The following is a 144,179-nucleotide window of genomic DNA, read 5'->3' on the forward strand; positions in this document are numbered from 1 at the left end:
AGGCCCCCAAGTTTTTGAAAGCCCCTTCTTCCTATCTGGTGTTAGGAAGAAGGGGCTTTCGAAAACTGAGGGTTCCTTTCGGAAGGTCCCTGTCTCTACAGGCGGCTCCTGATTCAAAAGCTGCACTTTATGCTAATGAGGCACTGCATATTCATGGAAGTGCCTCGTTAGCATCTTTTGAACCCACTCATTAACATGCCCGTTCCGATAGGAAGGGGCTCGTGTAAACACAGGGCATGAGTTTGAGGCCCTTGGTAAACTAGGGAGACAAATGTGAAAAGATTCCTAAGAGCAATCCCACTGCATGGAATTAAGGCTATGAGAGAGAATTAGACATAATGCTCAAGAATCCTGGGGTCCCAGCTTTTGCCAGTTTTTCCTATAGCACTGATGCAAATTCTAGAAAGTTTTTGACTCCCAAACGCTTGGTAGACTTCTGAGTTTTGATTGCTGTAAAGCATTTCCCAGTATCCCCAATATTTGAAGTCACTGTAGCAAAAGCAATTCACAACAGTCCCCAAAGTTCTAAGGTTTCAGCTGAGCAAAACAACTGGATGGAAAATCTTACTTGACATACACAAAAGCACACCGATGCTCAGAATTTCAAACTACAAGACCAGTTTCTTACAAACCAGCTTGTTTGTTAGATCCCAGTGAGCTCCCTAAAACAGACTTGATGAAGACATTGCTGTGTTATGCATACATAAAATGTCTGACTGGGATAGATGAAACAGCTATATATGACTTGCATATCTCTTTCAAAAACAAAAACCAAGAAACAACACCATACTGTATTCTGCAAGACATTAGCAAGGACTCCTCAAACATAAAACGAAGAAAAAAAAAAGCACTTCTCATCTTTGCTGAAGTACAGAAGATGCCATCATTAAAGGAAATGGCCAGAGGATGTTATGAGCAATTGAAAAATAAGATTTGAAGAAGTTGCATTTGAACTTTATATATAGTTGTCACCATCACTATTAGTACAGGCCCTTTCATCTTCTAAGTGATGCTGGATTCAGAGAAGGGAAAAGCTGCTCAGTGCACTAGCAGATGTGTAAAATCAGTGACACTATGGCACAGTGAAACATTGCTATTCTTTCTCCAATTGTCCTTGGGATAACAAAGCACAATTCCCCAAGTGTACACCATGTTCAGGTCTGGAAAAGACATTGTTGGCTCTGAGGACGGGGCAAGAAGTGGGCAACTGCCCAGGGGCTGGCAATTCAAAAGGGGTTGGGGCTAACCAGCTGTTGCTATGGTATTCCTGTGATGCTAAAGAGTTGGCGGTGGAAGGCTAAAAGCAGCCCCACCCCTTCTGTCTGAGGCCCCACCTCTTCCAGGAGCATGGAGCTGGCATCCCAAAACCTTGCCCAGGGGCCCTGCCAATTCTGTCAACCCCCCAATTGTACTCACAAGGAAATAGGACATAACCTGAAGAATCAGTATCGCAGCATTTCCTTTCTGCTTCTCTATCTGTCTGTTTCTACACGGCATGCTAATACACGGAGTGAAAGATGCTAATGAGGCACAGATGCAAATTCCCCACGCCTCATTAGCATAATGTCACATGATTTGGAGTCTGGAAGACCATTCTTCCGGACTCCAAAACACTGTGTAGAAGCGCAGGGGGCTTCCGGAAGCTCCCCCCAAGTGGCCGCGCTTCTACATGGCATTTCAGAGTCCAGAAGAATGGTCTTTTGGACTCCAAATCACATGACGTTATGCTAATGAAGAGCGGGGAATTTGCATCCATGCCTCGTTAGCATCTTTTGCTCTTTGTATTAGCATGCCACTTTTGAAGGAAGTGGCCTGTGTAGAAATGGCCTCTGACAGTATGAAATGGTGCTAGAGGAGCTGCAATTAAATCTATCAGAGACAGATTTAAATGTCACAGGTGAAAATGTACAGATGAGGAACTTGGCCTGAAGACTTCAATTGCTCACATTCTCAAGAACAGGCTGGACACGTGAGGGATCTGATGCTTACTCTACTGGTTCTGAGCAGCCCTCATTGCCTGTTTCTTAGATCTGCTGTATGTACATGTGAGGACAGAAGGACATGCTAATTATTTTATGTTTGTGTATAATGTGCTGTACCAAAAAAAAGATGGCTGTGCTTATTTGCTGTATCTCTACTCGAGGGGGTTCATTCTGGATGTTAAGTTTCTACACCACAGACACGCCCTATAATTCTACATTGCCTTTCATCCTGTTGCTTTTCTTTCACACAAAAGGTGACTGACATTCCTTAAGGTGCTGATAACTGCCTGCTCCAGTAATCATGGACATTCTTGAGTTGCAAGATTGGTTTCAGCACTCAGCCATGTTAACTTTACTTTTGTCACAATTATCAACATTCCTAGGCACTTACATTTACATGGGATGACTCATGGCAATGTCCCTCCCATGTCTACCTCTTTGTGGGACAGTTTGAGTGCTGTCCTAGGACACAATAAAAAGCATGTGGTTTTTGAAGTGCATTTTCAGCACATTTTTGTTTCCTGTATATTAGAGGCTTTTTCTCAGCAAAACTTTACTAGTAAAAATCGTCTGGTAGTCTTTGCTGTTACCAAGAATTCATTGATTTGGTTAAACACTGCAGATGCATTTCCAAGTTTACTCTGAAGTACTATCATAAATAGAAGAACGTAAATTACAATTGCCACCACAAATTAAGACAGTCCTCTTAGTGGGACATCACTCTTGTTTTTAACAACATTTACTCACCACAGAACTGGCTCTGAACTACTGAGCCCCTCCCAGAAGGCACTGAGCATCCTCCATGCTTACTAGGTAGTTTTTAGTAGACCATTATATACCAGTGTTGATGTACTTTCAAAATTGTGGAGTGCTCAGCTTCTTGTGGGATTGAGCTCTCATTTACAAAATTCAAGAATCTGCAATAGGTGTGCCTGTCATTCGTGCAAATTACCAAGATTTTGCTGTTGTAAGGACTGGCACAGCTGAGAACCATTCTTACTCCAAATAATTAGAATATTTTCTGAAAGTGGTTCATTTATGGATGATTCAATAATAGCCTAATAGCAGCTTAATGATCTTGTGCTTTGCATAAGGGACCTTTATCAGCTTTCAAACTTACTGTAGCTCTGGTAAAAGTGCATAAATCTGAATTCCAGCTTTGTCCAATACATAAACGAAAAGTTAAAAAAATGGACTTCTCGTAACTAGAAGCCCACAGTAGGTTCATGTGGTAATTACGTTAATGTAGTTGTTAAAGCTTTCTGTTCTAGGAATTAGCATATCTGAAATTCAGTGGGGAGAAGAATTAGATACTCTAAAAGGAAAAGAAGAAAATAAATTTGATGGAATCAAATAGCATCAACTAGAGTACTAGTGTTCTCTTTTTCAGATATTGCGCAAAATTTTGCTCTCACTTACCTCACTGCAACAGTAGCTAATCCTTGTGGATGAGAGTAAAATGTAGTCTCTTATTTTTTTATACAAAGAATTATACATTTTATAGACTCCAACATTTGGTTAATGGTTACTAAATCTGGCATTTACAGAGACATTAGGGAAGCTTGTATTTATTTGCAATTTTATTTCTCTTGCAGTGAAACGTGGAATCCATACAGCTGTACAATGAGGATGATTACAATTGCTAGAAATGAAGGCCTCCTGGGAAAAAAAAATATCAATAGCAGAGTTTAACTACATGAACCATAATTGCATTATTAGCTCTGCTGTGCAGTACCACAGGAAAGCTAATGACATGACTCTGAAGAAGCTTTATAGATTATAGAAAACTAAATAACCTCTAGGGCTCCCATTGACCATACAATTCATTTCAGTTCTCTGCTTTTACAAGTATGAAAACTGCTTCCTTATTTTTAATAAACCTTGTGAATATGGTAACAGTCTTTTCACGGATTTTAAATATGTTAACTGAGTATACGGTTGTGGATCAGCACTTGAAATAACAAACAGACATTTGTTTAACCTTAGCAGTAGGAAATTTACCTGTAAATTGTGTTTGCAGTCTGAGCATAACGTGACTTTTCTGTGCCATGGGCGAAGGGGAGTGGGAAAGTGGCAGAATAACTGGTTCTAGTTACCGTCTGAGATGCTGCAGGAGGATTCATGTCACCAAGGGTCAGTGGAGTGAAGCCTTCCCCCTTTAACAGAGTTCCAAATTTAGTTACTTTGAAGTCAGCCTAACTTCAGTTTAGCAGAAAAACTCCAATTTAACAGCAGAACAGCAAATTCATTTTTACTGCATCTTGACAGAACAAAACAGTTATCTGCTGTGAGTTAGTCTCACCTCATCTCACCCTAGTTGAGAGAGATTTAAATATGTAATTCTTCACCGTTGAAAGCTATATTCTCATTCTGTTTTGGTGATGTAGAGGGGAATTCCTGAAAAGCACATATAGCCCAAGTAACCAGCCACGTGCTGTTGGAGTCGAAGAACAAAAGCATCCTCTCTAACCTGCCCCAGCTAATGTACATTTGCTTTTGTTCATAGAGCAAATAATATATTTATAGATTAATGGGCCATGCTCCCAGACAACACCTGTCACTCCTATGGTTCTGTGTAGTAGGCTATGATGGAGTCAAGCTTTATGGCATAGAAGTGGCCATGGAGTCACCCTACAAAGCACTTCTACATATTGGCTTCATTGCTGGATATATCTTCCATGGCCTCCATGATTTCAGTGCTAAAATCCATGAGCAGGTGCTTTTTTGTCTACCCTGTAATATACTATGAAATGGATTAGTGAGTTGCATAGGAACAAATAGGCTGATATATGTTTGGAATACACTTATTGCAAATTCCAACATTTCTAATGTGTGAGGAGAAGCTATTACCACAGTGACATTATGTCATTGACATTTGTTTTATTCCCAGTTACCATTACAAAACGTATAGCATTTCACACAGTTGCCCAGTGCAAAATGTTACAGAGGGCTCTGCAGTGATCTGAGTTTGTTGCTTCCATCAAAAATTGGAATGTAATTTCCAGAGAAAACTTACTTCAGTGGTAGCACAGTTTGAATTACACTGAGCATGTTTGAAAATCCTATTCTTTATTCTGCTGGGTTGAGAACCACCAGTGCATAGAAGATCAGTACAAAACCTAACGCAAAGCACTATTTAAATCTTGTCTTCGTTGTCTGCACAAGGCTAATTTCATCCTCAGTGTTCATCTGTGAACTTGGCTGGTGTTTTTAGGACTTTGAAAATACAAAACCCAAGTAGTCGACATGACACTGAGAAAAGACTGCTGTGAAGGGCTTTATAGTTTACACGTTACTGTTTCTTATGGGTCTAGTTTGGAATATTAACATCATGTTCAGATGATAATCATTCAGTTTCTGTATTTATAGAAAGTACGGCTCTTTAAACATTTCAAAATTACATTATCTCCTTTGGTGTAATATTTGCTATTATTACTATGGAAGTCTGGTAGTTATCAGAACTTCTTTTAATATTTGGAAGGAGCTATAAAAAAAGAAGAATGTCATGTAATCGTCAATGTGCTGCCACTTAAGAAAATCTGCTCTTTAGTTACTATATATTTGAGACAGTCTGTCTGTCCATCTGTTGTTCAAGAGCTCCTTCTAAATAATAAGAGCTAGAACTACTGAATTAGGTATACAGCTTCCTCTTATCATAGCTTAGAAGCAAGGTAAGGGTTTGGTTGTGTCAGGAAAATGGGATGTGCCTGGAGTGGGATTGCTTCTCATGAAACCATACAGAAAAGAGACAGAATCACGAGGCAGGTGAAAGAGGCTGGCTGGACGTGTGTGCCTCCCATCTCCAGTACTATCCCAGCTCTGGGCTTCCCACCCCAAGTGCTCTTTAGGGAGGGCAGGGAAGGCTAGGGACACGATTCCTATCTATCTTGACTAGTAGCCATTGAGGGACCTATCATCCATGAATTTATCTAGCTCTTTTTGAACCCTGTTAAAGTTCTGGCCTTCAAAACATACTCTGGCAAGGAGTTCCACAGGCTGTCTGTGTGTTGCATGAAGAACTATTTACTTCTATTTGGTTTCCTGTGTATTCTTGATTATGTCTCCTTTGTTATTCAAATATGCCTGCTGTATACTTCTCAAAAAACACTAGCCAACTTACTTGTCTTTTTAAAAAATTACAATATTTTGCAGCTAGTACCATAAATTGACAATCTCATTTAATCTTTCAGTATGCAATAAATCTATGTTAATTCCATTTTTCTCTGAACCATAAGATCAAAGAACTGGTAGCTTACTAAGTGACTTAAAAGGCTCTTAACAATGGTAAAATGCAGCAATCTGAAAATTATTTCTATTTGCATGGATTTATAACCTCCCTTATCTGGCATGCTTGGGACTGACAGGTCCCAAACAAAAAAAATCTGCTAGATAGGGGAAAGTGCAGGGCTGTGCTCAGGGACTGCTGGAACGCAGGTCTCAAGCCTCCATCCCTGGGAGCTCTGGCCTCAGTGCAAACTCCCAGCAGCTGTCACAGGGCTTCAGCCAGCCCCTGCTCCCAACCCCTGCCACCATAGGGCAGATAGGGGCTCCGGCTCTCGCTGCTGTGGGGCATGCATTGGCTGCAGCTTCTGGTCCTGCTCTGCCAGAGGGCTCCAGTTACCAGCCTTATGGCAGCATCCAGCTGCTGCTGCTGTGGGACAAGAGGGTGCTCAGGCTCCTGACCCTGCACTGCCATGGGGCAAAGAGCAACTCTATCTCAGACCCAGAGCAACCTCTCAGCCCCCACTGCCATGGGGCGGGTTGGGGGGCTCCAACTTTTGGCCCCCTGGCAGACTCCTGGCGTCCGCTGCTGTGGGGCAAGTGGGGGCTCAGGCTCTGACCCTGTGCTGCCACAGACAGGCACAGACTCCAACTCTGGCTGAGGGGCTCTGGTTTCAAGTAAAGCAACAGCATCCCACCCCCTGCTACTGTGAAGCAAGCGAGGCTCAGGATCCTGGTCTTGTGCTGCTGTGGGTAAGGAGGTGGCTCCAACTCCTGGCTCCTGCTGCTTGGGGTCTCTAGTTCCCAGACTAGCAGTAGCCTCCCACCCTGCAGCCATAAGGTAGGCAGGAGTTCTGGCTCCCAGCCCTGCTGGTGTTCCTGCACCTGCCAGCTACTCTCTCATCTAGCAACACCCATGGTCATGTCAGATGACAGAAGTTGCTGGATGAAAGATACTGGGTTTGGGAGGAGCAACCTGTATTTCAATTTCTTTCAGATACATAGATTAACATGATATAAGGAGGAAGACTCAACACTAGTTTTGTAAAGGGAAATGCCTCACCAATCTACTAGAATTCTTTTTGGGGAGTCAACAGATATTTGGACATCTGCGATTGAGTGGTTATAGCATGCTTGGGATTGCAGAAAGTGTTTGCCAAGGTCTCTCGCCCAGGCCTCTCAAACAAAGTAAGCAGCAAGATCATTAACAGGTACAAGACAGGAAACAGAGTAACAAATGGCAAGTTTCAGCATGGAAAGGTGTCCCCCAACAATCTACTGGGACTAGCGCTGTTCAGTATATGCACAAATGATCTGTAGGAAGGGGCAAGCAGCATACTGACAAAATCTGTCAACAATATAAAATTACTCAAGTAGTGAAGTCCAAAGCAGACTGTGAGGCATTACAAAGGGATCTTGCAAAACTGGGTGACTGAGCAATAAACCAGCAGATGAAATTCAATATTGATAAATGCAAAGTAATGCACATTTGCCAAAATAATCCCAACTATACATAAAAAATGGTGGACACTTAATTAGCTCTCACCACTCGAAAAGAGATCTTGGAGTTATTCTGGATAATTCTCTGAAAACATCTGCTCAATATTCAAGTAACACAGAATATTAGGAACCATTAAGAAAAGTACAGATTTTAAAACAATAAATATAATAAGGCTACTGCAAAAATCCATGGTATGCCCACACCTTGAATAGTGCACGCAATTCTGCTTGCCTCATCTAAAAAGATATTACAATTGGAAAAAAGCTCACAAAAGGACAACAAAAATGATTCAGGGTATGGAACAGTTTCTATACTAAGAAAGATTAACAAGACTGGAACATTTCAGCTTGGAAAAGAGATGATTAAGGAGGGGTGTGATAGAGGTCAGTAAAATCATGGATGATGTAGAAAAAGCGAATAAGGAAATATTATTTACTCATCCACATAATACAAGAACCAGGGGCACCCAATGAAATTAATAGGCAGCAGGTTTAAAACAAATCAAAGTACATATTTCTCAACATAAAAAGAAAACCCAGACATTGTGTGGAACATGTTACCAGGGGATGCTTTGAAGGCCAAAACTCTAAAGGGGTTCCAAAAAGAATTAGATAGCATCACAGAATATAGTCCATCAATGGCTCTCACCCAAGATGGTCAGGGATGCAACCTGGATGTCCCTGGCATCCAGATAGCAGAGGTTGAAGTAGACAGCAAGGGATGGCACACTTGATAATTAACCCCCATCTGTTCCTTCTCTCTGAAGCACCTGGCATTGGCTACTGTTGGAAGCCAAGGCACTAGTTATTCTTATATTCATATCTAAAATAAGGAAGTGTGGATCAGGATAAAAGAAGAATAAGGTCTGCTTTAAAAAATCTGTATTAAAGGAAAGGAAAATTTCCACTAAGAGATAATTATTGTGCAGCTATATAGATAAATATTGTAACCTCACCAACAGAGTACACTGGGTTTTATTAGCAAAAATCCATCAATTTCTGCCTCTTTGAAAGGTAATTCAATGTGCATGATCTACAACAGGAGTTCACTGGAGAGTGTTCAATTGGAAATGTACATGGGAATAACCTAGAAATTGAAATAAGTCACAGAACTGAATGTTGCAGCTCATGCTGGAGTGTTCTAATCTGGATACTTTTAACACATGCACCATCTTTTCTTTAAATTTCTTGGTTTCTACTGTCAAATGCTAGTGTATTTGTGTTTGTGTGGTAAAATATTGCCATCAAGTGGTCAGTCAGTCAATTACAAATGTTTCAGTCCCTCTTGGACATACGAGGAGAGGCTAGGCGAGCATATATTCCTGGCTGTGGTTTAAATTTGATTTGCTAAAATCCTTCCTCCTTTCTCAGTCATCTAAATGGGAACAATGTGCTTGGACTTTACTCATAAACTCTTATGGGTGGTCGGGAGGGGTGGAGGTACAGGGGGAGAGGAGAAAGTGGTTGGTTAAGTTCACAGTGTTCTGATTCCAAGCAAGGATGTTTTTTTATTAAGCAAAACCACCTAGATTTCTTTCTTTTTTTTTTTTGGATTGACTATGCTGAGAAATACCAAATGGAATCCCAACTCATTTTAAAGAAAGTATCAGGCAAACATGCCTTTTACTACTACCATATATAATCCCTCATAAACCATAGGGGGCATTATGTTGCCATGGTTCTTTCTTCTAATCCATCTAGTCCATTCCAAGGGAAATGCAGCTTTTTATAGTATCCAACTCATTAAGATCTGAAAGGTCCTATTTAAAAAAAATAAACTCAAGAAAAAGATCCAGGAAGATATCCATTTTGTACATTATAGTTATTGTGAATTTATTTTTAATTCTGTTAAGGGTATCTAGAGTACAGGATTGGTAATTGTCATTATTTAAAGTGTATCTAATAAAAACTAATAGATCCATTTTAGAGTATACATTACATCTAAAGGATCCTATGCAGACAGTGTATGAAGTACATAGAAGATGAACATTCCATGTGTAGATATTATAAAAATGCTATGCATAGTTAAGGTTGTCTCTTACAGAACTGCTTTAAGTGACCAGCACTGGGAGTAAAATGTTATTGCTATCTATTTATTGTTAGTTTATTACAAAACTGGAAATACGCCTACTTCCTCACTATCAAATTAAGAAGCTGAGATATTACATTTTTGGTTAAAAATATACTAGTGTATGGATTCCCAACCTATGGGTTGGGAACCAAATATGGGTTGCTATTAGATTTTCTAAGGGTCACCAGCTGGGCAGCGCTTAGCTGTATATGGCTCTTTAAGGAGCCATTTGAAGCTCCTGCTGCTGCTGCTGCTGCTGCTGCTGATCAGTCCTCTGCTCCCAGTCCCTGCCCTGCCATGGAGAAATGGAACTCAATTTAATTGGCTTAACAGCCAGTAGGAGGGACCCGTACGTTAAACTAATTAAACTGAGTCCCAGTTCAGCGTGTCAGGGCAGGGAACTGCCAGCCCTGCAGGTGGGGGAAGGGAGTAGGAGGGCTGTGAGGAGGCATGCGGAGGAGGCAGTACAGCCCAGCAAAGGAGCAGCAGTGGCTCTCGTGAGAGGTAGGTGGGCGTGTGGTTTGGAGCTGTGAGGGGGTTAAGTCTCTGGACAGGGTGAGCAATTTGTGGCTTTGAGGGGTTTAAGCTTGGGCGTGGGGGGTGGAAATCAAGATTTATATTTTTATTCCCCAGGGAGAACCTCCTCCCCCCAACCCCCTGATTTTGAATTGCCTTTGGTCAGAAAGTCTTACTCAATTGTCAAAATGGGTCGCTGCCTCGAAAAGGTTGGGAACCGCTGTCTAGTGTCACGCAATCAAAAATAAAAATTAGCTCTTTTTATATTTCAGTCATGGACATTTACAGGTGATTTGCCCATTGTCTGAACTTGTAACTATTAAGAGATGAAAAAATTGTGTCTCGGCCTTACTGATGTGTTGGGAGGGGCATAACTAACTTCCTCTTCATCACACCTGTGGCACAGGCAAGGATGACCCACAATTATGGTCCTTTTGGTCAGTGAAGCTTAGAGGTCCCACCCTTGTCACTCCCCTGAGGACACAATCCGTCCCAGTGGAAATGGGAAGAGGGCAGGGATACACTGACCCTCAGAACTCAAAGGGAGTGCCCTGTAGCTCCTAAAAGAGGCACACTCCCTCTGCACACTTGGGAGGCTGGAGAAGAATTCTTCAATTTCCACAGTCTAATACTTTGCTTTGCCACTGCATCTCAAGCAGTTCCCAATGAAAATGAGACACGAGCACAATGTATATGAACAGAGGGGTGGATTGATACTCTGGGTCTGATCCAAAGGCCACTGAAAATAGCATTGGTCACTTTGTTGACTTCAACAGGCTTAGGATCAGGCCCACCATGGGTTAACCTGAATTGCTTCCCAGCGGCTCTTGGGTTGAAGTAAGGAGCAATAACAATGTTTTTAAAATTTGCACTCTGCAATCTTCCTATGCTGCTAATTGCTGATTGTGATGCAGAGCTAGGGTGACCACATTGCCCTATGGCAAATACTGGACACCAGCCTCTGGGCTTGGGGGGCTGCTGTCCCATGTCAGGGTTCTTCAGTGATGAGGGCAGCTGCCCCCAGTGAGGCGGCGTGAATGGGGGGTTCCACAGCCTCCTGAAGAAGGGGAGTGGAGAATGGGGGCTCCACAACCTCTCAGCAGAGGGGTACCAGGGAATGAAGAGGCCACCCTGTGGCAGAGCTCCCCCGCAGTGGGGGCTGCTTCTGTGGGGTGCCAAGGAATGGGGCAGCCACCCAGCAGAGGAGCTCCTTGGCAGCGGGGGCTGCCACCTCGAGACATCTCGGGTGCCAGGGAACAGGACCCCTGCAAAATATTGGACAATTTGCCCAGTATTTTTCTTAAAGTCAGGACACTTGTGAGACAGCTTCAATAAGGGATTGCCCTAGGAAAGACAGGATGGATGGTCACCCTGTGCAGAGCCTAGTGGAGTTCATGGGAGTTTGACAGTCAAGTTAGACTCAAATTATAGTCTGGAAAATTCAAAAATAGATAGAAAAATTGCCAAATAAAATATTCATTGCTGATTCTCTTCCACACTTGGGGCTTGTGCATCAATTTGAGAATTTCTTTCAGTTTTAATAATCCAGATAAGAATTAGTAAAATAGGCAAATAATACAATATATGATATTTTAACATGTTTTAACAAGGGAAATATTAGTTGATACACTGAAACAACAAAAACCAAATAACTAAACCCAAAACTCATCCTGAGAAACTGACTTTCCACTATGTTCAAAGTACAGAAGAGGCTCAAGTCCAGTAGATTTAGCAGATGCTACCGCAGAGTATCCCACCCTTCCAGGGAAAGCTCCACTATCCCTCTTGCAAGCTCAATATGAGGTCCCTTGGTACCCATTTTTTGCTGGTTTATTCGGAGACTTGTAGAATCAAAACACAAGGCTCCACCCTAACTGTGCATCCTGCTTAAAATCCAAAGGTCTCGTCTGTGGTCTGGAGGTACCTGTTTCAGAATGTAATTAACCAGCACTTTATTTACAATTAAAGCTTCATTGTCACCACCAGAGGGTGCTGTTGTAGTATGGATCCGGGGAAGCCAACTTAGTTTGTATTTTCAAAAACAACAAGAAGTCCTGTGGCACCTTATAGACTAAGATATTTTGAAGCATAAGCTTTCGTGGGCAAAGACTGATGAAGAAGGTCTTTGCCCACAATCAGTCTTTGCCCACAGAAGTTCATGCTCTAAAATATCTGTTAGCTTGTAGTATGGTAATGGAATATTGTGTTATGCCTTTTTTACAAAATCTTAGGATTTTCTTGATGGCTTAACAAAGGATAACCTTTGATATCTCTTCAGCGAGGTGTATGCAGAGTAAAGTGTTCATTAAATTACATGACATGAGGCTAAAGTCACCATAAGAATTTTAATTTGCACAAGGTTACTTCATAATTTAGGACTTGCCTATACTAAGTGGAAGATCGACCCGGTCTGGTAAAGATGTGGCAAAACTGATCTCTCTGGGGCTGACAAGAGAGCATAGAGCCTCGGTCTTCACTATGGAAATAAGTTGATTCTGAAACATCAATTCTAGCTACACAAATGCCTTATCTGAAACTGACTTTTTTCCATAGTATAGACTTAGCCTAATTGGTGAACGAAATAATGAGGCAGTGAGCTGTTCCTCCTAGCGCTTCCTTTTGGGGTCCTTAAAGAAAGATGTTATATGCAGGGGGGTGGGGAGGCGAGAGGGAATTGTAGTGAACTTCACAGTCATGGCTGCAACCCCTTGTGTCTCCTGAGACCTTGGGCCTTCATCACCTTGACCTGTGAAATGTCCTGAGACCACACTAGACCAGAGAGAAAGAGACACACATACACATATGACATTGATACCTCTTCCAGTATTGGCCAAAGCCTAAACACCACCTGGGTTCTGAGACTTCGTCAAAATATGCCCTCTCCCTTTCCTGCTCTTTTCCTTCCTGACTACCATATCTCTTCTCTTTCTATCCCTCTCCTTTTGCCTTCTGTTTAACAGCAGTCCTGGTTACTGGCCACAAAGACTATAGTTTTTCACAACACCGTTGTAAGCCTATGCCCAGAAGAAGATCACTTAAACGCAAGGCCATAAACAGCCCAATGCTAGTAGGAGTTTGCCAGGTCTAGGTTCTCAAGAAGACACTTATTACTATCTTTGATACTTTCTAAATGACTACCAAACAAAGGGAGAAAGGGATTCCATCTAAAACAGGGGTGGGTCATAACTTTTGCTGGTGGGGGCACCACTTCAAAAATTTTGAAAAGGTGTCAGGGCTGTACCTTTCTTCTCAATGAGATTGCTCCCTCTCTTTTGCAGAAGCAGCAAGATATGTCTTGCATACTATTTATATGCCATTGGAGGGGTAGTGGAGGAGGTGGGGAGCTGTGGGGTTTATAAATACCCACAGGAACCCCTGTTGGTAGCCAGATAGTGGTGCGGGCTGAAAGATGCAAGCCTGGACCCCTTTTAATCAGTGTTATTTAAAGGGCTCCCAGCCCCCACGGCTACTGCCTGGGGTTCATGTGGCTCTTTAAAAAGCCATGGGCTTTGGACCCCCACTGCTACCCCAGCAGCAGGATATCAACAAAGGCCAGATGCAGCCCAGGGGCTGGATCCATGTGTTAGGAGGGCTGGATCTGGCCTGTGAGCCACATCTTTCCCACCCCTGATCAAAAAGCTGTGTCCAGTTAAAGGGAAAGGGAACAAGATACATGGGTAAAATAAAAGCCTTACTAAATATCTTACATTTTTAAATATTTTAACCAGTTTACTTCTTTTCTCTACCTCTAATAAAATGTTAACAGGGTACTCAATGGTGTATTTGCCATGATAACAAGCAGGCTGAAGTCTCTGTATAACAAACCCTAAACCTTATTTAAAACTGTTTAATGTCAGGCAGGGACTATGTCATGTTACCATCCTTGACTCTTTGGACCCGTTAGTTACACCTAAATTAATTTACCAGAGATCTCCATCCAAATCGCTTTTAACTCAGAAAAAGGTGCAGGACCAAGTATTCAGATCTCATCTCTTCCACTTACTGTTCACTTTTCTAAAGGGCATGTCACAGCCCTTATTGTTGGGCAAGGCCTCATCTCCTTTCTCAAACAAGCATCAGCTACACACTTTTACAAATAAGATAATTGAGGCACTGCCCAATATCACTTTAAAATTAGAATTCAGATGTCAGACATGACAGACTCTAGTCGTCTCCAGCCAGCACCATTGCCTCTCAGGAACACTCTACCAGTTCTGTATAGTTGGCTATAGCTGGCTGCCACCATTTCTCTAATGATTAGGTCATACTTCTGTCCCAGAACTCCTGCTTCCCAGAATTTTACTGCTAACCAACAAGCACCGAATCCATGTGCAAAGTGTATATCATAATCCTACCTAGTGGCTGGTCCTAATAAAGCAGCGTTTCTTAAACTATGTTCCACAGAAAAAACATGCCGAGGGTACATATGGTCTGTTAGTAAAGCCAGACACCATGTTAACAATGTTACCTCGTCATTGCTACCTGATTAAATTACCCCATCTTGGTTTTTGCTGTATATACTGTTGCTTTTGCTATTTTTTTTTGCTCTGACAATTTTTTTAAAGAACATTTTCATAGGTGTTCTGCCTGGGGTCTCAAAAACTTTAAGAAACAGTGTCATAAAGGATTATGTCTACTCGGCCGCGTCTACACGTGCACGCTACTTCGAAGTAGCGGCTCCAACTTCGAAATAGCGTCTGTCATGGCTATACGTGTTGGTCGCTATTTTGAAGTTGAAATCGACGTTAGGCGGCGAGACGTCGAAGTCGCTAACCCCATGAGGGGATGGGAATAGCACCCTACTTCGAAGTTGAACGTCGAAGTAGGGCACGTATAGCCAATCCGCGTCCCGCAACATCGAAATAGCGGGGTCCGCCATGGCGGCCATCAGCTGAGGGGTTGAGAGACTCTCTCTCTCCAGCCCCTGCGGGGCTCTATGGTCACCGTGTGCAGCAGCCCTTAGCCCAGGGCTTCTGGCTGCTGCTGCGGCAGCTGGGGATCCATGCTGCATGCACAGGGTCTGCAACCAGTTGTCAGCTCTGTGGATCTTGTGTTGTTTAGTGCAACTGTGTCTGGGAGGGGCCCTTTAAGGGAGCGGCTTGCTGTTGAGTCCGCCCTGTGACCCTGTCTGCAGCTGTGCCTGGCACCCTTATTTCGATGCGTGCTACTTTGGTGTGTAGACGTTCCCTCGCAGCGCCTATTTCGATGTGGTGCTGCCCAACGTCAAAATTGAACGTCGACGTTGCCAGCCCTGGAGGACGTGTAGACGTTATTCATCGAAATAGCTTATTTCGATGTCGCTACATCAAAATAAGCTACTGCGATGTAGCGTGCACGTGTAGACGTAGCCCTCAAGTGGTAAAACTGCGGGGGATGGGGGGCCAGGATTAAGATTAGGAATAAAATCCTGCTGATGACCTGGAGAGGTGACGGGGTCATAGTTTGGATTATTTGTGCTAGACAAGAATTTTTACTGAAGAAGGCAGCTGCACCTTTCTTCTGTTCACTGTTTTCTGCTCTTCATAAGAAAACTCCAGTCCTTAGCAAGAAAATGCATCTTATCTGAATGTGGGATCTCAGAAATCGTTGGTTTTAAAAGCAATATGGCAATTAAAACATCTCAGGAGACTGCCTGTGGCATAGGAAGACTGCCAGCAGTGGTGGCATCCAATAAAGTGTGAGTTGTATTCCACTAGGGCATATGTGATTGAAGAAGCAGATAGCTCTTGACACCTACAAGAGAAAGAAAGAAAGAGATGGGGCCATCTAATTGTAGAATATTGGACAAATACTTGCATAATTACAGAGCTACCGTGACAGACTCTTACAATGTCCGCTATCATGCACTGCAGGCGGTCATTTATCCATGGGTTTCCCATTCATTTAAATGGAAAAGAGTGTGTGTGTGTGTGTGTGGCGGGGGGGGGAGGAAGTCTTGGCATCCCACATAATTGCACACATTTTAAGCAACTAACATTTCCTACATCCCTGTTTTAATTGGGGGTCTTATTATTGTATACTGGACTTGTCTACCGCTGAGTGCCAATTTTAAGGACATATAGTATTTATTATTAAAGATGTCACAGGAAAATTTGTACATGGCCCAGGAACACAAACTAAATTCTTAGGACTGGTTTTGTGGAACTGAATTTTGGAACGTTTCCCTCTGGTTGTTTATTACACAACAAATTGGAGGACAGCAATAAGTAATGTCCTTTAAAAATTAAGGATCTGAAATACTGTACAGTGCAAAACACCTATTGGAGATGAAGCAAAAAAATAGAGATAAATTAATGTAAAACAGATAAAAAGGGAAATTCTTTTTTAAAATCTCCATTATATCCCTTCTAAAATACAGGTTGTATGGAGGGCGTATGGAAGGCACAAGAAGAGCATACTAATGAAACATAAGCACCGAAACAATTGTTCATTAAGGCTTCAGAAATGACATCTTAATATGTTCTGTGATGCCTTACAATATATTCTCCATATCTTCAATTATTATACACCCCTATGTTGCTAAGTAATGAGTGCAAAATAGAACTCATTCTTAAGCCACATTGTCTTTGAATGTGACGTGTGGGCCAGCTTCACCCATTGACTGTAATGTCCTGGCATTGCCCACACTGATAATTTCATTTCCTTTATTTATATTTGCATTCACTGTTGCACATATTCACACTTTCCTTAAGCTCATGTAATGCCTTATTTAATTATAATACTTATTGTGCAATAGAACCTCAATGTTATGAGCAGTTAAAATATGAAGGCTGTTCATAACTCTGAAATATTCATAACTGGACAAAAAGTTGCAGTTCTTTCAAAAGTTTAAACTGAACTTTGATTTAATACAGCTTTGAAACTTACCATACAGAAGAAAAATGCTTCTTTAAACCATCTTAATTTAAAAAAAACAAACACAGAAAGTTTCCTATCTTTGTCAAATCATTTTTTTTAAACTTCCCTATATATTTTTAGCAGTTTACATTTAAACAGTACTGAACTGTATGTGGTTGCTTGGTTGCTTGTTTGTATTGTCTCTGCTATTGCCTGATTACGTACTTCTGGTTCCACATGAGGTGTGTGGTTGACCCATCAATTTGTATCTCTGGTGTTCATAACTCTGATGTTTTATTATACTATATCTGTGTGGCTTTCTACTGGTTTTAGGGTCAAGATTTAACTATGTTAGTGCATTCTCTGTACCACAAGAATTCTCAGCAGAATCCAGAAGTTGCAGTGCCTGTTATTCCATAAGCCATTAGAAAATGCGGGAAGACTCACTTTGTTATTTTTGCAACTGGGTGACATGGAGAGGTGTACTTTCCATGCTGACACTATTAACCTGCATAATGGAAGAACAGAAAACTTCCATTTAAATTGTAGTAATCGTAAGTATCATTCCCTCCACTGTATATTACCTTAAGTTAATGAATTTTGGAAGATGCACTTGAACAGATCATCATGTTCAGCCCAATTTATTATAAATGTTATGCATCATTTACATGGGTTTCCAGTCTATCTTACTGGGGAGAGGGTATTTGGATCACTTCTACAATCAGCTCAACATGTGTCTCCTGCATGCAAATGATCACTTCTGGGAAACGGACTGAAGCTAATACAAAACATGAGTTCATATACAACAAAAGAAATGTGTCCTGATCGCAAAAAGGGTGAAAGAAGAGCATGTGAGGGAGCAATGATAACATGGGGCTTGTAAGGCAAGACTACACTTGAATAGCATTCTCTGTAGCCTGCCTAGCACAGTCAGGCAGCCATGTGCATGCTAAGGTCATATTCTCAAAGCCAAGAGAGGACACCATTTTCCAAAATTTGTTTTTCCTTCTGAAACTGAACCTGACTTTTCAAAGAGTTTTCTTTACTGACATTTATAAAAAGATCTGTCTGGTTTGCAGAGAGAGACTAACAGCAGCACTGCAGCAGAAAAGCTAACCGATTTCTTTGTGTATCAGGCATACGCCCTTCACTTCATTTTGATACAAATCAGCTTTCTCACCATGGTCCTTCATCACCTGTCTCAGCGAGAACAAGTTGTACGTCAAGGGGTCTGGGCTCCACCGACGTTGAGGCTCATGGGGCTTGGCTCCTCCAATGTCAGGGCCAGGTCTGTCTCCCAGCCCCACCTCTCACCCTTGCATGCCTTCCTCTGCTTCTTCTCCTGACCTTTGCCCTAGGCAGTGGGTGGCTGCCCCAAGGCCTCTGCTACTGCTGCTGCAAGCTGGCTATGAGGGAGTGGTGCTGGTGGACAGCTGACTGCTGCCCTTGCAGAGGAAAGAAGGTGCATGGCAGTTTGAGCAGACTCCATCCGGGGCTTAGGTGAGAGGTGGGCAGGGGAGTCCTTCTCTTGCATGCCAGGAAAGCCTACCTGCTGCATCCCAAAGGTTGAGCTCCTCATCACTGGCCCATCCCCATCCCAAAGCCCACTCTACTAGCAGATCCTTCACCACTCCTACCCCCACCTTCTGCCCAAGCCCTGAGCACCTCCCACACCTCAAACCCCTGATCCCACCTGGAAGAATGCACCCCCCCACATCTCAACGGTTAGCTATGAGTTAGCTATGAATGCCCCCCACACCACAAACCCCTCATACCCACTCCAGAGCCAGAACTCTCACCCCCTAACGTTTCGGGGGGGCGGGGTGGGAACTTTGACCTGTTCTGGGTACAACCAAAAATTATACAAAGCTGGTGTCCCTGCCCTTTCCTTCATGCTCCCAGTCTCGATACCTATCCCTCATCTTTCAGCACTGGGCTTCCCATGCACCATTCTCTTTGAATCAGAAAACACTTTCTAAGGGCCCTCATCATCTAAACACCTGACAGAGTCATTACCAGACACCACCTCTGAGTCCTCTAGGGCCACTTCAGAAACAGAAATAAATCTCATCAGTTCCTTCTCCATCTGGTTTTTGTCCCTGGATCCAGCAGCTGGGCCACCTGGATGCTCCCTTGCTTTAGACTCTCCTTTGAGTGTTTTTCTCTCTCTTTTAAAGAGATCAGAACGTACTGAGAGCCCTGTAACATGCCTAAGCTCTACTTTTGCTTATTCATTAGATATATTTTTAAAGTGTCCATCAGTACTTTAGTGTAGCTGATTATTCAAGTGTAGCTGATTATTCAAGGAGTACTGTGTGTGGTACTCAGTTCTATCACACCTGCATGCTATGGCCCATGTCACAAAAAGATAGCAAGTGAACAGTTTATTCCCTGTGTCCATTCGCTGCTCGGCTTTTTGGAGGAGACTGTCCATAAAGGTGCTTGATTATAACTGGGGAGTTTGTGGTGGCATTTTCCACTAATGAGCTGACATATTGACTGAGGGCTTGTTTATACTACAGGAGACAGAGGGTCAGTACTCTGGAGATTGATTTTCTTGGATTTGATTCCATGGGTCTAGTGATGACCTATAAATAAAATGCAGAGGGCATCCCCATCGACCACAGTACTCCTTGGAGTTGAGAGGAGTAAGCAGGGGAACTTTCCCATTGACTTCCATCAAATTCCCACTGCAGGGATGGCACAGAAAATCAATGTAAAATATGTTGAGTCCAGCTACAAAATTCACATTTTTGGAGTTGTGTATCGTATATCCATTTTCTCCCCGACTGTAGACCTAGTCCAAGATTGTCAACTCATTTCATATAGACTATTTCCTAGTATGGCTGGGACATTTATTTTAATTTTTGACCAATCTGCTAGCATTAAAGAAATAATAATGGGAACAAAAACATTTTTTCCATGTTTCCTATTACTTTATCTGTTTATATTGATGGCATCTGTGGTGGGCTCAGGATATTAGGAGGACAAGGTGGATGAAGTAATATTTTTGTTGTACTAGCTTCTGTTGTTGAAAGTCACCAGCTTTGGGCTACTCCGAAAACCTCTTCCAGTAGAACTTCTCTCTTTCACCCACCAACACCGGTACAATGAAAGATATACCTTCCCCATCTTGTCTCTCTATTACCAGGCATAGGCACACCCTATGAGTACACCGAGTTCTTCCAGGGGGAACATGGACTCATATACATATTTGCCTAGTTTTACAAGTTACATAAGCACTAACAAAGTCAATACAAACTAAAATTTCATAAAGCTACTAACTTTAGATTGCTCTATACACTGAAAAATATAATACTTAAAGTTCAATTGATTTATTTTATAACTATATGGTAAAACGAGAAAGTAAGCAATTATTCAGTAATAGTGTGATGTGACACTTTTGTATTTTTATCTCTGATTTTGTAAGCAATTAGATTTTAAGTGAGGTTTAACTTGGGAGTGCACAAGACAAATCATATTCTGCAATGAGAACAGATATCTGGAAAGGTTGAGAGCCACTGCTTTACCTAAAAATGCATTGCCCTTACTCTATTTTTATCAGGCCTGCTCACATATATAACAATATCTTTTTCTACTTTTTTGGCCTCTACAATTAGCTCAAGGAACAGAGAACTGTGATTGTCTCCATACTGTAGATCACATAAATATGTTGAGAATCACATGAAATATGAAGTCTTGTGTTGGCTACAAATGCCTAGGTCAGAAGGCAATTGAAGACAGTTATGAAAATAAAATTATATATAATAAATGGAAGAAAAGGATAATTGATTGTAAAGAAAGTAAATCTGAAGTTAAGAACTATAGATCACTGCTAAGGGTAGCAAATGGGGCACAAAGATATCTCTGGTTAAGAGAGTTAAAGACAATAAGAAGCCGTTTCAGATATATTTGGAACAAAAGTAATTCTGACTATTATAAATGGTCCATTATTAATTGGAAGTGGTAGAATTATCAATATATACAGAAATGTTCAATAAATATTTCAGTTATGTGTTTGGGGGAGAAGACAATCTCATCATATGGTGGTGATATCATCTAGTCTATTATCTCTTGAGGGTGTTAAACAACAACTGCACAAGTTAGACACCCACAGGTCCAGGTAACTTGCATGAGTTTTAAAAGAGGTGGCTGAGGATCATACTGGATCATTAACGTTGATTTTTAATAATCTTGGACCACTGATGAAATTGTAGAAGACTGGAAGAGAGTTCATGTTATGCCTATTTTTAAAAAGGGTAAAGAGAAGGTTCTGGATAGGCCTAGCAGTCCAACATTAGTATTGGGCAAGAATATAGAATGACGATAAAGTACTCAATTCATAAAGAATTAGAGGACTATAATGTAATTAATGAAAACTAACATTTGCTTGTGGAAAATAGATCCTGTCAAAGAAAACTGATACTTTCTTCATGTGATTGAGTTATTACCATTATCAACCATAGTCACAGCTATGTTAATCTATACCTGTAAAAACAATAAAGTCCTGCAGCACCATAGAGGCTTATTAGGGCATAAGCTTTGGCAGGAAAAACCCAATAATCAGATCAACTGGAGTGGAAATACATAGGCAGGTATAGCTGTAAGAAAATTACTGCAAAAGAAATGTTACTATCCATTATAAATTCGGGTGATCAGGCAAAGTGAGTGTGGCCATTCAGTGTAGCTGATGCAGAGAGATGGATATCCATCCAGAGGAAGTTGCCTCTGTAGAGCGTTAACTAATTTAGATCCTTATTGAGGCTTAATTGTATAGTTTTGAATTTGCAGATTAGTTCCAACCCAGCTGTTTCCCTTTGTAATCAAGTTTTGAAGGGATTTTTGTTTGTTTTTGTTTTGTTTTGTTTTTATTTTGGGAGAAGGATAATTACTTTTAAGTCCTTTACTGACTATCCAGGAAGGTTAAAGTGCTCCCCTACAGGTTTATGTATCTTTCCTTTCTTGATGCCTGATTTGTGCCAATTTATCATTTGGCACAGAGAAGGTTTGTTTTGTCCAATATTCATGACAGAGGGACATTGCTGCCAATGGGAACTGCAGGAAGTGGTGTCCCTGTCCGCACCGCTATCCACAGCTCCCATTGGCCAAGATCAATGATCCGCAGCCAATGGGAGCTCTGAGTGGACAGACCTGTGAACACGGGGGTAGTGTAGGGTGCAAGAAGACATTGTAACGGTCGAGAGTGCAGTCCGACCCCTCTGTGAATCCTCAGGAGAATTCCAAACAGACCAGTCTGTGCAAGGTGAAAAGCTGCAAAACAACTAACCCTGCCATGGCAACAATTGCATACAAGGCGCACTTGCCAAGACTTCAAGGCTACACTGGCAGTAGGCCACAAGAGATAGCGATAAGGAATGCATAGGCAATTTTAGGCAATCTTATGTTAATGAGTTCAGCTTTATCAGCTAGTGTTAGGAGGCCTGTTACAGAGCCTCTCCCCGAGCGAAGCTCTGACGCGTCGGGTTTTCCCTCACTGGTGACTGCAGCATCTCTGGGGCTCCCGTCACGGGTGTCACGCGCTTTCAGTAACCCAAATATAGCACTCGCCTTCTGGGTGCAGCCTCGTCTCTGGGGAACCCGAGCCTGGTTGGCTACAGCTAGTAAATCATCTGGTGGCCTGCCGGGGTAACCCTGGCAAACTGTGTCCATACCATGGGCCTCTTATTACCCCCACCCGTGCTATGACCCATGCATAGAAGATTGGAGGCTGTAATGGGCAATATAAGGCCCACATTAGATAATCGGGTGTTAAGATGATTGTCTGAGTTCAGCATGTACAAGCAGGAAGAGGAGGACCTGAAAAGGATCTTGAAGTAACCTGGCCAGAGGGCTAAGTCACCGGAGAAGACAGGCTAGTGCAGAAGCAGAACACCCAGCAGTAGTGACCCCAGAGAATAGGGAACTGCCACACCACATCAGATCATAAGAAGATGCCAGCAGTAAGTTGATTCATTCACAGTGACTCAGTCCTGAGAAACAATGACTCTGAAAAGCATCAGGGGGCTGTATGGATAATCAGCTGAATATAAATTCTCAGAAATGCTATTGCAATCCTGAGCTATAGAAACAGATGAATCTTGAGTAAGAGTAGAGAGGTCATTTTACGTCAGTACTGGGCAGTGGTGTGACTGATGCTGAACTACTGTGTCCCATTCTGGTGCCCACAATTTAAGTACAGTGTCAATGAACTGGAGTGAGTTCAGAGAAGAACTGCAAGAATAGTTAAAAGATGAGAAAACTTGCTTTACAGTGATAGAATCAAATAGATCCCTCTAGTTAGCTTCACCCTTTCTTGGATAAGGGGAGAACTGACTACAGTCTGAGTATCTACATGAGAAATAAATATTTAATAATGGACTCTTCAGTCCTAGCAGAGTATGATCTAATGATTGGAAGTTAGGCAAACTGACCGGAAAGTAAACATGCATTTTTTTCAGTGAAGTTAATTAACTATTGGAACAGCTTACTTGGGATTGTCGGTATTCTTCATTGGTGTTGATTTTGAAATTAGACCTGATATTTTTCTAAAGGATTTGCTCTAAGAATTATTTTGAGGAGGTTCTAAGGCCCTGTGTTACAGGATGTCAGACTAGATTACCATAATGGTTCCTTCCGGCCTTGGAATTTATGACTGTATGATACCATGTATTTATATGCCATCCACTTCTTCCTCTGTTAAACGAATACTTTGAAGCTACTTATGTAGTGGTAGAAAAAGCCTTTCATTTTCACTCGTTTCTTTGTAGTTGGGCTCCCTCCTTCCTTATCGAGGTTGTTCCAAATTCCTAGAACCTTGAAGGAGGTAGGTATTTACTCAGAAGTCACTCTAACGTACAATCAGGGCTCTGGTAAAGGTTGTAGCTCTGCAACTGCCATTTGAAGTGAATGGATTCCACATCATCATATATATTTTTCTTGCTGGGTCTTCCATCTGTCTGTTTGGGCAAGATTTTACCATCTTTCTCCCCATCCTGCCCGCACTGTGCCAGTCCCAGCCCTTCCCCAGCCAGCATGGGGCCCAGCCCAGCCCCCCAGTGGAGCCCCTGCACCATGCAAGCCCCTCCCCCACCCAGCCCTCTATCAGAACTCCCCTTCCCTCACACCATACCAGCCCCAGACCCTTCCCCCACCAGCATGGGACCCAGCCCTTTAGATGTGGATTACAACAGGTTTCTGTCTAGAACTTTCTTCCAGCCAAACACCTACTTGCAAGCAGAGCTGCAACAGGGCCTTTAGTTATAAATATATCTGCAAACACTGGAGAAGAAAACACTTTAAAAATAGTAAATTTAGAGAGATTTTAGCAGAAAGACATCGTTAACTTCCAATTAAATATTAATTTGTAGCTATTGCTATATCCATCAAAGGCCTATCCCAATGAATTCATCAGGAGTTCTCCCACTGATTTCGATCACTCAGCTGAACCTATAATTTGCCATATGGATGCTCACAGGTGTTTCGTGACAGTGTGTCAGCATAGTGGAATGATGGGTCTCTCTTCCTTTGAAAGGACGTAGCTAGTTAAATGCTGTAGCCATCAGTCAATCTTCCAACCTAGACACAAATTCTTACACTAGTTTTGTGATCACCTAGATTTTTTTACTTGATCAAGATTCTTTGAAATTTAAGTATTTTTGAGAAACAAGCTGGGTGAGACAATATCCTTTATTGGGCTAAGTTCTGCTGGTGACCTGAGGAGCACATCTATGTAAGCACAAAACTTGTCTCTCTCATTAGCAGAAGTTGATCCAATAAAAGATCACCCACCTCTTCTCTCTAATATCCTTACATCTTTTTTTCACAACCTGAAGAATTATTTTAAAATGAAAACAACCCCTTTGGCCTCTTCATACTTATCTTTACTTTTTGGTTAGCTTGGACATCCCATTTTAACATCTAATGAACGTGAATCAGGGCTTGAATTGTGGAAAGATCTGCTCTGTCGTTTTTTTCACTCCATCCCACTGCTATTTTACTGTTACCTTCCAACTCCCTTTGTTTTCCCATCTGAGCGTTATAAAGTAAATACTTCAACCAACCCTTGAACCCACCCTTTTATGAACATCCTGTGTTCTGTATTTAACAGGATCATCATTCTTTATGCTTGCTGGACTTCATCACAGGAGACTTCCCACTGGTAAATTTTTCCCTGGAAAAAAGTATGCTTATACACTGGTGACAATGCAGTAATGTATGAAAACATTGGCTGAGGCTGCCAAAGACTTTTCTGTTACATGGGCTACATCTACACTAGCCCCTTCTTTTCAAAAGGGGCATGGTAATGAGCGAGGTTGGAATATGCTAATGACGTGCTTCCATGAATATGCAGCACCTCATTAGCATAATGAAGGCTGTGGCAATTCGAAAGTGCCACTTCCAAATCATGTGCTGCCTGTGTAGAGGGGGTCCTTTTGAAAGGACCCCCCAGTCTTCAAAACCAAATAGGAATAAGGGGCTTTCGAAGACTGGGGGTCCTTCAGAAAGGACCCCGTGTACATGGGTGGCACACAATTTGAAAGTGACACTTTCAAATTGCTGCGGCTGCCATTATGCTAATGAGGTGCTGCATATTCATGGCAGTGCCTCATTAGCATCTTCTGACTTCACTCATTAGCATGCCTCTTTTGAAAAGAAGGGACTAGTGTAGATGAAGCCATAGTGACACGTAGTTCTCAGACCTTAGAGTTCAAAGCTTCTGTGGATCATTCATGGCCCAAGGAATAGCTTCAATATTTCACTTTGTAAAAACTTACTTTTCCATACTGGTGCCTGCAGGTTTGTATCATAACTACAAGAGGGCAGTTGATTTGGTTAGAACAAAAGTGGGTGGAGGAGTGAAAGGAAAGAGATATTAAAATTTAAAAAGTGTGTGTGTGGGCGGGCGGGGGTGAATAATTAAAACCACTTTTCCATCTTCTGGAGGAACAGTAACCACAAAGATGAAAGCGGGATTGCTTGTTTTATTAGTTGCCTGACCAATCAATACCATCTTGCAACGGCAACTGTATAAACACACATCACTTCAGCAAATGCTTTGTAGAGCCACCTGCACCCTGATGTAAACTCAACCCAGTGACATTTCAAACATTCTCATGAGAAATTTTCTTCTTACTCGGAATACAATGGACTGTATTACTCAGTAGATTATTGGAACATATGCAGCATTTTTCAGACAGTGTTTGCAGTTAAGGACTTTCGAGCACCATTTGCTTTTTTTTGTTTTGTATTGTTTTAACTACAGCTTCATTTTTAACATCTTAAATCCCAACATATATCTGTGCCAACACTTCAACAGAATTTATGAAAATCTATCCTCAGTGGAAATAGTCTGCTTTGCTTCTGCTGAGGATTTGACCCATTGTGTCTTTAATATTCAAAAATGTGTGTTTCTTGTGAATTTACTTATTATTCAGCTCTTAGTTTATTTATTTTTTATATTTGACAGTGTCACAGTACAGAATTGTCAATGAGGTAAGCAGGGGGTTATGTGCACAATTCTCATTAATAGTAGTATTTTACTTGGGATACTGCAATACCATTGTCAGCCAATCATTCCAAAATTTCATGCATGCACAAGCATGAAAGACTAGAACTGAAGAGCTACATCTACATGACAGCTCTATTTCAAAATAAGATGTTTAGAAATGGATATCTCAAAATACCTTATTTCGAAATAAGAGAACCACATGCAAAATACATTTGGAAATAGCACCCAGCTGTTTTAAAATAGCATCTCTGGGTCCATAGCACTATCTTGAAATAATGCCATTGGAGCCCATTATGGCCTATTTTGAAACAGGCATCATTCCTCAGGAAATGAGGTTGACTGCAATTGAAATAATACACCTGTTTTTTTATTTTATTTGAAAATAGCCTGTCTGTCAGTTAGATGCTGCCAAAGTTATTTCAAAATAACTGCTGTTATTTTGAGGTAACTTGGCTGTGTAGACATAGACAAGGAGAGCAAAGAGAAATTACTGTGCTAGAAACACTGAGCTTATCACTAAATTTTGCATAACCCAAGCAATGCCTGTCATGAGATTTAACAGCTCATAGTGCAAAGCTGAAGGAAAGCATCATGGCACCTACTCTATTAACAGTTCCTAGTTTTGCATTAACAATAAAATTCTCCTAAATAACTGGTGCCAAAATAAAAGCTATATCTTAAAGAAACAATGCACCTCTATTTGACTTATCCAAAGTCCATTGCAATCAATAGATGTCTTTCTTTTTGAATTCAATGGACTTTGAAGAAAGTCTTAATGCCCATCTGTAAGAAAAAGAAGAATGAAAACATACCTAAGAGCAAATTCTTCACCTTCTTAAATTTTGGTTATCTGCTTCTCTTCATATATAGACATCCCAGTGTCATCCATGGTAAATCAGTGCACACAGGGAAAGTAGGATCCTAGAGAAAAGAACCATCATTCCTATGGAAAAGGAAATGTTTATATTCTAATTGTCCTTTTCTTTTTGTCTCAGTTGCCCACATGATGTCATTTCAAGTACACAGTTACTAGGTCCTTTGTTTACTTGCACAAACGTCAGATTTTTCAGTATCAGTTCAGCAATGATCCAACATTTCTATAAATGCTGATAATCAGTTATTAAATGATTTTACAACACTTGTAGATGTGCTGCTGGCATATTTGATATAACATTGTTATGACCTTAGAATGTGGGAGGATCAGAATAAGAGGACAATGAATTCTGAGGTAAATCTGAGAGAACAAATTGGGTTGCAAATATTGAGTTGCCTTGTGGCATTCACTATGCTTCTTACTTTATCTGGACCAAAAATATCAAGCACTGCCTGTTTCAACACTTCTTTTTTCAGTCAGAACCCAGGAGAAATAAGAAACTTATAAAAACATCAGAAACAGAATTGGTTTAAGTTATGGTAAAAACAAGTTCTGGATTGCTTTACTCATCCATTTTAAGAGTTAGAAAAAAGTAAAATATAATATAAAAGCCCTTAAAAATCTGTTGCACTCCCCTCATTTGATCTAAATTAGCTGCAAACGTGTTAACTAAATAGCCACACAACATTTTTCACTGAAAAAATTCTTTTGCAAAAGCCAAAACATTTAACAAAAACATAAATTATGATGAAGTTTTCAAAGGCAAAATTTCTGAGATTCAAGGTGGACTTTCCAATCATTTACAGAAAGGAAAACCAATCCATTTTAACATATTTCAGTTTCAGAAAATGGTTTTGCTTCTTTCTAAGGTAGCCCAAAACCAAATTCTGAAACCTTCAAAGCTTTTACAAGATGGAATTTTCTCCATCCATCTGGAATAGCTATGTTAACTTGCATGGTGCTACGCTGAGTTAAGCCAGCTGGTGACCTGGGTCTGCCTGTTATGCAGGAAAGCAGTATCTGTTTTTTAGAAGAATTCAGGGCTGTAATGATGTTCAGTGGAATTATTCACTTTATAGTAGAAATGGCTCAATAATTGCTTATTTATGTTTGGAACCATGCTCTAATCCAGGGATCAGCAATTCCTGGCATGTATCAAGAGTGGCATGCAAGCTGATTTTCACTGGCATCCAAGCCAGGAGATCAGCCTCACCCTTCCTCCCCCATGCAGCTGGGAGCTTACTCAAAGCCATGCTGCCTGCGGATTAACAAAAGATCAGCTAATGCAACCAACAACCACCTAACTGATAAAGTTCTGCATCTTAATTTATTTACTAATGATGCTGTTGTAAGTAGGACAATTAGTGACTTTTAAAAAATTACCACTGGCATTTGGACAATATGTAGAGTTCAGAAGGTCAAATTTGGCACAAGATAAATTCAGATTTATTAAAAATCGATTTTATAATGCCAGTTTTTTTAAATTCAATTTTGAGTATCCTCACTTCCCACAGGCTCCCAACAAATTTGACATATTGCTTCTACACTGAAATCACCAAACATTGACTGTTGCAGCAGTGCATCGTGGGAACCTATTCCACAGTTCTCTCAGCCCTGCATTCTGAACCAGGAGCCAGGTGCAGCAGCACTGTCAGTCTCCTGGGTCCTCGCAGCTTGTGGGGGGACACAGGAAACTGACAGCACAGCAGCCCTGGACAGTTTTCTGTCTCCCTCTCATAGCAATGAGCTGGGAGTCAGGTGAAGCAGCTCTGTCAGTTTTCCGGGTCCATGCAGCTTGGGAGACCTGGGAAACTGACAGTGTAGCAGCCCTGGTCAATTTCTTAGCTTCCCCAAGCTGTGGGACCTGGGAAACTGACAGCTCAGCAGCCCTGGTCAGTTTCCTGGTTCCCACTAGTAGCAGGGAGCTAGCAGCCAGGTACAGCATGTAGCTTTGTGGGATACATATGGGACACTTGTGGAGGCTTATAAATTCAAATTAAAAACCATGGCACTTCCACACTAGCCTTTATTTAACATTTTAAACTCAAGATTGATGCTATACCCATCCATTAATATTGACATTTTGTTATTGATATTAGGGCTAAATTGAGCTAGTGACATTTAAAGTGAAGACAGTGACATTTTAATGTTGAGCTAACCCCTTTAAATTCAATTTTATCTCATAGCATGGATACAGCCACAATGCAGGCAGCCCTAGAGTCTAGATGGGGGAGGCATGGGACTGTCCAGGTGGCACTAAAAGCTGGCTGTCCCTATCCCTGCCCCTTCCACTTAAGGACCTGCCCCTTCCTGAGGCTCCAGAGTCAAGCCCCTCTTCCAACATTGCCCAGAGCCTGGCAAAGTCTTTCGCCAGCCCTGTCTCTGATAGTAAGATCAGTACAGTAGCTCTGCATAAATAAAACCACATTATGAAATTTATATCCTGAAGAAAGAACATAAGGACAGCCATACTACATCAGGCCAAAGGTCTAACCTCCATGAATTTATCTAGCTGTTTTTTGAACCCTGATAAAATCCTGATCTTCACAACATCCTCCAGTAAGGGGTTCCTCAGGATGACAGTGCTATGTGAAGGAAAACTTACTTTTGTTAGTGTGCCACCTATTAATTCCATTTTGTGACCTCTAGTTCTTACATTATGGGAACAAGTGAACAACTTTTCCTTATTCACTTTCTGTGTGCCTATCATGATTTATTAGACCTCTATCATATCCACTCTGAGTCTTTTCTAAGATGCAAAAGCTCAGTCTTTTTACTCTCTCTTCATATGACATCCATTCCAAACCCCTCATCATTTTTAGGATCCTTTTCCAAATCTTTCCAATGCCCCTATATCCTTTTTTGATAAAAGGTGACCACATCTGTACATAGTATTCAAGTTGTAAAATATTCTCTGTCTTATTCTCTATCCTTTTTTAACTATACCTAAACATTGTTTGCTTTTTTGACTGCTGCTGCACATTGAGTAGATGTTTTTCGAGAACAATCCACAATGACTCCCAGACCTCTCTTAAGTGGTTATAAATAAATTAGTCCCCATTGTTTTGTAAGTATAGTTGGGATTATTTTCCCAATGTGGATTACTTGGCATTTATCAGCGTTAAAATTCATTTGCCTTTTTGGAAACTGAAAGACGGTCAAGTCTCTACTCTCACAGGATCCCTGATCTCTGCCTTGTCTTACAATGAGATAAAAACAACAGAAACATCCACAGAAAACCACACATTCTGAATAAGGATCCAGAAAGCAAAGTGTAACTGTCCCTTGTTACTCCATTGTTTAAAGAAAAGCTGCTTTATTTGTTTTTACATGGGTATGCTGGTCATAATACGGTCTTGTGCTTATCCAGTAGAACGTTGACCATAAGTATCCAGCAAAGGAATACTTACATGACTGCAATGAGATATGTTTCAATGACATACATTACATCTTGAATGTGACTTAGATAGAGATGAGAACTGAAGAACTGAGAATGCATCAGGATAATTGTTCTCATAATAAATGTCAAAGGAATTAATTAATTGTCATTTGTTTTTACAAGGTGCTGCCCCAGTTTCACTCTTAGCCTTGTAAGACTGTGTGGCTCATTACTGAATGGTTAATACAACCCTAAATTCCCACCCAAAACTCCACTGAAGTAATCACCTAATAATTCATTGATTGATGTGTTAAATACACTGCAACCAGAATATGCAAAACCCTCTCATAAATCAGTAATTATCCTCATCATGTACTTCCCAGAACAGAATAGCATTATGTGAAGCAAATACTTCAGAGCTTACTCTATACCACACAGGATTTATTTTTGGCAGATTGACAACTTTTAGCTTTCTAAATGGATCATACAAGCAGTATCCTGTTAAAGCTTAGGATGCCAAATTTGTTTAACTTCCAAAAGAATTTTTAGAATCTAAGTTTTGCATTGTTTGTACCTCAAAAACCCAGTGTGTGTGCGCATGCACATGTAGAACCTGAATCATTGTGCATTACATTAAAGGGCAAATGTGGTTGGTTTTAGGTATGATCTTTTCCCCCTGCAGTTAATAAATGCAATAAAACATTATCTTAAAATCAGAGAACACTTGTCAGTATCTACTGCTGTTTAAAAATATATTTGGAAAAAGGCTTTAGAAAGAAAGCTTCTAGCTCTAAAGACTACTACTGTCAAGATGATATACTCAAGGAAACAAACACATCTCTTAAATGATCACAGCCCAATGCAATATAAAACCATTTTGAAAACCCATCTCTCTTTCTGTCACCTTGTCTGACAAGCTTTGTGTATTTTATTTGTATGCAAGTGCATGGCAGTTCATTGTGTCCCAGAGGATAGAGTATTAATGATCATTTGCTCCCTGCTGTGTGGCCTGTCATAGTTTTGCAAAAAGAAGACTGACAGAAGTAACAACCAATCAGTATGCTAATACTCTGCCTGATCAGGGATAGATAGTTTGTTTTAACCAAGATTCTTTTTCCAAATCCTTAGGTAATTTTCATTAAAAATACTATTTTAGATCCCATCTGCAAACTACCAGATAGAGGCAGACCAAGAAACCATATATTTCTTTGTATAGAAGTCAGACTCCTTTCTCAGCAGGTGTTTTTTGGGGCAGTGGGGGGAGGCTTCCAATCTGAAAGCCCATTCTGGTCTGCAAGAATCAATCTCTACAAAATTCGGCAATTTGCGATATCAATATCTTAACAAGGAGAAATCTTTGCAGCATGTACAAATTAAATCCAGCCCTCACCAGTAAATAGACAGCAGAATCTTTAAAAAAATGATAGTGGAAGTCAAATGTCAAAAAAGCCCACAGATTTGCTCTCTGTGACGTCATTCAATTTTTTCTTTTCACTTCTCAGTTTTGCCATGAGGCTTGTGCCAAAACCTGACTAAAGACTGTTCTTACCAGCTCTGATATATAAATAGCCTAACATTTGCCTAGTCATTTTGTATCCTACAACCCCTGCTATACACAGTCCGTGTCATAAAAATAATATTTCTGGAAAATTATTTCTGAGTGTTTTCACAGCATGTGAACATATGATTACAGAGGGGATTAGTGGATTTAGATATCGATGGTCAGCTGTCATAAGGCAGCACACAAAAGTGTTGTGTTTCTATCTATAAAATTGTATTTTATTCTCATTCATATGCAAAAAATGGAAACAGGTTAGAGACCCAACATTACTAGCATTAGTTTGAAAACAAAATCTTTAGTAAATTTGTTAATCAGGGAAAACAAATGTGAAATGAGAGACAGTGGAATTCATTGGACAGGTGTGTATCAGCTTGAAAGAAAAGTCTGCTTTCTTATTGACAAATACGTTTGGACAAGGGCATGAGCTACCTGATGTGCTTTACCTATTCTTGTTGGCTACCTAAGGATGGGTTTCTTTGGGAATCTAATTCCAATTCATATCACTCATGTGTTACAGCTATATTTGATATAAATTAAATATATACATTATATCAACTGCATTTCTGTAAGTAGAGCTGGGGGAAAGAAAAGAAAGAAAATACACTTGCTTGCTGCCTGCTGTTCTTTATATGCAAATTGTGGTATATTACATGGCAACATACTTGCCTTCCAAAGCCACATAAATGTTTTACTGTTTTATGAGATGTTTGCAATAAATGTGATTGACGATAATTTTTTTTATAATTGCCTATTAGAAATACACTATTTTGTGACAAATCCTTTAGGAATAACTCAGTTTCAAATCCAAACACAATAAAAGAATTTATACATACTAAGAGGTGGGTGGGTCTGCTAGCAAAGATCAAAATGTACATTTAATCTGTTGTTTGATTTTATTCATGTATTTCTTTAAGCTTATTAGCATCTTTTCCAGGTTTACCGAATTTTGCATTTCAGTCAGAAGCAGACATGTATAAAAATGCTCCTCCTGTACCTTAGGGCAGGCAAATAGCTTTAAGCTACACTCACAAATAGTCACAAGGGTGGATAGCTATAATTATATTGGAGTGCATCCAAGAAATCAGCTATTCTGTTTATACTTATTGCATCCTTGAATTTATGTGCACTTCAAGCAAACATACTGTAAATTGATTTTAATAATAAAACCGTTGACCTTACTATTGCAGTTTATTGACTTTTTTCACATTACTGCTGTTCTAGTGAAAAGATATAAAATCTTGGTAAATATTTATAGCAGGCGACTCCCAATACATTGATACAAGACATTAGTTATTGCTGGTAATAGCTTTAAAAAGCAAGATTTTTAGAAGTATTTCTGGTTTAAATACCAAGGGCCAAAATGTTGACTGATTGACTCCCTATACAATTCCATTGAAATCAACAGGAAATGCCAGATATGCAAGTTAGAGTGGAATCAAGCGCTATTATTTAAGTTTCCAAGGTTATTTTAAAATTGTAGGTCCCTCAATTATAGCTCTCTGAGCAAAAGGCTTGAGATGTGGGAATGTCTCCATTACCGTTGCAGAGCTCAGAAATGGGCATAATGGACTCCAGGTGCACAGGGGAGGCTCATGGTGACTCATGACCTTTGCAATATAGTTGTCAAAGATTGCAAAGTCAAAGGCTACAGCTACATGAGACGCTCTTCTTGGAAAAATTGGGCTTTTGTCAGGAAAAGCGGTGGAGCATGTACAAACAAAATGCATTTTGTCAACAGTTTGTCGACGAAGCCTAGCACATCTATCGGCAGCATTATACCTCTCCCTGTTCAGGTATAACACCTCTCTCAACAGAGTTCTATAGACAAAACAGCCATTTAGCTGCTCCGGGGCCCTTCTGTTGACAGACAGGGCTTACAATTCACCAGGCAGCCCTGTTTGCAGATCTTCCAGTCAGCTGTTCTGTTGAGAGAGGGCCAGGCAGTATAGCTGCTCTCTATTGACAGAGCAGATTGCTCTTTCAATCTGCTTTTATGTATAGATGTGACCTGTTGACAGAAGTTTTGCTGAGAAATCTCTTCCAACAGTGACTTTTGTTGACAGATGCTTCTCGTGTAGACATAGCTGTAGTATCTAAGGTTAGAAGGAACCATCACTTCACCCAGCACTCCCAGCTATCTCCGAGACACCACTCACTTCCTGAGAAAACTGCAATACATTGATGACCTACCAGAAAACGCTATCCTAGCCACCATGGATGTAGAGGCTCTCTATACCAACATCCCACACAAAGATGGAATAAATGCTGTCCGGAACAGTATCCCTGATGATGCTACAGCACATCTGATGGCTGAGCTCTGTAACTGTATCCTCACACACAACTATTTCAGATTTGGTGAAGATATATACCTTCAAATCAGCGGCACAGCTATGGGTACCCGCATGGCCCCTCAATATGCCAATATTTTCATGGATGACCTGGAACAGCACTTCCTTAGCTCTCATCCACTAACACCCCATCTCTACTTACGCTACATTGATGACATCTTCATCATCTGGACCCATGGGAAGGAAACTCTGGAGGAATTCCACTGGGACTTCAACAACTTTCACCCCAACATCAACCTCAGCCTGGAACAGTCCACACAGGAGATTCACATCCTGGACACCACGGTGCTAATACACGATGGCCACATCAATACCACCCTGTACCGTAAACCCACTGACTGCTACACCTACCTTCTATGCCTCCAGCTTCCATCCCAGACACACCACACGATCCATTGTCTACAGCCAAGCACTAAGATATAACCGCATTTGCTCCAACCCCTCCGACAGAGACAAACACCTACAGGCTCTCTACCAAGCATTCTTGAAACTGCAATACCCACCTGAGGAAGTGAAAAAACAGATCAACAGAGCCAGACGTGTGCCACGAAGCTTCTTACTACAGGACAAGCCCAAGAGAGAAACCAACAGAACACCACTAGCCATCACCTACAGTCCTCAGCTAAAACCTCTACAGCTCATCATCAGGGATTTACAACCCATCCTGGACAATGATCCCCCACTTTCACAGGCCTTGGAAGGCAGACCAGTCCTTGCCCACAGACAACCTGCCAACCTGAAGCAAATCCTAACCAGCAACTATACACTGCACCACAGTCACTCTAACTCAGGGACCCATCCATGCAACAAACCTCGTTGCCAGCTCTGCCCACATATCTACACCAGCAACTCCATTACAGGACCTAACCAGATCAGCCACACTATCGTGGGTTCATTCAGCTGCACATCTACCAATATAATTTATGCCATCATGTGCCAGCAATGCCCCTCTGGACAAACTGGACAGTCTCTTCGTAAAGGAATAAATGCACACAAATCAGATATCAGAAATGGCAATATACAAAAACCCGTAGGAGAGCACTTCAATCTCCCAGGCCACACAGTAGCAGACTTAAAAGTAGCTATCCTACAGCAAAGAAATTTCAGGACCAGACTCCAAAGAGAAATTTCTGAGCTACAATTCATCTGCAAATTCGACGCCCTCAGCTCAGGCTTAAACAAAGACTGCGAATGGCTGGCTAAATACAGAAGCAGCTTTCCCACCCTTGGTGTTCAGACCTCCAGATCAGCTGCTGGTAGTAAGCCTCACCCTTGCTGACTGAGCTAACCTTGTTATCCCCAACCTTGCTCTGGCTTATTTATACCTGGCCTTGCAGATTTCCAAGACCAGAATCTGATGAAGTGAGTCTGTACTCACGAAAGCTCATGCTCAAAACTTTTCTGTTAGTTTATAAGGTGCCACAGGACCCTTCGTTGCTGTTCATCTAATCTGACCATCTGTATGTCACAAGTCATCAGCAGCACCCAGAATTAGATCAAAATATTACAGCCCTCAAGAGATGAGACTGTTATGTGCCACAGGAGGGGAAAAGGAAGGACCAAGGTGCACTAATGTCTGAGAATTAACCAAGTGAGTATACCCAGAAAATTACATCAACTGACCTGCACTTCATGCCACAGAGGAAGGGGAAAGTTTCTGAGATCACAAACCCTGACATATGAGAAAATTCCTTCCCAACCCCACAGATGGCAGTCAGTTGGATTCTGAGCATATGAGTGTGAGAAAGCTCTGTGCCACCATTGTGCACTGACCCACCACATCCAGTGTCTCAGCTCCAGCTGTGACCATCTCTCAGGGTTCAGAGGAAGGAGGCCAGACCCAGAGTACATTGGTGTGGGGGGAGAGAAGAAGGAGGGAAGTCCCTTCTTGGCCTCTTCAACAGCCCAACTGAAATCTGATGTATGAGTTACCAGGACATAAAACATAACCGGGAGGGAATCCTTGGGCTACAGAACCCTGTTACATGAAATTCTGTCATATAATTCCACTCTCAGTTTTGTCCAGCTTTCTTTTAAAACAAATTATGTTGTTTGTCCTCCCTGCCAATCCCTGTTAGAAGGCTGTTCCTGACCCTCACTTCACTGATGATTAGAATCCTTTTTCTTATTTCTACCCTGAATTTGTTTCTGGCTAGTTTATACCCATTTGTTTTTATGCCAACATTATTCTTTAGTTTAAATATCTCTTCACCCTTCCCAGTTTGGGTTGACCACCCTAAGATGTTTACAGAGAGCAGACATAGCCCTGCCTGCTTTTTCTTTGCAAAAGCTAAGCAAGCCAAGGTCTTGTAGTCTGCGATCATAAAATAGGCCCTCCATTCTGCTGCCTCTCATCGTAGCTCTTCTTCACAACTCATTCAGTTTCCATTCACTTTCCTTTGAATGTGAGTGATAAGAACTGTACACAGAATTCCACATGAAGTCTTACCAATACCTTGTACTATTCCAGTAGTACTTCCCACGTCAGAGCTTTCCAGCCATAAGCCAGATGCCATGTACTGCCTAGCATTGCCTTAATGGAAAAGCATGCAACATGTACATGATGCCTCTATCTAATGGGTGGTCTGCTACTAATTATAAATCATTCACTTACAAGCAGGGAATAATTCAGAAAGTACACTGGGCCCAATTCCTGCCTTTTGCTTCTTTGTTAAAATGGTTGTTGGGTTGCACTAATAACTTTGAATGAAGAGCATCAGTTTCTATTCTATATGTGTTTTGGGCAAACCTCACAAAACTTGGGTTTCACTATCTGAATACTGGAGGGGAGTCTGACTCTTCTTTGTAAATCATGTTGAGATCTATGGCTGAAAAGTTCTAAGAATTATTATCCACAGAACCTCAGAACAAATGATTCAACAGCCTGATCAAAAATCCATTACAGTCAATGGGCAAGTCCAAAGGATCAGTATGGCAGCATAACATTGCATTTGTACTAGGTGATTGAAATGTGATGTGCAACAGCCAGACAAATAGCTAAATAGCCATATTGAACAAAAGGTTTCATACACCTTAAAGTGCTTAAAAATAGTGTAAAGTTTAGCAAACTTTCCGTATAAGATTAAGGAGAAATTATATTGTCAGTTTTCTATTTTTTCAGGTAGACTAAACAAACAAAATAGCAGCAATTTAACCTAGTAAATGAATGGAACCAAAATAGGACTTTCGCATCTGTGGATTATAAATCACAGATTTCCATAATAATATATATTTTGCTCTTCTAGATTAATTCAATTAAGAGGAAATTTGTCCAATTTTTTGCCAAATAAATTAGATTTAACATATTAACTTGGGAAGACATCAGAGCAAATTTACTAGGCTCATTAGGCTTAGGAAATTAAGTTACAGAAAACTGTGCTTCCTAGTAATAGATTTAAGCAGTAATATTTAGTAGCCTGCCAAAGATATGCATATTTTTCACACAAATATCTGTTAGGACCCAGGAACAGCCACCGAGTATATTACAGAAGTACAGGTTGAACCTCGGTAGTCCAGCAACCTTAGGACCTGACAGGTGCTGCACAAGAGAATTTGCCAGACCACAGGAGGTGAGTATTGTCTAGCTCTTTACCAACACTTCCACTGCTTACTGGGCTCTTAGAAAACATTTAGGGGTAAATTACAGCTAAATAACAGCACAGAACACTGAAAGCCAGGACTGGTCACTGTAAGAAAACTTTATGGGACCACAAAAACTTGGCCACACCCTTGATAAGTGGTCAGCCAGCTAACTAAAGTCATGATGGATTATGGATATTGTCGGACAAGAGAGTGCCAGACTAGAGAAGTTCAGCCTGTATTTGTATCACCTTTTTGCAACAAAGGATAAACTGAAGAATTTCAGAAATATCAGGTGGATAATATTTAGCCCAGTCAAAACAATTCAAAGCTTGTTATCAGTAACCTGCAGTTTCTAATATAAATGGACCAATTCAGACCCAGATTGCAGTAGGGTCAATAGGATCCATGTTTGTCTCTTAGCTCAAGTTTAGCCCAGTCTGTTGTAATGTGAGAACTACTTTGGGCACAACAATCATGGTTGATATAATTGGCCGCATTATGCTCTGGGACATGGATCGGGATGTGAATCCCATTGATAGCTCTGACGCAGTTTGGGAACCCCAGGGCAGTGAATCTGGTCGGGGACATCCAGATGGATAACCTCCATGGCAGGATTGAGCTCATGGCCTGCATGACTTGCAGAGGGAGGCAAATGAAGACACATGACAGGGACTGAGGGAGGAAGTTCCTGGGACCTTGGGGGGGTCAATGTCCCCCTTCCATCTACTCCTCCCTGAGCAATTCAGGAGCTCCCCCCCCATGGGGCTGTTCCTCCCCCCAGCTGAAGGGCTGTGTGACAGCAGGATGGCACAAGTACTCAGGGGCAAGATGGGGCTTCCCCTTACCCTTCTCCACCCCCCACGCTCTACAACCCCACTTCCCAAAGGTGCCCCGTTAGCAGGATGCTCCCGCTCCCTGTGTGGGAACTGCAGCCCACGTCCGTGAGAAGGGCCCCAACAGTGGATTTCCTCATGCCAAACCAGTAGCTGTCAGGGGTGGCAAGCTTCCAGAGGGCGACTGTGACCAAATTCTCCAGTGGGATGGTGGGCAGCTGCTGACTGCCATGTCTCCAGAGAGAAGAGGTGAACTAGACACAGACCCCCAATATGGTGTCCTTCCACACATGGAAGTTCTGGAGCCATGGCTGTTCATTTCGTTGCTTCACATGCACTAATCCATGTGCAAGTCCTGCAGCCAGGGCACCAGCCCCAAAGGTGCTTTTGGGGTCACTCTCAGTGAAGGACAGGAAGACAATGACCAGAAAGTTCAGCTCCAGCTGCAGCATGTCTGTATGGGGCCATTGCAATCCCAGGGGCAGCTCTGATTGCATGGCATGTAAGAACCGGCTTTATTACCCCCAAGTGCAGGTCAAGCACAGTGGGCACAGCAAGAGCTCTGCTGTCCCTTGCAGGGGAAGGCAAGCCCGCAGCAGAGGCAAGGAATGACTGTCCAGAGGGGTCCCTTTAAGTGTGTGTGTCCATAGGGCTCTGGCACTGGCTCCCAGAAGGAACTGGGGACCTGCAACTCTGGCTGACATGGTTTCAAGTGGCAGTTTTGGAAAGAGAGCAGCTGGGCCATCTGGCAGAGTGGATCACTCTTTTGACGCACCTTGGTGTCTGAATGTGCAAGATATCTTTCAACACAAACTTCAGCAGAAAAAAACCCAGCAGTCTAGACGCAGCCTCAATGATTTTTTTGGCAGCAAGAGAGGCATGCTAACAGAAGATCCAATATGTTCAAGTAAACCCTCAAAATGTGCAATTTGGGGTTGTGCTTAACTCGCATTAATGCAAGTTAAGCACAACTCAAAATCTTGCTCCCCCCTGCCCTGGTCAATCCTCTGCCCCGTGCAGCCCCAGTTCAAACCCCAGTCCCACCCCACATGGCCCCAGTCCAACACCCCCTGCCCCATTTCAACACCCAGGGCCCATATGCAGCTCCAGGTTCCCCCTACCCCAGTTCAAACCCCCTCCCCAGCCCTGATTCACCACCCCCATGCAGCTCCGGATCCAGCTCACCCCCACACACCCAGCCCTGGTTCAATGCCCCCGTGGCCCAGCTCACCACTCAAGCATGGCTCCAGCTCCCCTCCCCTCCTCTCTTCTGCCCCCACCCGCACACATGACACTCCAGTTCACCACCCCAGCCCTGGTTTAACCCCCTCCCCAGCCCTGGATCTCTCTCGCTCTCGCTCTTGCTCTCACACACACACACACACACACACACACACACACACGTACGTACATACGTACATACGTACGTACGTGTGTGTGGCCCCAGCTGACCACCCAAGCACAGCTCCAGCTCATCACCCCGCACCCTGGTTCAACTCCACCCTTCTGACCTGGGTTAACCCCCCCCGACCCCCCCATGGCCCCAGCTCTACTTCACTCCACCCACTCCCTCTACAGCCTCAAACCACCGTTGGGCTTAACTCTTTCCCATTGCCCTTCTCCCTAACCACAGGTCTTACCTCTTGAAAGGAGTTCCAGGTGCTCCTATTGCTTTCCTGGCTGCAGTACGTGTATTCCACAGGAAAAAAGCTACCCCCCACCCCGACTTACACAAAATTCGAATTATGCGAGGGTGCGTGGGAACAGAACCCTCACATAACTCGAGGGACTGCTGTAATACAAAATGCTTCGCAACAAAGACACAGTTGCTTTCTACAAGCTAGGAGCGGAAAGCAGCTTTTTCCAATTCTGTGGAGAGCCCCTTTCAGGTACTTCCTGGATGCTGAGTCTCTCCTGTCTGCTCTGTTGGTGTAATGAAGGTCACACACATTTACTCTTGATTTTGTTCCCTACAACTACCCTCCCAGTCTTTAGTGTAGCAAATGTACTGGAAACTGCAAATGGCCCTACATATCTGAATCTTATTACAGTTCTAGGTAGCCAAGTCCAGATCTTTACTAAAAAGGTCTCCTATCTTTAGCTAAAAAATTAGGATGTAAAGAAGAAAATATGTGTTGGAGATGAAAGCTGGTGGTGGGTGAGAACAGGAAGGGACAATATGCCAGTGGTCCAATGACTGGGGAAATTAACAGAGAAAGAAACAATACACAGTCTGGGAACAAAAAGTTGAAATTTATTTTTTTGCTTTTGGGGCCTTTTTTAAGGGAACAAATCAAAGTTCATAGCAATACTTTACATTATTTTTGTGCCTACAACCTTGATGTGCAAAATAAATTGTTCTTTTGAGAGTTGCTTTGAGAACCAGGCACTGGAATCTAACATTATTACAATCTGGGGCAGTCAGATTTATTATCTAAATAAAACAAATGGAAGCAACAAAAAGCAGTGAATGTACGAAACTAATGTTGACAATGATTTCTTTAGAATGTTTTTTTTTTATTTCCAATAAGACAGCTGAGTATCCTGGGGCTCAGACTTTTTGGTTCACAAATGTTGGCTCTTTTATTATATCATCATTCGCCACCAACAACTTATTGTAAAACCCTAAATAGACATCCATTAGGCTTCTTAGTTTGTTCACCTGTTTCTGCTAAGGATATTGGTCTAAAATTTTCCAAGACAGAGATTTCACTGTTACTACATTTGTTTCTTTTCATAGTGCCTTTTGAGTCTACCTACTTTTGTTTGCCAAGTTATAGGATCAGTCATGCTTCAAATTGGTTCTGTAATTCTTGACAATACAATGATCACCATGATGTCCTTTTGAACACACTCAGGACTGAATATTTATGGCTGATACACATTTTGGAGCTGGGCCAGGCAGAAAACTCTCAGAGTAGGAGATTGCCTACCATCTTATGATGGACATTTAATTGATTATTTGACCAATGGGTCCCATATCTATTGTGAAACAAGACAACCCTCTACTTGTCTGAGATCAAGCAAGACATTACTTCTTTTTTTGTCATTGCTTAATGTAGCTGGGAAATAGGTTTGTTATTTTCCTATGAAGAATGCACAGGAAGGAATATGCTAACAAGTGTCAGCTGCATCCATGAGTTTTGTGAAAGATTTGCTTAAAACTTTATACACCGGCTTCAGCGCATGTAAGATATTGGCTTTACTATGCTTATTCCTAGTTTGTACAGCTGGGGGCTTTAACCCATCCTCAACAGATGGTGAAAATAGATCGCTTAGTATGAATTTGCAGGCCTTATGTAAGATTTTAAAAAATGCTATTTTTACTGTTTCTTTCTGTGGCATCAATGACTGGTTTGGAAGAAAATCAATACCTTAAAATAATTGTGATTCAAATTCCCTGGACATTTTGAGGTAATTGTAAAATAATGAATTACACTCTATCAAACCATTTTTCACATCTGAGGCCTTTTCACACAAGTCACCATCTGGAAATTATCAAAATAACCAGGAACCAGAAAATGTAGAAACAGTACGGTTTGAGCCCCACACTCAAAAAGAGAATAACTCATTTGTTATTTATGTATTTCATCTTTTCAGGATGTTGTTTCTGTGTTGGTATTAGGTTGTTAGATAGAGTGGGTGAGGTAATATTTTGTATTCTCTTTTCAACCTACAGTAGTTGGTCCAATAAAACAGATTACTTCTTCGACCTTGTCTCTCTTATTTTTAAGAAATCATTAAACTTGTTGGAGGGAGAACTTACATAAGACTGAAAAAGGGTCCAGACAATAGAGTTTTCCCATTCTTGGTCAACCCCTGATGTTAGTTTACATGTTAGACACAAATACAGCTGTCCCAGTCTCTGAAGTGACTTATGTGGGACACAGCCATCCCTGGCAAAGGCAACTTGAAGTAGATATAAGGTTCTCCTTTCCAGGGCTTCCCTGGGAAGGATAAAAATTAGGAGTGTCCATGAGCCATCAGACCATATGTGGCCTAAAACCCTGCTGTTTCTTTCACTTTAATGATTGTCTCTTTGATGACATTCTTGGGGAGGCCATGCAATGGAGGGATTTGTGGGCTGAGCTAGGTGCCCCTATCTGTCTAGTATGGACCAGTCTTGGATAATTGATGGGCTCTGTGTGGCAAAACAATCAAGCAATCAGGGGCTTAAGTCTCCTGGCTGGAGAAGCAGAGCAAATGAAGTCCACAGAATTAGTCCTCTCAGCAGTCATATGGCCCTGCACCCTACAGCCTAAGGCAGGGAGATGCCTGGGAAATTAGCCCTCTGTACAGGGCAAAATTATTAATCTGTCTATGGCCCCTGGGCAGGGCTAAAACAAACAGTCTGGAGGCCTTACTTCCCCCTGGGCTGGGAAGAAGAAGGGCCAGCAGGTTCCTCAGTAGGCAGCAGCCTGGCTTTCCCAGAAGTCTCCACAGTTGCTGAGTTGCCAGGAGCATAGTTTGGGCTTTCGGGTTTTGCCACCAGAAGTGTCACAGGAACCAGCAGGGTATGTCCTGCCTCCACCATCCCCTGACCCAGCTGAGCTGGGCTTCCTCTTTTTATCTGTACTCTCCACCTGGAGCATGTGTAGTAATGAAGAGGGGACATGGCCTCCTGGGCTCACAGTTACTGGTCCTCTGCAAGTAGTGCATTACAGGGTTGATATACCTCACCACAGACCAAATTAAATTCAGTGGAAGCCATGAGTAAGGTTCCCCTTGATTTCAGGAAAGATTGTTCAAGGACTGAGAAAAAGTAGAAAAGTAGAAACTCTCCATTGGTCACTGCAAGAGTCGAGCTGAGCTCTCATTGTCTGGCAGGAGGAGACTTAAGAGCCAAGTGCTCTTTTCAGTTGCACTGGTGCAAGGCCATGCACCACAATCTGGGATTCAAACTCAGGTCTTCCTCTTGGCTGCATTTCATAACATATATTGCCCTTCTCCTCTACATATTTAAATTGCTTTACAGTTGAGGAAACTGAGGCAAAGAGGGATTAAACAACTTGGTTCAGGTCCAAGAGCAGCCTACAGAGTGAGAGCCAGAAAGAGACTAATCACAGTAGAGTTCATACAAGACTTAGTTATTCAGGTTGAACCTCCTTAGTCTGCCACCCTCACTACCTGACTGGTGCCGAACCACAGAATTTGCTGGACTGTGGGAGGTCAATATTGTCTAGCAGCATTACCAACACTTCCACAGCTTACTGGGTTCTTAGAAGACATTTAGGGGTAAATTAGAGTTAAATAAAAGTACAGAACAGTGAGAGCTAGAAGTGGTGGCTGTAAACAAACTTTACAGGATGACAGGAAACTTGGCCACACCAACAAAAACTGGACAGCTAGTTAACTAAAATCATGCTGGACCATAAAGTGCAGGACTAAAGTGGTTCAACCTGTAGTGAACATACAGGCCACTCTATAATAAGGATACCCAGTTCAAATAGTATCTGTAATTCCCCCTGAGGCTGTAGTTCTCAGATTAAGCACAGCCTGTTTTGCTAAATGTCACCAAAGCGCCAGCCTGAACCAAGCAATCATAGATGGTATTGCTCACTGTGTATACAGCCAACTCACAGAGTCATCTGGAAAAAGAATGTAATTGTTAAAGAAATCCTGGCAGACATGAAGTACTGCTACAGTGCTATATATTTTTACTTTGAAGTTCACACAATAGCTGTAGTTATTGCAGCAAAATTTCCAACAAAATGGTGAAAAATGTTGTGTCCATTAGAGGATACATTCCACTGTAATGGAAGGGAAAAAAGCACAGCTTTTCAAAATGGTTTTAGACTTATTGGGATTGATTTATTTTAAAAGCACACACATATTACATTACCCCCCCACCCTCTCTCTCTATGTATATACATATCTATATATATCTATATATAAAGTGTATATGTATATATGACTGTGGCTTCTATAGCTTGATGACTGTAGAATTAAATAACACATCATATTTCTTAATATGGGTTTGCTCATTAACATGATCTATTTACTACTACCATATTCATCAAAAATTCAGTGCCAACCATTTCCAAATTGATTTCCTATACAGATAGGATGGTTGAAGAGCAAATAATTGAAACAGACATTAACAAAGACAGCTTTATTATGAGTAACTGACATCAGTATTACCTCTGATAGTTAGTGTAAATTACTATTTTCCAGCTGTCAGATTTCTTTTAGTAGGATACTTTTAAAATAAAATGTGAAATACCAAATCAGTTACAGTTGGTCAAACTGCTCAAAAAGTTATCTTTATTCTGATGCTATTTTTAATTTGCCCTTTTAAAAAAAAGAGTGAAGATTTTAATACTGTATATGTACACACACAATGCTCTGCTTAAGAAATTATCTCAATGTTCTGTAAATTTTTAACATTGCCCTTTATAAATGTTTCAGGGGCTATAGAAATGAGACAGGCCTATAAGAAGTTTAATGGGTCCCTGTTTAGCCATTTGTAATGGGGATTTAACTGCTTTGTTTGTGAGCTTCAGCCAAGAAAACAGATTACCTTCATCAAGTGCTAATGCTCCAGAGTCAATCTAAACTCTGTTCAGTTATGGAAAGGTACCATGGGATGTCAATAAGAACTATAAACACTAATCCAGCAAACCTGTCAGCTGCTGTATAAAAATTATTTCTAAATCCAAGCTTCAAGTCCAACTGTATTCATCCTAATCCAAGGCATAAAAATATGGTGCATCATTAGGGACACATCTCAAAATTCAAAATAGTCTGCTCATAATAATTGAAACTGTTGCATTGAAAGGAATGATTTCTGTATATCAGCAAGCCAAGGGCATGTGATAAATATGAAAACAATAAAAGCCTTGAAGATAACAGCATCACAACACAACCAACCCCATCAAAATATGCTTGCTGAGGCACTAGCTGGCTCAGGGGCTTGGTAATGGAATTTAAGAGACTTTCCCATCCAATTCTCCATTTTGAACTCAATCCATGTCAGTAGTAACTGAAAATTATCACCATCTGACTATCTACTGGCCAATGTGAAACGAGTGGATGTTCTCAATCCATTTCTTCCTGGATAAATGTCTCAATTACAAATTCATCACCACTGCCAATACTTATTATCCAACAAGATCTTGGAACGTTTTGAAGATGTTTTTATTTCAAAAGGTGGAAAAAGCATCTGGGAGGAGTCTGTTCTAGATTTGATTTTGAAGGAAAGGGAGGAACTAGTTGAAAATTTGGAAGTGGAAGGCAGCTAGGTGAACCTGATCATGAAATTACTCAGTTTATTATTCTAAGGAATGGTGTCAAAGAAAGAGGTACAATAAAGACAATGGGTTTCAAGAAGGCAGATTTTAGCAAATTAAGCAAGTTCCCATGGGAAGCAAGTACAAGGGGAAAACAGTTCAAGACATGACAGTTTTTCAAAGGGACATTGTTAAAGGCAAGAGAAAATTACTCCACTATGTGGGAAGTACGACAAGAGATCGCAATGGCTTAACCAGAAGTTCTTCAAACTACCTGAAGCTCAAAATAGAGTCCCACAAAAAGTAGAAACTAGGTCACATTACAAAAGGATATCTATAAGCCTGTAGGCATAAAATTAGAAAGGTCAAGGCACAAAATGAGATTAAACTAAATAGAGACACAAAAGGTAACAAGAAAACATCTTACAAATACGTGAGAAGCAAGAATACAAGAAAGGACAAAATAGGTGCATTACCCAAGGTGGGAGAAAACAATAACAGAAAATGTGGAAATGGCAAAAGTGCTGACTTTTTTGTTTCAGTTTTCATCATAAAGTTAGTAGTGATTGAATGTCTAACACAGTGAATGCCAGTTAAGATGAGGTGGGATCTGAGGCTAAAATAGGGGCATAAATTAAAACATTACCTAGACAAGCTAAATGTCTTCACGTCACCAAGGCTTGATGAAATACATCCCAATATATTCAGGGAGATGACTGAGGAGATCTGCACCATTAACAATTGTCTTCAAAAAGTCATTGAATATGAGAGAAATTCCAGAGGATTGAGAAAGGGCAAATATAATGCCAATCTATAAACGAAAATAAAAATAACCAAGAGACCACTCACCTTAATTTCAATATACAGAAAGATACTGGAGCAAATTAAACAATTTGCAAACACCTACAATATAATAAATTGGTAAGTGATGGTTATCAGCATGGTTTCTTCTTGCATAAATTGTGTCAAATCAATCTACTAGCTTTCTTTGACAGGGTAACAAGCCATGTGGATTGAGAAGCATTAGGTGTGGTATATCTCGACTTTAGCAAGGCTTTTGACACTGTCTCATATGACCTTCTCATAAACAAACTAGTAAAATAAAAGCCAGATGGAGCTACTGTAAGGGGAGAGGGTACACAATTAGTTGGAAAACCATTTTCAGAGAATAGTTATAAGTAATGCACTGTGAAGTTGGAATTGCATATCACGTGGGATCCCTCATGGATCAGTTCTGAGACCAGCAGCAGTTCAATAGTTTCATCAGTGATTTAGATAATGGCTCAGAGAACACACTTAAAAGTCTGCAGAAAACAGAAAGCCAAGGCACTCACAGGTGCTTTGGGGCATAGGATTACAATTCAAAGTTACCTGGACAAACTGAAGAAATGATCTGAAGTAAAGAGGATGAAATTCAATATGGACAAATGCAAAGCGCTCCGCTTAAGAAGAAGTAATCAACTGCACACATGGAAAATGACTGTCTAGGAAGGAGTACTTTGGAATGGGATCTAGGGTTCATTGTGGACCACAAGTTAAATATGAGTGAACAGTGTACAAGGAATGTTGCAAGTAAGACACAAGAAGTAAGTCTCCCTACCTACTGGTCATTAACTAGGCAACAACTAGAGCATTGTGTCCAGTTCTGGGTGCCACATTTCAGGAAAGATGCTGAGAAATTGAATAAAGTCCAGAGGAAAGTGAAAAAAAAATATTAAAGGCCTAGAAAACATGACCTACAAGGGAAGATTGAAGAAAATGGGTTGGGTAGGTCTGTAGGGCTATGTCTACAAAGCAGCATTATTCCTGAATAAGCTATTCCAGACGAGGTATCCTAGAACAGCTTATTCTGAAACAGTGCATCTATACACAAAATGCATTCAAAATAGAGTGCTGCTATTTTGAAATAGAGTGTCCAGACACACTAGACCCTATTTCGAAATAGAACCTTTGGACACACTCTGTCTTATTTCAAAATAGGCTGTATTTCATGGTTACACAGCCCCTATTTGAAATACCTATTTCAAAATAAGAGTTATTCCTCATACAACGAGGTTTACCAATTTCAAAATAAGGAATCCAACTTCTTCCTGAGGCTGTTTCCTGAGGGGAGGAGCAGTTACATGCCATTAGTCCTAAGCAAGGCTCCCAATGCACAAGTCAATTTGAAGACCAAATTTCCATCCTTCCCTTAGAAATTGTCCCTCCAAGCTAAGCCTGATCCAGAAAAGCACGTAAGTATTTAACTGATTGTGCAAGTATTCCCTTCTATTTCAAAGGGATGGATTATAAGATTACAGTTAAGCACAGCCAAGACCTCTAAAGGTATTTGGGCATGGCTGTGCTCATTGTTACAGTGCCTAACTGATTTAGGGGCCTGTAGTGGGGCAGAATGGCTGCCCACTGACCCAGAAGGGGAGGAGCCCCTCAGGTATCCATTATATACTGAGTCTGACCCCTCCTAGTCACCTGATCAGAAGTCAGGATGTGGAGCCAGGACTAGAAAGGTCCAGCCTGAGGCCTCAGACTGAGCCCATCCTCCAGATTGGGCCACCTGGGCCCCTGCTGGTCCTGGCACCCTATGGACCTCAGTGAAATTTGCCGGACATGGAAGACCAGCCGGACCCCAGATGATCAACCTGAGTACCAGCCTCAGCCTGCACCCTGAGCCAGCCTGCGGCAGTAGAACCAACAGGCCATGCAGGCCTGGATTGGGCTGCCTGGACCTGAGCCAGATCTGGAACCCTGTGAGCCCTGAGAGACTGACGGACACATAGGTACGTGCTGGAGTGGGAGACTGGGAGCAGCCCCGGGGTAAGAGAGGGCCGTTAAAGGTCTGGGGAACAGCATGTTGTGATGTGCATTCCCCACTGACCCTTGCAGCTGATTGTGCTACTATGACCAGGGCCCCTGGGCCGGGGTGTGGTGGAGAGGGTGGGCCCAGGCCCCCCCACCACACGCCTGCCAGGTGGCAGTCTCTGCCCCCTCCACCAGCACAGGCAAAGTGTCTGTGCATGGCTTAGAATTGCATGAACTATGAATTGGGTTGGTTGCCCTGCCCTGAGCTAGGGCTGGGACTCTCCTCAGCGAGGAGATAACCTGCGTCTATTTGTTTTGTTGCCCCACTCTGCACCAGGGCCTAGTCTTGCCCCACCTTCCACCAGGGCTTGGGCTTTCATGGCTGTTTGCTGTCCCACCCTGAGCTAGGGCCTGGGCTTTCTAAGACTGTTTTGCTGTACCAGGGCCTGGGCTGTCTTGTTTGCTCTGTCGCCACCCCCCTGCACCAGGGCCTGGGCCTGCCCCAACTTACACCAGGGCTTGGGCTCTTTTGGTTCATTGCCACACCCTGAGCTAGGGCCTGGGTCTTTTGTGAACTGTGTTTGGTTTGCAGCCCCACCTTACACCAGGGCCCGGGCTCTCCTGAACTGTGTATACTTCCCTGTCCTGCATTAGGGCCTGGGCTCCATAGCGAACCTTTTGCTGCCCCATGCTAAGCTAGGACCTGGGCCATCAGCAAGACGTGAGCTAATTTCCCCAGATGAACTGTGTGTTTGCTACCACCTTGAGCTAGGGCTAGGCTTTCCTGACACTGCTGGTTTGTTGCCCCACCCTGAGCTAGGGCCCGGGCACACTGAGAGCATGTGTGCAGTGCCCTGACCTAGGGCTAGGCTGAGACTTTAGCTAGTTTCTGCAGTGCCTGCCTGAAGCGAAGCTGGGCTCCTGTATTGTTGTCTCTCAGCCACCTGAGGCAAGGTAGGCTAACAATTAGTGACTTGGGAGGATGATGTGGTACCAGTGGCAGTGGGATGGAGTGGCCGCCCACTGACCCGGAAAGGGAAGAACCTACAGGGCCTAAATTCCATGTAAGATGCCTAGATAACATTTTAAAATGAGTTTTGGCCTCTGAATCAGTTGGGCATTACCACACTCAGTGCAGCAAAAATCTAGACCCATATGGCTAAGTGCTGTGCAGAACTTAGCAATATCAGGCCCCTAATTAAGGAATTTTTCACAATTGTTGCATAAACAGGAAAAATCACTTTCCAGGGCTTTCAGTCTGGAACATTTTATGAGCACTAAAAAAGTTTGACATAAGGAGTCTTTGAGTTGTTTTTTTTTCCTGATTTTCATCTCCTTTCGCCTCAGCATTTATTTGATAGGTTTTTTAATGGCGTTCATATTTTTACACACTGGAACTGGGTTCTTACAAAGTTTGGCTCAATATGTGTATTGCTCCCCAGTCAAGTCCCCTAGTTAATACATACAATATGCCTGGGAGTAAATATTCTTCTCAAAGGTTTGTTAGATTATGAAGAAGGGTGTTCAATGGAAGAGAAAGTATAAGAATTACATATGACTGGCCTATAGAAAAATATAAACAGAACAGTATTTGCATAACAGTACATTAAGAGAATTTCTTTTATGTTTATTCAACAAATGTTCCCTAAAAGGTTTTCCTCCAAACCAGAAATTTAATTTTCTTGCTAATGTTATTCTCGGTGGTTATAAACTTAATTAGCATCTTAAGTTTCCCATTTATTTGCATTTGAGTTAAATGTAATCTGTTCTTAGTGTAACTTTTTGAAATCATAATATGGACTAAGGGGTAAGTTTGATTAGTGGAGCAGATACAGTAGCAAGTAATCATAGCAATGAGATGTTAATTGGTGTCTGGGTGGTTCTATTCATAGCAACAATAGGCCATAATAACACTCAATGTCCTCTACAGCTCAACTATATTTTGCTGTGGCATTTATCATACTGACAATTATATTATACTTGAATTTCCTGCCTGTCTTCCCAATAGAAAGGTACATAAAATGAATCAGGCACCTGTGATGTTGTGAGGCACATTTCTTGGAAGTAATATACTGTAATTTACCATAACTCCTGTTTGTTTATGGAAGCCAATGGACAGAAATATAACAGATTTTGCTGTACACCACAAAGGGCTAAACTGTGAGCCTTGTGCTTGCATCCCAGCGAAGTCCATGGGATTAGTTTCAAGAATGGGATGAGCAGGATTTAGCCCAAAGTCTAAAGAAACATGAAGAAATCAGAGGGTTTAACAAGAGGTTTGTTCAGCCTGATCTGTTTTTATGTTGTATACTTTTTTAACCTGCCATCCCTTTGTATTTTACCATCTCATCAGGCTGAGACAGTCTTAATGATATTTTTAAAGAAGCTCAACCCCTAATCTGGGTCCTTAATGCTACTGAAATACAAATAAAATAATATTTTGCATCCTTGCATCATAGCTCAGAATTAGAACCAATACAGAGCTGCGCCATGCATTATGAATCTGGATGAAGCCTATTACTATGCCACCCTCTGCCTGTCTGTTTTTGTGAGTCAGGCATAAATAGTGCCACCAGTGCTGCAAGGGAGGGAGATGCCTTGTAGCCACTCTCTTGCAGCCATTCTCTTGCACACGTATATAGGGCTGGGGACATCCTGTCCATAATTAGTATATGTGATTGGACAAATATTCTAGGCCAAGGGTAGGGTCGCCAGCTGGGCAGCTCTGAGCCGCATATGGCTCTTAAACAAGCCATTTGTGGCTCTGCCACTGCTTTCTCCTCTGGCTTCCAGTCCCTACCCTGCCTCGCTGAAATGAAACAATTTAATTTGCTTAACAGCCAGCAGGAGGGATCCAGCTGTTAAACCTATTAAATTGAGTCCCATTTCAGTGCGGCAGGGCAGGGAACTGCTTGTGCTGCAGGTCGGGGAAGGGAATGGGAGGGCTGGGGGGAGCCATGCAGAGCAGGAGGAGGATGCAGCAGCCCAGTGAAGGAGCAGTGGCAGGTGACGGCAGCAGCATGCAGCACTTGTTTGAGGTACGTGAGGGGGGTTGGGGGGACATAGGGGTTTAAGCTGGGGGGGGGGCGTAAAGGTACATTTTTCTCAGGAGGTGTGCTCTCCTTGTTCCCCAGTTCTCAATTGCCTTGGGTCACATAGTCTTCCTGAATTGTCCAAATGGATCACCATCTCGAAAAGGTTGGGAACCGCTGCTCTAGTTGTCAGTTTGGAAGAATGAGTGCAGGGGATGGGAGGCAAAAGAGTTTCCGGCCCCAGTTCTGTTGTGTGGCTTTGTACAAGTCCTTTCAAAATTCCCATGCAGCCCGGGTTCCTCTATCTGTAAAATGAGCTTAAAATAATTGTTCGCCATACTTGGAGCTTCTTCCCAAAATACTCTGTGCTTTCACTGGGTCCTCCAAGGCTTTTAGATTTTGAAAAGCCCAGAATGCCAGTCTCATCTTTGGACTGCGATCCCTTTGTTCTAGCAACTTTACAAGAAACTTACGAAGACTTGGTCTTGTCCCAAAGACCTTACAGGCTAAGAAACAATCCATGCTCAAAGTCCTAATTGTAATCTTGACATTTATTGAATTTATAGCATTTAATGCACAAGCGAAGGTGAGTTTATTGGTATGTGGTGTTATGGATGCTCCTTTATTTTGACTTTGATATCTTATGTATGGGAATTACATTAGCTGCCTTCAATCTAGTCCTCTTCTAATTAGTCTAACAAAGCAAGTGATGCTTCTTTCTTAGGCAATGGGATGACTGGGCTTAGCCATACATAGCTGATAAGGGAAAGGTGGATGCATCAATAAAGCAGCATTAATTGGGGTGATAAAGATCAGCCTGGATAGGATTTACAACACAGAGAAGGATGAGTTGTGAAAACGATGACAAAGGCAGGATTGAAAATAATGAATGATATTGAAATGAGAGAGGAAAAGCGTAAGACAGGACAGACAACAAAAATTTTACACGTACAGAGATTTAAAACCAAAACATCCTGTATCTGCTTCTCACAGCACTTCGAATGAAGAAGGATATAACCAACAAACAGAGCATTCAAATGGCATATGCAAAGTACACAGCTGGGTAGGGCACCACTACATTTGGGGTACTTCTTTGCCCCCTTTTTGCTGCTCCTGTGTATGCCTAGCACAGCCAAAAGACAATGCTGCCTGAAGCAGCCCCAGTCCTCTGGCCTCCACTCCGCCCTGCCTTCTGGCCCAATCCTCCCGGCCGTCTGCCCCACTCCCCCTCTACCTCCCAGCCCAATCTCCCAGCCCCTTAGTCCTCTCACGCAACTCTCAGCCCTGTGGCCCAATCCCCCAGTCCCTCCATATTCCCCGCTTTGCCTCCCGGTCCCAGCAGCCAAACCCTCGGGCCCCCATTCCCTGCTCTGACCACCCTCCTCTAATGGTCCCAGTGTCATGGCACCCTGCTCTGCCTACCAGCTAGCATGTCCAGCAGGAGGCACTGCTCCCTCTTCCACCTGCTCACTGACCAGCCTCCCTGCTCTGCTCCTGTCCCCAAACCATTGAGCACAGCTCCCCTATTGGGTGTGATGGGTACAGATGCTTGGGCTGTGTAGTGCACCTGAAGACATAAGAATGGCCCTGCAGAAAATTCGCAACCTGAGCCCAAAGATTTCCCCTGGCTGTCAAAAAGTCTAGTCATCTTATCCTCACAGAGCATCTTTCTTCTCAAACCAAACTACACCTTCACCTTTAAAAAACAACAACATACAATTGTTTCCACCATCCTGACTACAGTTTGGCTGCAATTTTCTGAGGAAGTTTTTTTTCATTAGAAAATGCTCATTGATTGAAATCAAACTTTTCACAGGAACATATCAGGTTCATTCACTTTTCTTGAATAAGATTTCTCAGGTGAAAAACCAGTGAAGGCAGTGGGGGAGGGAGAGTGAGAGACCTGTCTGATTCAGAGCAGTGATTGGAATGTCTCTCCCTCTTATTTTGGTGAGTAAAATTCATGTGTCTTACATTCATCCCAACGGAGAACCTGACACATTTTGAAAATATTAAAATTTTCACAGAGTAGGAAAATTTCATCCTGCTCATGTGTAATCCTGACCCATAAAATAAAATTCCACTTTTATTCATAAACAGGGAGAAAAATACAGTCCCCCATAGCTGCAGCCACGCATGTTCCAAAAGAGTGTCATTCAAACTATCTTTCTGGAATCTTTAACACACAACAATTCTGACCCGTGCTAGTTTACTTCTTCAGGAAACTGCCAGAGAATGAACAACTCTTGCATGTAAAACAGGTTCCTCATACCCTGAAATTGATTAACTAAAATAATTACAATCAATTAACAACCTTCCAAGGGTTGCTACAATCCAAAGACAGAACAAAATCAAGCAGGTGACCTTTAGCATTAAATATGCCAGAAAATTTACATATTAAGTTAATACAAAAAGAGTCAGGGACAGATCCTAATTTGATACAAATTAAATGATGAATCACAGCTGTACTGGAAACAAATATAGAAACAATAGAAGTTAACTGTATGAAAGAGAATAGCATGCAAACCACAGCAGATTCAAATGTTATCAGGAATATTTGTGAGCAGATTTCCTTCATTTTAAATTATTCTATGACCCTACTCTGGATTATTTTACAAATTTAATTTTATTACTTGTTCCCATACATTTCAAAACAGGGCTGTTCTGGATCATTTTGACTGGTCACCAGAGTTTAAGAGGACTGTTGCTCTTCCCTGATGACCTTTTTCTATCTAGTATGTGTAGTTATGGACTCCAGCTGTGGTTCCAGACATGAAAAATTCAGGATCTCTCTGCCCTATTGAATTAAGAGTATCCCATCCTATACACGCGATAGCAAGTTCTTTATAGCATTTTCTGGCCTGGAGTTTGCCCTCAGAGCCATCATACTCAGAAGGTGTGTGTGCAGGTAGAGGGTGTGGAAAGATGCTTGGTTTGTTTCATTGTTTTTTGTGCCTAGGGAGTAATGTCCTCCTGCTGGATTAGTATCTTTATTGCAGTGTGTATTGACCGCCATTCCTGGTCATTGAATGGATAGGAGGAAGGGAGTCTAACTGCCTAGGGCTATGGCTACACTAACACCATCTGTCGAGAGAAGTCACTGTCAGAAGAGACCTTCCAACTAAACTTTTGTTGGCAGAATGCAGCCACACACAAAAGTGGATTGAAAAAGCAATCTGCTTGGTTGACCGAGGGCATTCAGATTCTGTCGACAAAAGCATTATGCCTAGTGGCACAGAGGCAGGACACTGTTGATGAAAGTGCTCAGTTTTATTGATACTGTCGATAAAATGCATTTTGTGTGTGGACACTCCATGAGTTTCGTCAAGAAAACCCTCTAGTGCAGCCATAGGCTAAGATGAAGAAACTGGCCTTCAACACTAACATTTATATCCTTGAATTATGCAAGGCTCACTCCCAAGTGGAAACCAGCACAGCTTTATAATATACCACTTCAGCCAGCATCAGATGACAAGGGGCTACTGCAAGGAAATATCAGGCCAGTTTGATCAGTATTATAGAAAAAGCAGCTAGTATTTGAATCTGCAACCTTCAATGTTAAAACTACATTTTGGTACTTATACACCCATCTTCTCTACTGTTGAGATGCTAGATAAACTACCTCCTGTGACCAAGGTTCCCTCTAATTTTTTTCACCCATGGGTGGAAAAAAATTTGTTATGCGCACCAAGGCATATATACATGTGCACCACTAGTGGAAAGCCATGCTGCTGGCTGTGGGCACTCTACTGATTAGCTGGACGGCACCTGAATCTCACCTGGGCGGCTGCCCAAGCACTCTTTATGATGAACGCTGCCTGTGATTTACCACTCCCATTCAACAGAGAGCAAACTGAAAAGACAGAGTCAATAAGTGATTTTCTAGGTCAGACAGGAAGTCTGTGGCTAAATGGGGCCTTTACCTAGGTCTCCCTGGGCTGCAGCCAGTGTCACACTGAGTATTCTGTCTTTCCTCTGCTGTTTGTGCAACAGACCAAGCCCCTTGTTTTGCTGAAATGAGATGTAAGTCCAGTGGCTAGAAGCAGTAATAAAATGTATACATCTCTCACGTACAGCAGTCATGAGAGAAAGATTGAGAACCACATGGTCATGTAGTGAATTTGCTGTGGAGTGTATCATAATATTCTTGTGGAAGCGTTACTACAATGTTTGCACTGTGTCAGTTTGAAAACAGTCACAATTCTGAGAGCCCTTATGTTACAGAAGCTGCACTCTGGCATGTGTACAACACTTTCTTGTCCTCTTTACCATCAGAATGATGCAAGGCATATCCCTGTGATAGCAGCAGTTGGTTTATTATCTGATAAGCACATTAGGTCAAAATGTACAGGGCACAGAATGGCTTCAGATCTGACATCCATTTTAGATTTACTGCTGGTCACAGCTACAATCCACAGAATAGAGAGTGATTTGTGCAGCAAAGACAGGAAACCTGGACTAGCTACAGGTTAGGAGGCTGAACCCACTGTTCATTCAATGGGGTTGGTGGACCAGGCCAACAACAGGAGCAGCGAATAGGGGGAAAGTGAGTGACTGGAGGCAATCCAGTTTCTTGGTTCTTCCATGAGAAAAATTGCAAAGAAACATTGGTGTCCCGAAATAGAAACCACATGGCCAAACAACATGGTTGAAATAGCAGAGCTATTTCAAGTGCGGTGTTTCGTTCCTGGTAACCCAAGTCATAGGAGGGTTACAGGGAAGTTCACAATAAGCACTTATTTCATACTCCGATGCAGTGTAACGTAACTTATTTCAAGCTCGAGTTACAATGTAGCCCTAGCCCATCTAGGCATGTATATGTGGATCAAGAGCCCAAAAGCATTTTTGGAGGAAAGTCATGAATCATAAATTATAAATCATCCTACACAAAACACTTTGAACACTTTCAGTATGTTGTATCCTCTTTCACCATGTCATATTGCAGTGAATGCATCAGAAAATTTGAGGGTTCTTCTCTGAAGATATTGTTTAAAGTGAGGAAAACCCCAAACATATCCGTGCAGTAGTTTGAATGACTTATGGTATTATAGTTTTATTTTGCTGGGGGTTTTGTGTTATAAAGATGTCAGGCATAAGAACTGAATATTTTCATAATAAATGGACATTGGCACTTTTTCTCATTGTCCACCTCTATAGTGTCTTCACTAAACTGCAGGACCCAATCCTGCAGACATGCAGGATTAGTCCCAGTTATTCAGGATGCATTATTCATGCTGTTGCGTGTCTGCCACCATTTTAAATGACCAGTTGCAGTTAGTCAGCACTCAGCTGGGCTCTGATAGAATTATCTGTCATTTCTACATTCTTTCACACAATATTTAGAATCCTTAGAATAAACTGCTCTGTTCTGCTTGCTGATTAATTCCGCTAACAGTTGTTCTATGTAAAAATCCTTGTTTGGATTTCCTGCATGAAAGCACACTCCATTTGGGGAGTGAAATACAATCTTCTACAATTGGGGACAATGAACAGAAATACGCACCTTCAGCCATATTTTAAAATAAATTTATTTTGCTAGTGATTTCTCCTTCAAGTGAACAGATCCTTATGTTTTGGGATTCATCTCTTCCTTGACACAGCTGCATAACTCTCATTTGTATCAGTGGGAGTTCTCGCTTAGCTGAAGACTATATTATGCAAACTTTTCCTCACATTAATAATCCTTATTTATATAAGTTTTCCTATGGGAATCATTGACAGTACTTGTGTGAGGACTAACATGAGTACTGTTTGCAAGTTCATGATCCTGCTTGAACAGAGCTGTTGGCCCTTTAACAAACGGCCAGATCACTTTTTGAGGCTATGGCAATTGTGTAGCTAGAATTGATGTATCTGCAATCGACTAACTGGGCCATCCCCACTGTCGACAGGAGAGTCACAGGAAGAAGGTCGACAGGAGAGTTTCTCCCATAGCCTTCCCTTACTCATCACATCTCACGAGGAGCACAGGGGTTGATGCCAGCCCGATAGGTTGATTTTGCACTGCCCTGCCAGACATGTGAAATCCAACCCAGAAGTTTGACCCTGAGTGGGTCAATCTTCCAGGGTAGTGTAGACATAGCCTATGTCATGAGCATTGAGTTGTTCCAAAGTAGGGTCCACAGTTTAAGACCCTTACAGGGACAGGTTAGTACCTTACTCAGTAAATACTAACTTGTAAGCCTTTGGAATATGCAATGAGACATGGAATATAGCGTGTGAAGAAAGGTATCAGCTGAGCCCAAAGGAAACACAAGGCATGATGGGAGATACTTTGATATAAAACTGGAACAACACAGTAGTGAATTTGCCCAGATTCCTTAAAGTTGATTGTGTGCTGGAGTTGCAACAATAAAGTTCAAAAAATAGAAATAATTATGATTTCACAAAGATAGAAATTATTCTTTTTAAGAAACACCACATTATCCTTTATTTCCCTCTTTTGGAAAATGGTCTCATTGGATATAACAGTGATGCAGACAAGAGGATAAAATATTTTTCATATTCTGCTTTCCTGTTACTTCCACTTTTGCTGATTGCTGACACTCAAACCTCCCCTCTCCCCCGTTGATTTTGCAAACCTAAATCAAGAGCAAGTCCCAAAAGAGAGAAGCAATGATATGTGACCGTTCAACATGCCTGCTTGTCATTCGCTCCTCCATAGAATATTTTTAAAGCATTAAAAAAAAAAATCCGTTCCTAAGGACAGTAATCAATCCTGCTTAGCCGAGAAACTGGAGATCCCATGTTAGCTGTGCATGCTTGGCAAGTATCCACTTTCCCGCTTATAAGTTTAAGTAGAAACAGAACAAGGCAACAGCAGGCAGCCTCAGGCTGCAGAAACTTACCTTCTCTTTCAATACAAAATGTACAATTCATACTTAACACCTCCTCTAAATATGCCCAAACAAAACCAAGGGCCTTGTTTTGTCCATATTCACACTGTGCACGCCTTAGAATTTAGCATAATTTTTTAAAAAAGTAACATAGTTCTTCTCCAGAGGTCACATGATGTTGATATTCTGTTCTTTGCCATTTAGGACTTACAATCTTAAGAGGATTTGACTGTATGAAGGACCGCATGTCCCAGAGTCATAAATAAAAAAGATTTTAGTCATGGTGTTAATTAGGGGACAATGAGGAAGTGAGGAAATTGACACTTTTTCTTATTCTCCAACTTAAAAAAATACATATAGTAGCCCCATTCCTGCATATGTAGAATGCTGTCATGACAGGACTCATGCTCCAGAAGGGTTTTAGTTTGTATAAAACATGCATCTCTGCAAGCTACCCCAGTATCCTCCCAGCATAGAAAGCCTCCAGGATGGCTCTTGGACTCTACTGTCCTCATCTGGGTTGATGGAAACAAGCAAGGGTGTGGCTGGGACACAAGTTGAAGCAGAAAGGTTCCTGTGCTGATGATCCTCAGCTGCTACAACACCTTTAGATGGTCATTCCAGCCTGGGAAACACCATGCTCCTGTAACTTGTGCCAAAGGCTAAGCTGCTCCATTAGGCCTCAGATTCGAGCAATCATTAAGGACATCAGGCCAATGCTATTCAGCAATATGAGAGGAGACTCAGACCCACTATCTGTCATTTCTGAGCTCACTACAGATATTAAAAAGGAAATCTTGAGCTCAAAAGGGGCCAAAATCTTCTGGGAGCTATAGCTGTACAACTATACTGATTTCAATGAAGCACGACATAGAGCAACACTTATAGAAAAGCCCTAAAGGAGTAGTAGAAAGAATTTTGGTAGCATCCTATTGACATTAATAATGGCCCATAATAGTTACTTTAAAGCTCTGAAGAACTTGATAGAAAATATCTGTCTATGGGGTTTTTCTTTTGTTTTTATTTTCTTGTAGAATTCTATAGAAATTATATAAACCTCCATTAAAAATCTATAGGAAGGTTGAAAACTTTCATGAAGAACATAGTTTTCTATTAATTTCTCCAGGACTTTCTGCCAAGAAAAAACTAGTCTTAGATGTTTTCAGTATTCTTTCAAAATGATTCTTGAATTAGCTGTAAAGCAAAGTGCTGATTTTTCCAGGCTTCAGATTTGAAATGGCTTTTACTGAAATGTGCAAAAGTCTCTGAATTATTGTAGGAGTTATATTTTAATATCTGTGCCCAGAGGTTTCAGCAGTGTTAGTGGGAGCTGCATGATTACAGCTCCATTCAGAAAGTTTCCCTTTCCTCTTCCTTGCTTCACATTCGTACCTGGCATTACAGACTATTCCACTACAACTTGATATCGCAATTCAGCATTAATCAGCAGTATACAGAAAATGGAAAAGCTATTCGCCTCTGCAACATCTGAAAAGTTCCAGTTCAATTCAGGTAAGTATGCACACTTTCATTGAGCATGTCTGATCCAAAGCTCCTGAACTTTTGATCCTGTGTGCCAAGATTTTCCAATGCCAAGGAGCTCAAAATTGTAAGGAAGCCCAATACAATTAAACATTTTAAAAGACAATTTATTAGGATGTAGTAAAGGGACAATTGTTCCTATAACATTTTACTACAGTATTTTATAGTAATGTCCCCAGAACTGCAGCTAATAAAGTGATACCACAGCATTTTGGATTATTACATTTATTGTTTTGACATGGTTGTCTCCTGCTGATACTTATCTGCTGGAATGAAGAAAGGAGCATCTGGCCACCTTCTGAAGACCACCTTTGGTGACAGAGAGAGAGAAGTGGGCCAACCTGCAGTCCTTGAACAGAAGGCTGGAGGTAAGCAGTGGGGGTTGGAGTCGAGGGACTTTATAAAACCTTCAGAATATTTTAATTCAAATTATGTTTAAAAAGTTAGGCAAAGGTTCAGCCTGGTTCTTGTCATATCCAAACCAATTCATGTACTATTAGTGCCAGAGGTCATCTTAAAATAGATTTTTTTTAAGAAGTTGAGTTTTGAGTGTGTCAAATTTTTAAAGGTGTCCTTTGAAAAGTGTGTGTGTGTGTGTGTGTGTGTAAAACCATAATATTAATCACAAAAGGTATATATGGTGGAGTATACTACTAAGTATACAGTTCTGATGACATCATTCAGTTGAACTGATTAGACTTTATAATGCCTAATCTGGGCAGAAAAACAAACACACTGCGTTTTGTGGGGGGCATGATAGGGTTTGATTCATACATCTACATTCACTTCCATTGAAGTGAACATAAAACTCATAAGTGTTTATATATGGTCCATATAAAAGGACTAAGAATTTGTTTACTAATTGGACAAGTTAAATACTGTTAGTATAAATTACATATTAACACAGTGATCCATTCCCAGAGAAAGCTCTGGGATGTTCATCAACCAAACAATTAGTTCATGAAATTCTTAGAAAATGTTTCATTCCTAAATATAAATGGACAATTTGTTCCAAACCTTTGTTTGTTTCTCTATAACTATATGTTAGTGTGTGTGAATAAACTGGATACCAAAAAGAAATGCTTCATGCCAATGAACAGCCCTTGCATTACACACTGTAATTACTTAAATGAATTCCTGTTTTCTACTATATTGTCTGTTGTGTTCCCCAATTTAAGAATCTTTAGTTTGCAATATCCAAAAGCTTTAACATCACAATGCTATAAGATATTGTGCAACTATATAAATATAACTATAAAATTCTAAGCAGCTCAGATTTTTTTTCATAATTAGTCTCCTTCAATGAGATATTATCTTACCATCTATTAAGATCTTTCCTTGAGGTGGGAATTATTGGGCTTTTTTGTTGTTGTTGTTGTAGTAACCTTCTTTGTTGTTTTTACACATAAAACTGTCTGATTCTGAAATGAAGCTATTTAATCCCTTGTCATCACATGGCGATAAAAATTGCTGGCAGACAGAAGTTAGCAATGGTTGCTTCACAGGCCCCACAGCTATCCCTGGTAACAGATTTTCAAAGCAGTTCAAAGAGTCCAGTTTCCATCTGTGTTTGGTGAAGGGTGCAAAAACCTTGGGGCCATCTGAAAACTCTGCTTCATCTCTAACACTTGGAATAACAAAGGTGTTATTTTTCAAAGCCACATTCTCCCCTCCTGGGGTGGCTCTGCAGATACAGTTCAGGGAAGGTGGAAAACTTCAGAGTAGATATTCTCCTTCTAGACTTTGCCTCCTTCAGGGAGTTCTTTTGAGGATGTCACAATGGTGGCCTATATAACATGGGTTACTGACAGCAGAGGCCAACAGTTAATGAACCCTATAGACAAATTCTTTCCTCAGATTTCTGCACAAAAAATCTGCAGAAAAACAGCACCCAGGTTATTTCCAAGCCAAGGAGTGTTATTTAATCAAAAGAAAGCAGAGGGTGCTCTATACCCATAGTACAAGCGACAAGGAACACATGCTATGTACATCTCCATTTCATTTTGCTGCGCCAGGATCACTAAATGCCACATTATGAAAACTATAACTTAAAGATGGCTGCATTGCTTTATTCTTAGTAAGTTTCTAGTTGCTAATATTTGCCTGACCTTTGCGCGTAAAGAAAATCTTTAACATTTTTATATCGGTATCATTTTTTATTTTATTCTTTGTACATAGAGCATATTTTTAAACAGGAGGCTAACATATGGAAACTGATCAATAGCATAAAGCAATAATCCATATTTTTATTTATTCATATGGCACCAACCATATGTCAGGTGCTTCACAGATTCTTAATGTACCATCAATGCACTTAGATATTTACCATCTGTTACTCTATTTCTTATATCCCATATTTATCACACAAATGTGTGACCTCTACTATATTGGGAAAATGTAGTGGAGAAATAGTCAGCAAGAAAATACTGGTTAATCTTAATCATAAACATAACAACAGAAGGTTCTTACTAAAACATGGAAGTTGCTTAAGTAAGTCCAGTAATGAGGGTTTTTTCAGCTCTTATGCTCAGCTGAGAACAAGGCATGCATTATTTATGAGCATTTTTGTGTTGCACAAATATTGCAATGCATGTGCTGTACTTATACGTTTAGGTTTCTCCCAATGCACACTAAAGATCTGAACCAAATTCCATCTCAGTCCATTAGGAATCTTTGTATTTACTTATGTGGATTTTGGATCCGGCCTCAAGGGCTGGATTCTTCCCTGACTTATACAATAGGTAATTCCACAGGGGTCAATGGAGCTGCAGGGAGTGTAATGATATTTGATTAGTTAAAACCGATATTAGTAGACTTTGAGAAAAGTAATGTACTTGAGTGTTTGGGGTTTGGAAAATAGTTTAGACTGCTGTAATGTTCTAGAATTTATCAAACAGTCTTAAAATGCAGAAATATTTTGCAGACGGTAATCAAATATTTTCTTCTGACACAGGCTACTCAACAGTATCTACTTCACTGAAAATTTAAACAGTGTCTTAGAACTGTTAATCATATTTATAATCTCTGCTTCCCAGAATAGGGTCCAACAACAATGATCCTTTTCACATATTTTCTTTTTCTTCTGCCCATTCACCCCATTCTGGCTTGGATGTTCTCTGTTCTATTACAACAGTTTTACAGTGTGACTCTGCATTTCTGTCACAATAAAACAGGACGAAAAGCGATGTACGAGAATTCTGTTCCAAAGGCCCTGCCTCCCTTCCAGTGCTGGAGCTTGGGTTTGTGTGTGTGTGTGTGTGTGTGTGTGTGTGTGTGTGTGTGTGTGGAGGGGGGGGGGAAGTGATGGTACATTATCATTCTCCAGATATGGGGGAGCATGCCATCCTTTTCCATCATTTCCAATTGTCCACACACATCCATGTGAAGTGGAACATGGCATAACCGCTATATTCTCCACAAATCCAGAAGCCATTCTCTTTCTCTATATTTGAATGAAACTCCATCCCTAACTTTCTGCCAACAGGGCCCCCTGATTTGTTCATAGGCATTTCTCTTTCCATTCCTATAGTTCAGAGCTTTTCTGTGAGGGACAATATTTGCCATGGTTTACATTTTTTGCTACCCTTCTGTCATTAGCATGCTGAGCCAAGTTAGCGTTTAGCCTGGAGTCCTAAGCTATGATGCTTTCTTCTAAATTCTGTTTTGACCTCTGCTAGAAGGTTTCTTTATTACTATTTATAATTAAGGCTATGTTTTTGTCACAGGTATTTTTAGTAAAAGTCATGGACTGGTCAAGTCAAGCAGTCAAGAAAAATTCACAACTCATTCTTCTGCATAACCTGACAATCTTGTGAGGGGAGCATGGCCCAGGGGGTGCTGTGGGTGCTCAGGGGACAGGGGTGGCCTGGGGCAGCAGCCCAAGGGCACCACAAGTGATGTTAAGGTGGTGGGGCTGGAAGGGCAATGGGAGATGAGGGGTGGGGGTCAGTGCTTGCAGGCAGAGGTAGCATGCCGAATTGCCTGGCCATGCCTCCTCCTGAGAGCTGAGCCAGGGAGATGTCATTGCTTCTGGGGAGTGCCTACTGCAAGGTAGAGCACTGCCCAGAGCCTGCCTCACCCAGTCCCAGGCCCCAATCCCCTGCCCTCTCCCATACTCAAACTCCTGCTGGGGCAGGAGGATGGTCGCCTGAGGCTGCCCCAGCAGCAGCCAGTGTGACTGGCTCCAGGGCTGCCTGAGCCACTACAGAAGTCACAACGGTCATGAAAAGTCCCAAAATCTGTGACTTTTGTGACTTCCATGACAAAGTCACAGCCTTAGGTATAATTATTGCAACCTAAAATTAGACCAATATAGGAGGAGGGAAATAGCAAAAAAAAAAAAAGGGGATCATTCAGATATGGTGCATACATTGTTATTTACACATCACTTCGGGTTTGTTTGTTTTTCTTAAACAATTTAAAACGGTAACAGTGTGAGTGAGGTTATAAAATTACGAGGTGAGGCAGAGCAGCAGGGGTGAGTGGTTAGTGGCAGAATGTTTGCTGAAGAAATGAGGTTTTAGCATTGAGTTGCAGGAGGACAGCAAAAGACAGGCTCTCCAAACCCTCCCTTATGTTCAAAGACACTCTCTGCTGTGACCTCTTTGTTCCATTATTTTGGCCTCTACTTCCTTCTAAGCCTCTTTATCTGTTCTATAGCATTCACGCCTTTATGTGTTGGTTCTCCAACGTTTTTATAACAACCTCTCTAGCCCTTTCAATTTCACCACTTGTGTAGACATCTTCCTGACGGCGGCCCTCGTCTTTGCTACCCTCTTTGTTTGTTGGTGGCACTGGATAGTGAAGACAGTTATCCCTAATTACTCAGTACCCTATTTTGATAGCTAATCTAAAGGGACATATCAACAAAACTGAGTCACGCATATGTGACTCTTTCAAATGGTTAAATCAATTCCATTCTGCTTTTCTGGGCACAAGAGTCTAAGGCTGTACTGTAATCTGTATACATTTTTGCAGAACAAGACCAATGGAAGCACAATTCACAAGAAGAGAAGAGAATGACACTATGTCCCCTCCACGCCAGTGAGACTGAGGTCTTCTACTAACAAGTGCAATAATCTCTCTGCAGATTATGTGGAATCTGTTCTCCAGGAACAGATCTGAAAGAGTGGCTTCATTTTTGTGACAACTCATGTACCAGAACCAGACTAATGTCAGAGAGACGAGGGGACCAGTCCAGAATGCATGAGAGCATGGCAGAAATTCCAGCAACAAGTAAGCCTGGGATCTAGGACCAGCAGACTCCAAGGCTGTTAGTGAGTAGGGATAGATGATATTTTTGGATGGGAAGGAAGTACTTTGAAGTTGTGCATTGTTCTATCTGTCATGGTTCTTACACAGAACCTGTTGCCATGGTAACAAAGTGCTGTGGAGAAGGAGGAAATCTATTTTGGGGCCATACATGTACTGTTACAACACTGGTTTGCCTGACTAAATTATTAATGTCAGATCCCCAAGATGGCATAAATTGGCATTGAATTCTTTTGAGCTGTACCTATTTATATCAGCTGAGGTTCTGGTACTTAGTGTACAATTTTTATTGTTACGATAGTGCTGCATGCACTAAATTCTGTACAACACACAACATGATAGTCTGCAATGACCCAAGGAGCTTATATATTACTGGGGATGCTAGAAATCCATTTGCAGCAGAAAGATGCCTAATTTGCATTTTTTACAGAGAATCTTTAGGTCTTCTTACATATATTTACTATATAAATTGAACCACCTTCATTGGGTGTCTGATCTGGGAACACCTGTGGTTCAGACACCCACATGGCTGGAGCACCAGCTCTGACTCCCTGAACATTGCAGGATGGATCCAGGCAAGACACAGGCCAGATTCTGTCTTCAGTCTTTGCCTGGTAGGGGAAGAGGCTCTGCACACTGCCACTGCCTTTCCCCCAGACAGGGGAAATGGCGGTGCAGAGAAGCATTTGTATGGAGGCTTTCCCCTGCCGTGAATCAAAGCCAATGGGAGTGGTGAGGAGAAGTACCAGCGCCTGGCTGGGGGATCCATGTGTACCCTTGGGAGTAGGGTGCCAGGTAAATGCCCACCAACATTCCCCCCAGGCCCCTCACACATGCTTCTTCCCTCTCTTCCTCCCTCCCAAATCTCACACCCATGCCCAGTGCACTCCTGCACCCTCCCTCCCAGGCCAGCACCCCCAACCTACTCCTACTACCTCCCTTTCAGACCCCCACCCCCAATAAGTTTAAATAAATCCTTGATTCACTGTATTTAATGACATATTATACATGTACAGTACTCTATAATTGTTTGTATATACGAAAGCTTTACCCTTCATTATGGCAGATACCCATGCTCTGGAAAATTCCATAATCCAGCATATTTTATTTCTCAAGGTTGCTGGAGTAAAGAATTTCAAGTGTATAACGTAAATTTTACTAAAAGTACCAGTGTCATTTATTCAACATGTTCTACTTTCCCCTGATGCGCTTGATTTTTGAACATGCTTTAAATTTATAGTGGAACTCCAGTTTATCCAATCTAACTGAGACCTGGGCCAGATTGGACAATCAAATTCTGATAATCAAGAGAACTAGCAAAGAACTTTCTATACCTTATTTTCAGATGTCCACTGGGGGCTTGGATGGTCAGCCCCTGATGGCTCAGCTAATATGGACAGCTACATAATGGAGTCTTGGTTAAATGGAGTTCTACTTGTATATCAATAAAACTTTGTGGTCGTCTGATACCTATGCATACATCTCACTGTAATTACTTTGCTGGAGAATCTTGGGTATTCTATCATGGCAAATTACAATCCTGCAGATTACTAAATTTACCACATTAAAATTAACACGGAACTGTTAACAGCATTAGCTATTTGTTTTTTTCTATGATAGGAAGTTAACTTGTGCAAAGCTGCTCCATGCCTCGCAATACTTGACTTTTGAACGCAATTTCAAATTTACTCTCTTCTCCATATTTATGTATTAATCCATTGGCAGTCACAGAGGATATTCCCAGAAGAATCAACAAAATATAAATTACAACTGGTAAATGGAGAAAGGATCAGTCAATGGATTTCCCACGGCCCTTTAAATTAAAAATGATTGCGTGGCCATGGCCACAACTTTTACCCAGGTGTAATTCCAATAAAATAAAAGGACTTACTCCTAATTTTCATATCTGAGAGGAGGATCAGGCCCTATAAATCTATTGCATATAATGGTCTGTATATAGATATTGCCCATGTATCAGGCAACGGAGCAGTAAAGCTAAGAACAATCCTTTGAGCTGAAGGATTTAAACCCCACAAAGCTACCATATACATTTTTCATTATTATTTATTGGGGATTTGCTGTGCCTCCACTTTTGATTACGTATTGTACTGATCTCTACCAAAGACCTCTCAGAATCAGTTGTGCTATAAATATTTAAACTTTCAGTGCACGCTTACTGACACATTGCTTTATTTCATGACCACCATTGCTGGCTATAATTCAGATACACCTGGAGTTAAACTTCAAACACAATTCACGTTAGGTAATCAATGGTTTAATCAGATGTAGATACCAAGAGCAGAATCAATAATGCAACACCCAGTCAATACAAGAGGTCAAAAATAATATAAACAGGCAAGAGTTGCACTTGACAAAAGACATGAATTCATTGGTATGTTTATCAGAGATAAAAGCCCAGGAACTCTTGATATTCATAGGGATTCTCAAAATAACCTAACTATCCAGGGGCACTCAAAATTGGTAGGGGGTTGCCATGCTTTGAAGTCATCCTCACCGATACCCCACATGAAATCACAGAATCAGCCAACTTGGAAGGGCAATTCAATTCTTTGTAGATGTATTATAGGACAGTACTTCAGGGAGTGCAGAGAACAGCATGTTGCATTCACTGAGCTCAGACTAATGCAGATATAAAACTTCCATCTTATTGCTGGCCTCAGAGTAGCTTTATGTGGGGAAAACCCACAACTGCATTTTAACGATTAAGTTACTTCAACGCTTACACTGAGTTAATAGAAAGATTAATTGTTTATGATTCCTTTTACTTTTCATATTGCCACATACAATTACAAATGTGAAAGCTATTCCTTTAATTTATGGAGCCATTTAGTAGGCAAAGGGTCTTTATGTTGCAATAGCTTTATAAAGTACAGTCAACTGCTCACACTAAAACTAAATATTGCAAGACTTCCCAGTTAGAATTCTTTTTAGTGCCTCTTATTCATCAAGAAATTGAAGCTCGTGGACACTGGACTTCAAAATAGCAGATTTTTACCAAATTCAGAGAAGTGTTAGATAAACTGCAGCAAGGGAGGTTTAGGTTGGACATTAGACAAAAGTTCATAACTGTCAGGGTGGTCAAACAGTGGAATCAATTGCCAAGGGAGGTTGTGGAATCTCCATCGCTGGAGATATTTAAGAACAGGTTAGACAGAAGTCTATGAGGGATGGTTTAGATAGTACTTGGTCCTGACATTGGGGCAGGAGGCTGGACTCGATGCCCTCTCCAGTCCTAGTATTCTATGAGTCTATGAGAGAAAAAAAAAGTTCAGAAGAACTGGTAAGTTCTCAAGAAGATATTAAAGCCACAAATACATGGACAATAAGAATAGCACAAGGACATAGGAATAAAATAGAAAGGCATACAGAAAGATTAAGGCACAAAATGAGTTACATCTAGCATAGGACATAAAAGACAATAGGACGAAGTTGTTTAAATATATTAGAACCAAAATAAAGATGAAGAAAGTGTAGGTGCTCTATTTAGCATGGAAGAAGGGTTAATAACTGGCGACATCAAGACAACTAAAGTGTTTTAAGCCTTTTTTGCTTCAATCCTCACTAAAATAAATGAATGGTGACTATGTTTCCAAAAAGGGACAAGGAACATAAGCCAAAATAGAGAAAGAACAGGTTAAAGAATATTTAGGTAAGTTAGTTATATTTGGGTGGGCAGGGTGCTTCAGCTACCATATGTACACTCAATCATTAGCTATTTCATTTATAAGCCACACCCCCCTCCAATCAGTAGGCAAAAACGGATAATTGCTCTGACTTTTTCATAAGCCGACCTTGTATTTCAGGGATGGCAAACTTCTTTTCCCAGCCCATCAGAGTAAGTCACTGGTATGCTGGGACATTTTGTTTACCTAAAGTGTCAGCATGCATGGAGCCCTTCAGCTCCCAGTGGCTGTGGTTTGCCAGTTCCAGCCAATGGAAGCTGTGGAAAACAGTGTGGACTGAGGGACACTTGTTGGTTGCCACTTCCCTCTGCTCCCGTTTGCTGGGATCGGTGAAGCTCAGCCACTGTGAATTGGTGGGCTCTGTGCCTGCCAATGCTCCAGATACAATGCCTGGGCACACCAGCAGCTTATCTTGACAGGCTGGAAGACAACATTTCCTGACCCATGTATAAACTGACCCTCAATCTTTGATTCACTTTAAAGAAAACACAAAAAATGAGGCTTATGACCAAGTATATATGGTAATTCCTTAAGTTATCTCAGAACTGTTATCAATTATCTTTGAGAATTCCTGGAGAATGAGTGAGGTCCCATACAACTGGTGAAGGGCAAATATAGTACCTTTCTTTGAAAAGGGCAACCAAGGGTACCAGGGAACTATAGACTAGTCAACCTAACTTCAATACCTGGAAAGATAATGGAATAAATTAAGCAATCAGCTTCTAAGCAGCTATTAGGTAATAGCCAGTATGGATTTGTCAAGAACAAATCATGCCAAACAAACAGATTCCTTTTCTGGCAGGGTTAGAGGCCTAACGAACAGGGAAGAAGAAGTAGATGGGATATAGATGGTACCAAGATGTGAGGTATTGCAAGCAGTTTGGAGGGCAGAAGTGGAATTCAAAATGACCTTGACAAATGGAAGACCCGATCTGAATTCAGCAAGATGGAATTTGATGAAGACAAATGCAAATTACTAAGTATAGGGAAGCCTTCCCATTAGCCCCTCCCTCCCAAATCAATGCATGAACTACAAAATAGGAAATAATGGGTTAAATGATATGAGTGCTGGAAAGGTTCTGGGTAGCATAATGAATCACAAACTGAAAGTGAGACAACAATATCATATAGTTAGGAAAAAGACTAGTATCTTTCTTGGATGTATTAAGGGGAGTGTTGTACAAAACGCAGGAGGCAATTGTTCCCTCTACTCAGCACTGGGGAGGTCTCCATGGAAGTAACATGTCCCTTTCAGGGTGCAATATTTTAAGGAAGATGTGAACAAACTGGACAGAATCATAAGAGAACAGCAAAAATGATCAGAAGTATAGAAAACATGACCTGTGAACGCCACCACCAGAACTAGACAGCATGGTTCAGGTAGCACTGGTGGCCAACCACTTCCCCTATGTCCACCGCGGGCTGCACACAGCTGCTGCTTATCAACTGTTTCCCCTTCTTCTACCTCTGGCCAGCTATATGGCTGTCCCCTGCACTGCCTTTGGTCCCCAGCTCATGCTGCTGCCCACCTGGCACTTTCCATCTGCTCTTGCCCCCAGTGGCTCTGCAGCTATGAGCACAGACTCCTTCTGTGGGGAAGGCAGATGCCTGGACTGTGTGCAGAGCATAAGGAATCATAAGAGCAGCCATGGGTGTAGGTTTACTTGGTCTACCATAGCACATGGGGTTAGATTTATGACTCCTTGAGGCACTTCCAGCCGCACATATTTAGGATTCTATACATGCAATGTTATGCATCCAAGAAAGCTTTCTCCATCTATTGCAATTATGTGCTAGCTAGCATACATGCACAGAGATGTAAGAATCGTCAGAAAACCACAGACTATAAATACAGCTCTGATTCCGGAAAAGGGTAAATGGCTCTACCCCAAATCACTGACCACATAGCAAGCAGAAGAAAACTTGAATATCTAAAATGTGTACAATATACCTCCCTGCCAACAGAGGGCAGAGATATATGCGTAAAACCAACTCATTTTTCTGCAGAGTGAATTAATGCACTTAATGAATTTATTCTCTTTTTCAGTGGAGGAATTATATGAGCAGACTAACTTCCTGAGATCTATTCAGCTCTTGCTGAATTTGTAATTCAGTGGCTAGATACCGATAAATCATGCTGAGTTCCTTACTTGTAATTAGTCAGAGAAATCACGTGGTTTTGTTGCTGTTCCTTAAGTGTACGTTTACACAGCAAACTTATTTTGAAACAACAGTGTTTATTTTGAAAAAACTATCCTAGCTCCTATACAATGCAACTGCTATTTCTAAATAATTTTGAAATAGGTAATCTTCCTTTTACGAGAAATAGCACCTACTTTGAAATAGCCATTAAGACAGGCAATAGCGCCTTTTTCAAGATAAGCCATAGTGCACCCAATAGCTCTATTTTGAAAGAGATTATTTTGTGGTGAAACTATATTTTGAAATAGCTAAGTGCTATTTCAAAATACATTTCTGGGTGTAGCAGTGTTATTTTGAAAGAAGCTGTTCTGGAATAGTGCTTCCAGAATAGCTTATTTGAAAATAAGGCTGCTCTGTGGACATAAGCTACGTCTACACGTGTATGCTACATCGAAATAGCTTATTTCGATCTAGCGACATCGACATAAGCTATTTCGATGAATAGTGTCTACATGTCCTCCAGGGCTGGTGCCGTTGACGTTCAACGTCGACGTTGGGCAGCACCACATCGAAGTAGGCGCTGCAGGGGAGCATCTACACGCCAAAGCGGCACACATCGAAATAAGGGTGCCAGGAACAGCTGCAGACAGAGTCACAGGGCGGACTAGCACTTCCGGGGGCAACAGCTAGCAGCTCCCTTAAAGGGCCCCTCCCAGACACACACAGCCTGCACAGCACACGGTCTGCAGAGCCATAGGCACGCACACCTCGGTGAAGCAGTATGGACCCCCAGCAGCAGCAGCAGCAGCAGCAGCAGCAGCCAGAGGTCCACACAGCCGCCCCTGCAGGAGCAGTGCTCGCCCTGCTCAATGCTATGCAGGAAGCAGCTGATCACCTTTTAGTCACAGAAGAGGAGCTGCCCCCAGGGGAGGAGGAAGCAGCCCCAGACCCTGCTGTCCTCCCCCCCCCCGCCCCGCCGCACACGCTGCCGGCTGTGGAGCTACCCCACGAGCACCGACTGGTGGGAGCGGCTGGTGCTCGGTGAGTGGGACAACGACCGCTGGCTCCAGAACTTTCACATGAGCCGGCAGATATTCCTGGAGCTCTGCCAGTGGCTCACCCCCACACTGAGGCACCAGGACACTGCCATGCGGCGTGCCCTCAGTGTCGAGAAACGGGTCGGCATCGCTGTCTGGAAGCTGGCCACTCCAGACAGCTACCGATCCATGGGGCAGCAGTTTGGCGTGGGCAAGGCCACCGTCGGGGCTGTCCTCATGGAGGTAAGAGTACCCATGGGGTGGAGGGCAGCCCTGGGGGTGGAGGGCCAGACACACCCTGCACACCCCTCACTGGTGCTCTCCCATGTCCTTCCCCTGCAGGTCATCCGTGCCATCAACGCCCTGCTCCTCCACAGGCTCGTGCGGCTTGGGGACCCGGATGCCGCCATCACGGGGTTTGCCAGCCTGGGCTTTCCAAATTGCTTTGGGGCTCTGGATGGGACCCATATCCCCATCCGTGCCCCGGAGCACAGCGGAGGACGCTTCCTGAACAGGAAGGGTTACCATTCGGTGGTCCTCCAGGCCTTGGTGGACAGCAAGGGCCGCTTCCTGGACATTTATGTTGGTTGGCCTGGCAGCACCCACGACGCCCGGGTGTTCAGGGATTTGGGCCTGTGCCGCCGGCTGGAGGCGGGGACCTACATCCCCCAGCGGGAGATCCCTGTGGGGGACATCACCATGCCCCTCTGTGTCGTTGCAGACGCGGCGTACCCCCTCCAGCCCTGGCTCATGCACCCTTACACAGGCCATCTCTCAGCCAGCCAGGAGCACTTCAACACGTGCCTGAACCATGCGCGCCAGGTGGGTGAGTGCACTTTTGGCCACCTCAAAGGGCGCTGGAAGTGTCTCCTCACCTGCCTGGATGCAGGCCCCACCAACATCCCCCAGATTGTGGGCGTGTGCAGCGCACTCCACAACCTGGTCAAGAGCAAGGGGGAGGCATTCTTTCAGGGCTGGGCTGTGGAGGCTGGCAGGGCTGACATGGAGCCACCCACTGCCCCCAGTCGCCAGGTGGACCCCGAGGGGATCTGGGTCCAGGAGGCCCTGCGGGCCCATTTCGACCAGGCTGCGGGGTAAACACTGGCAGGCCCCCCACTGCACCGCCCCATCCTCCACAACAGTCCCTGCCCCCATGCCCACACCACAGAGCACCCAAGAGCACACCCCGCTACTTTTCTTGCAAATAAAAATAGACCTGTTGTTTTTGAAACCAAAACAAAACAGTGCATTCTCTTATATTAAAATACTAACTACACACACACACACAGTGTAAGAACAAAAGGGGGGAACTATTTACATGGGGGGCAGGTACCATAAAAGAACAGGGGTCTAACACAAACTATATACACAAACATTATATGATGAGGGATATGTACAAAGGCGGGGGCCACATCCTGGGCCCCGCACCCCCTACTGTCCAGCGCCCAGGGTTGGCAGGCGTGACCCTCGCCTCGGCCTCAGCCCTGCCGAGGCTGGCTAGGGGCTGGGCGAACCATCAGGTATGGCCAGCGGGTGTCAGCAGGCCCCAGGTCCCCCTCAGCGGAAGGCCCCGAGGTGGCAGACAGCAGTGGGACGGCGGTCGGAGCAGTGGGCAGGGCAGGCAGAGTGGCGGGCGGTGCGGCATGGGGGGCCAGGTAGTCTGCTATGCGCTCAAAGGCGCGCTTAAAGGCTCCCCATGCCTCCTGGCGCCAGGCCAGCGCCCGCTCCTGCAATTCCAGCCGCCGCTCGTCCACTCGCAGACGCTGCTCCAACACCTCCAGCTGCCACTGGAGGGTTGCAAGCAGCTGGGGGTCTGTCGCCGTCCTCTGCTGGTGGTGGCTCCGCCATTGGCCCCACCCTGGGGCTGGTTGGTGCTCTGCCGAGGGGGCTGGCCTGCAGCGATGGCCCCGGTGGGCTGCCCGGGACCACTGACACCTTGCCGGTGCTCTCCGGGCCCTCCGATGGTGCAGCTGTGGAACACAGCGGGGGAAGAAGAGTGGAGACAGCCGTTAGTGTGGCCCCCGAGCCGTGGCCCTTGTCCCCCCACCCCTCTGCTGCTGGTTCCCCATCCCCATCCCCGGGAGATGCTGCTGCTGCTGATGGGTGTCCCACCCCTTCCCCCCGGGGGACCCTAGGTTCCACTCCCCCCATCCCCAGGGATGGGGCATGACACTGTCCTGCTGGGGGGGCAGGGGCTGATGCACTCTTCTGAGGCACATGCCACTGCTGTCCTTGGGGCCATGGTCATCTGGGCATGTGGAGGGCCCTGGTCATGTCTGTTGTCCCCGCCCCTCAACCCCGGCGGTGTGCACCGGGGGGGTACATACCTGATCGTCCGCTCCCACGGTCGGGGGACACCCTCTGGGCGGACGCCCTGCTGGAGCTCCGGGACGGCAAGATTATGTGGAGCCCCCCATCGCTGGAGGAGGATTCCCCCTCCTCCTCCTCCGGCGTCCCAGGGGTGGGCTTCTGGGGGTGCCCCTGGGGTGCAGGGCTTGCCTCCGGGGCAGACTCCGCTGCCGGGGCCTGCTGGGGCTCGTCGGCCAAGGTGTCAAGAGTAGCCGGTGGGGAGGAGGTGTACCGGGGGCCCAGGATTTCCCTGAGCTCCCTGTAAAAGGGGCAAGTGGCGGGGGGCAGCCCCAGATTGGCTGGCCACATCCTGGGCCCGGGCATAACCCTGCCACAGCTCCTTGACCTTATTCCTGATGTGGTGAGGAGTGCGGGCAGGGTGACCCTGGGCGGCCAGGCCCTCAGCCAGCTGAGCGAATGCATCTGCATTCCGCCTCTTGCTCCCCATTATCTGGAGCACCTCCTCCTCGCTCCAGAGCCCCAGCAGGTCCTGAATCTCGGCCTCCGTCCAGGAGGGGCCCCGCTGCCTTTTCCCAGGCTGGCTGCCAGGTTGGGAGCCCTGGCTCCCCTTGGGGGGGGGGTGCCCTGGGGGTGCCTGGGGGGCTGGCGGGCGGCCATCGCAGCAGGGGTGTGTCTTGGGGCTGCAGGGAGGCGTGCAGGCTAGCCATGTGTTACTGCTGCTGCCTGCATGCGCTCTCAGCTTCCTGCACAGGAAGGCAGGGGGCAGGGAGCTTTAAGGGGCCGCTGCATGCGGTGACCATAGAGCTCAGGGGCTGGAGAGAGCGTCTCTCAACCCCTCAGCTGATGGCCGCCATGGCGGATCCCGCTCTTTCGATGTTGCGGGACGCGGATCGGCTACACGTGCCCTACTTCGACGTTCAACGTCGAAGTAGGGCGCTATTCCCATCCCCTGATGGGGATGGCGACTTCGACGTCTCGTCGCCTTACGTCAATGTCAACTTCGAAATAGCGCTCGCCCCGTGTAGACGTGGCGGGCGCTATTTCGAAGTTGGCACGGCTACTTCGAATTAGCCGGCACGTGTAGACACGGCTATAGTGGCTATGTCTACACTATCCCCCTCCTTTCAGAAGGGGCATGGTAATGAGGGAGTTCTTTCAAAAGAGCATGTCTACACACAGAAAAGCAGCTCAAAAGATTGATCTTCTCTTTTGGCAGAGAGCATCCACACAGCCCCAGCTCTTTTGAAAGAATGGGTCAGAGATTAAAAATCAGGTGCCATGAGGACTACTCTTTCACAAAAAGGGCCTGTGGGGCATCTACCCATGCTTTTTTCAAAGGAAGCTTTCTAAAGACAACACTCTTCCTGATCCAGGCATGGAAGAGGGTTTCCAGAAGAACAATGTTCTTTCAATTTTGAATCAAGAGCGCATTCTGTGTGTGGATGGTCCGTGTGGTCTTTCAAAAAAGGCTGGAGTTTCTGAAAGATCTTGCTAGATTAGATGCAGCCTGTGTGTGTGAAAACAAAATATTTGGTTTCCTCCAAGCAAGTTTAAAGCACTTCTTCTGTAGCACTTTGTATAAGTAAAATATGATCATTAAAGTGTTCATAAAATGTAAACATAATTGGGTTGTGGAAAGCATGGCCAAATCCAGTTCATTTAAGACTTACCATGAATATTCTCTGAAAATGAGTAGCCTGGGTCTCCAGTATTGATCATTAGAATAGCTCTTGTGCTCAAATCAGTATTGTTTCATGGTTCATAAACATTTTTATACCTCTCTCATAGGTATTAATATACTTGGTATCAAAAGGAAACAAGCTGAGTTAGATTTTGAAAAGAAAACAACAGCAACAAGTATTTCAGAGAAACAGGAAAAGATGCATTTATTTGTCCTCCCAGCCTTCAGGGAAACAAACCAAACAAAGAAAGTACACACCCCTGTTATTAAGAGTGCCATCTAGAACAGAATAAAGACCTGGGGACAATCATCAACATTAGGTCAAGAACGTAAAAGAATACAGCCTCCCTTTCAACTCCGATTTCTGTCGTTTTTTAAATAGTTTTCTGTGCCTCCATATTTCTGATTCCTAACCTGTTGCAGTTACTCCCAGTTGCTAGCAAACATTAACAGTGTCTTATTCATGGGTCATTGCACATTTACTGCTGCCATAATTAACAGAAAGGAGGAAACAAAACTGTTCTACTTTTCACACTTTGTTTATATCCGATTTGCTCAAACGGCAGAAAGCAGGAAAGTCCCGCACAATAATGTGGCCTGAATTTTAAGAGGAAAACCAAAAAACAAAAACAAAACAAGCTTTTAAAGTAAACAGACCACCTTGTCAACACTTGGAAAGGAAGTTACCTTATCTGCTATAAAATGATGGAGTAACATGACCCTATACAAATAATATGTATAGGCAGAAATCCGTATATCTAGAATTATGACACAACTAATTTTCTCAGCTAAAAGTGTGTGTATTGAATTACATGCCCTAACATGAGCCCCCTGATAACAGAGGAAGTAAGTGTGTTTACAAACTGAAAAATGACTGTTTAAGGTTGTATCGCTTTTATCACATCAGCAGTTATCACAGCAGCAAAAGAGAGAGAAAGCTGAGAGAAAGGAGTAACAAAACAGATGCCTAAAAAAAATAAGAGAAAGAAATAAAGGGGCAGGGAGGAGGGAGAGGGAAAATTCTGAACAAAAATAAATCATCTGCAGCAAGTCAATGGAATGCTGACAAACTTGTATTGAATGAGGATCTGGCACTTGACTTTTTAAAATTGACGTGGTGATAATGAAGTAGTACAATCTACTCCTCATAGTTTATAATAAAATCCTCTCCCACTGGATTAAAGCAAAGAAAAGCCCCTGACTGGATTCTGGTCATCATGCCAGAGGACAGTGATGAGCTATTTTAAGCAGTGTGAGTGAGGCAGAAGGTGCTGCTGTATATAAAGCTTATGGCTCTTGCCACTGTCCTTCACTGTATGCATGAGGAGGACAGCACCTGTAGAGGTAATGATAAACCACAAACCATGTTAAAACAGACTAGTTGAGCCCTCTAAATCTCACTGGTGTCTTTCAAGCAGATTTCCATTATATGCAGAGTTCATTGTAGATCAGATTGTGCCAGGTCCTTGCAATGAGGGAAGGCATAAAGTGCTTTCCTCATCTATTTCTTGCCTCAGCAAAGGGCCAGGTACAGAGCAGTACCTCTGTATAGAGAAGTAAAAAGGATGGCTTGCCCCTGGCGATATCAGGCCCAAAATGTCTATCCAAGATACTATTCAGCTGCAAACTCCCCTGGGTAGTTCAGGTGTGCAAGGGGCCAGTGCCACAAAGAAAGGCATAATTTGGCCCTACATAAGCATGACATGGATATGTACATGGAAGAAAAATATACATAAAAACCCTGTATTCTGTGTACTCATTTATGTATACATTTATGACATTTACAAAATGCTGTGTGCATTGTAGATTTGGGAATGTCGTAATTCTAGAAGTAATCAGTTACATGGAGCTGATCAGGTAGAAAAACAGTTGTGAGTCAGCATTTGCAAATCTGCCTTTAATTTCCCTCACCCGACCATTCTTCTGCATGAAATGTAAATTGCACGATTTCCACTTCTACGGTAGCTGTCTGTAGATTTGAAGTCCACATCCCTCAGAGCTGAGGTGGGCTGCTGTGATTTTGCATTAGCAGGGGACTGGTAATCAGCATTTCTCCATCTCTGGCATTTGAAAACCAGCCTAACTGAGCTTACCTCAGTCCTTGTCTGTTATTTATTTATTTAGGCCAAGGTTCTGCTTTCTGTTCCATTCTGACAAGAGCTGTTTGATTTTTTACTTTCATTACATCACTGGAGGTCAATTTGGATAAAACAAAAGGGAGCTACCATGTCCATTAGGTGCATTTTTTTGCAGAGACTCTGCAAGCATGATTATCGCAGTCTTTCAGAAAAGAGATAGAATGACAGATTTTCCTAGAAGCCATCGTGAGCAGAGATTACCATACAAAGCTGGGGGCTATTTACATCTGACTGTAAGAATAAATTTTTAACCGGTTAGTGCTAAACTGTGCTGACACCAATGAACAGTAAAGCAGCGCTTATGCAAAATGATTTCAGTGTCGATATTAAGTGGGAACAAGTGCTATCATGGCATGCATTGCTTTGATCTGGGACAGTATCAGATTATTTTATTTCAGTGGTGCCATCTGAAGAGAAGCGTGCTGTATGTTGTTCTCGGATGGACTCCCCTCACTAGCCTGCTCAGTGTAATTCAGAAATCTAGTCATGGCACATGTCAGCGATAGATCAGCTGGAGCAGATTTAACTTATTAGCCAAGCAACTCCATCTGGTGGGAGGGCTTCCTGGGTATGCATCCTTTCATCTTGAACAGAGGGCTGAAAGAAGCAAAACTGCTAGCTGGCTCGATAGGGATTTTCATCTTGACCAGTTGTAGGCATTCTGCTAAATTTGTCTCAACTGCAATTTTTGATGCTTTCTTTAACCAATAATAAGTGGAGTTGTGAAAGGATGTTCCACATCTTCCTTTTAAAGTATCAACAGAAGCTACTTTAGCAATAAGATAACAAACTAAATGGACACTTGGTCTGTTACAACATGTTTAATTCCACTAACATTAATAATCCCCTCTAATAGGCTCATGGCTTGAGCTAGAGACCTTAATCTTGCTCTCCTCACTCCACTCTAATTCTAACTAACAATCAAGGAATCGCCATCCTTCCCTGTTACCAGGCTGCAGATTGTGTCAACAGGAATTAGGCATGCACCTGTGATACCACCTGCTGGAACCTCTAATTCTTTCAGTCACATAACCATTCTGGGTCTTTTTATAGCTCATTCCGTGCAGGAGGAGGAGGAGAAAGAGAGACTGCCACTAAAGCCAAAGCAACACCACTCATTGTCAGATGTTATCTACATCATGTTGAATGAATCTGATCTGGGCATTAAGTTGTTTTTTGTTCACTCTGGCTACAGTCACTACAGAATTTCTCAACAATTCCAATCACAACACTTTTTATTTCCTTTGGTGCTGACTTAATAACGATCTGTAACACTTGTCCCCTCATTGTGGCTCCTGAGGTGGCGGTGAACTAAAAACCTGTGCATTGGCATATATCAGAACTTTCAGAAGGAAAATGTATACTCTGCTTTTATTTATTTGTTTTTAAACACTGCAACAAGTCTGCAATTTGAAAATGGAAACTCCTTGTCCAGTGCATAGAATCCAGAAAGAATAAGATCCTGCTTGCAACAGCTGGATATACAATTTTCAGCTGCATCAGAAATGTGACTTGCCAGTCCCAGGGAACCAGCACCCCTAAAACTGTTTTTGATCTGTTTTATCTTTCCTCTTTCACCATTCCTCATACAATAGGCCCTGATAGAATTGTGCCAATGGAGAATCATTCACTCCTGATACCTCTTTCCCTCTGCTACAATTTGATAGGCCATTTTGAAGAGCAGTACTGAAATTCTAAAATGAGAATCATTCAAAGGCAGGAGGCAATGCTGAGCACCCTGGAACTTCACAAAATCAGCTTGGTAGTCCTAAAAGCCAAACCATGTGAGCTGGTGGATCAACAGTTGGTGATTTGTTAGCCCAGTGAAGAACTTTGCAAGCTTATTGATTCTTTTCTCAGAGAGAGTGGAAGGTGGAGGTAGAGGGATGATGACCTGGAGTCCCTTTACAGGGATTTTGTGTTAATGGAAGAGCATATTTTCAACCAGATGCAGAGAGTGGGCGGGTGGGGGGAACCTGTGTTGCTTTAAGATACAGAAAAAAAAGTGCCTCATCATGCAAAATATTGGACATTGTCCCCCTGCCCCACAATTATTTAACAGAACTGGCTTTAAAGGCAAGAAGAAAACATGCCTGGCAGCAGCAATTATTCTTTGCTGTCGTGTTAAGCCTTTGCTACCAAATGTTTACCTTCTACTAGAACTCTTTGTTTAAACATTACTGTAGGTTGGAGGTACTACTCAGATGACTGTAGTCAGAAGGTGTTCAATGATGCTGCTTTAAAGTATAACTCTGAATGATAGAAGATGACATAATATACCTCAAACCTTCATAAAAATGCAATTTGATTTAACTCAGTTTTAAGGACTTTCACCCAGTCGTGACACAGGCTATGGCATTATATACTAAGAGAAGGGCTGTCGAGTAATAATAAAAGTGCACGATGAATCACACTGTGAAACAATAATATTTAAATATTGTAGATGTTTTCTACATTTTCAAACATATGGATTTCAATTACAACATGGAATAAAAAGCATACAATGCTCCCTTTACATTTGTTTTTGATTACGAAGTATTTACACTCTAAAAATGAAATAGTATTTTTCAATTCACCTAATACAAGTACCCTCATGTGATCTCTTTGTCATGAAAGTTGACCTTAGAAATGTAAAAATATGTACAAAAAACAATTTAAAAAAACACAGTCTAAACTTTTAGAGCCTGCAAGTCCCCTCACTCCTCCACCTTGCTCAGTCAATTGCTCAGGCAAACACTTTTGTTTACATTTGCAGGAGATAATGCTGCCTGCTTCTTGGTTATAATGTCCCGTGCAAGTGAGTGCAGGCATTCCTCTGGCACTGTTCTAGCTGGTGTTGCAAGATATTTACATGCCATATATGCTAAAGATTTGTATGTGCCTTCATACTTCAGCCATCATTCCAGGGGACATATGTCCATGCTGATGACAGGTTCTGCTCAATAACAATCCAAACTGGTGAGGACCAACACATGTTCACTTTCATTATCTGACTCAGATGCCACTAAGCAGGTTGATCTTCCTTTCGGTGCATCAGGAACTGTAGTTTCCACGTAAAATTTGACTCTTCTAAAACTTCTAAAAGAATGCCAACTCCTTGGCCTTCTCAGTTTTTGGAAGGTACTTAAGATTCTTAAGTGTTTGGTTGAGTGCTGTAGCTATCTCTGGAAATTTCACCTTACTACCGTGTATGTGTGTTTTACCAAATCTGCAGCACCAGTGTTAGTAAAATGGACAACATGTCCATGGTCAATATCCAAGACAGCTATAATATGTGGCAGAATGGGGTAAAAGAGCAAAGAATGTACAATTCCTCCTCAAAGAGTTCAGTCACAAATTTAATTCGTGCATTTCGTCTTTGAATGACCATCAAAAGCGTCGCGTCCCCTATAGGTATGGAATCCGAGCAAAGGCCTAGAAAAATACTGACCGTTGATGAAGAAAGTAGTGCCCAACTTACATCATTGTGGATCAGGGAACCACACAGTCAAGTGAGAGAAACCACGTGCTGCAGAGAATGACAAAGCATGAGTACATGGAATAGAGATGGCGATGAAATGGAACAAGAGCAGCAGAGGAGAGGGGGTCCAGAAGGTGATCAAAGCTGTCCTGTCTCATTCTCATGTGAAACAATATCCCTCACCAGCACAGGAAGATGTTTAAGCCATTTTGAACCCATTCATTTAACTTTCAACAATACAACTTCAGTCTTGAGGAAGCTTGGAAAGCTAAATGGAGTTCACGAGAAGTCAGAAATAAACACCTCACAAAAGACCCAATGTAGAAGATCCGTGGCTTTGACCTCCCATATAGCTCATGGGCATCCCTGACACACACCTGCACAAATCATAGCAGATTCTTGCTGACTTTCCAGAACAGACCATGGAACATATAACAGCTCCATGCCTGATTCAGAGAAATGGAGGCACGACAACAACACACTCTGACATGTCAGATGCCATTATTTGGCCTAACAATCTAAATGTAGAATTACAGTTCTTGCCCTAAATTTTCATCAACCACATGAAGAGGAAGATGTGACTCATCCCATGCCTAGAACCAAGAATGACACTGTAAAACAAAGAACGAGGGTGAAAAGGAACGCACTCTACTATCTTCCTCCCCTGGGAAAGAACAGTAATACAAATAAGAACTGCTTCAGTCTGTATCACAATACCAAGACTTCAGGGAGATTTGGAATTACCAGCAATAAAAGAGGAAAAGAAAACACTTATAACAATATTTCTGTGGCACGGTAGTGTGTTTAGGTGCTTTTTTAAATTTAGTAACACCTTCTGAGGAAGTGAACGTGTATAGGTGGAAGGGTATATCAGACTGTTAATTTTACTAAGAAGTTAGTGTTTATAGCAATGTTCCTACAGGATGTCTCCTGCAGATGTAAAGGTCCAAAAATTTATTAGATTGGTATAAACTCCTATACATCATGTCACAAAGTAACATTTTTTCTGTGCATACGTGTAAAGCTTGTGGGATTGAGTGCAAGTAAAAGCTGTCAATAGATAGAAGTGCAACATTTGCAAATAATAAGTACAACTTTTGCAGAGAATACTATGCTGCTACATATACTGCATGATGCATAACCCCATCCAAAGGGCGTTGCTTGCAACAAGCATAGGACCTGATCTTGCAAACACTTCACATGTTTTAAGTAGCTCTACTGTGTTGCAATAAGTAAAGCTAAGCATGTGAGTAAACAGTCTCTTCTCCTGCTAACATAGTGGTCTTCTGGTTTCAACTGATCTGTAAAAATATGTGATTTAGTCATTTTTCAACAGAAAAGTAAGGCATTAATGTTTAGGGATCAGATGTATTGACAAGGGACTGATGATGTATTGTAATGTCTAGGGATATGCTGTTAAATTATTTTAGCATCATAAAAGATCAGGAACAGCATATTTAGGGATGTTGGAAAGGTATAAGGATCTCCTTATTCTCCTTTTCAGGATCCTTCATTCCTCAGCCTCACCCTTTATCTCTGATCTTGTCTCTTATTGCTATCATGTTCCCTACTCCCTTCTGTTTTTCCCCCAATACCACCAGTCTGGACTCAACCTCCTTTGTTACCTGCTTCTACTCCCAGTTCATCTGTTTTTCATGCTGCCACCTCTACACGGAATTTTCACCAAGCCATCCTGGTCTCTTTAGTCAGAGTCCTCCTGAAAAATTCACTTCGGCCACATTGCCTATGAGGGAATATTAAAAAAAAAAAAAAAAAAAAAAAAAACACACACACACATACAAACCCTTATGTGATGGTACCTCCAAGATCTGCACATAGCACTTCTGGGCTACGTCTACACGTGCAGCCAACATCGAAATAGCTTATTTCGATGTTGCAACATCGAAATAGTCTATTTCGATGAATAACGTCTACACGTCCTCCAGGGCCAGCAACGTCGATGTTCAACTTCGACGTTGCTCAGCCCAACATCGAAATAGGCGCAGCGAGGGAATGTCTACACGTCAAAGTAGCACACATCGAAATAGGGATGCCAGGCACAGCTGCAGACAGGGTCACAGGGCGGACTCAACAGCAAGCTGCTCCCTTAAAGGGCCCCTCCCAGACACAGTTGCACTAAACAACGCAAGATACACAGAGCTGACAACTGGTTGCAGACCCTGTGCCTGCAGCATAGATCCCCAGCTGCCGCAGAAGCAGCCAGAAGCCCTGGGCTAAGGGCTGCTGCCCACGGTGACCATAGAGCCCCGCAGGGGCTGGAGAGAGAGCATCTCTCAACCCCCCAGCTGATGGCCGCCATGGAGGACCCAGCAATTTCGACGTTGCGGGACGCGGATCGTCTACACGATCCCTACTTCGATGTTGAACGTCGAAGTAGGGCGCTATTCCTATCTCCTCATGAGGTTAGCGACTTCGACGTCTCGCCGCCTAACGTCGAAGTTAACTTCGAAATAGCGACGGGTGCTATTTTGAAGTTGGTGCCGCTACTTCGAAGTAGCGTGCACGTGTAGACGCAGCTCTGAATGCATAACTAATAGACTGTTGCCCATTGTCCTGCCTCTCACTTTCCCCCCCCTTTTTTTTTTTTTTTGCTTATCATTCCCACATTTGTGATTGGTCATGACTGGGGAGCACATGCTTAAGTCCATCCCAATTTAGAATAGTAGTGAAGTATGTGCTTAGCATCAAACATGAGTTATAGTTCTGTCGACTAAAGTTAATTACAGGCTCCAGTGCTTTACAGGACAGGGTACTTTTGTGTAGGGCTGCCTTAAATAGTAAGCAGCATGGGTATGAACCATAAATTTATTTATTTCCATGATACAACTAGCAAATACCTGGGCACCTGAAACATAACAATTACATGGCTTGTCTTCACTAGTTCCCTACTTCGAAGGGAGGATGGTAAGTAGGGTGTCTGGAGATTATTAATGAAGTGCTGCAGCTACACACGAGCCAGCACTTTGAAGTTTAACAATTCAAAATTGCCACGGGGGAGAATTAGCTTAATGAAGTGCTGCATAAGCACTAGGCTAGTGTGGACAAGCCCACAATGTAATTAATAGTGCAGAAGATGGACATGAATGGAGCTGAGACAACTTATAGCATCTGAAGATCTGTCCCTAAATGTTTACCTCAAGTCTTTTTCTAGGCATGCAACCTTGTTAATTTATGAGAGAAAGTTTACAAAGCTCCATAGTCTTTAATAAAAGACATAGTTATTTAATTTTATACAATACAAAAGGTTTTTAAGGCATGATCTGACAGTGTCAGTGGTACACTTCCATTTTCTGCACATTGCTCAGGTATTTAAACTGAATCCTAGAAATTGTTACTATCCAACTAGCCAGTAACATCCAGCTCAGGGGAAGTGACCAGATATAAAGTGAAGCAAGCCAGTTGCAGGAAACAGATGAAATGCTAATCACAACAGTACTTTCCAAATAAATATTTGGGATAAACTACAAAACATAAGAACTGTAAACAATGTTGACTGTCTCAGGCTATGTCTACACTAGAGGGTTTTGTCAGCAAAGCAGCTGTTTTGCTGACAAACCTGCAGAGAGTGTCCAGATTCCCATGGCAATTTGTTGACCATAAGTTGACAATACCAGAGCAGACTAAGCAAGGCCAGAAATATCCACAATGTATGGAGAGCTACACAGAACAGTGTCCACACCAAGCTTAAACTGTACCAGAACTGTCTCATATCAACACTACTATACGGCAAAGAGTGTTGGTGGATGACAGAATGCAACCTTGCCAGGCTCTCATCCTTTCACACCACTAGCCTTCGCAAGATGCTTCAGCTATTTTGGCCAAAGACAATCTCCAACTACAACCTGCTTCTGCAATGCCACCAGGAAGACATGATCCCTATCATCACGAGAAGACACTAGAGACGGATAGGGCACATGATGAGAAGGGAGGCAGATGCCATTGCAAAGATAGCACTTCACTGGATGCCTGAAGGATGACAGAAACATGGGAGGCCCAAGACAAAATGGCAACGTACTGTTGAGGCAGACATGAGGAGAATGAACTACAACTGGGACGCTAGAGAAAATGGCCAAAGACAGAAGTGGAGGACCTTCATTGCTGCCCAGCGGGCGTAACAGGTTTTAACCAACTAAGTCGAGAGAACACAGTGCTTTTGTTGACAGCTGTATCCCGCTCCCCATGAGAAATAATCCCTCTGTCGATAGAGATCTGTCAACAGAAAGGGGTCTGGATGTTCCCAGGGGCCCTCTGTCAACAGACAGGGCTTCCAAGACATTGGGCAGCCCTGTCTGCAGTGCTTCTGGTTGGCCATTTTGCTGACAGAGCAGCCAGGCTCTTGTGATCTGTTTGGCAGCTTCAACATGATCTGTTTTCTTCTTCTGATCTTCTGACAGAACTTCTGTCAACAAATCCCTGTAATCTAGACATAGCCTCAGTCACAGGACATGTTTGTGCTGTTTATCTGCAAGAGGCAACCTAATTGGATGGCAAAGTTCTATATCCCTAATAAATATCTATTCTACTTGTGTGGCTTGGCATCCTAATGTTGAGATAGCTGAACATCAGAGGTGGTTAAACAAATTGCTGTGCCCCATCTCTGTCTTCAGCAAATTGCATTTCTGAAGAAAAACACTGAGGCAAGGAAATATCAGTTTTGCTCTATACAATGTGCTTTTTAATGGTTTTATTTTATTTTGCTGATCAAACTCAGAAGCCAACTATCAATTCTACTGAGGCCTTGTAAGTGAAGATTAAAGCATTCTAACATGCTTGTCTACAGGTGTGCCATAGTGAATTATGATCCTCGCATAATTCACAGAATGAAAAAGCTGCACCCAGAAACCAACTGTTAATCAGCACACTGGCACAGAAGATCAATCTTTGATTCGTATATTCACAAATCCTGTTTATTTGGCCACATTAGAGAACAATCTGGTGAGCTGGAATGGATTCTGAAAAATGATGGATGTAATTGTCAGAACTGCCAAGGTCAATGTATAATGTTCAAAAAAGAACTAACTCATTTCAAGCACCTTCCATTTATCATTCATGCAATTTGACCCCCAGTTCTCTTTGTAATAACATGCTATGAAGGAACAACTGCTGTGTTCATTCCTATATACTCCCGTGGACTTTTAAATACCATTCAGGTCACAGCCTTTGCTAAAGACTGAGGCCATTTGTATAAAATTTTTTCTCTAAATATGTTGAAACTATTATGTGAAACCTGGATTTAATAAAGAAAAAGTTGGCCTTCATATGTAGTTGTTGTGTTGCCATAAAGTATACATCTGAAAGGACCCCATTAAAATATTTTTGACCAAGTTCCACAACAAAAAAAAAAAGTTTCAACAACCTCTTGAAATCCTGAGAAAGAATTCTGTTTCCATATAGATACGTCCCACCATTGCTGATGCATTCTTGTTCTGACCCTGGTGCTGCAGAACATATGCCAGCCTCTCAGTAATGAGGGTTAGAGAGAAAACTGTCCACGGTGGCAAGTTTATTCTAGAGCTGCTTTCTATAGGCTTTCTTGCACAGTCCTTTCAATACCTGCCACTATCAAATACAGGGGACTGGGCCAGATGGATCTTGGGTATGATCCAGTTTGGCAAGTCCTATGTCACTAGGTTTGATTCTCTGAGTACTGGGCTTCCAGCCAGAGCTGGCTGAAAAATGGTTTAATTTTCTAACAGCAAAGACAAAAAGAACATTTGGGATGTGCATAAATTTTAAAAATATGCAGATTTTTTTTCTGATTCCAACCAAATTCATATAATTGGTTTTGATTTTCAACTACCAAAACCCAAGAATATTTTGTGTTTATGACAAAAACCTGTAACATTTTTGACCATCTCTACTTCTGGCACCTTTCACCAGGGACTCGTTTTTTTCCCCACCATCTCCTCTTACATAGGGCTTATAATTCATTTTGTAATGGACTACAAAGCCTAGATTCGTGAAATAAACAAGTACTGGATATTTTCTGTAAGGTCAGTGTAGTGACTGGACCTCAGAATTTCTGGGATTTTTGACCATTTCTTTCATAATTTCTGTGGAGCAACTTAAAATCATTCAGCCAGAGCCTCATCTTCTACAGACTTGCCTAGCTCCAGCTGAGAATATGGTCTGAGTAACCTGAACAGTTTGGAATCAGGTTCAGCCGAGCTCCTCAAAATTAATGGGAGTTTATTGTGAGCATCAGATGGACTGATTTTGGCCCAACGTTGGCCTCAATTCAGTAAAATATTTAAGCATATGCTCAGTTTTAAACATTTGCTTAAAGCCCCCTGTGTCGATGAGACAAACACATAGTTAACTCTTAAGTACATATTTAAGCATCATTTCAGATTAGGGATACTTTCCTGAATTGGAGCCTTAGTCCTCTGAAATTAAGGCACCATGTAATAAATTATTTCTTGTCATTTTTGAAGCTGCATCCTCCTAAAGCATCATATGTTTAATATTTCAAAGTGCATGGGCAAATGAAATGTTGTTTCCTTAATAAAGGATAAATCATTTCATTTCTCCTACTCAAGCTGATGACATTTTACACCATGTATATGTAATACAGCATACCACCAGTTTATGGAAGTGCTTCCCTTCATATTTAAAGTTGAAGGCGGCACAGTATGGCAAAATTTGAAGGTGGGAAACTGTGACATCATAATGAGTGGCAGCAAAAAGGTGTAAAAGGAAGCGATCGTGTCTGAAATGGCACAAGATGGTTTTAAAATGTCTTTTGTTAACATTTACACCTTTGAGCTCAGGTGTGATCTTGGTAATCGAGCTTTTCCCATTTGTGAAGAAGCGCTTTGTTCAAAAAGTATCTTTAAAAGTAAGAAATACAAAGAAAAAATATTTTTCGGAGATCTAGAATAGAGAGAATACAGAGATAAATTATTTATGCAATAACTTCAGCATACATGAGTATCTCACATGTGGAAAAAATGGATTAAAGCCTTCAGTTTACTAGAAGGGTCAGAGATGCAGTGCTGGATGAAATTTAAGAAGTGTTACACATTTTACCCACAAAACTCTTACTTTTCATCTGCAAGTAAATATGAGTAGTAAGTCTACAGGCTTAATGAGAAAGACATTAGCTGCCATTGGATGCTGAAACTGGTCTCCCTGACACACGCACACCAGATTTAAATAAATGAATTATCTCCAGCAGAAGTCACACTGAGAGGGCAGAGGACTGGACTCCATGACCTCTGAAAGTCCCTCCAATTCTATGAGAAAGCTATATCTCCATATTGTGAAAGAGCATGGAATAAAAGAGGCAAGATCATCTCATTGGAGGTGAGACTTGCTTCTGGCACATAATTAATGACTCAATTTTCCAACTTCATTATTAACTAATTCCATTAAAAGTTATTCCACAGAAATCTGGGTGAACAATATTATTTCAGTATATAATGGGACAGAAAATTCTTTAGATTTGCTGAATATTCTGTGGAATGTTTACTTCCCTCTCCACCTCCCCCCCGCCCCGAATATATAGCCTGTACAAATCAGTAATTTTTATTTCATTATAGATCTGGTCAAATCATGTTAGTATATGTTTTCTTATATTTGTTCAGAGGATTTTCTGATATTAATGATTGCTAGCTGATTAACTCCATCCCATGTAGATGAAAAAAATTTGATTAAGGTGGATTTAATTTTCATTGTTTGTGAACCAAGAAAATAAGTAGAAATTAATTATATTTCTGCTTACATCTCTCTCCAGCTCAACGTCAACTGATTCTGTGTGTATTACTGTAGGTTTCAGCAAAACAAACCAAAAGGATGAGTGTCTGAATAGAAAATGGAAGAATAAAGTCAGCTTTGAAGTCTACCTGTACATCTGCAGTGCAGTGTCAACTCTGAGCTCATTTTAAAATCAAAGAACGATCACACAAAATTCCAAGCAATCAGACACAGATTGCTACATGGAGACTTCACAACAAGTTCTCTCTTTGTAGCGAGGCAAAGTAAAAACCCTGATGTTTTGAGATGAACAGTACAAGCAAATTAGTCATCTCTAGTATACAATTATTGTATGCAACAGAGTGAAAAACATCACTTTAGAAACTTGTAAAAATGTGTACTTCTTTTCTTGGACTTCTAATATAAAAAGCTTGTGATTTTTATGACACTATGACTATCAATTTTAAATCTTAACAGATACGTTGTTAACATTATTAATATCACCAGGATAATCAATACTACTTTATTCAGCTGTTCTCCAAGCATCAGAATAATAATGAATCCACTCACATTCTAAATTACAGCCCCTCTTATCCTTAGGGCCAGCATTCCTATTTTGCCTTATACATTTTTAGTTTCCTGGCTTTATGAGAGTATGGGTGTTTTAAAAGAGTTGAAAGGTTTAATACATAATTACACAAAGTACAGATTGATTATGGAGACTTCAGTTAAATATATTAAGCTGTGTCAATTCATGAGAAAAGATGAACTCTAGCTACTTTTAACCTGTTTGTGAAAATGTCTGGGGCAGTAGGCTTCAAAGAGAGAGAAAAATGACTTAAATAGGTTGCATATGACAACACACATGAATAGAGACAGTGAAAGAGAAATCAGATTTGTTTGAGTCCCTATTTGTTTATTTTCACACTGCCAAATTTTCATATCTACTATGGCCAATCTGTTAAGGGGGAAAAAAATCACTGTTATGTAACCCTCTATACAATACTTCATTAACAACATCCTGCTCAATGCAGGACAAAACAAAGCTGCTGTCAATATTCATTTTAATTAACCCAATAGTATTAGCTGCTTATGACTTCACTCTCCTCAGTCCCACTGGGCAACCTGAAAGGCAATTTTCACTATTACTTAGCTCCTGTGGTGTAATCCAGGAGAGGCTGTCAGCTTGCCATGGTTGGTGACCTTTGACCCAATCACTTTCTTCCTTTTAACATTAGTACTTTTGCACATTTAATGAACTTTGTACATGGTTAAAAAAGATGTCAGCACAGAGAAACGATAGGCCCTGCTGTGAAAGGCTCCATTGTTTCTATAGGTCTAACTGACCTTTCACATCACAGAAAATGAGGAAAAAAATCAATATGGTTACTTAGTCACCAATCCAATTCTATCTTGTACTATTAATATGCTAAACACATTGCTCTCAGAGCATTGACACCCTTACACCCCTATATGTACAAAAATGACTTCTCATTAATAACCATTATATTAATCACTGTTGCCCACAACTGGAATCTCACTGCGAAATCCCCTGGTAGAAATTGCTATAATCGTTCAAACTACAGGAACGAATATTTTTTCAGCATAATTACTGCTGTCTTCTTATTGAAAAATATTCCTTTAGATGGCAGCTTTTACTTGCGTACATTGAGTTGATTAATTTTTAATTTCTAGCATTTATATGACATTGCACAAGTAAAGATCTTTGATAATTTAAATGGTGAGATGAGCAATTATTAAAATAACTTGCAGCCATTCACATATTCACTTAGTTACTGGTGATGCCATACATCATTACTTCCTGATTAAAATAAAAGTTGGGAAATTGTAAATGCTGATGTGATCACAACTATATTTGTGTGCTTGTCACTAATGAAATGTGCTAGTGTAAAAATACGTCTACTAAAAATAGGTTAAAGGAGACTGTCTTATCTTGTAATTCCTTACTGTGACTCCGTTCCACCATGGAGCAGGGAGGGAGAAGTCAGCTCTACCATGACTGTCAATCAAGCAAGAGGTAACAAATAGGAACATTTTTGGAGCCATTCAGAGTCCTCTCCCATCTAGGAGCCAGAAAGTGTTTGTCTGTGGAATATAAACAAGCACTCTATGGCCGCATCTACACTACAGTGATCTTTCTGAAGACAGCAATGAAGGGTCCTGTGGCACCTTATAGACTAACAGAAAAGTTTTGAGCATGAGCTTTCGTGAGCACAGACTCACTTCATCAGATCCAGCATCTGATGAAGTGAGTCTGTGATCACGAAAGCTCATGTCAAAACTTTTCTGTTAGTCTATAAGGTGCCACAGGACCCTTCGTTGCTGTTACAGATCCAGACTAACACGGCTACCCCTCCGATACTTTCTGAAGACAATCTTCCAGAAGAGAACATCCAGAAGATCATCTTTTGAAAGATCGCATCCACACATAAAAAGAGGCATTTAAGGGGTATCTGATCTTTTAAAACAGTGTATCCATATAGCCATGGGCACTCTTTCGAAAGAGCAGGCCAGGAAATGCAGTGATTGGGGTTGCATGACCAGAAAGCCCTTTTGGGAGTGACTGGCATGTGCTGCCTTAAAGGGCCACCCCGCCCCCTGCAACAGCCTTTCCCTGCACATGCTTCTGAGGTCGGAGGAACTGTTTACAGAAAAACCGAGCCTGTGCACAGTTATGACCCTTGCTTGAGAGAGCCATGGACCCACAGCAGCTGTGGACCGACAGGATCACCCTAGCTCACCTGCTGGCCATCCTCCGCCTCCTGTGGTACATGCCCTACAGTGGGGGTGTGCTGCACCCTCCCACCAGGGCCATCTAGCATGAGTGGACCCACCCCATGAGCTTCCAGTGGTGGAACTGGGTGGTTCTGGCTGAGAGGGACAAAGTGCTCTGACTGCAGAACTTCCAAATGAAGGCGAACACCTTCATGGAGCTCTGCAGCTGGTTTGCCCCCATCCTCCAATGCCAGTACATCTAGATGTGGCCAGCCCTGTCCGTGGAGAAACACGTGGCCATCACCAATTGGAAATTTACCATGCCGGACAGCTACTGCTCCATCAGGCAGCAGTTTGGGGGTGGCAAATCCACCATCAGGGCTGTCATCCTTGAGGTAAGGTACACTCCGCTTGCTGGCCTGGCCTACAACTCTGCCCTGTATCACAGAATGGAGACTGGGACCTACATCTCCCAGTGGGAGCGCACTGTTGGGGACATTGCCATGCCCCCTGCATGGTAAGCAACAGGGCCTACTCCCTGCAGCCCTGGCTTATGCGGCCATACACAGTCCACCTCACCCCCTCTCAGGGGCTCTTTATTGGCCAGCTTACATGTGCATGCTACCCTGTCAAGCGTGCCTTCAGACGCTTGAAGACGAGATTTAGGTGCCTCCTCATGTGCCTCAATGTGGGTGTGGAGAACATCCCCCAGGGTTGTGGGGGCCTGTTGTGCCCTCCACAACCTGGTCATGGCCAAGGAGGAGATCTTCCTTCAGAGCTGGATAGCTGAGGCTGGCCCTGGTTATGAGCAACCTGCCATGGATCCCAACCACCAGGTCAATCTCAATAGGGCCTGCATCCAAGAAGCTTTTGCTTCTGAGCCACAGTGACTCATCCAGGCATCCCCCACAGGCCCCTTCCACCCATCCATCCCTCACCATTTCCCTCCCCAATAACAGGGGACACAGGGGTGGTGCAAACAAACTTTATTTTAGCTATAAACAAAGCTTTACTTTACTAATAATAAACACCAGGAACTTTGGAGAAATGAAACTGACATCAACTATTTACAATCCTGAGGGGGTTGTAACTGTATATATTGGTTAGGTCTTGGAAGGGGGCAGATCTCAACAGAGATGGGTGCTGTGACTGGGGACATTATTCTGGGGGGACATTATTCTGTGAGCCCCTCCTGTGGTGGGAGCCCCTCCTGCCTTGTGTGCGGGTCTCCACCAGGGCATGGATGGGGCCAGGACCATGGGAAGGTAGGGCTTGGGGGGTGGGGCAGCGAGCTCAGCCTCGGTCATGGGGGGCTACCTTGGTGGGTTGCACCTTTGCCAGGATCCATGCCACGAGGCACCAGCGGGTGACAGGTGTAAGGTTGGGTGGCAGCTGAGCAGCAAGGGCCTCAGGTGCATCTGCGGCAGGGAGTAGGAGACTGGGCCAGCACCTCAGCGAGAGCCGTGTGCACATTGCAGAGCATTCCCACGACCTCCTCCCACATGTCCGGGCTCCAGGCTATGTCACCCTCATCCAGTGCCAGCCGCCGCTCCGCCAAGGTGTTCTAGTGGCAGCTGTGTAGGCAGCAGCCTCATCCTCCCATCTCTGGCAACATGCCCTCAGGCTGTGGGCCCGCCTGGATGCTGGTAGTGGTCCAGTCCTCTCAGCCCTCGCTCCCAGACTCAGTGGCCCGAAGGGATGGATGGGATTTGCCAGCCCTGGAGGTGTGCTGGGACCCAGCCCTTGGATGGAACAGCTGTAGGGCACAGAAGGGGAGAGCTAGAGAGAGGGCATGTCAGTCCCTCATCCCGACCCTGGTTGCCGTGCCCCATGCCCCCGTGGGCAGCTGCCCCCACCCCTGAGCCAAGGGACAGACATGTCCCTGGGATGTTCCTGTAGACATGGCCTCCATGATGCCTTGGAGATGGTGCTAGTTGTTGTGGGGACCCTGTTGATGTAGCTTGGACCTACCTGGGGCCCTCTGCACACATGTGCAGCTCACGGTGTTATCCACAGGGTGGATGATAGGTGTTACCTGTGGCTGTGCATGTGTGCCCAGGCTGCCTTGGGTCAGGGCAGGGGTGGGCACACCCCCACTGTAGGGTATGCGATGCACCTCACGCTTACTGGAGAGTCCCTTGAAAAAGTTGGGGGATGCCCAGCTCAAGGTGGTGCAGATGGGGGAGGCTGAGGGCACCTCAATGATAGGGACCCATCCGAAGGACTTGTCCCCCAGATGGGACCTCCAGCTCTGATGATGGCACCAGCACGCTGCCCTCTATGGATGGTTCGGGCGGCTTCCCATCTGGACCCAGCTCCCATGCTGGTATAGCAGGACTCTCCGGCGGCTGCTGTGTCCTGGAGGCTCTGAGGTGGGGAGCTGTCTTCCACAGTGAGGAGCCTGTGGGGCTCCCACTAGTATGGGCAGGTAGCAAGGGCCTGTCTGGCGCTGTCCTGGGCCTACTTATACCCTTGCCTCAGTTCTTTCATCTTGCACAGGACCTGATCAGTGGTCAGGGCAGGGAGAGCGCAGGCAGCCAAGCTGCTGGACAGGCAGGCATATGTAGGGGCATTCCAACAGTGGCCTGTGTGTCCCAGAGGACCTCCTCATCTTGCCAGAGCCCCAGGAGGTCCTGGAGCTCTGGTTTGCTGTAGGAAGAGGCCCTTCATTTTGGGCCCTGGGTGGGCTCCTGGGACCCCATGGGAGGCTCTGGGCTTGCCATGGTGGCTCTGGGAACTGCAGGGGTGGCTGGGGAATGTGTCACAGCAGCATATGTGCTCACTGCCTGCATGCTCTCAGCTTCCTGCCTCAGAGTTTTTAGGTCCTTGCAGCTCTGAGAGCAGCTGAAGGAAGAATTATGGAATTATTGTCATGTTAAGCAGTGCAAGAACTAGAATGCTCATGGTTTTTGGGTCTCTTAGATGTCATATCCCAAAATATGGGAGCCTTGAACACCTCTTAATGACCCCAGAGCACAGCTTCTTCTGCCTTGGTGTCTACAAACTCTTAAAAATTCTACCCTGTTAACATAACAGAGAAATTGTATCCGCAATGCTGCCCATCAAAAATTTAGGATTTTTCCTGAATTACTCATAGTCAAAGTAATAAAAAAAACCCTTATGCAAATAACACTTCTTCACACATTTAAAATTTAGATTAGATTATTGCTAATAAGTGTACTGTAGGGAACCATTTCTTCATTGGCCCTGGATTAGATGAATTAGTAAGTCTTTTCCATCACTTATAGCTACAATTCTAACCATGTAGGGAATAAAACAAAACAGCAGCCATGTAGCATTTTAAGACTAACAAAATTATTTATTGGGTGACGAGCTTTCGTGGGACAGACCCATTTCTTCAGCTCTATAGAATTTCCAGTTGAGACCCAGATATATAGTACAGAGGTCCAAAAATGTTGCCATAAAAATGGACAAATCAAATACATGAACTGAAGGAGGTGGGTGAGGGGTGGGAGATTTTAAGTGTCTTGCTTGAGATCACTACAAACATCCTTCCTTTGATGTTCATAATAATCTCAGGCAAGACACTTAAAATCTCCCACCCCTCACCCACCTCCTTCAGTTCATGTATTTGATTTGTCCATTTTTATGGCAACATTTTTGGACCTCTGTACTATATATCTGGGTCTCAACTGGAAATTCTATAGAGCTGAAGAAATGGGTCTGTCCCACGAAAGCTCGTCACCCAATAAATAATTTTGTTAGTCTTTAAAATGCTACATGGCTGCTGTTTTGTCTTGCTAGACTACAGACTAACACAGCTACCTCTGTTACTATTCAACACATATGGAATGTTTAGGAAATTTTTAAATCATTCTTATGCAATTTTGCTTAAGGGAAAGAGTTTGAGTAAAATTATAACATAATGGCTTAGTAATTACCTTCAACAAGAAATACCCTAGGCTTACAAATAGTTTCAACAAACCTTTCTATATTTCTTCAACTGTCAGTGAAAATAGCTGCCCCAGCTGCTGCTGCTGTTTCGTATGGTTGGTTTTAGGGTTTTTTTTCTTTTACTTCCCCTCACTATTACCATTTTTGTGTAGCATTTTAAAAAGATGCTAAACTGGTTTCACACCTTTCTGCAATAAGAAATGTATACTCAATATGGAAATAATAAGGGGGAAATTGAGTTTTGCCTTTGGGCAACCTCAAAAGATGAGAGAATATCTACATCAAGGAAATGACTGTGCTGTAAAAAAGGTGGTTCTACTCTGAAAACTAACTTAAGTAAGAGAGCTCCATTTTACATAATACATCTGCTCCTTTGGTCTGTATCCAAGACCCATCGGCTTACTTTTCTGACCAAAATAAATTTACTAGATTTTACTCCTGTTACCCACAGTTATAGATTTCCAGCAAAGCAAGCCAGATTCTGACTGTGCATCATCGATGACACTGTTTGCTATAATTTCTTGTTTAGCAGTAGCCAAAGATCCCAGTCAAGATGAGAGCCTCATTGTGACTGGCAAAGTAAAAAACATATAGGACACGGTTTTATTCTGACTCCAGAATCTATGACAAATGATAGATACATCAGCCAGAATGAGCACAATCTGATTGTTTATAGGACTGTCAGAGAAAAAAAAAGGCTTACACACAGAGGGTGCGTCTACACTTGCATTCCTCTTTCAAAATATATGCAAATGAGGGAAATAAAAATGCAAATGAGGTGCATATTTGCATATTTCAAAAGAGCTACTTTCAAAAGAAGAAAGCCAGTGTAGATGCTGCTCTTTCAAAAGTAAGCCCCATCTTCAAAAGAATCCTTCTTCCCCTGATTTAATGGAAAGAAGGATTCTTTTGAAGATGGGGGTTACTTTCAAAAGAGCAGCATCTACACTGACTTTCTTCTTTCAAAAGTAGCTCTTTTGAAATAGGAATATGCAAATGAGGTGCCAAATATGCACCTCATTTGCATTTTTGATTTCCCTCATTTTGCATACCTCTTTCAAAAGAGGAATGCAAGTGCAGATGCACCCAGAGGCCATTTCTACACAGGTAATACACGGTCCGAAATATGCTAATGAGGCATGGATGCAAATTCCCTGCGCCTCATCAGCTTTTAAACGGCATTTTGGAGTCCGGAAAACCTCCATGTTTTGAGCCCTAAAACTAACCTTCCTTTGACTTTAATGTACAAATTGTTTATGACACTACAGGTTGCACTGCCCTGGTCTGGCATGGTTGGGACCTGACAGGTCCCAAACATGAAAATTTGCCGGACCAGGGAAGGTTCTCTGCCACCTGCCCCCAAGCCACCTCCACCATGGTTACTTTCCTACCTGCCGCTTGGCCAGTGCCCTAGTCTCCACTGCTGCCACAATACTGCCAGACACTAGGGATGTGATTCCAGCTCTGCATGGCTGCCTCTGGCTGTGAAGGGCGGCTGGGGGATATCAGCCCTGGCCTGCTCCCACCCCCGCAGGGCTGCTGGGCAGGTGCAGTTTCTCCTGCGGCTGCCTACCCCTTATGGTGCTGAGGCCAGCTGCAGCCCCCCAGGACTGCCAGAGGACATAGACTGTACCCTCCTGCCTGGTTCTCTAGTCAAGTAACATCCCTGGTCCTCTCATAAGAGGGATGTTGCCAGATCAGAGAGTGCCCATTTTAGGAGGTACAACCTGCATCAGCTAACACCATTACCTGCCTTTTACTGATACCAAAATCTTATTATAAACACTCTTATCTTACCTGTTCTAACATTCAAAATTCTTTGCTCTTTGGAACAGCATCATTTTATTTTAAAAGAGAAACTTTATTTTTGGAATGTTGGATCTTTTTATGACCCAGTTCAATATGGTTCCTTAGAAGATTAGCTTTATTAGTATGCAAAGGATAACATCCTGAAAGAAGAACAGACAGCATGAACAGCTACCGTGTCAATTAAATCTTTGCATTTATTATCCCCATGTCCTCTTTCTGCCCCTTTCTTCCTTGGTGGTATTCTGTTATTTCCTTAAATAAGACCAGCAGCAAAGTAGGGTGGGGGAGAAAGTGTTACTATAGGCAATATCTTAGTACAGTGGCAGGAAGACACTTTTTTGTACTGTAATATCTGAAACTGCGGGCCTTGGAACTTTGAATTCCACTATTTACACAGATGTTCAAGAAGGCAGCTTGTAACCATCTACCTCTGCCCTTGTGGTCACCTTTGCCTCCGAGCAGTCTTTGGGAGGTACATTAATAACATTTGTATTAGATACCCATTTCTAAGATACAATGTTTTTATTTCACATTGCCTGTGTGGAATGTAACTTAATATATATTCTTAATGCAGAGAGATATTTATTTAGTATTTTATGATTAGTTTAAACGTAGAGAAAAAAAAATTTTTAAGCAGGCTAATATCAATAGCCTATACAGTAAGAGACAAAGCAAAATAGAGAGTTATTATGCTGCTTTAAAGAGTGGCATATGCAAAAAAGTTAAAAACTAATCTGGAAGGCATAATATAAACAAACTCGCTACTACAAAAAAGGAAATAAAGAGACCTAATCTTTAAAGCTCATTCTTTGAAATTAAAGGAAAATATTTTCAGGAGAGAAAGATTGAATAAAAACCTAACTGAACCATATTGTGCATAAATTACATAAAATGTATCACAATCACCTGACAATATGATTAAATTCAAAGTCCTTTTCATTGTCTCTCTCAAAGAATGATGAAAGTAAGATAATCAGAACATCCCGAAGAAAGAACAGGAACACTGAGAAAGGGTATTAACAGGTGTTGTGCGACATTTCCTTTGATTTTTTTTTTTTGCCTTTTAATTCCATTCTCTTATTTTCTAGAATATAGAATAAAATTGGAAGAGAGCTTATTCCATAGGCCCTTCCTGCCTCTTTAATCTTCAGCCTTGCTCTCTCAGAGGCGGCAGGTGCCCATATCCTGCTGGTAGGCCGAGTGCTAGTCTCCCACTGGGATTTTTACTCAGCCAGGTGTCATGCTCGCCATGCTGAGTGATAAACACTCAGTAGAACCTGTCAGAGGAATATTTGCATTGTGGTTTTTCCTTTGGACTCAAGAAGGTGTTATAAGATGTCATTGAAGAGCTTACAATAATGAGTAAGCGTTTTCTCTATTTTGCATCTCTTGGCCTAACTTAGTGGTATGGGCCTCCTGCAGGTATGCCTAATAACTCCAGCTCTAGTGCCTATATCTTTGCACACCTTTTTACCATGAAGGAAGCATTGTCTTTGATTGTCCATAAGCCCTAATCCTCTCTCAGCATGATACTTGTTAGCATAATTACAGAGAAGAAACCAAAAGATACAACGTGTGTGTTTCTTTTTCAATGATGTGGGCTATTTGGATGAAAGGACCACTGTATTTATTGTACTAATTTAGTATTTTACAGGGTTCTTCCATGGAGGAAAAATATCAACAACTTCCACCTTTTAGTTTTCCTCTTTTATATTACATCAAAAATACCACCCACAGCAACTCAAAAGATGATAGTCACCCCATTGACTGAGTTAAAAGAGATGCCTTGCTAGCATTAACATTAGAGAGTTTTATTGAATTAAATATGATCAGAACTTGCACTTCCAAACTCACTCAACTTCCTAGTTGCTTAGTAGAAACTGTAGTACTGATCATGAAAAAGAAAAAAGTTATGGGGATTTAAGCCCCTTCTTTCAAAAAGAAAAGAAAACTTTAGAAAGATTTCTTAGAGCACTGGAGGCCAAAAAATAAACAGAAGCTAAATTAGCCCTAAAACAACCCTTTCACAGTCCTTTTCTTCTTGACCACCTAATCGCTCTGGTCATGAAATTATTATTTCTCAAGCAGAAAAGAGACTGGAACATGCCTAACTCTGGAAAACTCTCCACTGCATAGCCAAATGTGCACCATTTTGTATTTTGCTCTCAGGAAGAACAGACGATGCTGAGATGTTAAACCGGAAACATCCCATAGATTGATTGTCTAGCTACACCTACACAAGAAGCCTCTGTTGACAGACGTCACTGTCAGAAGGGATTTCCCAGCAAAATTTCTGTTGACAGATCACGTCTAAACACAAAAGCAGAGCAAAAGAGTAATCATCTCTGTCGACAGAGAGCAGCCAGACTGCCTGCCCCTGTCTTGACAGAACAGCTGACTGGAAGGTCTGCAAAACAGGGCTTCTCAGTGAACTGGAAGCCCTGTCTGTTGACAAATGGGTCCCGGAACATCTGTATGGCTGTTTTATTGACAGAACACTGTTGAGAGAGAACAGGGAGAAGTATGATGCTGACAGTGGATGTGCTGTGTTTTGTTGACAAATGGTGGACAAAGCACATTTTGCATGTAGACATCCTGCAGTTTTTCCCAATAAAAGCCCAGCTGTGCCGTGAAAAGCCTGTCGTGTAGATGTAGCCTACATGTTTCCTGCAAGGGAATATGGGGCTGACCCAGATGTTACGTAACACACATTTTGTTGCTTTTCAAGACACCCCCACCTTACAACACTGAAGCACACAAGCAAAAATAAAATGTCTGCCCACTCCCTAGTCTTTGATCTAATTTATTGATTCGAAGAAGGGCTTTTGAAAACTGGGGGGGGGTCCTTTCAGAAGGTCCCATCTTCACGGGCGGCACGCGATTCAAAAAGCCACACCTTCGAATCGCCATGGCACTGCATATTCACTGCAGTGCCTCATTAGCATCTTTCGAATCTGCTCATTAACATGCCCCTTTTGAAAGGAAGGGGCACGTGTAGCCCCAGCCTTAGTCTTTAAAGTGCTACTGGACTGCTTTTTTGTTTTGATAGTGTATAGATTAGCATGGCTTTCTCTCTGTTACTATAGATAATTTACTTATACATTTTTATACTATGTAAAAAGTCATATGTTTCTATTATATTCCTAGCACATCTGCTGTCATGCCATAAGCATTAATATAGCATTGTGTACCCTCATTTGATATAATCCTGTATCTTTTAGTTTAAACCCTTTCTCTACTTCTGTCTTATATCTTGCAGTCGCTGTTGGTTTAGGGCCACTTGCCAATCATGAAGGAAGGTACAGTAAAAAGATGTGGCTTGCATCTTGATCAGAAGATGGCCTAGTGAGAGTTCAGAGTGATCAGCTCCTTCACTAGCAGGTCTAATAAATGCTCTGAGTTGCAGAGACTGCTCTGCCACCTGAATCCATGAGTGAAAAGTCAGGCTTCTCTTAAGTTTACTGCTTCCCAAATATGCATATGTTTCAGACTGCTCAGTGGTGTACTCTAATATATGGGAGGGGGAAGTGTGGCATTCTGCATATCTCCAACAATCACCAGTATCTTTAATACTTGGACATATGAGTTGGTGGACACTACAGAAGAAATATTTTTCTGTTGATTTAATTGAAGGAGAAGACTGACTTGGTCTTTATTTGATGCACAATTTTTCCCTGATCCAATTCATGCTCAAATTCTTCCATGCCCCCACCCCACATATTTCTTAAATAAATCAGCAGCACTGCAGGTGCTTAGCACTTCTTAGAAATTTGCTCAAAAATATCTCAAGTTGAAAGCACAAAAATTAAAACATTGAAGGTCACTTATGAAAATATTGGCTCCGCGCCCCAATCTTGCATTCCTGAACAATCTAAAACTCCCATTGCAACTTCAGTGGGTGGTCTGAACACCCCCCCCCCCCAACACTTTTCTTTCCTTCTTTAAGAATTGTGGCTGAATCATTGTCAGGGAACTGAGAATAAAGTCAGTGAAATCATGATTTCACATTGCTAGCGATGAAACTGGTGCATACTCTAATTTTTAACTTGAAGCACAAACATATTTTGAGGTGTGTAACATTCACAGCTTTTGCATATTCACAAATGGCATTTTACCTAAATACACACAAGTCAGTCTATAAAAAATGGCTAGCTATAAAACCATCCAAAAGATTTCTTGTAAAGAAGAAAAAGGAAATTGTGTAAAATGTGAAATCAGTATTACTGTTCGTTTTATATTCACTAAAATATGATACATGTTTAGATAAGTGTCATTTGTACATATGGAAATAATCACTCATTTTCTGTAAGTACCCCAGCTATATACCAGTGTCCCACATAAAATAGGCTGTTTCATGATGAATAACATTGTACCTACATGAACAGTACACTTGAGAATTTTGGAATACCAGAGACTATATATTCCCATAATGTTTTTCCAGGGTGCTATACATCATAGTGTTAAGTATGGATCAGTCATTATATTTAACTACACAACTTTAGCACGGATTTTTTTTTAACCCCATAGGAAATAAAAGGCAAATCCATCTTCAAAGAATGGTGTACAAGGAAACCTGATATCAAATGATTCCTGTTTCTAAGAAGAGACATAATATTCTGTGAATGACTGACCCAGTGCTGACCTTGATCATAAGAAGAGGTTTGTTTTGGTAGTCAGCTATTGCCAGCCACCTGAAGAGAGTTTTGGGAATCTTACCAGAGGGAATTCTCTATACTGCACATTTGTGTGGTACAGATTCTACTGCAGATAGGATGTTGCCATGTATTTAGATTTCTTGATTGTTCTTTCAGTGTATTTTATACATAAAACATGTATTGCTTCTTGAAGGCGAAATCCTACACATAGGACCTTCACTGCTGGAATTTCTATAATACACACAAAACGTGTATTAGAACAGCAGTAAGGGCCTTAATTATACATAACCCTGGAAATTCTAATTAAAGATTTCTCACTCTCTCTATATACACCTATATACTGTTGACCCCAGAAAAGTGTACCATGTGTATTGTGCTTTATTGAGGTTTGAGCAAAGCACAAGGAGAAGCATTACCTGGATTTCCAGGCATTTAACATGCATATGCAAGACATTTACATTACTTTTTAGTTAATATTGTGCATGCAACTTTGTTTAAAATCTGAAATATAATAAAAAGGAAGGAGATGGGAAGAATGCAATTTAGCACAGAAATGGAATGCAATCAGGTATTTTGGTTTATTTTTCATTGAAACATCTACTGTAGACTAATAGTGCTAATTGTCAAGCTGCCAGTGTTCCAAACCACTGTGACAGTGATTAATTCGTGTTTGAAATTTTCAATCAAACTCTTCTTCAGATCTGCAGTTGTTTGTTGCTGGGAGGTCTGACAATAAAGCCTACATTCAAAATGTGGAACAAGCACATGATCCTGCATCCCTTTTGCATCCAAACCTATTGCTGTCTTCAAAGAGAGCTATATATTTGTACAAAGAGATGAGTACCAGACCAAAAATAAAAGCAGAGTATTAGACAATATATTAAGAATATTTTGCACCGTAAATGGATACTGAAGATAACCTTCACTCTACTACATCCTAGGCCTGGTCTGCACTAGGGATCAAAGTCAGTTGCAGATACTCAATTCTAGCCATGCCACTAGTGTAGCTAGGATCAATGTATCAAGACCGACTTTGTTCCCTGATGTAAATCAGGGCTCTTTGGGCTTGTGCCAACATACCTTATTTCACACAATAGCATGGCATGCCAGGGTCAATGGCCAAGTCCAGAAAGATCAATTTTGCTGCATCCTGATTGATGTGAGGAAAAAAAAAAAGTCTGTCTCCGGAAAAATCAGTTGTGGCTCATCAAACCCCCTGTAAGTATAGAAATACCCTTAATGGAGAGATAATTAAGTGAGATGTTTAAATGTCATTCATTTTTAGACTAGGTATATGTGATATCTATGTAAAATTCACACACTTGAATGAGTGCAATTGGTCACCTTATTTGGACTTTCTCTACTTTATGCGCATACACATATCCCAGATTTACACATGCATTTACACAGTGGTATCTGTTTACATATGTAAATAGGATGTGCACACATTAGGCCTGTAATTGAACATGCACAGATGAGAATGCGATTGACTCTTAGGTCATGTGTACACATGCCCCTCCCTTGTGGAAGGGGCATGTTAATGAAGCACTTTGGAACTGGCTAGTGAGGCTCTGACATGCATATTCCGTGCCTCATTAGCATAATGGTGGCCAGTCACGCTTTGAAAGTGCTGCTCTCGAACACAGATTGGCTGTACGGATGGGGGCGCTTCGAAATAAACCCCACACTTCAAAATTCCCTTATTCCCATTTGTTTTGGGCCTTAAAGAGCAAGCCTTAAAAGCTGTTTCTAGGGGCAAACCTGCAGTTCAGGTTGCAAAGTGCTTTCTTTTCTTATAGAGTCCCCTGATTAACACATTAGGCTCTGTCTCCAAGGGTGCCAGTTTGGGAGGGCCTGTGGGGCAGCAGCTCTGCATACTGGGTCATTGCTTGTTCTGCTGCCCCTTCCCCTGACTATTAGGGAGGATGGGGAAGTACACAGATTGCAAGTTATTTCTCCAGCCCCTCCCCTCAGCAGCTAGGAGTGAGGCATGCATAAAAGCTGTACTTCACATCACTCCCCGATAGTCAGGAGCACAGGCAACGTGTAGTGGTGCACACAGGGGGCACATCCACCTCATATCCCCCTCCACACACATACTGACCATGAGCTTCGTGCTGTTTCCAGTGAGTACAGGGACACTGCTGCCCTTCCCCAGCAGTACTGCAGCCTGAAAGTGCTATTCCTGGGCAGCACAACTCCAGGGGATGTGGGGGCAGAACTGCCCCTGCACCCACCGGAACCACAGGAAGCAGTGAGCAGGGGTGGAGAACGGGCAGGGTAGAGGTGGGAGGGGAGGGGCGGGGCATGATGCAGCTGCACTTCACTCCTGTAATCCCTGCACCAGTCAGGAAAACAGGCAGAAAAGCCACCCATGACCCAGTACACATGGATGCTGCACCCCTTTGCCCTCCTGAAATGGTCGCTCTCTCTCTCTCTCTCTCTCTGTGAATCTTCCTCATTGCAACACGTTTAAATTTTGTAACTGGTGAAAACAAATGAAAGATTTCACAACTGTGACTTTTCTTAGCCAGATAATGAAAAACAAAAATTTTGTTTTTGTTTTTTTCTAAAAAAAAAGAAATGTCAGTTTGCCAGTGGTGCCATCAACATACATAACCAAATAAATCAGTTGTGAGTAATGCTTAGCAGGGCATGCTGTTACGGAAGGACACAGCAAAGCCGCCGACTCTTAGGCAATGTTCCTTAAAAGCAAAGACCATCACAATCTATATATTGCCTGTTCTCATTGTCTCCATTTTTATTTTATGTATCCATCGGTATAGGAGTGATTCCATAGCTTATAGCTCATCTTAAAGACCAAGAACTTTAAATTATAAATGCTATTTTCTAGCTTTGGTAGTGTTCTACAGCTTCTGCACCACATACCAGGCTACATAACTAAATTGATTAAGATGGCACCTTCCTTAGCAGGTGTTTTGGAACTCCAGCTTAATTATAGTCATGCAAATGTACATATGCCAACCAGTCCCTCAAATTATGCCCTCCTGTTGCACAGGAATCAATTGTGGCCAACACCCTAACAATAAAAACAGGTTTTGCTGTACAGTTTTTTTTTCCATTACGGGATCCCAAAACTGTCTGGGGGGCAAATGCAATATATGAAAATAAGTACTTTCACCTGAGATAAGGTGAGCACAGATGCTACTGGCTCAGATGAAAGACATTACTTTGTCTTTGGCTCAATTTGTAGAAGCGTTCCTGGTGCTCAAAAAGGGGTCTTCAACTGAACCTCTGCTGCAGTAGAATAAAGGACACACCCAGAGTGAATTTAATTATGGAACAAGAGACTTCCCTAGCTAGCAAACACCACATTAGCATGTGGCAGACAACAGCTAACTAGAGAAAAGATGAAATTAAAATGTAAGTAACTAAAGTTCAAGGAAAGGCCAGAACATTTTAAAAGGTTGGCTTTGTTATACAGGCAAGAAAACATCCTATGTGCACATGGAAGGGGGAAAAATGATATATAGAAAAAAAAATCTAGGTGGTTTCACAGAAAAAAGGTAGCAACTTTACCTCAGCATGATGATAATTACCTATAAAAGGTATCATGTGCTCTCAACTCTGATGTGGCAGTGTTTGTATTTCAGGAGTAGTATGATTTTAACTTCAGTGGGCTAGTAATTAAAGCATATATGAATAATACATGGGGAATGAGAGAGGGCATTTTTTATAGACAAAAATACATGAAATAACCAGTTGGAGATGCTGCTACAGAATTCTGAATGTTCAAGCTTCCTGATGTTTGTGTACCTGACTTAAAATATTAATGAAAGCACTGAAAATTTATACCCAACCCCTAAAGCAACACATGAACAGAGCTTTTATGGTTATGTCTACATGGCTATTGAACACCCATGTTTGGGCAGTGACAGCTGTCTTGGCTCATGGCTTTAGGGCTCTTAAACTTCAATTCAGGCTCACATTGGAGCTTGGCCAAAATGTGTAGATCGCAGTTTTATAGCCCCACAGCCAGAGTGCCATTGGCCAAAATCAACTGACACAGGCCAGTCAGAGGTGTACTTACACCCGAATGTATTTGCTACTTTTCATAGCAATGTATATATAAATCTTAGACATATACATGACCACTTCCAGAAAAGGGCTATTTTTTAAAAGATTCTCTGTGGTTGAAATCAATGGCCCTATAAAACTGAAGTAACTGGACACAAAATCATTTATATTCAGTCCTACCAGAAATTCATGGGAAAAGCATTACTCCACCACAGAAGAAACATGTAAAAATGTAACATGATCCAGTGGCTGGAAGCTGAATCTAAACAAATTCAGACTGGAAACAAGGCATACATTTTAATCAATGGGCGTAGTTAACCACTGGAACAATTTACCAAGGGTCATCATGGTGGATTCTCCATTGCTGGCAATTTTCAGGTGAAAATTGTAGTTTTATTATAAAAGATCTACTCTAGGAATTTTTGAGACACTATGACCTGGGGTATACAGGATGTCAGTCTAGAATTTACAGTGGTCCCTTCTGGCCCTAGAATCTATGAAATCTTTGCAATAGTTTCAGGTTCAACTATGTATTTCTGTATTGAGGATTATGACGATGACAGTGCTTACTTTCTAGGCCCTGAGAGATTCTTCCCCCCGGTAAGAGAAAAATCACATCATCAAACCCAAATTTGAATGCTTGTGCTGCCACTACCTGTTGCATACGTGTTCTGTGAATCACCAGATTACTTGTTCTAACGCAGTCAATCTAGCGCTCCCATGAGCAAAAATATTTTAGGTTTATTTTATTTCTTTTTATAACCTACTAGTCCCTAACAAACTAGACACACTTCAATCTGTCTAAATAGTTTGAAACAATATGCAATGCTTATCCAATGGTCAGTAACAAATTGGGGTCAAAGTGATACTCCACAAATTAAGAATGTTACATTTTTCTGTTTCTAGTCCCAGCCACTGTGATCTGACAAAATTAACGCTGTCTCTTAGGCTATGTCTACACTTCATGGTTTTGTTGAAAACAATTTTCATTGGACTTTGACAAAACTTCTGTCGACAGAAGGTGTCCAGACAGCCTCTCTCTACCCCTGCTGCAGACTTGCCTACCCCTGTGAGGGACAGCAAAGCTGTCACTGTGCCCATTGTGCTTGTCCTGCATTTGCAAGCAACACAACTGGTCCGTGGCTGCCATGCAGCCAGAACTGCCCCTGGGCTTGCGATGGCCCCACATGGACATGCTGCAGTTTATGCTGCACTTTGTGGCAGCTGCCTTCATGTTCCTCAGTGAGATCAACCCACGCCCATGTGCAGCGCCTCGTATCCCATGGTGGACAGGCTGCTCTGGAGGAACCACACTGGACTGGTGGGACCAGCTGGTCATGGATTGGGATGACCAGCAGTGGCTCAAAAACTTCCGCAGGCAGAAGGCCACCTTCTTGGAGCTCCTTACCTGGCTCACCGCTGCCCTCCAGAGATGCAATACCCAGCTGTGGTCCACCATGCCCGTGGAGAAGCAGGTCGCAATCACCATCTGGAAGCTCACCACCCACTACAGCTATTGGTCAGTGGTCAGCCAGTGTGATGTGAGGAAGTTCACTGTCAAGACCCTTCTCATGTAGGTAAAGCAGTATTAGGCTGCAGGGCCATCTCTCTAAAGGGGGACCCTTGGGAATCAGGGTTGGGAGGTATAAGGGGTGGAGTGGGGGGTGGGGCAGAAGTCCCATCCCCTGGGGATTTTGCTGCCCTGCCCTCTCACAGTCCTGCTGCTGGGACGGGGGTGGTCACAGGCACCTCCCTAGAGGCCAGGCACTCCCTCCCTCATTCCCTGTCATGTGTATTTGTTTGCCTCTCTCTGCAGATTGTCAAGGCCTTCAGCTCAATCCTGTTGCAGAGGGCATCCATGAAGGAGAACTTGACCAGGTCATGGCTGCATCCACTGCCCTGGGCTCCCTGAACTGTGCTGGAGCTAATCAATGGGCTCCACATCCCAGTCCATGATCTAGAGCATGGCACGACCAAGTTTATCAACAGGAAAGGCTACTTCTCCATAATGCTGCAGGCCCTGGCCAACCATTGTGGACAGTTAGCAGACATTTACATTAGGTAGGGTGCATGACACGTGTTCCACAATTCCGGCCTGTGCTGGAAGCTGTAGGTGGGCACATTTGGTCCCTCCCGTGCCCCCATGAGCTGGTGGTTGGGGACATGCAGATACTAGTCTACATTGTGGGGGATGCAGCCTACCTCCTCATGCTGTGGCTGATGAAGCCATATACTGGACATCTAGACCCCATCACGGAACAATTCAGCGAGGGCCTGAACCACGCGTGCCTTCAGCTGCTTCCAAGCATGGTTCAGGTGCCTGCTGACCTGTCTCAGTGTGAGGGACTGCAACATCCCTGAGGTTGTGGCAGCTTGTTGTATCCTGCACAACGTTATGGAGGGTTGGGGAATGGACAACAGCCATGACGGGCAAGCTTGAAAGCAGCCGAGCACAGCCACCATCTGCCAGGCCCATCGGGATGAGATACAGATCTGGGAAGCCCTGAGGAAGTTCTTCTCCCAAGGACAACAATAACCCTCCCCAGGGTCCCTCCATCGGGGACATCAGGCTCACATCCTTAGCCCATCTCCCGTGACCCCTCCCCTTGCCCCTTCATCCCTCCCCAAACCCTGAATAATAAAGCCACTCATGTGTGTATCAAATGAAAAATTGGTTTATTGAACTCTTTACAGTGCTTTGGGGGAGGGTGGCTGAAGGCCTAAAATTTGGTGCTGGGAAGGCTCAGAACATGGAGGGAGAAGGGGCAGGGAACCCAGAGGGAGATCAGGATCCTAACTGGCACTGGCCTTGGGAACCCTTCTCACTACATGTTTGGGGCCCCCGTTGGGGCTGGCTGAGAGTGGGGAACATGGGGAGGTATGAATGGGGGGAGCAGAGGAGGAAGCAGGGAGAAGGGAAGGTGTATATCTCAGCCCTTGGTCCAGCTGTGTAGAGCACAAGGAGAGAGAGACAGAGAGAGAGAGAGATGGTCAGTCACTCATGCAGACTGAGTCCCTGGGGCTGTGCTCTCCACCATGAGCACTGACCAACACACCTCAGCCAGGAGAGGGGGATGTCTGGGCAGCAAAGCTATGTGTAGCCTGCACAGTGGCCTTGCCACACAGGAGCTACAAGGTGCCTATGGAACTGTGCTACATGCTGCTGCCCCTAGTCCCCAGATGACTGGGAAGCAGCCCAGAGGTTGTCCAGTCCAGAGGGGTCCATTCATGGGTGGCAGGGGAGCTGGGCACAGGCTAGCCCACTATAGGCCCATCAAGCACCCATGGCTTAGAGCACTGCCTGCAGGAGTGGGTGCTGCCTATGCGGGCAGGAATGCCCTTTTGCAGCACCCCTCAGGGTGCCTGGGTCATGCTGGTGCCCTTGTGGCTAGTCTGCTTCCAGCTGTGGCAAATTCTGGGGGGGGAACCCCCCGCCAAAACTCATCTGGCCTACCATGAGCTTGGCAGCAAAATGCCACCCATACTTAGGGGCTGTCTGCTCTGTCTATGTGGTTCCATCAACTGGGACCGCAACGTGACATTCTGCCTAAGCCAGCCAAGTGACACCCACTCACACTCCACCCTGTCTGCACTCTTTCCATGCCCTGGGTGTGTGATAAATGGGGCACTCGCTTGAAGAACCCTCCCTGGTGTCTGAGGTGCAGGAACATCCTGGCTGGCTGGGACTGGCTCATGGATGATGGTCAGGATGCCAGCCTCCTCCAGGTCTTGCTGTTGCCCCTTTTTCAACTGACCCTCCTCCTGGATGACAACAGGTGTGTCGAGCCCCAAGACCAGACTTAGGCTGAGGGGTAACCTGCTTCTTCCCCACCCACAAGGATCTGGTGGAGCACCTGTTAATAAGGATATCTTGGTGGTTCTGCCCCGACTGGCCTGTGGTGTCCAGGCTTCGACATAGCCCTGTCAGAGCTTCTTGACCCTTACTTGTTCAAGGGTGCAGGAGGGGTGCCCACACTCTGCCAGGGCCTTGGTCATAGGTGTCAGCATTTAAGGCACATGGCCCAGGGGTCCTGGAGAATCAACTCCTCAGCTCAAAGCTCCAGGAGGCCCTGGATCTGATCTCTTGGCTGAACCAGCAGGGGGCCCACTTCATTGAGCCCCAGGGAGGGTCCTGGGATCCCTGATGCTCCTCCCTCAAAGGGCTGGGGAAGGGGGTTTTCAGGGAGCCCGTGTCTCAGCCATGCTGCTGCTAGATGTGGCTGTGGGCATACCCTGGAGACCTGTGTGGCACACTGCTGCTCTCAAGCTCAGCTTCCTGCTATGGGGTTCTCCAGCCTACCTGAAGCTTTCAGAGGACCCAGAGGCAAGCAGCATAGAGTGCTGATTGCTTTGGACAGACTGTCCAGCACGTGTGGCATCCCAGAGGCCTCTTCTGTCAACAGAAGGCCCTCCATCACATCTGCTCATGCCTTTTGTCAACGGATCTCTCAACGGATGCATTCTTTCTTGTGGCGAGTGGGGTACGGCTGTCAACAAAACTGTTCCACTCTGTCAATTTACTGTTGGCAGAACACACTTTGCAATGCGGCCACACCCCAGGTTTTGTTGACAAAAGTGCCATTTTGTCGACAGAACCCTACAGTGTGGACTTAGCCTTAAATATAACTAAATTTATAATATTCAAATAGCGTATTACAAAGCAACTGTTTTTACTCTGCACACAGCAAGTCCTTCATCTAAAACAAAGAATATTTCTGTTCTCAAATGTTTAATTGCATTTCATACTTGCATGGCATCAGAGATTAATTTTCAAGTGTATTAAAACTATAGACCTAACACAAATATGTTATAGCCATCTTCTGGTGATCTGAATTCAAGCACCTTCAATTCTCAATGAATCCCTCTATGCACATAGCCAGCTTTCAAACCCTAGCTATTTCAGTGCTGGTTTATGGACGCTCCCTAGAATTAGGCCTGTGTGCCATTTTTAAAGATCGGCTTTGGTCACAGCCAAGCGTGCAAACCATTCTGGTTTTCCTGTTTTCCAAGGGGCTCGGGAAAAGATGTCATGGTGGGAGGAAGCACAACATCACTATTTTCAAGAAAAATGTGGTGCTTTCAAGGGCTGCTCCAAACTTTCTCACCCGAGAGGCAGGGCTGCCTCAGTAGGTGCAGGTTGAAACACTCTGCTAGCAGCTCCTTGCTGGTTGCTTACAGTGTGCACACTTGCCATAACCCTCCACACAGTCTGAAAATTCCCAAACACTCAGAAAATGGAGTAATGTATTTTGGAAAGCTATGTTTCAAAAAAGGGTTTGGAGGTTCGTGATGGATAACCAACTGAACATGAATGAGCTGCTAGTGTAATACAGTGGCTGAGAGAGCCATTGAAGTCCTTGGACAGGTAATTGAGGAATACTGAGTAGCAGTCCTGATGTATAACTACCAGCGTATAAGGCATTACCGAGGCCGGATCTACATTAGACCTTAAAAGTTAATTTACCTATAATCGATTTCCTTGGCTAAATTTTCCCGTCATCCTCCCTTACGCCTCACAATATTTAGGAGTACAGAGGTCAACTGTTGACCCCTGATAGTTTGAGTTCACGAGTCCCTCTGCAACACACAAAAATCAAACCCCAGAATACTGATCTTGATTGGATCCATCTTCTGGCTAGTGAAGACATACCCTGAGCGTTAATATAATACAATACACAGTTCAAGTGTGCACACTTTAAAAAGGAAAGTGAATTGGAAAGGGTTCAGGAAAGAGACAAGAATCATTTGAGGTCTGGAACACCTGTCTTACAGTGTGAGAGTCAAAAGTATCTTCGTTTCAATAAACCAATAGATTGTAAGAGATTCCACAGTCACAGTCTAAAACTACTTCTGAGGGAAAGCAGTTTCTGATAGTAGATGGCTCTTTCATTTAGCAGACAAAGGCATAACAATCTCCAATGATTAGAAGCTGAAGCTAGACAAACATACCAAAAATAAGTGTTTTGTTTTTTTAAAAACACTCCACTGAGGATAATTAACTGTTGGAACAGCTAAGGATTCTGTTGCTTGAAATGTTTGAATTGAGCTTGGATGTCTTTCTAAAAGTTACATTATAGCTCAAGCAGAAGTTATGGGTTTGATAAAAGAATCAGTTGATGAAGTTCAATGTCCTTTGTTACTCAGGAAGTCAGAAAGAGGCTCATAGCAGCTCCTTCTGGCCTTAACATTTATGAAAGCAAATACACTAAACCATCCGTCCTTATTTCTCTCTTCCTACCAAGTAAAACTATTACATTCTTGCACTGACACTGTCCTATGAAGGAATGACAATACCCAAACTTAGTGCTTTCTCTACAATTGCAATGGAAAAACAATTCACAAAGTAGTCTTGGCCCCATGGAAATTAAATGGGAGTTTTGTCATTCACTTCCATGTACTTTGCTTTCATTTTTTTAATCAATTAAAATCCAAAAGATTTTGATAAAATAATCTCTCCACCTTTAGTTTGATAAAGCTTCTGATACCTTATTACATTTACTTACTCAATCATTGGTCACCTGAGTGAAAAAAGAGCACTTTAAAGAACTGCAAAACCTCTCACCTGAGACAGAATCTGTGCAGATTTACTAGTTCCTAATCTAGTTGTTCACTTAATATTCTAAGAGCAAAATCACTCATGTCAACTTCAAACCATCTATTTTCTTAGTCACTCCCACACTAGAAATCGCATGTCAATATTTACATATACTATGATTTATGTTGTTAATAGTGCTCTGTAGTTGGGATTACATTGGAAAACACCTTATTGAAGATGCAATTGCACCTACCCAAATATCTGACGTTAAGAGAATCATCTGACTAGAGTGCCATTGATTATTTTTTTGCTTTGTTTTCAGATGATAGGATGGGGATGGCAATGACCCTCACTAAAGTAACTATTATATTCTTGCAGACAAAAATATTCAGCTGTCAGTGGGGCAGGGGTTGCATGCAAGAGATATTGCTTTCCATCTGTATCCATCTCTACTGGGTTGGGCTAAATCATACATACACACAGTATCTGAATATTTTATCTGCAAAAATGAAGATAAGGGGCTTGCATTTATAGTATTTAATGTGCCGTTATTAAGAGATTTGCAATGAAGTTTGTGGTTAGATTTTTCAGACCTGCACATTCAATGCTCTAGCTTAAAAAAAAAAAAAAGAGTATTTCAGTATCTAATAAAGCATAAGTGATGGATTATTATGGAATTTTTACATTATAAACAGGCTATCCACTATTAAAATATACCATCTTGAAAGTTTTTCTATTACTTACTCTTTGCTTTTTGTCGGGTGTGGGGTACAAGATAAAAACAAGCTTTTATTGTTTAATGTGCATCTGGAGTATATAAAAAAGCACAGGATGAGAAAAGGATACTCCATGAAACACTCTGTCAGAAACATTCACAGTCAGAATTCCATAAATAGCAAGATGTTAAATAGATAATTAAAATGTCTTCCAGGTCTAAACTATAGGGAGCTAGAGTTTTAATCACGGAGAGTACATTCATGAGAGGTTTCCTCTTATCTAGATGATCAGATTCTGATGGTCTCTAAAAACATAAAATCCAGGTCTGGAACACTGAGGCTGCGCCTACACTACTAACTTACTTTGAAGTTGACTTCAAAGTAAGCTGCTACTTTGAAGTAGCATGCAGAGCGTCTACGCACACTTTCCCTTACTTCAAAGTTAGCCTCCCTTACCTTGAAGTTAACTTTGAGTCACTACTCCATTCCCGGGAAAGGAGTAGTGGCTTACTTCTAAGTTGAGAGTGTAGACACTCTGCATTCCTTATTTTGAAGTAAGGAGTTTGCCAAGGAGGTGACTCACCACTCTATGGTCCCTGCTGGATGCCTTAAAGGAAACAGCTCCCCAGCAGCCCAAGGCAGGAGCAACATGAGTTCCCACTTGGACTGCCCTGATGGAAGCACCAGCCTGCTTCCGCACCCTCTGGCTACCAGAGCGGCATGCCAGAAGCCCCTGCTCCCTCCCTGGGAGCCCCAGACAAGGAGTCCAAGGGGTCGCAGTACCCAGGCAAGGGCCATGCCAGGAGGGGATCCTCCTGGACTGAAAATGAGCTGAAGGACCTCCTTGCCCTGTGGGGGGAGGAGAAGATCCTTTAGCAAACTGGCACGCAGCAGAGGAATGCAGAGGCCTTTGACCAGCTGGCTAGCGGCCTCACTGCCTGAGGCTACACTGACAGCAGCATGCAGATAAAAGTAAAAACTGCCAGACCTATATCAAGGCCCACAATGCTGCCAGCCAGTTGGGGGCATGACCTGTCAACTGCCCGCACTGTCAGGAGTGGCACAGGCTCCTGGGGCTGAGGGAGGTCACCACCTTAGAGCCCATGGTGGACACCACTACTCCTCCACCCATGGACAGCGAGGACCAGGAGGGCCTCTCCTGCACCATGAGCTACCTACCCCACCCCACGCAGGGGGCGACTGACCGAGGGCAATGATGAAGGCACCAGCGACAGGACCCTTATCACCCTCCACTCCGGGACGCCCAGCTGAGCCTCCTCCAGCCAAGCCTTGCCCAAGCCCCAGGATGTCACAGCCAGTACGTATGGGATAAGCAGGATGTTAACAGGGACAGGACACACCCGGAACTGCCCTGCGGCCCACACACCTAGGAATGGGGAGGGAGAAGGAACATGGGCCAACCCTCACCAGGCAGGAACCTTTGGGCACAGGGCTCATGGGCCCTTGGGCAGCAGGGTAGGAGCCAGCAGAGCAGGAGCCCTGGCCCCTTCAGGGTTGGGATCCACTAACAGGCTGGAGCCCTGGCCCCTTCTGTCTCCATAGGTCCATCGTCAGGAAGGTGCCACAGCCCACCAGAGTGGGCTGCAGCCGCAGGGGGTTCGGGGAGGGCCACCCCTCACCCCAACCTATATTCCCCTGTGGCCATGGCAGGGCATCCCGTAGATGGCACTGGAGGGAGGAGGAGGAGAAGGAAGTGGCCACCAACTGGGCAGTCATGTGGGAGATGACCGGGGTGCTCCAGGACTGGCTGGCGATGGAGCGGGACATGTGGGTGTGGCTGGCCGGCAGCCTAGAGCCATGGCCCAGGCCTTGGCCACACACCTTGCCCAACCGCCCACCCCCTTGCCAGACTGGTCCACAGCTACTCTCTCCTGCATCCGCCCCCCAGCATCCGCTCGCTCCTCCCCCCTCCCCGCAGCCACCCCCCTCCCTGTGGAGGTGTCACTGTTCACCTGCTTGGAGCTGGCTCGATGGCTGTTGGCTGAGACAGGCACACCTGGCCCAGCCCCAGTGCCCCCTCAGCACACTGAGGAGGCTCAGCCCACAGCACCCCCACCCCAGCTCTACCTCCTTGTGGTCCATGCCCTGTTGCAGCCCCACAGGGGGTCCCAGTCCCTCCACACCTAGGCCCCCTCCCAGTTCAATCACCTCACATAGCCCCCTGCCTCCTTCCTGTGGGCCATTCATCCATGCACTGTAAACAGTTTCACACGTCGTTCTGTTTGGTTTTGCAAAACAAGTTTATTCCTCTGTTACTAAAGTATAAAGTTCCCACCCTAACCCCTTGTCTCTGGTGCTTGGTGGGAGAGTAGTGATGGGGGGAATGCGGGGGCTGGTGGTGCAGAGTGTGGCTGGGAGGGTCAGAGCAGGCCTGGAGTGAAGGCCTGGCTCAAGGATTGCTGGACCCTGACCCCATCCCTCTGTGACTCGTGGCATGGGACAGCTATTCATACCCAGCCCCCAGGTCCACAGCCTAGCCCTGGATGAAGGGCTCCTGCCAACCCTCCATGAGGTTGTGGAGGGCACAGGAGGCAGTGATGACCAAGGGGATGTTTGGGAGGCTGACATCCAGCCTGGCAAGCAGACTGCAAAACCACCCCTTCAGCCTCCCCTATGCCTGCTCAACTGTGCCCCTGGCATGGTTGAGGCGACCATTAAAGGCATCCTGGGCCGGTTTGGTATGTCCTATATAGGGCCGCATGAGACATGGATGCAGTGGGTCTGAGGCAGGGCCATGATGCAGGGGGGCATCATGATGTCCCTGAGCGAGACCTCCTGTTGGGGGACACATGTGCCTTTCTGCATCCAATGTCCCAGCCATGAATTCTGAAACGCCCAGGCATCATGGGCCCTGCCAGGCCACCCCATGTACACATCCAGGAAATCGGCCCCTCGTGTCCACCAGTGCCTGCAGTACCACCAATTTGTACCCCTTCCTGTTAATGTAGGAGCCCCCACTGCATCCAGAGCCTGGATCACCACATGCATCCCACCCAGAGCTGCAAAACAATTAGGGAAGCCCATGTCCATGAACCTGGCGAGGGCAGCATCCAGGTCTCCCAGGGTCATGACTCATGGCAAGAGCACCCTGTTGATGGCTCGGATGACCTGTGGGGGCAGGAGAAGGAAGACACATCCAGGAATGCCAGACAGTTAGTCCCCAACTTCTCCCTAGCCCCAGGAACCCCCTTCCCCTTTAGCCCTTCCCCTAGGGTGGGTCTGTGGTCAGGGCCAAAGTTACCTCAATCTTCACTGCACTGACAGTGGCCTTGCCTATGCTGAATTGGTGGCCGATGGACTGTAAGCTGTCAGGGGTGACCAGCCTCCACAGGGCAATGGCCACCCTCTTCCACACTAGGAGTGCTGGCCGCATCTGTGTGTCTCAGTGCTGGAGGATGGGGGCGAGCCAGTGGCAGAGGTCTTCAAATGTCTGGTGGGTCATTCTGAAGTTCCTCAGCCACTGCTCATCATCCCACTTCTCCAGCACCAGCCAGTCCCACCACTCGCTGGTGGTGGCGGAAGCCCATTGGCACCAGATCGGGGGGGGGGGGGAGGGGAGGGTAGCAGTGCTGTGGCTAGGGTCTGCAGGCTGGGTCCCAGGAGGGCAACCCAGCCATGCCACTGGAAGAGGAGGCCAATCAGCATGGCCAGCAGGCTGGCCAGAGTGAACAAGACCCTTGTCCTTGGTGCGGGGTGGGAGTGGGCATGTTCCTTGGCTGTTCTTCCCAGCAGGTGCTCTGTTGCTGTCTGCAGTCTGGCAGCCTTGAGAACATGCATGGTGGGGTGTTGGGAGGGGCCTGTTAAGGGGTTGGCTGGCTGCAAGCCTGGAAGGGCTTGTCCGCCATGCAACCCTCCGCCTGCATCATTTCCTGACCCCTTACGTCGAAGTAGGGGGAGGGTGCATTTCGTGTGTAGATGCTCTACTTCGAAATTGTTTACTTCAAAGTTATTTTGTAGTGTAGACACAGCCTGAAATGGTTAAGCTTGGTTGCGACTGGTAGTATTTGCAGAACAGAGGTTCTTTTAATGGATTCTGCAGAAAAAGTTCTGCAATCTTGCCTTACAAAGAGTGATGTTTCCAGTTTCACTGAAATGAATTACTAGATCTTAACTCTGCCCAGCACAGAAACACTTCTGCAGATGTCACAGTGCTTCTGCAGTATCATCATTAAGAGAAAGGAAATCATAGGCCAGAACCTTGCTTTGCTAACTAAATAAATATCCAGTCTTAAAAGGATTAATAAAATGCCTGCTATAATTACAAGGTAAATATAAAGGCAGCATTTCTGCTGTGAGGCCTTCATTGGACTGTGGAAAAGCTGGAACAAGATTAATAGGGGAAAAATAAGATTAGCTATTTTTCATAGCTAGAAGAAGGCTTCACGGTTAAAGCAATTCAATAATCTTATTTTCTCATTCCACCATGTTTTATTAACTTATTTTTCATCTTGTAGCCCACACAAAACCATAACACTTATTTAGGTGTTACATTTATATCCATGTCTGTCTGTATCAAGCTACATCTAGTTATTGTGCAGTATATTAAAATGTACTGTAATTTTAAGGGACAATTTAGATCCAGGGCACAGTAAGAGAAAGGAAAACACATCAGTGCCAAATTAGGCACTGATTAGGCATTTGATCACTTTCTCTTCTCCTGACACAAACAGAAGGTGTTGGTAATGCTTAGGAAGACTGGGTCCCCAATGAACAGATGTTAATAACAAAGAACATCTTCCTCATGTTAAATTGCCAAAAAAAGGGACCTGATATTGCAGCCATTGATAATGATACTCATATATCATGCATTCTAAGTCATGACTAAATAATTAAAATCATTGCATGGTACTTTGTTTTAGGCGAGTAAAACAGAGCACAGTGTTAGCGGGCAGAAAAATTAAATGTAGTTCACATAAGTGATTGTCATTGGATGTACGGAACATCCTGATACACATGAAAATTGCATCAGGAAAAAAATTCAGTGATATGTAGTTTATTCCAAGTAGTTATCTTTTACATGACTTGTCATTTGGACATGTATTAGCATACTAGGAGAGGGGAGACAGCACTCTTGTAGTGGATGGAAAGGGGGTCCTTTATTAAGTGTACTACTGGACACAGACTCTGTATTGCTCCCTGGCTTTCTAGTTTTCAGATTAACTAATCATAATCTGTGCTACCAAGTGTCACCACAAAGGGTCTCCCTCTGTCTTGACCAAAAATAGTCATGGCTGGAAATGCTGACTAGACTATAAGGGGAAAGGGTAAACAAAGGCTGTGTCTACACTATGAGATAATATCAATTAAGTCAATTGGCCCAATTTTTCCCAAGTGCCTGTCCTCACTGTAAATTCCATTAGCTCAATTTCTGGAGAACTAAAAATTGACATATGGATATCATAACAGCATAGTAATTTGATGGGTGTAGTGTTGAGTTCGAATTTAAAATTCCAAATGAAGAGTAGTGAGGAAACACCATGTCTTTAAAATCAAATTTATTAGCCTCCAGAAATGTCCTGTATGTGCCCCACAATACCTCACAGTTCTCCACTCTGGCTTCTTCTATCTTCACTGTTCTCAGGCGCAGAGGAGTTAAGCAACAGGAAGACTGTTTCAATGCAGTACCCTGAAGCCCGTGGCTATAGGGTCACGAGAGACTGAAAAATCTTTTTGTTTGCTAGTAGCATGGCTGGGGGTCTGTGGTTCTGTGTCTACCTCTGCTAGCTGCCCTTTTTTTTGCCCCCCCCTCCTCTGTACTGCCTGGCACCAACTGCTGCCCCCTCCCCGCACCATGTGCAGCTAGGCTCCGGGTGCGGGTTGTGCTTGTCTGATAGGCTGAAAAGAGATTTTTCGTCCTTTTACATGTTGTCCTGCCCCCCACATCTCCTCCTTTCCCTCCCCGAGAGACGCCACGCATTCTGGAACTTTCCCTCACATGCATCACATGGCAGCTAGTCTGCGAGTGGGGGTCGTGCTTGGATGAGAAACTTTGCAGCCCCTTACATTTTGTCCTGACCCCCAGATCTTCTCCCTTCCCTCCCCCCAGAGGAACCACACAGTCTAACTTTCTCCCGCCCAGCCACATCACATGACTTGACCACAAACCAATAAAAGGATGTGGTAGGTGGCTCTTTCAGCATGCATAACAATCGATCGTACTGTAGCTATCTAGTGTGATCTTATTTCACTGTCAAACGCACAATTTTGTCTTCTTTTCCATAAGCCTACATTTGGTAGTGTTGTGTAGGCTTGTGGCACTATGTCAGCAACATTATTTAAGTCTAAATGCTATTTCTGAGTTAACTAAGGTAATCGTCAAAAGATCTGTGAAAAAAGAACCATAGAAGTAAAGAAAAAGAAAAACACCACAAGCTTGTTCCTGCAGCTTTCTGGTCAACATTTGAGAGGTCAGAGGTTAGGAATGCTCTAGGATTTGTGGGGCCTAATGTGAAGACCATTAGATGGTCCCAATCAGATTTGCATAAATTACATGCCAGGGGAACATGGCACAGCCTTTTGCATCTAGTTAGACTGGGCCTTAAATGAAGGTCAGCAGACCGTCATTACTGCAAGAATAGTGCCTAAACAAGAAGTTGTTATAGCTTAATTGAGGCACAACCCAACTGAAATCCTTTCATGGACTTTAGTGGGCACTGGATCATACCTGTATTGCATCCAAAATATCCTAGCACTGGTCTTCAAGCTTGAACAAATAAAAAAAAAATGCCATACCCGTCTTTTTTCCCCACTTTCTACTATTGACTGAGGGAGGGGAATCATTTACATCAACTAAGCTTCCCCCAGATCGATTTTTCATGTCATTTAAAAAAAAAAAAGCACTCAGTTTTCTTTTTTATCTTCTAAAAATGACCTCTTCCTTCATGACCTGCAGTGGGTTGTTTCTCCTCTTTCTACCAATTTTGAGCCAGAGGGCGCTAACGCACATAGAAGCAAGAAATGAGGAGCCAAGACATGGACAAAAGTCATACTATGCATCCTCAGGGCTAAAATTTGCCATAAAGAAGGCAAAAAAGAGAGGTTCCCCAGTAATGATGTACACACATCTAATTATCTCAGCACAACCATACATGAAGCAATTAGTTTGTCCAAAGGACATCAATTGCACCCACAAAACTAGAGATAGAAGAATGGAAGGTAAGTTTTAATAATCTGGGCTATGATTGTGAACATTATTTAGTTTAAGGGACACAAGAAAAAATATGAACAACCGTAATATTTATTTATTCCTTAAAGTCTAGTAGTTGTTTTTTTAAAAAAACAAACACACACACACACACACACACAAATCTGGTATCCTTTAAAATGTCATCAAATCAACAAATATAATAGCAGATATAACTGAAAAGTACAAAAATTCAGGTGTTTCAGAACACACAAATCAGTCATTACCTTTCTTTCTTTCTGGTGATAGCCAGCCTGAAATGCTTTCTTAAAAGGAAAAAAGATTATAAAGAAACTAGCATGAATTTGAGTGTTAATCAGTAATCCTTTGGTGTACAGTAACAACTAAGAAGTCTCTGGTGGCTGTCACATGCCAGATACAACAGATAAAATTGGAGAACAATCTTAAAGGGATAGTCTACTAGGAAAACAGTGTTATTGTAAAAAAAAGAATCTTTTAAACTAATATGACAAGGTACATGCACAAATTAATATTACTCTATTTTTTATTAACTGAGTAGCCTAGGTTGATTTATTCATTTAGGTAATTACGTACAGCAATATTAGTAATTCACAGTTAAATTGAATTAGGAAAACACAATAAATTGAAACTGTATTCATATTTCTCTCTCACTGTGTAACAAACAGAGATGTATTGATGTAAATTCTAAGTGTACTACATAAGTTAAATTCCCTAGACTGCAATTTGATCAAAAATCATTAGACATTTACTTAGGCTATAATAGGTCGTTGCCATTGGATGGCAGTAAAATTCTACATCAATCACTTCAAGTGAAGTGAAGCTAGGAAAATAATGGGACTTTTATTATTTAACAGTAGAAAGCTTAGGGTTTTGATTGTGTTACAACCAGAGATAGACACTAATTTTAAAAACGTTTTCTTTTCCATATTAAAGGGGTACAGACCTTTTATGAATAGTAAAATCCATTAACCCTTCCTTGAAAAATAATTTTTCATAAAGAGAAAATGCAAAATGCAAGTTTGATCCAAAGCTTTTATAGCAGCATATGATGCAACTGTATTCTAATTATTGTTATTTAACTTTTTCTTCCAGTATTTTTAATTCTGACTAGTTATAGTTTACACAATAAGTAAAATCCTTCTATCATCTTAGGTACTCAACCTTCCATGTTAAAAAGCTTTGTGTTTGGAATTTATTTTTTTAAAAATATTAACCCTGTTTTCAATAAACTACCCCATGTTTTGATAAATTTAAAAAAATATATGTCACTATACACATGGATATGGTGAAGTCCTTTGCACTGTTAGATTCTGATATTTTATGTGGCAAATTCATTGTATGAACCAAAGTCTTCCACCTTTACTCAACTCCTTGTCCAAAACAAACTCACATTCAAGGTAGAGGGGAGTTTTGTTTCAAGAGTTCCAGGGTGCCACTCTGTGAGGTAGCCAGAATCCTTAATTCTCATTGTATTTAAAAAGAGAATTGAGGGCCTTCAGTATTTCACATGATTTGGTCCTGAGTAATGACAGGATACAGCCCCATATTAGAATTAACACTACTACCTACTTTTAATTTACACTGCACCTGAAGGCAAGCGTCTTTTCCCAACTTCCACATGCCTGTGACATGCTCTCTCCATACAGAACCTGAAGTGGGTCTTTCCTACAAAAGCTCATTAGCTAATAAATAAATAGTTAGTCTTTAAGGTGCTACAGGACTGCTTGCTTTGTTTTGCAAAAGGTACAGACTAATATGGTTAACCCACTGAGACTATTTTCCTTGACTACAGTGAGCTTTGGATCAGACTGTCTGCCTTCAAAGTAGCATATGAACTTAGTAATTAAACAGAATTAAGAATATATAGATTAAAATTAAATAGACCAAGAAATAGATTTTCAGCATATGGTCTTATATGAAGAGCCACAAATTCTTGTGCCTTCATTTAGTGCATTTTTTTTTAATTTGTTATAAATTTGAATTATAAATCTAAATAGCCATAAAATAAGTCAATTGTTTTGCAAAATGTATTCAGGGTGGTCTGACAAAAGCTGAAAGCTATTAATCAGGATTTCCTGGGATCAAACGACTGACTCCCTGGCAATTTACTCACTTTATGTTTAAAGTCTGTTAAAAGTTTATAGCTTTTCAAAGATCATATAAGGCATTAAAATTCAGAAGTCAAATTCTTATAACAAAGACTTATGAAAGAAGAGAAAATGATTTATTATGTACCTATTTTCATGAAAGAGGGGTATAGAACTCATACGCAGCTGAACATTATTGTTTTTATGACAATGATTGTAAAGCAAAAACAAAGTGGTATAAACCTAGAGATAGTATCTTATTTAAGTTTACAGGGACTTGAGGGTAATACCTCAACACTGAAATGAGATTATACTACTGGAACTTTTCCTGTTTTTGATTTTAACCCTGCTCCTACAAATGCTTACACATGTTTATTTTTAAGCATGTGAATAGTCCTATCTAAATCAGTGGAACTACTCAGGCTCTGAAATTTGAGCGCATGGATTAATATTTGAAGGATCAGAACCTAGGTCTGTTTGAAATCTCCCATGGTTTTGTATGTAGGTCTCAACTCTGAGAGACTGAGCATACTACATTCCAATAAGACTTAGTGAGACCAAGCAGACATCATTCAACATCAGTTAGACTCTTAAAAGGATTTATTTCTGGTGACAGAAATGCCATTAAGAACCATGAGTTCAATTTTATGAAGTACTCAACAGTCTTAACTCAATGGGAGTTAAAATTTCTCAGCCCCTCTTAAAAACGGTTTCATCACAGCCCTGCACGAGAGCAGGCTGCAATGACAATAAAAATTGCCGTGTGCTGGTATAGAAATCTAATAGGCCAAAAGCTTCCATTTGCGTGTTTAAAGTTTATTTTCTTTCTCATGAAAAGATACAAACAAGCTCTTCCTCTGTAGCTAAATACCCTAGCTATGCCTACACTAGAGTGCTCCTTTGAAAGATGTTCTTTCGAAAGGGGGTGGTCAAAAGACGCCCTTTCGAAGGGGAGCATCTACACATGGGCCAGGGCTGGCACCACTGATGAGCGCTGTCGAAAGGACTACATACCACATTGAAAGGGGACAACCTGGATATCGAAAGAGAGTGTCTACACTCAAAGCCCTCTTTTGAAATAAAGGGTCAGAAAACGCTGCAGATGGGGTTGCAGGGCGACCAAGCCCTTCTGGGGCCGCAGCAAGCTGCTCCTTTAAAGGGCCTCTCTCCAACACCCTCAGCCTGCACAGCACGAGGCCTGTGGAGCTGTCACAAGCCCCGCAGACACAGCGCCTGCAGGAATGGACATGGAGCAGCAGCAGCTTGACATCTGCATAGGATCATAGCGCTAAGCCGTCATATTGAGGCGATTCTTGCAATACCATATAACAACTTCCCAGTCCTATTTCACTAGTGGTACAGCCCACACTGAGCACTGTGGATGTAGCCTACAGAATTTGGCATTTTCCTGAAATAATTTTCATTTTAGGTAGAATTTTTTAATGGAATACCAGTGTATCTGCTGTAGCGGGGCCTCTCACTCTCCGGCCCAGGTCCCAGTTCTGTCCACAAACTCAGCAGAAACCACTCCAGTTTCAGGCACACATGCTTTAATTACATGTAAAGTCACACCACATCTATATACAGTCAACCACACAAACCCCTCTGGTTACCCAGACACAGGACAGCAGAGCCTTCCATGCCCTGCTCCTTCCCTTCCTCTGTCTAGATTTCCTGAACTCTCCCTTTCACTCTCTGCCAGCTGCCTTCTATAACCACTCTGTCCTCAGGCTCTCAGCTGCCAGCCATCAGGCCTGGGTTTGCTCAGCCAGCTCTAGAACACTCTTTGGCAGGAGCTGCCTCAGGTTCTCTGGCTAGTGGTCTATGACATGACATAATCAGAAAGTTAGGATGAGAGATTAAATTTTCAGTCAAAAGTACTACTAAGCATGGGTATACTACCTTAGTATATCCATTGACTCTCCATGTACAATTTAGGGGGTTGGATTTTCTCTTCGCATTAGAAAAAATGTTTGTAAATGTTTTGATAAAAAGAGTCCTTTGGGCAATCTTGGCCAATTAGCAATCCTGCTAAGAGAACTACTGGCCCCAGACTTCCATCTAAACCAAAACCTTTTTTCAGAGGTTCAGATCGGTTTGATTAAAAATTTTGTTTTCCTTATTCTGCTTTGCTTGTCTGCCTCCAAATCTGACTTTTTGCTTTTGACCAGAGAGGAAATGGGATGAGGGAGCCTGTGTTTATACTATTTCTCACTTAGCTGAAGTCCTAGAAAACGCACGGAAAACATATTTTGCCTCTATGGCAATATACTGCCATATGAATCCGACTACCTGCCATTTCGGGATGACAAGAGGGTTGAGTATCTGAGGTGTAGGTGGGGCCAGTCAAGTTGTACTAAAGTTCAGTAGCAGCACCATGAGTTTTATGGCTCTGGTTGCCTCAGAATAAGTGTTTGGCTAATTTGAAAGAGCTAAAAATAATGCAATCAACAATATTTGTAAGAGATCATAAATAGGGTTTGGCAGGCTTGCCGACAGTGGAGGGGCAAAAGGGGCAATTGCCTCAGGGCCCGGCGGTTCAAAGGGGCCTGGAGCTCCTGGCTGCCGCTGCTGCTGCTGGAGCCATGGGCCCTTTAAATTACCACTTGTAGCACTGCACCATGCGCTCTATGCAACGCCGAAGGCGGGTCTGGGGCTAAGCTCCAGGCGACGCTGAGGGCTCAATGCCTCTGGCCCCACCCCTTCTACTCAAGGCTCTGTCTTTCCTGGGGGCACAGAGTCAGCCCCCTACCCACCTTGCACCATGTAAACTGTTGGACTATCTGGTGTTTAGCCTTTGGATTGGGCAAGTCTGTATTATGAGTGGGTACAACCTGTGCTTTTGCAAGGTATACCCTTGTTTTTTGCATATCAAGAGAAGCAGGATGTCAGTTGACCTGACGCTATCCAAAAAGGAATATACAGTGAAGCAGGAGGACAGATCTTTCTCACTTCCCTCAGTTTATGGTTTACCACTGCAGAGCTCACCTCAGCCAAGTGAAACACAGTCCCTCACTCGGCGGCAAAGGGGGAAAAAGACAGAGACTTGTGAAGTATGAGGTTCAGAGCTTCCTTCAATCCCACCAGGCACAGCCATCTGTCCTGCCTTTGCACTCTGTCTCACCGGGGGCTCTCTCTCTGCACTACAGAGGGCATGCCCCTCCTCACCTTTCACATCAAGTCCTCCTCCCACCCTTTAACAGCAGAGACAGAATGCTGCTGCACCACAGTCTGTAGGCTAGAGTTGCCCAACGTCATTTAGTTCAGGGGAGTAAAAAGTAGTTTCCATGTATAGTGGGCAAATACACATGGTATATTTGCATATATTTCCTATGGCTGCTCAGAATGAGATCTTCTGGGATAGGAAGAATGGGACAACATTCCTCATCTCATTGAATCAGGAACATTACCACCAAGCATACTAAAACTCATAAGTGCAATGCTTCCCCTATTCATTTTGACACATTAGCTGGGGACATCCTTTAGTTATTAGTGCAGATTTTAAACTGACAAGTCATAGGTGGAACACTAACTCTGTAATCTTACAAGGGTTGTAAAAGGGTAGTGTCACTTGAGATGATTTGAATACTTGCAGGTAAACACTGATAATCCAAACAGAATCAAAGCTGCAGTGTTTAGCATATGTAATTTGCATATCAAGGTCCTTAAAATATATACCAATTCAGATATCTTAAATATTGTACAAAAGTAATGACTTAAACAAACGTAGCTAATGGCAGAACTGAGCCAACCACTTACAGCAAACATTTTTTTGAATGAATTTGATCTGTTAGACTATTCATGAATTGTTTGTCTGGAGTGGTCATTTCTTTATATATTGTTTTGCTACTTGTAATTTTTCTAATACTCCATGTAAAGAAATTTCATCCTACAGATTGCTCACAAACTATTCTCTTTGGAAAAGCAGTCAAGTAGCACTTTAAAGACTAGCAAAATAGTTTATTAAGTGAGCTTTCGTGGGACAGACCCACTTCAAGAAGTGGGGCTGTCCCACAACTAAAACTATTTTGCTAGTCTTTAAAGTGCTACTTGACTGCTTTTTGTTCTGATGGCGTATAGACTAGCACGGCTTCCTCTCTGTTACTGTTCTCTTTGGATATGGCTACTTGGTCCTGCTACTTATTTTCTTTCATTATGAAAATGGAATTAAATAAAATGAATTTAATATTCAGTACTAACATGACTTAATCATGTTTTGTCTGAGAATAACTAATAAACTGACAAAGATCTGATCAGCTCACTGGAGTCAAATATTTGAAAATTCTGCTCTTAAATCCATATTTAGACATTTAAATGACAATGGCCTGAGTTTTAGAGGTAATTAACACTCACGCGACCCATTCAGCCGAAGGATCTACAAACAAACATTCAGCCCTCTGAAAAATCAGATCTCTTTTTTTAGGTAGATGTTTTAATAAAGTAAACCCTCAATTTAATGGGCTAACAGGGGAGAAGGGGTGTCCATTAAATCCAAAAGTCTGTTGTATCCGAATCTGCAGGACTGAAAGCACCTTGCAGGGTGCACTAGAGAGTGCTCTGTCTGAGACCTGGGAGGAACACAGCAGGCTCAGGAGAGAGAGCTAGGCTGCTTTGTCCCTGATGGTCCCAACCACAGTGGTAGCCCCAGCCCCTCTGGTGGTTCTTCCAGCCCTGGCAGCTCCAGCAGCTCTGGTGAGTTGCTGGCATTTATTTAGGAGTGGGGGGTGAGGTGGGGTGGGGGCTGGCAGATGTCCATTATTTCCAAAGCTCATTAAATCAGGGTCCCTTAAAATAGAGGGTTTACTGTACAGATTCAAGTGCCTAACTTTAGAAAGCATTGTCCTTGTTTATTGACTCTTATGGAGTGGATTGCAGCAGGCTGAGGAATTAAAATGATAATACTGCAGGATTTGTTTCTGAGCACTTGCACCTTTCCAAGGTCCTACGACTCAGGCCTTCTTGAGACCTCACAATTTGAAATGTTAGGCTATTGTGGTATTATAGAGTTGGGGCATATAACATCCTTTTTTTTCTCCTCTTCCACAGAGCTATTTTGGATTTTACACTGGCAGCAAATGCCAAAAAGTAACAGATTCAGGAATTAGAAAACATGCCAGGAAATTTGTTTTTTTTCCAAGCAGTTGACTTGTCGATCGGTGTTTTCAGTTTATTCCAGCTGTTTGTGGTATACAAAACTTTCCCTTTTGGTTGATTCATAAATGAGTCTGATTTTGTGATATCAAAGTTAATTCCCCTGCACATCAATATATGTTAAGATACTGTGCTGTGTTCCCCCCCCACCGTGCACACACACTTACTTCCCCTCACAGAAAACTTTGAAGAGAATGTTGTCCCAAATCAGAGAAAAAGAACAGCTCTGGTTTGAAGATTTTACTTGACATTTTACCTCTTGGCACGTGTCAGGCAAAATCCAAAGCAGGCTGAAGACAAAGAACTGATAACTTCCCATTAGTGAAAGAGACTTTCCCATAAAGTGGGAAACCTTTGTTTTCTAACCCCTCATCCCATCAGAAAACACTGGATCAAAATGCCTTTCACTACCAGGTGGTACCATCACTTGTCTTTCAAGCTCCAACCACCGGATAGACTTACGGGACAAACAAAGCTGTTGATTAGTTATTAATTTGACCACCCAGACAATAGGGTTCAGGGCAGCAGTAGTGGCTGTCATGAGCACATTGAAGATAAATCAGACTTATGTTTCATATTTCTAACTTCACATAGGACACATGCAACAGAACAGGCTATACAGATCTGGCAGAAAGTAACAATAACATTGGTGGGTTACATGTGGTATTTTGTCCAAAGCATGGCTGTGTTATGCACATTTATAGTCATAAGCCAATTTTCATAAAGCATGGGGGCAGAGTCTATCGCAGTCACATGTTCAATATCAGTGCTTTAAGTAGCTAATTTTGCACCTGAGGCAAGACTATAAAATTGCACCCCCTCATGTTGTTGTGTGTGTGTGTGTGTGTGTGTGTGTGTGTGTGAGAGAGAGAGAGTGTGAGTGAGAGTGAGAGTGAGACAGAGCTAAAGAGAGAGAGGCATTATTTCCACCTTTGCACTGAAAGCAGTGCCCTTTCAGCAGCAGTGCATAAGTAAGGGTGACAATACAATATCATACCATGCCCACTGTTAGTCTCCATTGCTTCAAGCACTGGTTCTGTCTTCAGAGCTGGACTCCAGGCCAGCACCTGCTGCTCAGCTCTGAGGGCAACATTGCCACCAGCAGCAATGTAGAACGGTAGCTGTACTACAACCTAAGTTTCTGGTAAGCTGTGCCCCTTCCCATTAAGCATTGCTTTGGGATTTAGGGCTGCAGTGGGGAGAGGTCTCTCTGCCTAAGCCCGGAAGCTGTCAAATCTGGCAGATGCGGACACCTTTCCCCCCTGACCACAGCTGGCAAAAGGGGGACCCCTCCCCTGCCAGCCCCTGCAGAAATCTGCCAGATAAATCTAGCCCTGGGCACCTTCTTGTATCCCAAAGCCCTAATCCTCAGCCCTACACTAAAGCCCACACCCCAGCCCAGAGTGCCTCCTCAACGCCCCCCTTGCACACCAAACTCCTCCTCCCCAGACCCACCCCAGAGCCTGCACTCTCCCAGCCAGAACCCTTACACGCTAACCCTTTGCCACAATACTGAGCTACCTTCCACTCTTAGAACTCTTGGCCTCACTCCGGCCACATTAATTTTGTGTATGTGCAACAATATGAAGGTGATGTCTCACCCATCAGCTACACAATGGAGATGCACATAAAGTCATTCTGTTGCGGGGGCGGAATTAAGGTGTGGGGAACGCTGACTGCAACCATACCCTACAGTAGCCATGCAACACCTCTCTCCCAAACTCCTTTTTGGTCACAACCCCTACAATTTCAACATTGTGAAATCTGAGATTTGAAACAGTTGAAATCATGGAATTTACAATTTTTAAAATCCTGCGACCATGAAATTGATCAAAATGAATCATGAATTTGGTAGTGCCCTACTAATAGTAGAGAGCAGAGAGCAATCCAGAGTCATCAGCATTTAGTAACTGTAGTGTACAATTCTGAGTAGAGCAAATTCGAGTATAAAACAAATCAGTTCTGTGACAACCAATGCCTTGTTCCACTATGATCGCCAGAGGAGAGGAACTGGTGGCATCAGTTAGATAATTTCAACATTAGATAGTTTTGGGTAACATGAAAGATAGTGTAAATAAATTCAGGGGGAGTCAGTTATAATACTATTGTGAGGCCTCATGGTTTCCTTCTCTTGGGTTAGCATCAGCAGGCGAGTACCTGGAATGTTACAGACATAAGATAACATACGTGTTGTGCTGTTCGACTACTGTAAGAAGAAAAAGAGCTCCCTCTTGGTGATGCTGATTACTGAAACTTTTGTCCTCTCATTCCAGGCAAGAAACTCCCACTCTCCCGACCTCCTTGTCAGAGTTACTTCCTTGGTCCAAAACAAAAAGCAGTCAAGTAGCACTTTAAAGACTAGCAAAATGGTTTATTAGGTGAGCTTTCGTGGGACAGACCCACTTCTTCAGACCATAGCCAGACCAGAACAGACTCAATATTTAAGGAACAGAGAGGCTCTGTACACTAATATTCCACATAAAGATGGATTACAAGCAATCAGGAATATCATCCCTGATGCCACCACAGCCAGTCTGGTGTCTGACCTCTGTTACTTTGTTCTCACACACAATTATTTCCATTTTGGGGACAATTTATACCTCCAGATTAGTGGAACTGCTATGGGCACCTCCATGGCCCCACAATATGCTAATATATTTATGGCTGACCTGGAACAACGATTCCTCAGCTCTCGTCCCCTATTACCACTCCTCTACTTAAGACACATTGATGACATCTTTATGATTTGGACCCATGGTACAGAGGCTCTAGAGGACTTCCACAGAGACTAACAATCTACACCCCACCATCAACTTATGCCTCAATTACAACATGCAAGAGATACATTTCCTGGACACTACAGTACTAATCAAGGATGGCCTGATCAGTACCACACTGTACCGTAAACCTACTGATCGTTATACTTATCTACACCCTTCTAGTTTCCATCCTGCACACGTGACTAGATCCATTGTTTACAGTCAAGCTCTAGGTACAATCGCATTTGCTCTGATCCAACTGACAGAGACCAAAAACTACAAGAACTTTACCAAATATTCATAAACCTGAACTACCCACCAGGAGAATTAAAAAAACAAATCGACAGGGCCAGACGAATACCCAGAGACCAGCTACTCCAAGATCGGCCCAAAAAAGCCAAGAACAGAACACCACTGGTCATCACCTACAGCCCCCAACTCAGACCACTGCAACGAATTATTAAAGACCTACAACCTACCCTTAATCAGGATGCCACACTCCAGAAGGCACTGGGTGACATGCCTGTTCTCTCCTACAGACAACCTCCCAACCTCATGAGGATCCTCACTAACAGCCACAGTCTATACCCCGGGAATACCAGTCCTGGAACCTTTCCCTGCAACAAAGCCCGCTGCCAGCTTTGTCCACATATCTTCTCTGGAAATACCATCACTGGACCTAACCAGGTTAGTCACAGAATCACTGGCACTCTCTCATGCTCCTCTACGAACATCATATATGCCATCATGTGCCAACAATGCCCAGATGCTTTGTATATTGGACAGACTTCTAACTCCCTTAGACAAAGGGTCAATGGGCACAAAACAGACATCAAAACACTCCAGATCCACAAACCAGTTAGTCAACATTTTAATGGAATTGGGCATTCTGTCAATGACCTAAAGGTATGTGTGTTACTGAAAAGGAATTATTGCACCGTTTTGGAAAGAGAAACAGCCGAGCTGGCTTTTATATTCAAATTCGGCACATTAACACATGGTTTAAATCGTGATGGGAACTTTCTGAGTCACTACAGGGGCTTGTCTGCATACTTGGCTCAATCTAATTCTTGACCTTCCCCCCACCCCTCTACTCTCTGATTTGCTCACCTTGATTATCTTCTTCTGATTTGTCCTCCTTGCTTACTGTTTTTGGTTCTCTGTGCCTTAAATATTGAGTCTGTTCTGGTCTGGCTATGGTCTGAAGAAGTGGGTCTGTCCCACAAAAGCTCACCTAATAAACCATTTTGCTATTAAAGTGCTACTTGACTGCTTTTTATTTCGATAGTGTATAGACTAGCACAGCTTCCTTTTTGTTACTACTTCCTTGGTCCAGTGACCCTCCCTTTTGCGAGAACACACCCCTTTTAGGGGCTGTTTGTGGGTGAACCACACATACAGGCTATGTCTACACGTGCCCCAAACTTCGAAATGGCCATTTTGAAGTTTACTAATGAAGCGTTGAAATGCATATTCAGCGCTTCATTAGCATGCGGGCAGCAGCGGCGCTTTGAAATTGACGCGCCTTGCCGCCGCGCGTCGCGTCCAGACGGGGCTCCTTTTCGAAAGGGCCCCGCCTGCTTCGAAGTCCCCTTATTCCCATGAGGTCATGGGAATAAGGGGACTTTGAAGAAGGTGGCGTCCTTTCGAAAAGGAGCCCCGTCTGGACGCGACGCGCGGCGGCAAGGCGCGTCAATTTCAAAGCGCCGCTGCAGCCCGCATGCTAATGAAGCGCTGAATATGCATTTCAGCGCTTCATTAGTAAACTTCGAAATGGCCATTTGCATGGCTATTTCGAAGTTTGGGGCACTTGTAGACACGGCCACAGAGACTCAGCCAGCACAGCAATTTGGTTACATTAAGACAGCAATTCATCCCAGAAAGTAGGATTAATAGTCTGATGTAAATTATCACAGAGTTAACGTTTAAAAATTCAACATGCCTGAATGTTCTTCATCTAGTTCATCATTAAGAATTATATTTATCATACTAACAGACATAACTCATAAGGAGCAGGGCTGCAATCTACAGTGAGTCTTCATAAATGGGGAACTGGGAAGAAAAGCATTCTAAAGAGACTCCTCTGTATTTCACTGCTCAACCTCCCTAAAGCAGTTGACGGTGAAAGTGATCAAGTGAAACCCAAAGTCGCTAGCCAAGGGGTAGGCTGTACTACCAAAACTCACTTATCTAACTCACTTAGGCTCACTTGCCAAAAGAGTGCCAACTGAAAGAACTAGAGTCAAGATAACTGCAAGTTTGTATTGAATTAAAAATGGGAGATTGAAGCAAACTTCAATTTTAAATACCTGCTGTATCTTCCCTTCCCCAATATACTGTGTGCATATATTTAAATGATTTTTGCCACTGTGTTCTGCAAATTCTACATACCCAGTCTCCTTATGACGTTAAGTTTTGACGTTTAGGTTCTAGACACAGATATTTTACGAACAAGCAGGTCCATAAAAATGAAATGTGTTACACAGTGTACGTCACTGGCAATGAATCTTACCTTTTGTAATGTACTGGTCTCTAAGGCTATGTCTACACGTGAAGCCTACATCGAAATAGCTTATTTCGATGTAGCGACATCAAAATAGGCTATTTCGATGAATAACGTCTACACGTCCTCCAGGGCTGGCAATGTCGATGTTCAACTTCGACGTTGCACAGCACAACATCGAAATAGGTGCTGCGAGGTAACGTCTACACGCCAAAGTAGCACACATCGAAATAAGGGTGACAGGCACAGCTGCAGACAGGGTCACAGGGCGGACTCAACACCAAGCCACTCCCTTAAAGGGCCCCTCCCAGACACAGTTGCACTAAACAACACAAGATCCACAGAGCCGACAACTGGTTGCAGACCCTGTGCCTGCAACATGGATCCCCAGCTGCCGCAGCAGCAGCCAGAAGCCCTGGGCTAAGGGCTGCTGCCCACGGTGACCATAGAGCCCCTCAGGGGCTGGAGAGAGAGCGTCTCTCAACCCCTCAGCTGATGGCCGCCATGGCAGACTCCGCTATTTCGAAGTAGCGGGACGCGCAATGACTACACGGTCCCTACTTCGACGTTGAACGTCGAAGTAGGGCGCTATCCCTATCCCCTCATGGGGTTAGCGGCTTCGACGTCTCGCCGCCTAACGTCGAAGTTAACTTCGAAATAGCGCCCAACGCGTGTAGCCATGACGGGCGCTATTTCGAAGTTAGTGCCGCTACTTCAAAGTAGCGTGCACGTGTAGACACGGCTTAAGAGTCATGTCAAATGATCTGGCTGTAGGAACCACTGGTGTGGGGCAGGGGGGAGCAGAACCAACTAAAAATGTCATTTAACGCCTGAGCTGCTGCTGCTTTTGTAAGCAGTACTTTTCATTGCCTGGCCTAATAAGTAACTCAGTTGCAGGCAAGTAGTCACCACCTTGTTTGTGTGAGAGAAGAGATTAGAGCAACACTTTTACCTATGAAGTGGCAACCATGTAATCATTTGTTTTCCTAACACAGAAATGCCTGTTTTTAACACTCTGGAAAATAATTAACCATTTCCCCATTAGCATAAAATGACAATTAGTTCTACTGAAGAGTTTGAATTAATAACTATCTGCCTTTCAATAGTAGTCCCAACATGCAAACTGAAGTCGCTCATCTTATTACCTTCACTTTCTTACCAAAATGGTAGATTTCACTGGGGAAAAAAAAAGTAGAAAAAACCAGCACATACCAAAACATAGCTGAGTGTTTAACAGCAGAGATGACATAATATGGCACAGACTGCTCCAAGTATCAAGTGGTCAATAATGCTGCTCAGCCCCAAACTGCTTCCCAGCTAAAACCCCAGTCATTCCTCCCCCACACACACACCGCACATCAGCGGCTGAGCTCTGGTGGTTGCCCCTGCTGCTCTTTTGCCAGTCCACTGCTGCTGCCACTGCCTCCTCTGCATAGCTCCCTCCTGCCTGCCACCTGTAGGGTGGGCAGTCCCTACATTGCTATGCTACTAATGGAACTCAATTTAATTTGCTGAATGGCTGCCCATTAAACCTATTAAATTGAGTTCCACCGGCGTGGCAAGGGAAGGCAGGGAGCCAGCTGGAAGAGGAGTCAGCTGCAGAGAGTCAGACGCATCCTGAGGTGTAAATGGCTCCTTAAAGCAGGGGTGTCCAGGAGAAATTGAATGGATTTCCATCGCACCCCCCGGTACCTCCAGCCACCCCTCTCAACTCTAAATCAAAGCCCTTGCCCTCCCCCAGAGCCACACACGGCCAGGCCACCCCACACGTGTATATTCCACCCAACTCACTGGAGCAGCCATCGGTGGAGCCGGGGTCAAAGACACCAGGCCAGGCTTTCTGAGTCCTGTGTGTCATGCCACACCAGACCCTGAGGCAGCAGGAGGAAAGGAAGCAGGTGCCAGGGCAGTGTTGGCCCACAGGAATCGCACGGTGCACAGCTCCCACCTAGAGCAGCAGGAGCCGCGCTGGGAAGCAGCCGCTGGGGCAGCATTGGCCTGTAGTCACACGCCATGTGGCTCTCACTTAGAGCTATGGGAGCCACGCTGGGGAACTGCTGCAGGGACCCCCTCCTCCGCTGCCACCGTGTACTTGTGGTGGGGCACACGTGCAGGGTGGGTGAAGGGGCACCCCATGTGTGTGGCTCTGCTGAGCGGCATTTCGGCACACTGCACTGCCCCGTTCACCACCTGTGGCAAACAGGGAGTGTATTGAACACTGCGGCCTTAGAGAGCCATATGTGGCTCAGACGGCCACCCAGCAAGCTTTTAAAAATGGCGCTGCTGATGTCTTAACTGTGTCCCCCAAAGCTGTGGCACCTGAAGCAAGTGCCTCACTCACCTCACCCTTGCTATGGTCCTGTTCAATACTATGAGTAATAAGCAATGCTAAGGGCAGCTCTATACTTAGGGAGAAAGTCAACTTAAGATACATGACTCCAACCACAAGAACAGTGGACCTTAAGCCAAATTTCTGTGGCATCTCCACAGCTGGAGACTGAAGGGAGAAACTCTCTCATCGACTTGCCTTACTCCTTGCAACCCTCCGGAGCACCAAGGTCAATGGGAGAGCAATGAGCAATTGGTTTACTGTGTCCCTATTAGGCCTACTAAATCACCTCTCAGGAGATCAGTCTTCACAGACACAATCTCTGGTTAAGTGTAGACAAGTTTGAAGACAGCCTAGAGCTTTGTTCTACAAAAGTGACCTCTGCAGATAAGGTTAAGGAGTTAGTGGAAGCAGTAAAGGCTCATACATATAGTCTTCAGGTCCTGCATTTAGATCTTGATGGCAAACCAACAGAGTCACAACTTCACTGTAGCATTGCTGCCAATTTTCTAATCATACAAAAATGAACACCTCTGCTCTCTGCCCTACCCCTTCTGTGGTCCAACCCTCCATTTACTCCATCCCCCTCCCACTTTCACTGTCTCTCTCCCACCCTCACTCACATCCATGGGGCTGGGACAAAGGGTTTGAAGGCAAACTGGGAGAGGTGGAGAATGAGGGGTTTGGGGTGTTCAAGCCTGGGACCAAGGGGTTCAGAGTATACGAGTGGGCTCAGGGCTGTGGTTGGGGTGCAGGAGTGTATGAAGACTCTAGATGGAGGTTTGGGGTCTGGCATGTGTCAGGGATGAAGGGTTTGGGATATGGGGGTGCTTAGGGATGCAGCAGGAAGTTGGGGTGTTGGCTGTGGGAGGGAATTCTGACCTGGGAGGGGGGGCTTGGGGTTTGAGCTCCAGCTGGATGTTGTTTACTTTTAGACAACTCTAACTTACTACTGATAGATAATTTCTGTTGAACAACTTCCATCACAAACAAAACAAAAAAGCAGTCGTACAAACTAGCATGGCTACCTCTCTGTTACAATGAATATAATTTATCTTTGTTTGGACAATAGTAAGTGGCAGTTGTGAGATAAAGGATGTCTAAGGAAGCAGTAGGATTGTACAGAACCCATTAATAGATCAGCACTCTTATTAGACAGAAAAAAATAGATGGTCAGACAGGAATATAAGGATCTAATGCATTAATTTCTGCCCCCCACCTATGGCACAATGAGATTTGCTCTACATTAGATAGCATGAGCAAAGAAGCATAGCTTGCTGGCTAGACTTCTGGGTTGGTTAGAAACCAAAAGCAACTTAGGTGTACACTGAGAGTGCAGTTGTATCTGGTTCTTTTGTTGGGATTCATTATTTATAAACAACTCAGCATATGGTAGATGCTTCATGAGCAAATAATGCATAATGCTGTTGTACTGCTTACAATTTAAATACAAGTTGTGAATAAGAAAGAGAAACAAAAAGTGGGAACAGTTAGGGGAAAGGGAGAGCAGGAGATCAGAATGGTCATGTGATATGTCCTGTGAATGTCTTGAAATTACTATGAAACCTATTCATACCCAAACACATTGTGGGGAGATGGTAGCAAGAGGCTAATCTGACGTAATGAGGAGGGAAAATACAGAAAACTGGGACTGGCTGGGAAGATAAAGAGGTAATAACTGGGGAAGTGGGACGTGAACATAGGGAAGAGGATGGATGAGTAGAAGGTGAAGTTAAGGATCAAGGAAATTAAGATAGACAGGTGTTCTAGTGAGACTGTCAAGGCCTTTGGAATCAATGCCACTGGTTGTTTGCTCTCTCTGTAAGAGTCAGTGTCAAGCAGACTTCTGTTGACTAGATATAGCATAGACTTTGATGTCCAAAACTGTGATGGCAGTAGCAGTTGTGGAGGCCTCCAAAAGCTCTCAGGACTGTAGAGCATCTCCCCACAAATCTACAGGCTTGTTTAGGCTTATGGGCAGGCAAGACACATTCTAAGGCCAGCATTCCAGATCCCTGTGGGGACACAGTGGCCCTGGGCTCAGTGCCCTGTTGCACCCCTTCTGCTGCTTCCTGTTTGCCACTTCTAATGTATTGCTGGCTGGTGGCAATACAAGACTCCACGGTATCTGAGGCCTTTGGCCCTCTGCCCTCCTTTGGCCTAATGGAGATCTGGGTATTCATGGGGAGACAGCACTGAGGTTAGTGTCCTTGAACCCACTTTCTTTGTGCTTCAGAGGAGAGTAAAATCACCCTTTTCTCTGCACCCAGCTGCCTTGCTCCATGACACGCTCTCTCAAACGCCAATCAGAACCACTGAAGTGAGCGCCTATCAAAATGTTGAAGGACAGCAATGTCTTATATGCCATGTACATAAAATTAACCATTGCCCCAAGATGCAACTTGGTTCCGGGCAGCTGGTGCTCTGAGGGATTGAACAAAGTGCATGCAGTTTATAGCTTTTTCTCTGTAAGTATACTACAATCAAAAAAATTAATGGAATAATCACTAATGTTCTAGCACAGTGTTTCCCAAACTTAAAACATTCACATACCCCTTTTGGGACTTCAGCTTTACTGGCATACCCGCTCTCCCAGTGCCATCCAAGAACCTATCTCCCGATTTTTAATAATTTATTTTCTGCCTTGTACCCTTTAAATCCTTTCACATACCACCAGTGTTACGCCTACCTCACGTCGGGAAACACTGTTCTAGTACACTACTGAACTGCACTGAACATGAGCAAAACACCAGCATTTGCTGTGAAACCACCATTTGAAAAAAAAAAAAAACTTTTACAACTTACAAAATAGAGAGAGAGTCCATATCGGATATAATTCATATCGTAATTTTAAAGCAGCATTTCATGTTAATCCTTTTTTGGATACTTTGACTCCAGCCAATGACTAAAGTGTGCACATGAGGAATACAGCAATCGGACAATAAAGACTCAGGAGTCCTTAACACGTCTAGACACATCTGACGAATAGAGGATCCTGTGCTCCTTCTGGGCCAGCCACATGGACAGCCACAAAGCATTCTCAACATTGCAATAGAAGCAGTCTCACCGCCCTCTGCACCCCCACATACAGCCTCTCCAATGTCAGTGGGACTCCAGCCTGCTGCAAGATCACAATGCAGCCTCAGGACCCCAATTTACTGGTAATTAATATTACTAACTAAGGAAAGTTTAACAGGCCAGGTTCTCCAATCCGCTAAGTTCACTCTTGACATTCTCTCTTGGGAATTTCCCTTGCTTTTTGGGAAATTTGTACTTGTGTAAAACTCTGTGACCCATTCCAGTTTTACAGACTGGAGTGGTGTCATGCTGTGTAAGTGGGAGGGAAAGGTACAGCACCCAGCTTAGGAAGGTGAGCTAGAAGGGCATGGCTGAGCAAGGCTCCACTTCACCTTGTTACTTGTTGGTGGAAGCTCTTCTGCCAGCAGAAGTAGTTAAATTTTCATTCTGTGATGTTTAAGTTTTCCAGGGACTAGAGAAAAAGGAGACACATACGGTCAGCTCTGTCAGCCTCTCCTCTTTATGCTTTGTTTGAGCACAGTGGAAAAAACTGAGCTTTAAGAATGTTTATGATGAACAACTAACTACTTGTATCTCTTTATTTAATCTAGCTGTTGTCACGGGTTCTACTGCAAAATGTATAAAAGGATAAACAAACTAGTGGTGATCGCAGTTGTTTTGAAGGATGTTCAAACAAAAATTCAATCACTACTACAATAAATTAATCATGAATCACCTTTATTATTAATATCGTGACATCACCCATGGTGAGTTTAGTTTGGAGTCCGAGTTATATTTTTGCTTAAACAAACATCTAAATAAAGAGGCTTTATTTTATAGAACATAATTGGAACATTTTCCCTAATTTTCTGTTCCGAAGAAGAAAGTGTTCATAAGAGTCCAGCTATTAACCTAAGCAAAACCAAATGTTTCTCTATTATTGTACGAGACCATGTTTCTTTTATGAAACAAGAATGTCTCTACAGCATCAGACTGAGTGGCAAACAGAGAAGATGTACGTCTGCTGGGGACTGAAATGAAAAACATGAATAGAAGTAATTTCCTGTAGCTTGGCAGGAATATGTATATGGCTGATGAACAACTGTTTTAGCAAATGTTCAATAGAAGGATCCAGAATCCATAGAGGAAATAGCATAACAACTGATGTCTGATTTCATTAAGATCAGTATCACTGCACTGCTCAATTATTGTGGTATATTTTAGGAATGTTACTAATGTGTTGATGACAGGCTAAGATGTATAACTTACAAGTAGCCACCTTTAAGGTAAGGCCAAAAAAGCGAGCCCAAGGTTGTATGCCAGAGAAAATATAACAATTATAGCATGTGTCAACAAAAGTTCATGAGTTTCATTGTTCTTCTGGCTATAGAAAAAGCTGTCAGTTGGCACACTTGCTAGAAAAAAAAATCTTCTTTTAAACATTCACTTCTAGTTTAGGACTCAGAGATTGCTTGTCTGATTAATGGAAGAAAGGTAATTTAAATAACTTCCTTTACAGATAGGTTACTGTCACCTGACTTTGGTTCAGAGTTCTCCAAACTAAAGTAACATGAATTTGCTATTAAAGCAATTTGTTAATAATCCTGAATTAAATGCTCTTTGACTAAATCATCTGCTTGGTCACATTGAATGTATTGGACAATAAATATTTAAGCCGATTTGACAAGCAATGATTCAAATCAATCACTTGTCAAATCAGCCAAGGTCCTTCCCATTTCCAAGTGAGCCTCCTGATTTTAACTAGAAGGATGGAGTCACAAGAGAAGGCTCACTGTATTACATACGTTTCTGCAATTCATAGACTTTCAGCTGTGCAGGATATACCTGTGATGTGACAGGGCATAAAAAAGGATTGTGGGCTCCACTCTATTTCAGCCTAAACTAAATTAAAATGCTAGGACTCTAATTATAAAGAAGAGGGTTGACCTAACAATGCAAGACAAGGCCAAAATGAATCCGTGGCGTATTTTCCTTCACATTTTGCCACAGAGTGATTTGCTAAGCTTACAGCACAGATGTTTTAAATAGGATATACCTTATGTGCTAGAATATTTTATATTTGTTCCTTTCAAAAATGTGTACTAATTTAGGGAAGGTTATGTTTTCTTTTTGTGAAGTAACAGCTCCCACAAGCTCAGCTGCTGCTTTTCTTTTTTAAATGGGCAATATCTGGGAGGCATGGCATGGGCTCCCATAGAAAGTTTATCTTACTGTAGTTTTAGGAGAAGACGGTCTACAGATGTGGGAGTTTCCCAGATGTGCACAGAGTAGAAACTCAATTTTTGTCCCTGGGTATTCATTTGCCATATAAATCTACTAACACATTCTTATCTGTTATGTAAATAAGATGAGGAATTCCAATAGTGTATCAGTGTTCTACAACAGATGGTATAGTGAGATTTACCACACCATTACATTTAATGGGTTTGAATTCATTTGGATTTCTTGATGTTCACTCTGTCCTCCTCTTAGCAGCAAGTGTTGCCAATGTTCCTGATTACATATGATTTGAGAGAATGTTTAAAGAAGAAAAAAACCTTTACCTTAGAAATATGACTATTTTCTGTCACACTTTAAAGTGTATATGCATTGCATTTCACAGGATTTATGTGTCCTATGAGAAAAGTATATTTAATGAATATTCAGCATATGTGAAGTCATTACGTTCTACGATATTTTGTAAATATCAGATTTTCACTTAACTGTTTTTGTACTAGAAACATTATATATTCAATTCGGAAAAAAATGGGGTTTTCCTCCATTACATCAGCATGGACAGAGAAAACACACTGAGAATTAAAAATTATTCTGCTTAGAAAATGATCTTTGGAATATTTATAGTTAGGATTTTCCAAGTCAGAAAAAAAAACAGTAAAAACAGATTTTTTCCCCCACTAATAGATAAATTATTTTCCAATTAAATAACACTTCCAAAACTGTTTGAAATATTAAGTAGCAGGGTAGAATCCTGGCTTTTTCTAGTGGATGGGCTTTTCAAACGATACGGTTAAGAGTGCCTCAAACTGCTTCTGTCACAAAATCACTGTGTGACCCAAAATGTACACAGATATTGCATATAGTCATACAGTCACTGAAGTTTCTAAATTCTCCCATGTCTACTTAGCAGTCTAGCACTTGTACAATACCACATAGTGCCTAAGGATGTAAACATAGACTTATTATAAATATTGTGACATTATTGTTACCACTCTGGTATTAAGGACCAACACAATTTCCTTTATAGGATGATGGAGATAAATAGATGAAGATGAAAGTGGGTTATTCAACAACTTCCCCCAAAGTGCATGATTTTTTCAATTAAACAAAAACTGTTTTTGAAATCTGTCCTCAGACATACAACTTATAAAACATGTAAGTCAGGCAGCTGCTTGGCAGTAACGTGGTCTTTACTGCAACAGTGATAGGAACAATGTGAATGAAAAACTTAATTAGCACAAAATGCAGCAAGTGTTGGACTTTTCTCCACAACGTGACCATGCAATAATATTACCTGTACTGCATGAGCTGGTTTAAAAATGTGGAAAATTCCACATATCTTGAAATGAGTTTTCATTCTGAATTCCAACAAATAATTGAAATATAATCTTTTTTCATAGAACAGAAAGTTTTGAAAACAAAACAAAACAAAAAAAACCTTTTGATTCAGGAATTGGTAACTTTGCTCTAAAAATGGAATGTTTCAACAGTCCTAAATTAAAATGTATCATTTCATGGGTGATATAGTCCAGTCAGGAGCCAAGTCCCTGTAAGAAAATGGGGACATGAAGTGTTCAAAGTACACCTTCCGCAGGGCATTGTGGCAGCTCAGGAAGATAGGGTGTCAATGTGCTCTGAACCAAAATATTTTGTTTCCATTTCCCCCAAACCAAAAGGGCAAACACACACACACACACACACACACCCCAACAAGGCCTACATTAAATTTGCTCATGAAATCTATTTCTCAGAAACTGCATTTTCCATCCCAAATAAAGACATTTTGATGGAGAATTTTAGATCAACTATACTGTACAGAATTACACACTACTTTGATGTCACAGCACAACACAATCACTACATGCTGTCTGCAAACAGACCATTGTTGCTTTTACTTTGGATGCACAACTTGTAAAAAGGCCTGGCTGCAATGGTGAAGATGCAAAAGCACACAATTAGAAGTCATGCCATAGGCTTATTGATTCTCATTAAGACATTTTTGTTGCTCATCAAGCTTCTTCTACCAAATGCAGTACACAGCTTCCTGTTATCATAACAAAGCATCTGAAGAGCTTGATTGCACCAGGAAAATGGGATGTGCCTGAATGGAATTGCTTCTCAGACAGCCACACAGAAAAGAGAAAATCAAGTCCTCAAAATTGACGTAACTGAGTGAAATGTTGACAGACTAAACCAGGCCAAAAAAAAAAAAAGTGGGATGAAGTCAGAATAGGGTTGCTTCTCAATAAACCTTATGAAAAATAGATTAAACAGAGACATATGGAGTAGTGCTCTCTTTTGCTATAGCTAAATCAATGGTTAACGTTTGAAAACTAGAAAGAAAAAGTTATTGTAAACCAAATTTATCATACCTCTTTTTTGTTAAAGCATAGCA

This window comes from Carettochelys insculpta, chromosome 10 (assembly GCF_033958435.1).
Source record: "Carettochelys insculpta isolate YL-2023 chromosome 10, ASM3395843v1, whole genome shotgun sequence".
In the NCBI taxonomy this organism is placed as follows: domain Eukaryota; kingdom Metazoa; phylum Chordata; order Testudines; family Carettochelyidae; genus Carettochelys; species Carettochelys insculpta.